The following is a 144,179-nucleotide window of genomic DNA, read 5'->3' on the forward strand; positions in this document are numbered from 1 at the left end:
AAGGTAGGGCTTTATCTGAAAACAGCAACCTTAGCTGGGTTCCAGCCAATAAGTCTATCAGTATAAGGATCTAATCACAAGATTAATACCTGAGAATTGGTTAAAACTGAGCATTTCAGAATCAAGGAGAGAAGGAAAAATGGAAAAAGTAGCTGGCTTTCAACGAGTAACAAACATTGCTGTGTGTACAGTTACAAAGAAGTTTCATACAAAAATATGTGCCTTAAACCATGTTTCTGTCCAACAAATCTACAAGCAAGTGGTATAAATATTCATTGCTGCAATGAAGTAAAGATTTGGCTGCTTTTGTGATCCATTAATCAATCTGACAGTAGGCTACTTACCCACCTCAAAGTTCTCAAGAAGTTATATCCCCTACTAACAACTTTGCTTTAAGGGTAATAGCATACACATCAGCTTCCATTTTCTCAGCATAAATTTGAATACAAAATTATTAAAAAGGTTTTACAATGCTTGAAAGCTAATTCACCCCAAAGTTCTTCTTAAAAGTCATTTTCCTAAAGATGATATTGTACAGAGTACATACTCATATTCGTAAAAAATAAGGACATGAGACTCACTAGCAAAACATAGAGAAAATGTTATTTCTTGGTCTAGTATCCAACAAGGAAATATCACTTAACTAAAAACGCACATCTAAATCCTTAACCTACATACAGTTCTGATATTTGGTAGAATTTAAGTAGACCCCATTTTCTCCAAGTAATCACAACTAAAAAACTTACCTGTGCTTTGCACTGTTTTGTTATCAGATCTAGCATTAATAGCTTGCAAGAACCATAGGCATTCCAGAACTTAAATCCCAATGTAAAACTTTAAACTAACTGCACCCCTTACAAAAAAAGCTGAAAACAAACAGAAAGCTTGAATCTACTATTCCTTTCTAACGCTGCAAGACTGAATATCACATTCCATTGATTACTGAAATCTGTCTTTTCTCTTTGTTTTTAAGCAGGTACCGATACTACCTATTTTTTTCCTAAATATCATCAGCAGAGCACTACTGGACTACTGTTTATGTCACTTTGCAAAGCTTTGCTGAGAAGTTAACTCTCAAATTAAATATACAGCTAGATACCTCAGGAGTCTTAGCAATTTAACCACATTGTCAATTTTGGTGATCTGTGCTCTGACATATTTCTGTGTAAGCTTCAATAACAAATTCAATACCAAACATGTCTGCAGAGGTAGAGAAGGATTTCCACAACATTTCTGTAAAAGGAAAACGTGCAGCATGTTAACGTCCACAAATCAGCGGAAATACAGGAACATTCAAAACCTCTGAATTCCTATTTAGTTTTAGGGACTGGATCTTCTGTCAGCTATTTCCAGACTTACACTGTCTAATTGCTTTGAGCCAGATATCCAGTGATAATCATTTTTCAATCTCCTGCTGTACTTGGGGAAACAATCAAATGCTTTCTGATCCAAATTGATGCACATCCAGACTCCCTGCGTTACACTCCAGGATGGGAGGAACATGAGCACGCCCTTGTGGCCGATGTGCAATTACATCTACTTCTCAGCCGAGAAGGACACACACATCAGAGCTGAGGACACAAAAATGGCAGCAGGCCTCTGATAAGTTTCTCTTATAAAGAATGCCTCAAGACAGAGGTTAACAAAACTGAGCCAAGCATGAAAAATGATCTACTGCAGGGGCTCCATTTCTACTTATTGACACTTGGAAAAAATTTTTATCAAATGAAATGCTACATTTTAAAAAAAAGTGCAAAATAGAGCCAACCAGAGAAAATAGTTCAAGGGCTTTCATGTTCCTGTTACCTCTCTCTTCTCTGGAAGGAGGAGAAAGAACACAGTTGCCACCTGTTTCTACGACTTGGGAAGGCTGCTTATCTTAAGAAGATAAAATACAACCCTATTCATTTATCATTGTTTTAGATACTGTCTGAGCTGGAATGAAAGTTGAAAATCCATCCCACTCCACAGCTAACTTCATGTGATCTTCACTGGTGATTTCTTGTGTGCGCAGAGGAGGGTGACGTACGGAACACCAATGAATGCCCATCTCTCACTTGGCCAGAACTTTATGACTGGGCCCTGCTCAGGGATCTCGGAGGCAGCGTCGAAGTAAGCGAAACAGACACAGCCTAGGTAAGCCGCAAGGCAAATCAAAATGTGCCTGAGAATAGAGCAAACCCCCCCACCAAAAAAAGAAAAATTCAGTAACATGACTTCAATGAAGTTATCAAATACATCAGCATGACTTAAAATCAGTCTGTTACTCTCCTTCTTTTCCTAGTCCCTAACAGTGCTACTATACGCCAACGGGCAAAGAATACAGAGAATACATAAAGCTACAAAACTGGATCATCCTCTACATAAACTGTCTGCAGCTTTTTGGTCTCTTTCCACCTTACAGAGTTGTTTAGAAATGATGAATTATAGCACTTTGGATAAGAGGTCACAATTTGCTGTGACAAAAGAAAAAGCTGTTCACTGCTTCCACTTCATCCTCAGCTATTAACTGTGGATGCTTGAGCCTTTATGGTCATTGCTTCAGTTGAGCGGTGCTTTTGATTTTTAGTAGCCAGTAGGGACAGGAAATTCAGTTGCAATTAATCAACTTAGTGTCTGAAGAATGTGATCAGGCAAAAGAGCCTTCTATATCTGCACCCTGGATAGCGTGAGACTTGCTCCTGGCTTACAATCTTACCAGTAAATCCGTTTAGCACCAACCAGAAATAGCCACTAGCAGCCTATGGACACAGCACAGAATGATACTGTGGTGAGGATCTGTCACGCTTGATTCAAACCATGGAGATTATGCACAACACTTACCATACACAGTGTAAATAGGGGAAGTTAAATGACGACCAAATTTCACAAAAAGCTTTGTCACTGATCCAGCAGAAAAGTGCTAGCATCCACCAAAGACCTGAAAACAGACCAAGTTTGTACACACGCAGGTTTTCACACCTGAGGAGAAAAATACAAAGAAGCTACTGTAAAACAAAGCAGTATTTGCTTGATTCTTGATGCTCTTTGGCTCTAAGTAGCAGAATATGGGAGGGGAGAGGAGAGGAAAAAAAGGCTAGGCACATCTTTAAAACACCTCCACTATGAATGCCCTGAATGGTGGAGCTTTACTGACAATAATATGACTCTGACGTGAGGCACGTGAGGTTACAAAACAAACCTCTCAATCAGTAGCTGTGTTTTGGGCATTATCTTAAATACCAAAGAGCAAATGGTGAGCAAACACTGAAGCACTGAGGGGATGAGGTCCCTTTCAACCCCTACAATTCTGTGATTCTGTGATTCTGTGGTATGTAGAATAACTAATTAGTCAAACATCCTGTCAGTAACAACTAACCATTCAGCAATCAGTCAGTTTTATTCACATTCTATCTTCCATCGAATTGCAACTATATGAAGATTGGTAATAAAGAGGAACAGAATGAGTTTTTTTTAATTAGTTGGTTGATTTTTTTCCCCTACAGTATTGCAGTTCCAGAGAACTACTAAGGCACAGGAGCAGAGGCATAGGATACAAACAAGTATGTTTCAGTAGATAGTGCAGGCATGCACATCTCACACAGAATTCTTCGCATCGTCTAAACTGCAATTCTCTCCCTCCACAACAAACCACACTTGTTAACATAGAGGTACAATGTAGTGAAAACATTTGCTGTGATCACATGCAGTGAGATCTGCAGGTAATCATCACCAAAAACAATAAGAGATGCAAGAGTATGTGCCTAGCACTGCCGGTGTTGCAGATCTATTCAAAAGCTCACAGTTTTATTCCCCTATATGATGCTTTGTTCTTTTCCATGTCTTGGAATTACACTAAGAACTATGCAGCTTTGCTCAAAAGACTAAACAAAAAAAGGCAGCATCAATATTCTCTTGAAGTTATTAGCTTGCTCTCTACCCACACTTGCTATTTTGAGATTAGGTCTCTTTATACCATTAGATGCAGTCCTGAAACTTACAATGCAAAGCTAGCTTGAAACATGAGTAGTCCTATGTGGCCAAAGAATGTGTGGCTCAGTTTCCCTGCCTTCTGACCTAAGCTATTATTTGGGATTTTCCCCCATTTTTTCAAATTAACTGTTAAACTCTTAGTGTTCTTCACAAGAATCTGAAATGCTACTAGATAATTCTTGCTTAATGAGCAGTCATGCTCATAGCAGTGATGCATACAATAAGCATCTGATCCAAATCAACTAATGAGATGACAAAGTAATTTGTTAAAGTTACTTATTTTAGCTAGTTGTCAACAGTAAATCAGTGAGCCAGCTGTCCAGCCAGTACAAGGAATACTCAGCCTTCACGGGAAGACACTGCCCACTACGTTCTTTTGCATTCTACTAGGAGTAGTAATGCCAACTCTGTCTTCAAGCTACAACTTTTCATTACATTCTTCCTCATGTTAAACACTCTTAACTACTAGCACCCACAGATAATGCCTCCTGCCTCTCTGTGGAGGAAAAGCAGAACTGCAGCAGCTATCACAGCTTTGCTGAGGAGTCCAGCTAGGCATTCAGAAAAAGTGAAAATAAAGTACTCTCTACCTAAACATTTTTCTGAATACATTGCAGGACCAATAGTTTGCCTTGCTCTGGTGCACTGCAAGCTAAGCAAATTGCACAGTTTTCTCCACAAATCTGTAAGGTATTTTTTAATCTTGAATGTTTTAGTTGACATTTTTGAGGTGTTTGGGATTAAGAAACTCCTAAGACTGAGTAGGAGGCACCTCTACAGCCAGTGGATTAATGACAGAAAAACTACCTACTGCTTAATCTTGTTGGAATTTTCTCCAGTGTCCTCTGCACAAATTGGCTTTAGGGTCAGGCATGCTTTTTTAAGTCATCTGTAAATAACATCACAATCAAAATCACACTAATCTTCAGGTATCACAATCTCTGCTTCCATGACAAAGGCATCTACATGACTTCCACAAAAAATCAATATTCCACATTGTGGAACAAAATGGCTTTTTGTTTGGCTTGAATTCTGCAGTTCATTTGACAGCCTTTAGGAGGCTATAAAAAGCATGAAGAAAAGACTGAGGAGATTTTTGAGTTGCCTAATGACTTCCAGAGCACAGCTACAAGAATTCTTTCTCTTGTGAAACAAGCCAGTGAGAAAAATACAATTTGACAGGTTTATAACAGAAACCATATTGGTAAACTCTCTTCCTATTCAACAGGTAAGACTAGACTGCTATGCTGAGTAACTGTGCATTCTGACTGAGCAAAGGTTGTGTGTACAGACAATATGGAGCCTTTCCAGGACCCGTCTGAGGAATGTAAATAAATATGTGCAATTGCATTCCATTTAAAGTAGGTGGCTTGACCTCAAACAGACAGCTCCTTTAGTCAGTGAGTGACCACACTTGTCAGTATCTGAGTAGTTTTATCACCAAGGGGAGAGGTAATTATCATCATTACTTCAAACACGGCTGTATTCCAGACTGGTGTATCCCAGGATATGAGAGACTGGGCTGGTGCACACTTCCAACAGTATTATCTTCCAGTGTCATGGCATCCATAACAAAACTTATCAACTTTTCTTCAAATCACTGTAGTTGCCGGACGTTGATTAATAACTTGACTTTGACACAGATGACTGCCTTGACAGCCTAGTTTTAAACTTCTAACTAGTTTAACCTTTTAGTCAAAGGAAAAGTGAAGTGAGCAAGCTGAAACAATGAAATAGAGTTCCTCCACAATGAGACTGCTAGTAGCAGAATCAAATATGCATAAAAAAACATGAAGGCAGTGTGGTCTTCACTGCTCAAGACAGAGATGTCAGCTGAACAAGAATATCCTACCACACATCTGCTCAGGGAAATAGTTACTTGCATGAAGAGGACACTAAATCATACTAATCTGATGATGCTATAATCTTCATTGTTATTTGGCCTGGACCAGCAAACAACATAATCCACAGCTGCTTTCTAGCTGATTGCATCCCTGTGACACCCACGAAGTTTTTCTGTTTGAACAGAAATAAGAAAAAAAAAAGTGTAAAATATCTTGTCTTTCGGGAGTGAGTATGCATTTAACTGCCTTTTGCTCTTTTGATCATCTTACATCCACAGCATGTCCTTAGCACTCTACTCCATGAGTTCTGCACTTAAGAGCATAAGGCTCTTTTGTGCAAATAGTCTCTCCTCATCAGAAATGAATGAGTGGCAGAAAATTCTCACTTGAAAACAAAGTGTTTCTGATTTGCTAGAATTCAGTATAAGATCTATAACAGCCTACAAAGGGAATAACACTGTGACATATTATACCAGAACACTTATTTAAGCACAGATCAGAAGAAACTTCTCTAAACCAAGAAGTTCTACTTCAGCAACTTCTTCTCCTTTCTTTCCAAAATATCTGCGTCACAGATTAAGAACCACAACAGCCTGACAGGACTCAGCCTTGTATCCCCCTAGCGACTGCAGCAGTGGAGAACAGGAGAATCATAGGCATTAAATAATGTCTCAGTTGTTTTTTCTTCAGCAAAAAGAGATGGGATGATCCCACTTCTAATTTGAATTTATCATGGATCAGCATAGCTTAAAATGAAATCTGTAATTATCTGCCTTTTACATTTACATCAAAAAAATACCAAAGCTATTACATTATCCAAATAGGTAATTCAGAGAGCATATATCACTCTAGGTCCATTTTTAATCATCACTTCAAAGGTAGGCTTCTCTGTGTCTGTAATTCTCAAAAAACTGATAGGTAAACTCCACATATTTTAATGCAACATGACTTCCCATGTGGAATTTCAAAGAGCAAGTACATGTAGGCATATTAATTCCTAGATATGATCCAACAGCATTCAAACCTTAAAGACACTTAACTATTCACCCTCTCAAGTTTCTCAGGAGCTCATGCCTGGAAAACTGAAATGGCGGCTCAAATAATAGTTCAATGCCAGACACAAATTTCCCTTTGCCCTGCCAGTGATCCCCTGGTGCTTTCTTAAAAATAAGACACACCTACTAGCATTCTTAACCTACCAGCCTTCTCCTCTGCATGGAACTTCCACGCTGCTTCCCAAATTTCTCTGACAATAGCAATAGCTGCTGCTTAGCAGAACATCAAAAGAAAAAAGACACAAGAACACTTATTCAGAACATGATTTGCAGATGCTTACACTGCAAGGGAAAGTAACATCAGAACAGGATATGGTGGGAAAACAGGACAATCTCACCAACAGAAGCATTTAGAATGCAGGCATTTTGTCTTACTCTACATTATTTTGATGGACATTTTCAGATGCAGTGTAAGAGCCAACATAAGTCTGCCTCAGATACTTAAGAAAAGTAGGAAAGATGTTTATACGTTGATGCTTGCCTGGTCCTTTCTGCCTTGGTGAGGAGATGCAAAAAAAGTCTCTCATAGTCATGGTAGGACTCTTTAAAATGTTAAAACAAACCTCAGACTATTTTCTACCTGCAGTCTGGTTTCACAGTTTCTAAGGTGACTGAAAGGTACCCTCTGTGACCTAGCGATTAATCTTATCTTTGTCAGTCTGGCTCCAGCGTATTATTTGTGTGATGTAAGACTGACAGTAAGCCCTGTGAGCTGGCGTATCTTCCATGCATGCTTGGACCTTGCTCCCTGCAGTATTCAGGCTGTGATCATATGATCATCTCACTCCTGTGCTACACAGTATAAAAGCTGTCACTGGAGTGAAACTTGCCAAAACTCCACAATGAATAGAGTTAGATCAGGAAGAGGGAAGAGATATAATGCAAGAAGATAGACAACATCTGATCTGTTATATGAGGCAATGAGTATAATCACCTAGGGAAAAAAAAATCCTTGCCAAAAATGTCTGAACTTACAGAGCAATCTCATGCCAGATCTGTACAATGGAGAAGCATTTCTGATCTGCTATCACAAACAATGAAGCAAGATCTACTCTATCATTGTATGGTGGCCTAAGGATCTCCAAAGGCAATACTGCATTCAGGAGAAATGTACTCACCTCTTCAACTCAGCAATGAGTAAAGCTGTGCAAGGAACACCCAGAGTCATTAGTGAGATGTTGTTAATGGCAGGTTTAATGAAGGCAAGGCAGGTAGTAACTCCAGACAGGACACCAACAGCAGCTTTAAACCGGCTCCTGAAAGTTTTTTTGTGGAGAGGAAAAGTGCTTTTAATTCAGAGCTTTTAATCAGTAAAGACAGAAATTTCAACACAACTTTAATAGCATAATAAAGCTTACATTTTTTTTGCGTGTGGTCAGGAGTGCAATGACAATGTGCATATAAAATGGATGAGGATCCTGCACACAAGTGCATACAGAGTGTATACTCTGCATACAGAGTTAATCACATAGCTAGCCTTTTCCTGAACTACAGTCTTCCAAAGCAGCCTTGTATATACATAGACATATGTGTGCATGTGTACACAGACCCACACTAATCATTGGTTTCAAAATCTTAAGAACCTGCTCCAATTTTTCTTCTTCCACAAGAAGCTGAGAGCAAGATCTTCTCTGTATCCAGCACTGTACTTCCTCAAATCAGCTTTGTGTCATGATTCTTCTTGCTTTTAACATGGATTTTTAGGATATTTTTGTTACTATTACTGTCCTCGCTTTTAGAGCCACATTACAGTCTGTTTAGTACGTTCTTTGTGTCAATGAAATCACAGTTGGGCCACAAATGGACAGTGACAACTTCTAAAACAAACATATATTGTTTTTTAAATTTCAAATTTGGACTTTTAAACAACTCATTTCTAGTCTGTGACAGGACTGTGGAAGATACAGGACCATTACACTGCCTCCAGGCTACTGACCCACAACTCCATAAAACTAGTTGATGTTCAGGGATGGCTCTTTTCTCTTTAATTCCACATCTCAAGTAGAATCTCAGTACACCTGTTATCACCATTCCTTGATCATCAGTATTATCATCCTCATCTTCACCAAACTCATTTCATGGGCCTCTTGTTTCAAAGCATTTTAAAGTTGGAAGGCAACACATTACATAAGCAGGAAGGTCTGATCTGATGTGAGTGCCTTAATGACTAAAGATACCATGAATCAGTCATGGTAGATAATAGCATTTTCAACATTCAAAGTCTGAGTGTGAGAAGGATGAAGAATGTAAAAAATCAGAGCAGAGTATTGGGCACATATAACTCTAGAAAAATAAGTTAAACAAAACAAAACATAGAAATATGTACGTGTATGTACATATAAAAATCCCAAAATCACAGAATTGTGGGGGTTGGAAGGGACTGCAAGAGAACACAAGTCCAACGCCCTCACTGAAGCAGGTTCCCTACAGGAACAGTATAGTCACCCATGTAGGTGTCCAGACAAGTTTCAAATATCTCCATAGAAGACTCCACAACCTCTCTAGGCAACCAGTTCCATCGCTCTGTCACCCTTACCATAAAGAAGTTCTTCTGCATGACTATATGGAACTTCCTATGTTCATGGTTTAGTCCTATTGCTACACACCATCAAGAAGAGCCTGGCCTCACCCATTTGCCTCCCACCAACCTTCAGATACTCATAAACATTTACCAGATCCCCTTCAGTCTTCTTTTGCCCAAGTTGAACATACACAGGATACTCAGCCTTTCTTCATAAGAGGGATGCTCCAGGCCCTTTCTCATCTTTGTGGCCCTCTGCTGGACTCCTTCTAGATAATCTCTGTCTTTGTTGAACTGGCAAGCCCAAAACTGGACACAGTATGCTAAACGTGGCCTCAGTGGGGCAGAGTAGAGGAGGAGCATCACCTTCCTTTATATGTCTATGCATAAATCTGATCTGTTCTCAGATAGTCGTTTTTGTCCATTAAAATTCTTTTTTTTTCTGTACACTTCAGAAAGAAATTAAAATCTTAACAAATCCTGACAGTCTTTAGGAAAATAGTATTGTGAAAACTTGAGCATGGGGCACATCCTTCAGTTCATCTCTGTATTTTTATGGATCAATTATAAACAGCCAGATCATTATGTATCACTTTAGTTTTATCACCAAGTTGAAATAGGATTTCTCCACAAAGTATTACCACTCCTTTTAGAAAGGATATCACTTAACCTTATGGCTAATTCTACAAATCTATAAAACAAACTATCAGAATATGGTGATATATAACATGCAAGAATTCCTTCAGGCTTTTGAGGAACAATGTATGTGCAATTAGAGAAATTATTCAGGAGACTGAACAGTTCTTCACTTTAACTATCTAAAAGTCATGTAATCTACCAAATAATCTCATGAAAACCACTGTTTGCTCTTTAAGTATATGGTATCTTACAACAGGACTACATTACAGTATGAAAAAGTACTAAATTCATGGTAATAACTTGGCAAAGCTATTGCATTACGGACTACATATGATAATACAAGATATACTCCTCACAGTGCAAGCTATTTTGAGGAATACTCAATGCAGGCAACAACCTTCTCTGTGAAAGCATTTTCTAATCGAGTATATGTCAAGGAAATAAAAAATAAAGAAAGCAGACAATAGTATGAGAAAGAAAAAGGAAGGAGTCTTAGTAGTTTTCAGAGAGCAGAACGCTGGCGCTGCGATTCCATTATTCCATTATTATTCCAATATTATTCCATTATTATTCCACCTCTTCATTATGTCAGATTTTTTATGCATAAAAGAACAATATGCACAAAGATTACACCGTATTTTCTATGTAAGGGGGAAAAAAATAGATTCTTTAAACTCTGATTATAATGCTCTTCTTGTTGAACTTCATCCCACTGGCCTCAGCCCAGAGAGGGCTTGGGGCAGAATGGCTTGAAGACTGTGTGGAAGAAACGGACCTGGGGCTGCTGGCTAATGCTTGTCTAAACAAGTGTCAGCGGTGTACCCAGGCAGCCAAGAAGGCTAATGACATCCTGGCTTATATAAGAAATAGTGAAGCCAGCAAAAGCAGGGAGCTGATCGTAACTCTGTACTCAGCTCCGGTGAGGCCACATCTCAAGTACTATGTTCAGTTTTGGCTCTGACTACAAGAAAGACATCGAAGCACATTCGGAGAAGGCTAGCATAGCTGGTGAGGGGTCTGGAGCATGTCTCCAGGAGGAGCAGGGGAAGGAGCTGGGATTGTTTAGGCTGGAGAAGAGGAGGTTTGGGGAGACATTATAACTCCCTACAATTACTTGAAAGGAGGTTGTGGCAAGGTGGGGGTTGGCATCCTCTCCCACATAACTAGCAACAGGACTAGAGGAAATGGCCTCAGGTTGCACCATGGGAGGTTCACATTGGATATTAGGAAAAAATTATTCTCTGTGAGAGGGTTAGGCATTGAAATGGGCTGTCCAATGGAGATGGTTGAGTTATCATCCTTGGAGGTGTTCAAGCAACATTCAGACGCTGTACTAAGGAACACAGTTTAGAAATATTAGTACTAGGTGGATGGTTGGACTGGATGATCTTGGAGGTATTTTTCAACCTTGGTGATCCTGTGATTCTATTTTAAAGCTGCAATAAAAAAAAATCCATTGCAGCAATGAGAGACTTCTAAACAAACAGCATACTTAGTCTTTGAATACTTACAAACTACATTTAACCTCTGGCTTAAATGTACAGATAAACATTAAGCTGACTTCCACAGGTACATTCTCATATGTATAATCCCGGATATACAAAAGGAACATGAGAAGATAGTATCTGTTACTTCATTTCAGGTGCAACTTACATAAACTATTCATGTCTTTCTAGAGCTAACAAGAATAGGCACTTTCAGAGTCAATCATCACATCCCAAAACTTGAAGTTTCAGGGCATAAAACTCAACATCAGGAACACAGACTCAGGACTCCTGAACAAAAAGAACATAAGATGAAATGTTTCAAGAAACAGGCATGTGTACTACATTGCACGATTACCTGTCATTCCGAAAAACTCTTGGTAGATATCTTCTAGGGAACCACATGGCAAGAGCACACATAAGAACCCACAGTATAGCCAGCTCATCCAGCATCTGGCCCAGGAAACTGAGGGTGGCATGAAAGTAAACAGATCCAATTCCTGAAAGAGTTGATCAGAAGTTACAGGCAGTAGTTACAGTGCTGTACAGACTAAAACACGCTGCTCATTATCAGGAATTCATAGCAAATAGTTCATACAATCTGATCTAGAAAAAAAAAAACAAAGCAAAACACCAGCCTGTCTAAAAAAGCAAACTAAAACATCAGCACCTCATATTAAATAAATCAATAAATAAATATAGATAACTATTAAACACACACATTGCCAAAGAGGGAGCTAAAGGTGCCATCTCCAAGTGGAGAAGTAAATATACGTAAAAAAAACCATCGTGTAGTAAATTTAGATGTAAATACAATTAAGAAGTGAATTCAAATGCTCTTTCTGAATTTTCTCAGTTTTCTCAATAACACAAGAACGGATAACATGAAGATGGAAAGCAGCATGTGATGACTATACAATCTAAGTTTACAAGTGGAAAGTGGCACATGGCCCACATAACTCTGAGTACCCCCTTTAAAGTTGTCAGTGCTTGTAGAACTGAAAAAGTTCAAGAATTTGCCATCTACAATATTGCTAAATCTGTGGATCAATCATTAAAATGTCTAAGTACTAAGCAAAACCTGTTATGTTCTCCAGTTTTGTTAAGAACTCTTAGCAATCATTAATTCAGCATCAGAGGATGGGGAGTCAGCACTGCTCTAGTGTAAGCCTGGATACAGTAACAGAACTTGTACAAAGGAGAGACAAAAAGGGTGCAGAACTAAGGTCAAAGTCCCTCCGCACTCCAACTGCAAGAGGACTACTTTTCCTTTCAGAAACTACATCTGCTTTTGCCTCAAGCAAGTGCAAGCAAACTCTTCTACAGACGTCAATATTGCTTTGTTTTGCAGAAACAATCATGCACAAGCAGGAAAAACCGATTTCCTCTCTCGTTCATGCATAAGCAGGCAAACAGAGATTAACCAACTTACCGACCACAACTAGTAGAGTCCATATTAAATATATTCCGCTGTTGAAGCAGGTTGCATATTGACGGAATAAGCACATGCATATGGGTGGTAAAACAAAAAACAAGACGTTGCTTATCTATTAAAAAAAAAAAAAAAAGTATCACAAAGACAGAAAATAAACATTTAATTTCTGTAGGATAATCCATCTACAAAAAGTCATTCAGTGATACCTCAGCTCAATAAAATGTGGTTCTCGGATTCTGCCAAAGCAGATCAGTTTTTGCAAAGTATCATTAAGCTGAACTTCATAATCTAGTAATAGCATAAAACTCCAAGCAATGTAAATTGTGGCTATTCACACCTTTAAATGACTTTTCAAGTCTATTTCCAGAGGAATTTTATTAGAAGGCTGTAAATACTCCGCTGTAATTCAAGAAGCCTTCAACAGCAAACAGATTAACAGCAGGGAGCTGTAGCAAGTGAATTCTCTTCTCAGTCCTTGTCAAATCCAGCATGGAAAAAGCACTAGATAGGTTGTTCAGTTTTGTTGAAGTCAGGTCAATGAACAATTGCTATTGTTTGGCAGACCTGAAACACAAAGTTAAGCTGAAAGAGTTTGAACCATTTTTCGAAGGGTTAAGAAAGCTTTAAGTTGTAAATCCTCTATACACTTTATTTCTTCCCCTGGTTCTCCGTTACAGAAGTGAAAAAATAAAACTGAAAACTAGTAATAGGAAGGTGAAAAGGCTCGTAAGGTAATTCAATTGTCAAAAGACAATTGATAACTTCATCATTTTAATGCAGCATATGTGTCTTGAACAAAGATCCGTTTTTAATTGCTTAGCAACAATCCAAAGCATCATTCTTTGGTTACACGCTGAAAATGCTTTACCTGTCACTAGCAGGAGCTGTTACTGCAGTATCACACAGTTCTTTCAGTAAGAAGTTGCCTATGCTGAAGGCCAGCCACAGACATACTGCTACTTCACAATGGGACAAGGGCAAGGATGAACTTCCCAGCCTTGATCTCCTCACAATCTCTGCAGCTAACCGAGGCACGTGACAAAATAATCTCTAGCAACGTTCCCCTAAAATGGACTTATAAAAGAATTCTGTGATAAACAGCATTCCTTTGGGATAGATCTCCTCCTCTCAGACACTCATGGACACTTAATGACATGAATAAAAATCTAATAGAAAAGGATTCAGGAATGGCATACAGAGAAGGCATTTATTCATTTCATAACTATCCACCATTCAACTGTCTCAGACAACGTGAAAGCAGAGGTTGCAGTGACTAAAATGGGCACATCTAATTTAACTTTTGCAAGACTCGTCAAAACATACTCCTAGTTTGGCATCCAAACTGACAAATAACTATAGCAGTAGCTTTTCTACTTCATGTGTGCCACTTTCCTTCACACTGAAGGTACCTCCTCAAAGACAAGCTGCATTTCTTTCAAAATTCATTTAAGTAAAACACATAGAAAGATCTATCACATGCTCATTTTAGAGATGTAAAATCCCGTATCTTCTCTACCTAGAACAAAGCTAGAGCAGCCACTAGAAAAAAACAGTAGGAAGAAATTTCTGTACTGACACCATCTTTAGACACCTTAACAAACTAACATCTGCTGGAGCATGTGTCCTAAGGCTCCATGAAAAGCGCACAGACAGTTTCACTGCCATGAACCTCTGGTTGCCTGATGGTGGGGTGCAAAGACAAAGAGAAAAGAGGGGATGGATAGAAAGAGAAAAGATCGTGGCAGCTTTCAGAGACAAAAAGCATGAGTTTCCTACCACGAGGAGAAGTCACCATGCTTCTAGCAGTTGGGCCACAACGATAACCAGTCTCAATGGGGAAATACTATAACAGAGCTACTGCTCTGCTCCCACTGGATTGCCCTTCTAAACCAACATGAGGAAGGACAAAATCCTCTGGCTCATTTTGACACAGACCAGGCCCCTCAAGGACGTTTTCACAGAAGCCACTCACACTGCTCAGCTTTGAACTGCCAGCTTACTCTGCCTGGCTCCCAGACTTCTCCAGACTGTGGTCAAAGCTGCCCGAGTGCAGAGCAGGCCAGAGCCTTATCAGTTTCATTTAAACGTCTTTACAAACTGTCGTCTAATTAATCCTTTCTCTCTTCCTGCAAGCTGAAGTATGAAACCAGCCTCACAGTTATGAAAAAGCTGTCTGCAGTGTCGTAGACAAAGCACTTCCTAAGTAGCAATAGAACACCTTAATCCACCAAGGCAGCAAATCCTGCCACCACTACAATGGCAGGAAGCACCTAGCAATGCCAGAGTGCAGCACATCCCTGAGGATGCAACAGAAAGACCAAAGACTTATTTACAGACAATGTCCTAAATCACATTTTAAGAGACAAATTTGCTTAAGTTGCATAAAACCTCCACATTCACCCAAATATGCTCATGCAAACATCTTCCATTCACATAAAAGCCACCCAGCACTGTGCAGCAAAGATATACCGGGCCATCTGGAACATACTCATGGACCAGAGTTGTAGTCTGCTACCTTCTTTTACAAGCAGAGAGTGGGAAGGCTCTCCTTATCCTACAGCAGATTGGAAACATAAACAATGACTGGCAGCAGGGATGATGGAATATAAGCAGGTCCTCCAAGAGCCTCAGAATGCTCTGAACATTTTAAGCCAAGGTTAGGTCAAAGAGATATCAAGGAAAAAAATAAAACAACCCAAAAAATGATTATAAACTAAGGAATGTGAAAAAGAATCTTTTCAGCAAAGTAAATCAGACTAAGTAATCACACTGAGTAAAAACTAGGCTAGATTTATACTCACTGCAATGGCCTACAGGGAAATTACATATCATTGTAAAATCAGAAAGAATTTTGATGCCCAAATTCTTTTCTGTTAAGTTTGGAAATAAAACATGATACTACTGCCTCTCTTTCATGAAATAACTCGGTTTTGTTTCTTATATTCCACACACAGTAATTTCCAAAAGCTGTATTCATACCAGAGCTCTGGAACATGATCTGAAACATGCTGCTTAAGTTCTCTTAGTTTCAAGTTCACAGTTAACTACATCAACACGAGAGCTGACCAGCTGGCTTTCAGCCTCTGCTATCAGCCTGGCTCCCTACAAGAACCGCACCCTTAGAAACACTGCCAGTATTACTGCCAGGTTTCCCAAATAAGTGAGGCACCTATCCACTGGGCTCTGATTTTAGAAAGTATGTTGCATAAACAAGTTTTCACGTAATACACAACTGGCCTATAAGATTTGGTAATGTACAATACAAAAGTCTATAAAGTTAAGATCAGTGCAAGAAGTTTAAAGAAGAGGAGTACCTAGAATTTCCTTTGGGATTTACAAAAGGTAATTCAAAGTTACAGGAAAAGGTAAGAAGCCCATCAATAAAAGTCCATCCTCTGGCATTAAACAATTCTGGACCTCTACTTTTAATTTCCAACTACTTACTTGTATGAAAAGAATGCAGGACACAGATGGAATTCCAGTGGCCAGCTCAGATCACGACCACATAATTTTGCCCACACAGTCTGTGTGTGATATTTCCCATGGTCTTACCAAAAATTATTTACTATTTGCTAAGTCAGACTGCTAGCAGCTGCAGCATTCAGCCTCTGAGGCTGCATGTCTTGTGAGAATGGGAAGCAAAAACGGAATATCTCTTCACTGAAGTTAGAGGTTTGTATCTTTAGCATTCTGACACAAGAGCACACCACATACATACATTGCAATACTAAAGTAGTAAAAAGGGTGTTGCCAGAGTATAAGCATATTCTCAATCTAAGAGCCTCTAAAAACATTTATCTCCTTGCTACCACAGACCAGACAAGGCATAAAACCACTGGCAATACTCTTTAAAGGGAAATTTGGCAATAAATATATGCACAATTGGATATAAAACACTAAACTGAAAAGTACCAATTTCACTAGTAACAAAAAAAGTTAGAGTTTTCAGTTTTTCCAGAAATTTGTTTTGTTTTGTTTTGTTTTCTTTTGCAAATACCTCTGCACATGTAATCTCTTTTAAGTGTGTGGAGGTATGTGCTTTTGTTCAAGAGTAAGATTACACTGTATAAGGATTAATTATTAAATAGCAAAATAAAATTTCAAAAAAAGCTAGTTTTCTTATAATTTCCTAGTTATGAAATATTTTTAGTGTGTAACATGAAATCATCTTGGACGTGTATGTTTTATAAAAATTGTGTGACTAGTTCGTGCAGAACTGCTGAACAGATATTCTTCTACTCAATCCTGATGAGCACTTTGATTTGCTTTTTAACAAGATCAAGTTAAATTTACACATAACGTTGAGTCCCACAAGAATAATTAAATGGATCTTTCCAAATATGTTTCAGATAAGCTGTTCCAGTTTTCTGCTTATATACTGCATGAGACCCAAACGACATCTCTGATCTTAGCTGTGGCAATCTAAAATGCGGATTAGCAAGGTTTTAATCTACAGCTTGAAGACCCAGATCCCACATTCAGCTCTGCTGAAGAATGTTACCTGAAACTTCTAAAGGTTTTCAGTCAGTGTCAGAACAGAAACATCTAAGAAGAAATAAAATTCAGAGTCCACTTGCAGCACCTGTCAGGGCCAAATCTTTCCTGCCAAGCTGTAAGAATCTCTCTCTCCAGCAACACAATCACTCAGCCCCCAACAATTCACTGCAAATTAGTTTTCAGAAGCTGCAAATACAGAAGTCAGTCTCCATAATCTCTTCACTACTGAAGCAAATCTACCCTCAACACAGCCTCTACTCCCCATGTTTTTGATGTACAGTTAGCTGATTTGGATGATGCTTCTGCAATACAGAGAGTTTCAGGGTGAACTCTGTGTTGTGCCTCTCTGCTAGTCTGGAAGCTGAGTTAATCACCTGGACATACTTGCAGCTCCCAGCATTTCGCAAGCTTTCTTGCCACAGCTCATCAGCTCAGAGCAGTCAGAAGGATATCCAACCCCCTGCATTGCTGGCTTCAAAACACATCGCTTCTTCAAGAAACTTATTGTTTATCCTGACCTTTTCCTCCCTTTGTTTTTGGTTCTTGCACAGTGACATCAGAAACAAAGAAAGCAGACTGTTTCACCACACACCCTCAAACACAGACGATACACCACTCAGATGACTCTGGTGCTGAGCTACAAGGAAAAACGACAGGTTAGCCATGTACACCATGCACAGTTGAATTATTTGTTATAAATGGAGTGCATCCCTGGGTACACACTCCTGTGAGGGATGAACACTCGAGATACCTCTTTCCTTCACAGAAGTACAGCACTAACATCTGATGTCAGCAGTCAAGAAACACAGTCTGAAAGAGAGCTCAGACGAGGACAGAATTTGGGGAAGAAATTAAAAGGTCATTTTGAAGTACGTAAGTCAGACAAAGCAGAAATCCCACCTCACACCTGCTACAGAACATAAAACCCAGAGCAACACCAGAGGCATGTTGTTTGCAGTGCTCCCTCCCAGTGACATGGTAAAGCACATCACCAGAAAGCCTGATGATGTATGATCTCATTCCCTGTTGGATCTGTTTGTCACTGCAAACTCTCAGATGATAAACAGGATGCTGGGAGCAGCGCTCCCCTTCCAGATCTCTGCGGTGGGGAATACTCTTCCACCAGTGCTCCCTAGCAGCACTCCACAGCAGCTCTGGGCTGGGATGACAGGAGTCAGGAGTGAAACAGGGCCCCTAGAGGAAGTAACAATTACTTCGGTCCTCTTTCCTCTCCCTCCTTTTTTCACCTTTCTTCTTCCCAGCAGCTCTGCGCTGACTGCACCCTGCAGCCCTCTGTCAAACTGCTCCTCTAAGTTTGGCTCTGGGAGAAGGCAAAGCTCTAAAACATGGTTTTGCCTGCAGACACCCAGCGTGCCTGCTAGCGGCCCGCCGCTGACCGGCACGCCGTCGGGCAGACTTACACCTGCACCACTGGACAGCAGCTGCGGCAGCACGGCACGGGACACCCGCGGGCGGGCCAGCAGCGGGCAGGAGGACATGCACGCCGTTCGCTCGTAGCTCGCAGCCCTGTCTAAACCTCCGGATTTTTGCGCCTGCGATACGAAACCGCACAGCTGGCTGTCACTCCTGGTACCGCGTCCGGCAGGACACCGGCGGAGCCCCTCCGCGAGCCCCTCAGCACCGCCAGCCGAAGGGGCACCGTGCCCGGGCAGGCGCCAGACCCGCCCTCGCAGCCCGCGCCTGTGCCCGGCCCGCGGACCCGCCTCCCTCCCACCGCGCACCGTGTTGTAGAACTCGGCGATGGCGGGCACGATGGTGTAGTTGTCCTCGCACCAATCCACCTCGGAGCTGCCGGCCCGCAGTTGGTCCCACCACAGCATCGCGCCCATGGCGCCCGCCCGCCCCTGCCCGGCGACCGCGGCTCGGCGGGGCGGGGCGGAGCGGAGCAGGGAGGGCGGGGCGGCTCTCCTCCGTCCCACCTCCCTCAGCCCCGCCCTCGTGGCGGGGCGGCCCGGCTTGCGTGGCTGTGGCTGCCGGGGCCTGCTTCGTGCCATGGGGCGCTTCCCAGGCGTTTCTTTCCTGTTTCTCTGCCCTGTGCTCAGCGCGCAGCCTGCCCGCCTCCTTCCTGCCCTCTCCCAGCCCGCCTTCCTTTGTGTGCATTAACAGTGCTCGTTCTAACGCTTGGATGAAAATGGCTTGTCACGTTTTTTCTGCGCTGCTTTGCCCCCTGTCCTCTCAGCTGAAAAGAGCCTGGTGCACCATCTCGCTGTACCATCCTCTGAACTCCTGCGTTTTGGGTATTTATAAGCAGTGATGAGATCTCTTTTCTGTGGGAGAAGCCGCTTCTCCAGGCTGAACCCTGGTCTCTCAGGCTTTCCACACAAAACGGATGCTCCAGATTCCTAATCATCTTTGTCGCCCTCAGCAGGACGCTCAAGAAGTTTCCTTTCTTGAACTGAGCGTCTCAGAATGGGACACGGTACTCTAGATACGTTCCTGCAGGCACCTCCAGGTTCTTAGGCTGGAGATGGTACATTAGCTGGCCCAGCATTCCACACGCACCCACACACACTTCCCACTACCCGTCCGTCTGTTCATCTGCCTCTCCCCATAGTCACAGACAGTGCAGCAGACAGGCAAAGGAGAGTGTATGGGAACTATTGAGTCACGGCCTGAACCTCTGATTGATCACCTGAGGTGAGCCATGAGTCAGCCAGGGGAGCACAGGTGAAGGCGATCCTAGACCTATTTAAGAGGTGGCTACCAGTAGGGAAGGCTCTTGTCTGGAGATCCTTCCTTCTGGTGTTTTGTGGTGAGCCCAACATAAGGGTAAGCCTTCCATTTATTCTCTTTTGTTATCATAGTCCACTTTGCCTAACTCTCTTGTTTATATTGTGATTGTAACATCTTGATATCCACTGATCATACATTGTGATTGTAACATCTTGATATCCCTTGATTATACAGAGAGCAAGCCTCTGGAACTCAACTACTTCATCTGAAGCAAAGGTTTCTGGCTTACTCAGGCCTTGGCAGGTTGCCTTTTAAAGGAAGCACGCTTAAGTGAAAGCTGATCTGTGTGCAGTAATACCTGGACTTCGCCCCTAGAAGACAATTTGCACACAATGATGGTATTTCCTGTTTCAGCCATATCAACTGTTCAGTTCTAGGACAGATCTAGCAACTCAAGACACTCTGTGACTGCATTGTTTGTCTTTAATAAAAAAGGCATTTTTTCTTATTTTAAGTAAAAATGGATGGAATTCTTTTCCTAAAGAAATGACATAATTCCCAATCATAGAATCATCAAGGCTGGATAAGACCTCTAACATCATCTAGTCCAACCATCAACGCATCACCATGTCCACTAGGCCATTTCCCTCACTGCCGTATCTACCCTTTAAGTGAACACTTTCAGGGATGGTAACTCCACCACTTCCCTGGGCAGTCTGTTCCAATACCTCACCGCTCCTTTAGAGAAGAAATTCTTCTTAATATCCAACCTGAACATCCTCTGATGCAGCTTGAGGCCATTTCCTCTTGTCCTATCACCAGATGCTTGGGAGGACAACCCTCACCATGCTACAGCTTCCTTTCAGACAATAGTAGAGAGTGGTAACGCCTCCCCGAGCCTTCTCTTCTTCACATTAAACAATCCCAATTCCCTCAGCTACCCCCAAAAGACTGTGCTCCATACCCTTCACCAGCTTTGTTGCCCTTCTTTGGACAAACTAATTGTATGACATAGATGCAAGGCAGGATTTTCCTCTGAAGATCTCTCATGGCACTTGATAGATTCCCCATGCAGCATAAGGAGCCAATTGCTCACATGATTTAACCATCAATGCAGTCCTAAACATTTTTTTAGTGTCCCATGCCTACTAGCCATATTGTCCTGCCAGTTGCTAACAGTATGTAGATAGCCAATAGTTCAGTTCTTCAAATCTTCTAGTTTTTAAACACAGTGTCGACAAAAGTGTAGTGTTACGGCTGCGTATAATGTTTCTCCAGACAACTGTGCCCTTTTCCTCTCTGCTTTCTAAACGACAAAGTGAAAATTGCTAAAAAATTTCATCAGTATACCTGAGTGATAAAATCATGTTGCTTTGCGTCTTACTGTTCAGTCAGCTGGCATTGTTCTCCTAAAGATGCAGGCTGTCACTCTAGGATTTTGGTTGTGTCATTCCCATGTCTTTATTGGAAGAAAAAAAAAAAAAATTAAAAATTAAACATTTGAGAGTAACCTGAAAACAGACATGCCCCACATTTTGGAATTAGGAGTCAGTTGGAAAATCTCTGTTACCGAGTTTTAAATGCTGCAAGCTCTCTCCAGAGCAAGTTTTTGCTTCCCTGAAGACATTTAAGCTTTTCCAGCATTCTCAGTTCCTTTAACCAATCCCTTTCCCAGAAGCACGCTGCTTGCAACTCCTGGAGTCTCTGGCTGTGGTTTGTCAGTTGCACCAGCCCTGGACTTCTCTTCCTGCTCTAAGAAGATAGCACGACTGCTAAATTTGAACTCTTGTGCACGGTGGGTTCAGTCACATTAGCCGAAACTCTGAAGTTTGGAAAGCAAAAGCATGCAGTGGAAGGAAAGAAGTACATTTCTAACAATTATCAAAGCCATCCACTCAGTTTCCACAAGGGATGGTTACTCAAACCGCAGTGATCATGCAGCTACGAGGCCGGGCTGCCTCAACGTCCCGTTACGTAGATGCCCGTCGGCCCGCACCTGCGGCAGTGCCGGGGGTTTAGGCGGCCTGGAGTTTTTTCTGGGTCAAAACCGCAGCTCTGCAGCCCGTCGCTCAACGACAGCCCCAAGCCGCGCTCACGACAGCCGGAAGCGGCTCAACCACCGCAGAGCACTGACGGGCCGGAAGCTGCCTCCCGCCACGCCTCTGGCGAGAGAAACCTCTCTCGCCATTGGACAGCCGCGATCACGTGCGGGCGGGCGCGGTGCCGGCGGACCGCTCTCGCGAGGCTTGGCGAGTGTATGTGCGGGTTGCGGGCGGAAGTGCGGCCTTTTTGTGCGGCGGCGCAGCTCGGTGAAGATGAAGGTAAGTCTGTGGAGGTGACCCGGGCGGTGCTGCGGGGCGGCTGGGTTCCCGCGCTTCAAATGAGCCCGGCTCTGCTTCTGGGTCTGCTGGTGGGGCCCGATGGGCTGCGGCGGCGGGATCGGGGCGGTTGCATAGACTGGATGGCCGTGGATTGTGGGTGGTTCGAGATGGCGGCCGCGCGGCTCCGTGCCCCATGTTGGGGCCTCTTCCTGTGTTGTGGGCTCTGGGTTATGGGTCGAGTCGTTCTGTTAAGGGACTCCTTACCCGCTGTAAGGTGAGGAGTAGAAGGTTCCTACTGGCAGCAGCGGAGCTTCAGCGAGGAGGTAGTGGAGCTGGGCCTGCTCCTGTGGCCTCGTCTCTGGGAAAGTGCTAGGCAGCTGTCCCCTAGGCTACTGGCCCTGCAGGTAGCCCTCGGGAAACTCAGGTGATGACCAAGGCATAGCGCAGCTATTTCAGATTGTCTGTGTTGTTTCTTTGATAATAAAAATGTGAGGAAGGGAGTAGAGTTTTCTGTTACCTGCACCATTCTTTGCTTCGTGGCAGTCAGTTTAGAGGGTATAGTGCTCTACTTGTGGTGAAGATAGTTGTACGGGGAGAGGGTTTTGTATCATTCTTGGCACACACAGATCTGCCTGGTTCTGTAAGTGCAATAGTAACAGTGTACTGCTAGTAATCTTCTGGATTTGAAATGTCAGTGTGAAGCAAGCAGTTCAATGCTAATTTTCTCAGGAGATGTCACGTGAGAATTTTCAACTAAATCATTTATTCTTTTTTTCCTACTATTAGCTCAACATCTCTTTCCCAGCCACTGGCTGCCAGAAGCTTATTGAAGTGGATGATGAGCGCAAGCTGAGAACGTTCTATGAGAAGAGAATGGCCACGGAGGTTGCAGCTGATTCTCTTGGTGAGGAGTGGAAGGTACGAGTCAGAAAGATGTGTCAGGTGCAGTCAAATTGCATAAGTTTTCCAGTTGATAAGGTATTCTGTGTTGCACATGGCAGGGATGTTAAAAACATCTCTTAAAATATATATTGAATTTAATGAGTAGGCTAGGTTGGTGGTTTTTTTTTTTTTTTTTTTTTTTTTTTTTTTTTTTTTTTAGGTCTGCATCTGTTAGACTGTTTTTCTGGATTTTTAAATAGTTTTCTGTTCTTGATTTGGGTACCCTACCAGCATTCAAGACAATTGAAGACTGTACGGCAGAAGTCTTAACTGTGTACTGAACAAGTTCAGAAAGTGTTTAGACTGTTAAGTGCACATGAGAAAAGGCATGTTGAGCTTGATGAATAGGTTTGGAGTAGCCAAATGTCGATATGGGCAGTCCAGCTGAGCTTGAATAAGCTGATGTTTGTTGCTGCTGTCTCCCCAAAGAAAGCAATAAAAGCTATTTTTACTGACTCTTTAATAGAAACTCTTCTGTTGTATGCATATATGCAGTTAGTGATGTTAGCAGACTTTGGTTAGGTTCAGTGTGAAGGAGAAGAAAAGGTTGGTAGGAAGGGTCGGGGCTTAGTTTGATGTGTTCAACTTCTAATAAATAGGAACTTGCTGCTTGGATACATCTTTAAAGAGGCAATAAATGCTGTTTGGGGTAGGTAAAGACACATTTCACATCTCTGTTAAGTAAAAAGCCTGAACTGTTGAAATGATGTTTGTTAAAGAAATACTTAGTGCCTGTAGTTACAGTAACTTTTCTGATGGTACAGCATTTGTTAGGAACAGGATGCTGTCATCTCCACCTCTGCTCATTGAACTGATAGGGATGTGAGCAACTAAGAGGTGTATTTCTCTGTTTCTGCAGGGTTATGTTGTCCGGATCAGCGGTGGCAATGACAAGCAAGGCTTCCCTATGAAGCAAGGTGTCCTTACTCATGGACGTGTCCGCCTTCTGCTCAGCAAGGGCCACTCTTGCTACCGCCCCAGGAGAACTGGAGAGAGAAAACGCAAATCTGTTCGTGGTTGCATTGTTGATGCCAACTTGAGTGTTCTGAACTTGGTCATTGTGAAAAAGGGTAAGATGAAGCAGTTAGGATATAAGTAGGCCCCTGGAAAGAACCTGCTTGCTAGTGGCTGTAAAATTCTGTAGAATACAAACTGTCTCAGTCTTAACAGTTTAACTGAACATTGAAGTTCTTTCTGAACATTGTATTGTAACTTTTAAAACTGATCACTGGGAACCGAAATATTTTCACAATCACAGCAACATTATTGCATTAAGTCAGAAAGTGCAAACAGAGGTCGTACACTACTGGCAGGTGTACCCCACATATTATCTATTTACCTAAGCTGCTCAGAAAGTAATGCTTCCTATGCCTTTCCACGGAAGTGACAACGGATCCAAAGATCAAATAACATTACTTGATAGAGCAAGTTGTCAGCTATGGAATGCTACTTTTGAGCATAGGCACCACCATTATCTATGCATTTTCATCAGCAATGAACAAGAGCAAATGTAATAAAGTAGGAGGCATTACTTTTGCAGCAGCCCTCATAGCATCTTGCTTTTGTAATGCATTTTAAATTAAAAAGCAACCAAGTTTGAGATGTTTAGTAGATGCAAGATTATTTAACATACCTAAACTTGCTTTATCAAAGGTGAAAAGGATATTCCAGGGCTGACAGACACAACTGTGCCTCGTCGTCTTGGTCCCAAGAGAGCTAGCAGGATCCGCAAGCTGTTCAATCTCTCTAAGGAAGATGATGTTCGCCAGTATGTTGTGAGGAAACCTCTGAATAAAGAGGGTAAGAACTCAGGTTTCACAGCACTGTGATTGCATGTCATTTTCAGCAGATACTGAGTTTCATGAAGTGAATGATGTATAGTAGTATAGCAAGGGGTTTACTGTCATAGTAGTAAAGTTCTGTCAGCTGTTAGTTTATGGATAAGAAATAGGCATTTCCCTTTTCCCTTCATTTCCATCCCACCACTTTTCTCTCAGTCTGCTTTGGCGCAGTTTGAGTTAAATATCGTACAGACCGTAATGTCATTACTATTTGTTCTAATAATCTGAAAGCAATTTTAGTAAACTAGGGACTAATTTGAGGTAGAATGTCCTTGAAACTTGTACATTAGGTGGAGAAGAGCAGGATTGTATAGACGGTACTGTTAAGACTTTTCCCCAGCGCTTAGAACAAGCTACAGAATTATCTTTTCTTGAGAGAGTGGTGTTCGGCTTCCTACACATGTGTTTTTAGAGCATGTAATGTGTTTCTGTTGCATTTGATCAGGAAACAAAAACGGAAGGATTTTTAAAACAACAAAGATGGCAGTATGGAAGCTTCTTAGGAAAAAGACTGAAAAGTGAAATTTTATTTTCTGCATCATTGGAACTGTAGTGTCTTATTAAAGACTGTGATTCTTGTCAACATAAGACAGTTCTTGTGTCTGCTGTAGTTAAGCTGGATCGAGTAGTGAAATGTTACAGATTGTATGTGTAGTGGAATTGCAAGGTCAGAGCCTGAACCAATGTGTGAGCTATGTAAGTGCCTGGGGGGCGGGGTAGAGCCATCCCTTCTGTCTCCATGATACTTCCCCTGCCATCCAGTCTGTGTGGATCCCCCTTCCTCCCCCACGCCTCTCTGCTGCAGTGTAGGGGGGAGGGTCACATTCCTCAGCTCATCCTTTTCTCCAAACTGTTACTAGGAGGGGTGAGTTAATTTCTCTTGGGTATATTTTCCTATTGCACATATTCCTCAAATAAAGGCTCTGTCATTGCCTTTGTTTGTCCTGCAGTGTGTATTGTTTGTAGTAGAATTCTGAAAGCTTGCTCTGGAATTGAGATGATAACTTTCCCAATTATTAAAATGTTTTAGGTGTAGGAAAAATGTTTTTTGAGACGCAAGGTATATTCACAAAACTGCAGGAATTTAGAGATGTGATTTAGAGTGTTTCCCTGCTAATAACAGATCAGTGTTAAGATTGTATTCTTTTAATGCTGTGTGTGACAATGATTGGGTCACCTAGACTAGACTGTTAGTGTTAGTGTTAGAGTAAGTGGAGTGTGCTGTTTTACAGTGGCTAGAGGGGCTTACATCCTCTCTGGAAGACAGCTTGTCACACTACTAATTAATAACTCATTTTAAGGCAAGAAGCCCAGGACCAAGGCTCCTAAGATCCAGCGACTCGTGACTCCTCGAGTTCTGCAACATAAGCGCAGACGTATTGCCCTGAAGAAGCAGCGCACTCAGAAGAACAAGGAGGAGGCAGCAGATTATGCTAAGCTCTTGGCTAAGAGGATGAAGGTATGTGTACCCTCATAACATGGCTGTTACCTCATACCTGAGAATCATGGCATTTTATAAGCTTAAAAATGTACTGTAGATAACTTTGACTGGTAGCTGAATGCAAGTGTGAATGTTTCTAGTAAACAACTTTGTGGAAGTTGCTGTTCACTTCTCCCAGTTCTGCCAACTGGGAAAGCAGTCGAGTTGAGTCTGATCTGTTTCTGAGAGCTAATTTTGAAGAAAATAATGGGCAGTTATAGCCCGTGACAATTATATGTTTTTGCAGTATGAATTTTAGTTCATATTAATTGAGTCTGACTAGGCTGCTCCATTAGAATCCAGAGCTTGTGTTTGAACATAAAGCAATAGTGAAGTAATTACTCTTAGGGTATTTAGCACAGTTGTGAGTGTTTTGTGAGTTCCAGTCTGTGATAGAAGGTAGACAGAGCTTTTGTGTGCCCTGAATTCTTCATTAATATTTCCACTGTTACTTTGGACACTGATCTGTACATGCTGGAGACACATGGGTCTGCACAGGTTTGGTACTTACAGAATTCTTTTGGTCTGGGAGGAGTTTATTGCTGGATTTTCTTAGTGTGCTTGATAATGCCTAACACAACACTGCACATTTCTTGACGCTTTTTGTATTTTGTTTTTGTTTTTCAGGAGGCCAAGGAAAAACGCCAGGAGCAGATTGCTAAGAGACGCCGGCTTTCTTCATTGAGAGCTTCTACATCTAAATCTGAGTCAAGTCAGAAGTAAAGATGTACATGATACTGAAAATAAAACCCTTTTGTGGTTAAATTTTACTGTGAGACTTCCAGTGAATATAATTCCTGGCTATGTCTTAAAATAAATGGTAGTCTAGACTAACTGCAGCACTCAGACCTATACGGAAGCTCAGTCTGTTCTTAAGAACTTGTAATGCTTTTTGTGAAAAGCTCCAGTTTACCTTGTGCATACATACGGATCTTTAGAAGCAAGACTCACCTGCTAGAACAAAACCTGATCTTGTGTTTCACAAGTGGTTACTTTTTTTCCCAGTCTTAAGCATTAGATAGTGTTTCCAGGTGAGGGAGGAAGCCGTTTGCTTTTGAGTATATGGTGAACTCTACTGCCTTAGGTGATTCTTGTGAGAGTTAAGTGCACGTATTTCACCATTTTGTTCTTTAAATCAGTACTGGTACAAAGAATGAGTAAGCCATCTACCAAAATGTTTGATTTAATAATTTCTCTCTTTAACTTAGTCCTAGTAGTCTGCACGTATTTAGAATGTATTTAGGTTATATTTTGTGGAGATCACTCAGTCTTACAGGAATTCTGCTGTAACTGCATATGAGTTAATTGGTGTTGGAATAGGATACAGCAAGGAAATTTTTAGGTCAAATAGTCGATATCTACTTCTGTATTTTCTTCACATTTGTGCTTCTCTTTCAAGTACAAAAAACTTGAACTCATAAAGCTTTACCACCACTGTAGAAATCAGAGCTGCTGAACAGGCAATTTGCTGGCAGTAGATTCATGGACATGGAAGGATCAAATTAACCTTCCTTGAAGTCTGGTTTGAATTAGGAATTGAAGCATAATCATTTCCAACTCGGAGGCAGCTAATAAGGTAGTGTTTAATCTATCTGTTAGCAGTACACCACTCTGCCACAATAGGTTTTGCAGTAAGGTTTTGCATAGTCAGCAGCTGCACCTGCCATCTTAAGGTCAGGTCAGAGTCTGATACAAAACAAGTGACAAAACATTAAGTGCTTTTTGGCAACAGTAGCCTGCGTGCAGTGTTGGTGGGATGGCTGCTCCACAAGGCTGAAGTTGTTCAGAAAACTTAAAGCTCAGCTGTGAAATAGGTACCTGACTTTTCAGGAAAGTAATGGACTTTGGGTACAACTTCATCTACTGCTACCTGGATCTCAACCATGGAACTGAGGTTATTTCTCCCACAGTAACTGCTGCACAGTGGTATTCGACTCTTGCAACTTAGAGCAGTGCTGATACTGCGTCAGTGTGTTGGCTGTTGCTGAGTGGTTCTGACACAGCAACAAGGCTGGCTCTCAATGCTCTCCTCAGTTGGGAGGCTGAAAGTGAGCAAGAGGCAAGTTGGTCACAGGGTAGGCAAGCTACACTGCGTTAAGCAGTAAAAGCTGGGAAAGGAAGAGAAAGCTGAAAAGCATCTCTCTCTCTCCTATGTGTAATGAGGCCTTACTTCCCAAGACGTGGTTGAACCTTGCTTGATGTGAAGTAGAGAAGAATTCTCTCCATCTGCTTCTGTTTTATTTATGAAACTACTCTTATCTCAACCCATCAGGCTTTTTTCATCTTATTTTCTCCTCCCTGCGCTTTCAAGGAGGGGAGGTGAGAGAGTGGCTCACAGGAGCTTAGCTGTCTGTGAAATCACTCCAGCAGAGCGGCACAGGGAACTGTAGCAATGTCTTCCTCCTTCTGCCTCAACAGTTACCACCAAAGGAGATCTTCCTCCTCCAGCCTTCTGAATCCTCTCTAGGCTGAACAGTCCCAGATTTCAGCCTTTCTCACAAGCACTGAGTAGCACAGAAAGATCACTGCTGTCTACCTCTGCCCGTGTTAGGATTGCTGTCTTTCATGTAAAGGCATGCTCCTCAGTCATGGTGATGCTGGCATCCCCTAGGAACCCTAGGTTGTTTCTGCCAAGCTGCTCTCCAGCCCATGCTGGTACGTGAGGTTATTCCTCTGCAGGTGTAAAATTTGTAGCAAAAGACATTATTGAAGATGGCAGAGAACCTGTGAATGAACAAACAAAAAGCAACCCAAAGTCTTCATTCCAACAAGGTTATAAAAGAAGTGTCTGAAAGACAAACTATTCCTGCAATTCCCAACACCTGATGATCTCCACAAGCTGCCCTTTTGTTACACATTCTCATTTGTTTAGGCGTTTGGTTCTGCTATTTTTACTAGTAAATTAACAAACTGGTGACCATAAGGGAAGGCGTTTCAAAGACATTCAATCAGAAAGGCTTGAAGCACTTGCCAGTAACTGGCAATATTTACTGTTCAAATTTAGTCTCAGTGTCAAATTTATTTATTATTTAGAACCTAAGCATGAAAATAGGAGGTAGGAGACTCACCAGTGTCTCTTGTGATCTGCAAGGCTGCATCTCTGAAAGCATAACTCAGCAACATCAGTGAAAGAAACAGACCTCACAGCAAGTGTTTAGTAACCTGCAGCCACGAACCTGTTCTCATGTACCTGATTAATGATGCTTTTCCTGGTGAGCAGAGAGCACTAACTCTGTGATTACAAAGCCATGGTCCATGTCTTCCCTGTAAACACAGCTTCTGCCTCCTTCATCCTGTTTTCCTTTTTTTTTTTCTCTAGCTATGCTAGTCTCGTGATACATGGTTTGTTTATGATCCCTCAGAGCCATCTTCTCTTAGAAACAAAACTGCCCAAGACAGTGGCACCCACAGGGGTCAATGGCTGAAGTTCCAGATGGAGATCAGTGATGAGTGTTTCACTCAGCAGCCAGCACTGAGACAAACATGCTTAATACCTCCTCAATTATATTAACAGTGGGATCGAGTGCACCCTCAGCAAGTTTGTGGGTGACGTCAAGTTGTGTGGTATGGTCAACATACCCAAGGGATGGGATGCCACCCACAGGGACCCAGACAAGCTTGAGCAGCCGGCCCAGGAGACCCTCATGAGGTTCAGCAAAGCCAAGTGCAAGATCTTGCGACCGGATCACAGCAATGCCTGCTATGGGTACAAGCTGGAGGACGTAACATTAGAACACAAGCCTTGCCAAAAAGAACCTGGGGGTACTGGTGGATGGGAAGCTGGACATGGGTCAGCAATGTGCCCTCACAGGCCAGAAAGCAAACTATCCCAGGCTGCATCAGAAGATGCACGGGCAGCAGGTCCAAGGAGGCGGTGTCACTCTAATTTTCACTGGTGAGGCCTCACCAGAGTACTGCATCCAGCTGTGGAGTCCTCAGGACAAGAGATACATGGAGCTGTTTGAGTGATTTTGTTTTTGTTTGTTTTTTGCTTTCAACAGTAGCAGTGATGAAGCGCTAGAACAGGTCCTCCAGAGAGGCTGTGGATGTCCCATCCCTGGAGACACTTAAAGGTCCAGATGGATGAAGCTGTAGGTGTCCCTGTTCTTTGCAGGACATTTGGACAAGATGAGCTTTAAGGGTCCCTTCCAACTCTAATGATTCTATGGTTCTACTACAAATCTGGGTGTTTGTTTTTTTTTCCTCTCTCTGTCCTGCTTCAACTGTTCTAGTTCTTTCCCCCCATTAAGCATTCATTGAGATGCTATGAAAAAAAGTCCCAAAAGGCAACTGAAAGTCTCTGATTTTGCAAAACTATAGGCTGAATTTACATTTAAGATTAAATTTTGCCAAACAGTTGAATAACTGAGACTTCATGAGGAATTTGTACTTAACTTTATTTTGCAAAACACATTAAAAATTGTTTCTTAATCTAGGATATCTATACAAAATTCAGAATACATAGAGTGCCCTTTTAAACTCAAGCAACATTTTTCAAATTTACAAAAACATTACAGAGAAACACTTGTTAATCAAAGCACAGTAAATGGATGCCATTTTTCAACAGTTCAAAACAGTCTCTAAACCAGTGCAAATTTTATTGCATTACAGAAAACTTTCCCACTCAATAAATCCATAATTATTCACACCACATCCTTTCATCCTCATTACAATACAGTTTATTTTAAGCTCCTAAAAGGAGTTTAATGTGCTTCTAAAAACAGCAAACAGTCCCTTTTGTTTGCACCACTGACTGATGCAACTGAAAGACAAAAAGGAAAAGCAATCAATTTCTCTCCTCACATGCATGATAGACAGCACAGTAGAAAACAGAACTAGAGTTCCAGTCAGAACTTCAGTCTCAAGCTTTAGAAGTTAGAAGGGTGTCTCATTTGTTTTTTTTAAAAAAGGTCAATGAGGAAAAGCTGATACAAAGAAGGCATTTTGAAGTTTTTATTAGTTGGAACTGGAAAAACAAAAAGCATCTGTGAATAAGATATCCAGCTTAACACTTAATTAACGTTATCTGCACTGAAGTAGCTGTTCAGTTAACTTTAAGGAGAGAACTTTCGAATTTTAAAATGAGAAACTACTGTGTGACTTTTTCACCCACTTATATTTTAACATTATTTTTAAAATGTCATTTCTATGATCTGATTTAGCACACGTGTTGGAAGTATGCCACTATGTTGCAGCTATTGAAATAAAATAGTACATCTAATGACAAGCATATTCTTCTAGCTGCAGCAATACAAAAAGCCATTCATTCACAGTTAAAGTGGAATAAAATTACTCAAGACTCCAATGCAATTTCAGCTTATCAAATGTGTAAATCCATTAATAATAAGTAATTTGCAAAATGAATGAACTTGTTTTTTAAATACACATAGTAAATGCAATATTTTCTATTAAAATTGTATTAGCTAAGCTTTAGTTATATAAATTGTGAAGACAGTAATACAGAGATGTTTGTAGTAACCTGTGAAAGCTGGTACCTATGACTGTGCCAGTACTGCAGCTGTATCAGCCTCCTATGCATACCGGATTTTGACAGTCATATGTTGGTAATGTGCCAGAATATGTTCACAACACTAAAGAAACATTTTGGCATTTTAGAATCCTGATTTTAAAACTTTAAGATCTCTATTTTTTTTTTTTTTTTTCAATTCTGCAAAAGATAGGAATTTTGTTAGAAGCAAACAAACTACCGACAATATCTGGGTGAAAGGTGCTAGATATCTTCCCAGTGTAACTGACAGCAATTCAGCATTCGCAGGGCAAGGGAACTTCTCTCTGTAAGGTTTGTTACTGCAACAGAAACTTTCCAACTTCTTGGGCTCACTTGAAATTCCATTAAGAGTTTGCTCCTGCATATGTTAACAGGTTGATTAGCACCCTCATTCTGTACAAACATCACAGGTTCTGAATGTAATATTTGTCTACAAACATTTTCTTCAGGTTCATACGTAGGAATTCCAAAGTACATGCAAAAGAACCATAACAGTGGGTGTTCATTTACGTGCCAGACTACAGAGAATATTCAGAGGCAAGGATTTTATAAGGGAGAAAATGCTACTGTTTCTGCTTACACTGAGAGGCAAACAGAAGCAAAAACCAAGCTTATCTCCCTCCCTCCTCCTCAGCACCTCTGTCTTGCTGTTTTATGCACTATGTATTCGTACAACTTTGGAATACTAGGAGTAGGTGTGAAATAAATCAAAAACATTTGTAGGTAATTAGGTCATTCCTACGTGGCCCAAAAAGTTCACACTGTTGATAACTGCAGAGAAGAATGTATTCTGCCTTTACTGATTCATTTTCAGGGGGACAAAAGTGTTTTCCAACTGACTAATATTAAAGCAGGAACAAGAAGTGCCATCATGTACCAGAGAGAAAGCAACACAGAAGCAAACCTTTGGTTCCCAGTTCAGTTGTTATCATTTTTTTGTGAATACTCTTTTTGTGGTTTTATTGTTGTCTTATTTTCTTAAAAAAGCATCTCTTTATCTGAAAACTAACTGAAAAAATAGTTTTAAAAAAGTCCGAGTTCTCTTTTTTCATCTGAACTACAGATTTCTTTAAAGAACTAGCTGAATTGTTAGCTATCAAAAATCAGGTGTTACAGAAATCCAAGTTATAAAGAGTAAGTGCTCACTTTTGCCTCTGTATCTATGTTAGAAGAGTTAATTTCACTAAACATCTCATGACTTCACGTAATTCCAAGCAGGACTTCCACCATTCTGAAATTCAGGTACAAAACAGAGGAATAGAAGCTAATTTGTAGTGCACAAAACATCAATATGCAGAAGCATATCAAAGCAAGTTAAACTTCTGCAAAGATGACCTAAAATCTTGCAGTGATCCTTTTTCCTCAGCATTGTCATTTTTTCTGCTCTAGTTTAGTTATGTACCCACGTCAGCACTACATGTTGTGACACAATCTACTTTGGCAGTTTCTACAGTAGTACTGCCAATTAATTGCCTAGTTTTCAGTAAAAGGTGAGAAGGCTGTTCTACAGTGAAGCTGATCTGCATACTACTGTTACTTATTATTATCTCATTTGCAATGGTGTAAAAGTAATTTAATGTCACCAGTTACATAAAAAAGCACTTAAGGGGTACAATTTCTTTTCAATTTAATGAGCTTGGAGATTTTAACAGTCACTAAAAGGTTGCCTCCTTGTACGTTGTGTCACAATCAGAAAGGTTATCCAATGAACACTCAATTATACTCACGTAGCTGTATGTTTAAGATCAGTATGAAAATATGAAGTTTGCCTTTTTATATATAGAATTATTAAACTATTTGGAAGAATACGTTAGACATTTAGTCTCTTTATAAAGATGGAACCATGCATGTAAGTTGTCTAAAAGGAGAAGAGGATAAAATATCAAGAATCGGGCTTCCATTGAGATGGAGGTCTGAAATCTGGAAGCAACTGTTCATAAAACCCAAAGAATAAAGAAAAAAAAGAAAAGTTGTGTTCTTTGCTTTTAATTGTTGAAATAGCACAACATTTTCATCAGGAGAAAATCTGTCCAGGCAATATCCCCATACTGAATTAGGGCCAGCACTTTTAGACAAATGGCAAGGAAGCAGTCTATAACGCAAACATATTCTGTCACAGAGAGTGCAAATCCACTCTCTCAGTCTTTCAAGAAAAGTTGCTTTTGTTGTTTCAGCTAGAACCTCCCTCATCATTTTCAAGAATAACAAGCTTTAAGAAAGATTGGTATGAAGTGAACGCATTCATACTCAGATGAAACTGTAGTTCTAGCTGTGCTCCTTTAACATGCTACAGATCCTTCTGTTCTTTCTCCAGGAACAGCTGTATCAGAAAAACCCATCAGTAAATTTCAGAAAAAAAAAAAAACCAAAAAAACTGGAATAAATCTTGCCATATTTCTTAAGTAACAGACAAATTTAAACTACAGAGCTGTATCCAGGCTCTTCTTTTCCAAAGATATGACTGCTGTTGTCAACTAGTATGGGAGGTGAGGAAGTGTCTTATCTAATAGAAGCAAGCTGAATTTACCTTTTTAGATCATTCATTCAAGCAATTCACTGATGTGAAGTCACACTTTGAAGACCACATTTATAAATAAATTTTAATTGAAATATTAAATTTGGACTGTCAGTGCAAAACAATTAAGCCACAGGCTAGCATGAAACCATGGGGGAAGGTAATAAAGAATTCAAGAGAAAGAAATTTTCAAAGCATACTTGCATGCATTATAAAGCATGTTTTGAGATAAGGTCTGTTTGACATACCTTCTCTCAAATCCCATTGTCATCTAAGCTTCCTATCTTACTTGTAGAAAGCCTTCAACTTTGAGTCACTCAGTGTAGAAGCCTATAATTCCTTTGCAGAAAACAGCAGTATGTCCATAGGATCTTCAATTTGTCTGACAGACAAGACAGGACAACTGGGGAGTTTCTAGGTTTTACAACTATAGGCATACAGTCAAAGACCATTTTGAATATAAATTGGAACAAGGGCAAGGACAAGGGTAGCAATTTTAGGTACTGTGATCTGTTTAGAAGCAACTGCATTGCAATTTCCAATCCAAGGACTCCAACATTTACATTCACACATATATACTACATACAACAATGCAAAAGATCCCCCTGAAGTAAAGGTCATTTTAAAGAAGTACTGAAGGACCTAAGCACTCTGTATCACGGAAGGTCTTTCATTAAAATACACAGATACTGATAGCCCTTAGGAAACTCACCAACTTTAGTTTCCTATTTAATTATCAGCTTTCTGAACAAGTTGACATTGAAGGGGCAAAGATGTAAGAAAGGAAAAACATATACAGGAGAAAATGCAGAGAAATCACTGAAACCAACTCCCCCTATTAATACATTTTACAAACATTTTAACATAGTTTACACTGCATCTCATGAGATGAAAGACAAGGTTATATGCTGTAGATCCATGAAATTACTGTGACAAATTGCTCAATCATCATTTTTTATGATTCAAAGCATCTATGTATATCCCCATACTCCTTTTTTGTTCACCTGCTTTTCTCTCAATGAAGTTTAGCATGTGGTTTCCTCATTTTTATATTAAAGGTGCTCCAAAGTACTTCCGACAACACTCAACTCTGCTGCTTGGTGGTGCATCTATTTTCTGCATCCTTTCGAGAACATCTTTTGGCAGATTTTTATGTGCAAGTCTGTATTCGCTATCAAAGACTTCTGAAATACAATAAGAAATCATGTCCAGTGAGCAATACTTTTCCTATAAAAATATTTCTGGTGATTTTTATAGAATAAAAAATTATTATCTCAGGATAACTGAACTAGCTACCGGATTTTTTTTTTCCAAAAAGGTTCTATGAAAGAAACTAGAAAGAATTTACAGGCTGAAACATCAAAAAGCACTGTAGTGAAAGCACAACATGCAAGGAGTTCTGCTCCCAAGATACTTCATGTCACATGGCTGAGAGTGAGCCCCATTGCTTGCGTGCTGCCAAACAAATGTTAGAGGACAGCAGGATGTGATGGCAAGCAGCTACGTAGAAAACACAGAGCTAGTGCAAGATATGTGAGATGAAAGAAAAAAAAAAAAAAGGCAAAATTGGGAGCAAGTTCTCAGTCTTGAAGTAACACTTCAAGATAAATGTTGTTTAAAATAATTTAATACTTGTTCCATAGAATCAGAGATAATTAAGCCTGGAATAGACTTCTAAGATCATCTAGTCCAACCATCCACCTCCCACCTCTCCATAATTACTACATCTACCCTTTCCTTAAACACCTAGAGGGATGTGATTCCACCACCTCTTGTGCAGTCTGTTTCAATGCTTAATCACTCTTCCCGAGAAGAAACTTCACAGAGTCACAGAATGGCCAGGGTTGGAAGGGACCTCAAGGATCATGAATCTCCAACCCCATTGCCACATGCAGGGCCACCAACCTCCCCATTTAATACTAGACCAGGCTGCCCAAGGCCCATTCTATCTGCCCTTGAACACCTACAAGGATGGGGCATCCACAAACCCCTCTGGGCAGCCTGTTCCAGCACCTCACCACTCTCTCTGTTAGAGTTTCTCCCTGACATCCAACCTAAATCTCCCCCCCTCAAAACCATTCCCCTTGTCCTGCAGTTGTCAACCCTTTCAAAGAGTTGATTCCCCTCCTGTTTGTAGGCTCCCTTTAGGTACTGAAAGGCTGCAATGAGGTCACCCGATGAACCTCCCCTGGCACAACTTAACATTACCCAGGAGAACTGATCAAAATCCACCTCACCACAACATCCTTTTATGTAGTTGCAGAGAGATGTAAGGCCTCCCCTGAGTCTCCTCTTATCCTCATTAACATCCCAGTTCCCTCAGCCACACCCCACTAAGACCTGCGTTTCAGATTCCTCACCACCTTTGCTGCCCTTCTCTGAACACACTCCAGGGCCTCAATGTCTTTCATGTAGTCAGGGGCCCAAAACTGAACATAGCATTTGAGATGCAGACTCACCAGTGCTGAGTACAAGCAGGTACTTCACTTCCCTGCTCCTGCTGGCTTTGCTATTTCTGATACAAGTCAGGATCTTGTTGGCTTTCTTGGCCACCCAGGCACACTGCTCGCTCATGTTCAGCTGCCTGTCAGCTAATACTACCAGATTCCTCTCCTCTATTCATCCTTCCAGCTACTCTGCCCCAAACCTGTAGCACTGCAAGGTGTAATCATTTCATCAAAACCAAAGTTAATGGCCCCATGCAAACTGAATTTTCAGATAAGTGAAACCTACTGTAAGAGTGACAGCACAGCACTTTTCCTTAAAATGCAGCAAGTGAAAAGTTACTTAGAAATACACAGATGTCAATTTTCTTCACTAGTTTTCATATAGAGTATTCACATATGTTGTACACATACCACATAAACTACAAAATTCACAGTATTTTTCACTTACCAATGTCAATGTTCTCTCTTCCAAGAGATACCAGAGACAGGAAAAGAATTTCTCTGTAAAAACTCCTAGGAAATATTTTGAAGGGTAAATGAGTGAACTTGCCAACTATTCTCAGTTTAAAATTCACTGTCAAAGACACTACTCTTCCATTATATAGTTTCTGCAGCTGTTTTTTTAACCATGTTTGTGAAGGATGTACATGATCTACACGTCCAATAGCTTGAGGTTTTCTAAAGCCTAAATATTTACCATTAGATTATGAAGCTGTATTAAGCATGGATCTCAGTAGTTACAGTGGCTCTGAAAATGTCCCTGTCAAACATTTCATAAAGCCTCCAGAAAAACAAGAAATGTAGAATTAAGCTTCAACTCTTTATTAACTCATTGCTGCTTGAGGATGAAATACACAGAGAGAGCTTATTTCACAGATTAGCTACACTTGTTTTGTTGTTTGTTTCAGAAAGTAAAGATCTCTCTCAGAAGGGGTACTATCAAACTGGGTATTAATATTTACCTTGTGAAAGATTCTCCTTTAGGCAGATCAACCTTGTTTGTTTTTTAGTAACTACAAACCACAGAAGCAAAGTTCAACTTAACATTATAGACTCCTGAATGCACTTTGGAAATTACAAACTCCAGACTGTGCTTTTGTCTGAAGCGCTTTTTGAATTACTGCACAGATGGCAAACGTGGAGTGTCTCACTTCACGTGGGATTATGTTGCATCCCATTCTATCAGCCACTTCTACAAGTTGGCAAAACTTCTGTAGCTGTATCTAGGCAGTTTGTAGACTATAACAGATTATGCAACAGCACACTGCATTTCTGCACTTAGATGTGGGGCAACATCAAAATCCACAAAGTACCTGTATTTTTTTTAAATCCATTTTTTAGAAGCTCATTCTGACTAAATAGTTACATTTCTCCATTTGATTTTGGATGAGTTCTGGCTACAGAATGCATCTGTTTGTAAACATAGCATTAAGAATTAGGCATAGTGTTGAGTGGACATAAAAGAACGTTAATATTCCCTGGAAGTCCTTATGGAATTCTCAGTGTGAAAAGTGTATGGTCTGATCTTTAACTCCGAGTAGTAAGAAAGTAAGAAGAGATTTTCACTTTACCTCTGTCGTTTCACATCTGGTTTAACTTTCTGTAGCAGGAGATGGATTGGTTTAACAACGTTATTATGCTGAATACTCAGTTTAATGTTCTCCAACAAAGTGTGTGTTGCCTGCTGATCTTCTGCCACTGTAGAGGGTTTCTTTTCAGAAGAATCTGGTTAAATATAGCAGTTTAGATTCTTAGCAAAGATAAGGATTGTTTTTTTTTCCAGTCAACGTTCAGAAGGCACTTCAGAAAATGAGACATATATACAGAATCTCTACTCAATTTACAGAAATGCATCACCACAGAAAGGCTCTGTCTGCTTCTAGGCTTTACTTCACCACAAATGCAAAAGTATCCAGACTCTCAGGATCACAGATGACAGAGAAGTACAAGAGACTTCATATGTTAGCTGCTATAGTTTAAATACATTGCTGTACTTAACCTTCTTGGAGTGAAATTTAGATTTTTTTTCTTTTCCTTTTTTTTCCAAAAGAAAACACCATCACATTTCCTATGAATTTTACTTTCTTGAAATTCACTGATAACTTTGGGACTACATATTGGAATAAAGTGCAGTTGCATCAAACAGGAAAAAGTTACCAAGACATCTATTACTGTGATTTGTTGCTCACTCTGCAACTAATGTAACATCATTTTTTTTTTTTTTTTTTTTTTCAAACAATGACTCATGAGAAAACATAATCCAGTTACTGGCAAAAAAATAAGGCTATTGATTATGCAGTAAGCACTCGGCGTGTAAATGAAATATAAACCAAACCTGGCCTGACAGTTTCAAAAATTGGCATGTATCATGGTTTTCTAAATACATTCTGTAAAGACACTCTGCAATATGACTGCCCTTCTTTCAGCCCGTTTTAAACAGGCCTTTTGCTTCTTTATTTACTTGTTTGCTCAAATACACATAAGTACACATCTTCACTCATAACTGTGTACTTTGGGGATGCTTTCCATATATTAAACTCAAATCAATATGCTTTGTGCAAGTTAAAGAAAGTACATATTATTCTGTGCTTTCAACTAATTTTCTGGTCAATCTGGTTATATTTAGGTTACTTTGGACAAACGCTTTTTCATTACCTCAAAACCAGAACTGGCATGCTGCTATGAATATTACTGTGAAAACATATTGAAAATGCACAGATTTTAAAAATTAAAAAGCAGAATGAAATGTTAGGTCAACAAAACCTTTTGGAAAACTTTTTTTTTTTTTTTTTTTTTTTTACAAAAAATTTTTACTGATCGTAAGTGAAGGAATTCTCAGAGCCAGCGTGCCACATGTGATGATTTTTCATCTGTCCAAACTAACCTACAGTAGACAAAGGTTTTCTTGGATCTTAGATTTGGCAGTCAAGTAGGCTGCCAAATGCATTTATTAATGGGATTTGAAACCTTTCATTCATTTATAAATACTACAGCTACTGTTTCGAAGTACTGTTTTCTACTAAATTACTGTACAGCTATAACCAGATAATACCAAACATTCAAATCAAGTGAAGCTTATTTAATACTGAATCTAGAACAAATCCTCCCTTCCTGTCCATAAGCGTGTAGCAGATGAAGAACTGGTTGCATTCTTCTTCACAGAGATGAAAAACTAATGTCACAAATAATTTGACTCTTGAGACTATGTTGAGTATCTAAGGGATTGTAAATACTTCCTATACTAAAAATGATACCCAGCTCTATGAGTGTTATAAACTTTACACACTACAAAACAACTATTTCTTCCTGCAGCCTCTACTCCCTCTGCTTTCTTGTAACATTCATTTTACTTACTGAGATTTCTCCAGGATATATACAGAGGCTCCCCTGGCTCTTGGTGGAGGTTGATATTGTCCCACAGAAGTTGGATGTATACTAGCTTGCTATCTTGAGCAAGAGATGTCAAAGGAAGCTGTAAACACGAGGAAAAGGAAAAAAAAGAACAAAAGCACACAAGTATTGTATAAATCTGCTCTTGTACTCATTTTGCAAACAATCAAACAAAAATATTTAATTTCTCTTGAGTCTAACAAACAGGTAAACTGATATCTTCTAAGAGAAAACTGCATTTTATAAACATTTTATAACATCCTATAGTTTAGCTGGACGTACAAAGATTGTTTATTTTTCTATGAAAATTTGCAGAATATATTTGAGTATGCATCCTAAACTAATTTTTGTGTGTCAAATATGTTACTCTATTTGTAACTATTTATTAAAATACAACTTAGTGTCTTTTGATTCAAGTAAGACTTGGTAAGCATATTTACATGCTGATCATACCAACAACTAGAAATTCTACTTGCATACATATCTCAACCATTTATTTCCATAATAAAATATGTGGGACTGAATAACTCCATAATTGATCAAATTAAGAGCCTCTGAAACCAGTAACAGATTAGTGATTACTAACAGAAGAACACACATTGACTTAATCTTATTAATCTTATTCTTACTACCTTGTTAATCTTATTCTTTGTGCAACAGCAACACTTAATTTATTAAATTCAAACTGTTCATAAAGAACCTACCTATTTTTTTTGAACCAAACTCTCACATTTAAGGTACTGTAACAGCTTCAGTTCTAAATAGAGAAAGTTACTAACCTGCACTCCATCATTACAATGTTCAGATGTTAGAATAAGTCCAGGCAAATTGCTAGGTAGATCCAACCTTCGGAAATACCAAACCAAGTTCCAGAAGATTATGGGGTGTTGATTGATGAATTTGGACGTATGAATTACTTGCTCTCCCTCGTTTTCCAACAGGGATTCAAGCTCCTTCCGCAGTACCAAAGGGCTCAAGTAGGGTACGGATACGGGGAGAGGATTAGGTCTTTCAATTGAAGGATCCTAAAAACAAAACAAAACCAAAAATTCTTACTAGAATTTTACTTCAGAATGACTTTCCCTGAAAATCCCCCACTGTAACATTCCTCTTGACATTTGGAAGAAGCCTCTGGAAGTATTGAACATACACTAGCAGTATCAGCAGTTTTGACTGTTGAGGTGTGTCTTACCTTTACAGCACAATCACCTAAGCTCATTTGCTTTCTCTTATATGACAAAGATAAAAAGCTGATTTGTTATAACTTGTCTCTGACTACACAGTTTCAAGCTGCCTACGCTTGTACTAAGCCAGTGGCAAATGGATATAGCAGAAAAATATTTAATTACATCATGTATGATACTTAATCATCAGTACTTGTCAAGACAGCCTCTTGCCAACAAAAAGCACTAAGAGAGAGGAGCTTACTTAACTTAAGAGAGGAGCTTAACTCAGCTTAAGTTATAAAATAATGTAATACTCTGAATATGCCTTCTACTTTTTTCCAGCCAACCCATCAAGTAAGTCTACTAGAATATAAAGGAGAAGTCTAAGTAAAAGCAGGAAAGAGGAACAGTCTTTCATTCATGGCCTGCTGAATGTTGTCCACACTATGTGTTTAGTCTTCTGTACTAGTTATTTCTAAAACAACTTTCCAGCTTTAGAAAGACAAAGAGTAGCTCAGTTCTGACAAAGAGAACATATTACACTAAAGTTACAGTTCTTCAAACTGAACTAGGAAGACACCAAGATTTGTTATAAGCATATGAAAATAAATTTGGCCATTTTTGTTCCCAAAACAGGCAACAAAGCAAGCAGCAGAACATTATTCATTTTAAATTCACTGTATTCAACACTTTATTGTCAACTCAGCATGTGACTTTGCAACTTACCACAACTTCTTGCAAACTATTTGGAAGACTAACTGTTGAAATGCCATGAGACGGTCTCTGGGAAAGATCAATGTTTTGCAGTGGACCTCCAACACTGTGGCTTCGAGTTAAAGACACTCCCCTTTTTGGTGGATTATTGGCAGACATCTTCACGGTTCTGAGATCTTTGCTCTGTTCTTCTGCAGCTTCACTGTTTCAATTTTAGAAGAGAATATGCTAGTGTGAATGATTCAATATTCCATTAGCAACAGGAAAGGAGCAGAGAATGGCCATCAAGTATGTGCACGGAACCAAGTTCCTCTATCAACAAGGAATTTGCTCAATTAGCTCCACAGTTTAGGGAAAAACAGAATCTGTCTCTTAAATTAATGAGTCATAGACACACACACTCACACACACACAAAAAAAAAAAAAAAAAAAAAAAAAAGATAGGTATGCCTAAAGGATCAATCTGAATACACAGCAGTTCTATACAGGCCTCTGGAGTAGCCTCATCATGCTCAAAAAACCCAGCATGCTGTAATAGCAATGTAAAGTTTTGTCAATACACAAAGATGATCCTGCATTGGTAAAAATACTACAGGAAAGAAGGTGTCTGCCAAAAAGGAAGTAAAAGGTTTTCGAAAACAAAAATTGCTAGCACTGAACATTACCAAGATAATTAAAGCAAACTCCTACTATCAGTCATCGAATTTCATGAATGAAATCCAACTACTTGCAGAATACACCTTCTATGTGCTTTATAACTGAAGCAGTGCATGAAAGTAATTCAACTACAACACAGAACTACAAAATAACAAGAAAAACAGAAGCTACCTGCTTCCAAATGATCTGCAAAGAGACAGAAATGATTTATTTCGAGGTGTGGATTTTTAATTTGTCTGATTTTGTTAACAATATAAGACCAAAGATAAGAGTTTAACATTCTACCTTTCATTTTAAGGGAATTAAGACCAACTGCTATTACACTGATGAAAGTTTTAACAGTCAGAGAGAAGCCTTAATAAGAGATATTCAAGGCTTCCAAACTGAACGATGAAAAAGCTATTCCACCAAAATATAAACAAATCCCAGCAAAGCCTTCACAGCAACAATATCTCAGTTCTTTCGCCTTCCAATACAGCACCTTTTCCTCAATGCTTCTTTCCTCAAATTGTCCAAAAAGATTTACAGCTTGAATTTGAGTTTTAATTTTACATCAGCATTGTCACAATACTTCCTCAGTGTAAGCGTAGATCATTCCAATGGCTTTCTTTTGAAGAATTCTGCAGCAAATATACCTTTTTTTTTTTTTTTTTTCTGCACTATGTAGTAGACTGCTATGATTCTAAACAGAGAAAGGAAGACCAATGCTAGAATTTGTCTTTAAAAGCTGAAGGCCTTCTAAAAGTACTGAGTAGAAGCTTTACCTATTTATAGCAGACAAAGATTCAAGTTCTATTTCTGCAGACAGTTGTGTGCCTAGAAGGCACTCATTTACAAACAGACTCACATCATATCGATAATAGTACACTTAAAACACAGAAAAAGAATAAGAAGAAGCAGACAATCAAGTTATAGTTGGATTTTTCCATGATGCATGGTGCTTAAGTCAATTTTTACTCTAGAAATAGACTAAGAACACCGGAAAGTGTTGATACATTTCTGAGAGATTTATTTACTCTTTTTTACCTACCTCTGCTCAGTTGAGGAGCTTGATTCTTCAGCTATCGTGTGGCTGGAATGTGGGTGGTCTGAAAAACTGATCAAGTCAGTAACAGCTGAACTGGACAGCAGCTTCTGCTCCAGTACATCCGTGGTTAATGGAGTATTGCTACTTTGTAAACTATCTCCTGAGGTACTTTGCTTCAGGAAAAAGCTAAGTTAAAACATGAATGGGAGATGAGGGGAAACAGGCTAAGATAAAAACATACATTCATTTAAATTAGTATTTTCAACATTTACTTTCAAAAGATAGCAAAAATCAAGAACAACATTTAAAAGTTTGACAATGCTGTCAGAATCTTCATCTTATTCTCTCCTTAGTAACTTAGAAAGGGAGAGAGAATGAAGACATAGGAAAATTGTATCCACAAAATATGAAGTCCTACCCTATACTCTAAGGACATATAGTTACAAAGAAGCTTAGTTTGTAATAGTTCTATATCAATAACAGTGTATCAGCACCAGACGTATCAATAAAGACAGCTGTTACTGTAACATAACTTTAGAAAGTAGGAGATTGTGCCTGACCATGGACACAAGAAAACAGCAACATGATCTTGTTTTGTAGGTGTATTCTGAGAACACATACTAGCAATTTGTGTTTCAGCATTAAAGAAACAAAATGAAAACAGACTCTCTACCCACTGTGCAATAAAGCTTAGGAAGAAAATATCATGACAGGTAAAAAATGCAACCACTTTTCTTTTGACTATTTTACTACAAGAGCCAACAGTTCACAAAATTTATAATTTCCTTCAGTACAATTGAAATGGTTGGACAGTTACATTCTTAAAAACATCTAGACAAAAATACTGGAAGGTATAACAAAAATACTTACATGAAAAAACATAACTACATATAGGTGAAAAGGCAGAAAACCAACATCTGTGAAGCTCACTAACCTTGCAGAACCACGTAGGTCTTTAAACTCAATATTAAGTAAAGGTAGAAAAATACTTTTACAGAAAGGACAGGTAGTGTTCAAGTTTGAATCATCTGCTGTCCATCCAGCCATAATTTCTTCATCATAAACCAAAGCATCACAAGCTCTACACTGAGAGCAGCTTGACATCAAAACCTAAAACAGGAAGGAATGAATATTATGATTCTTCTTTTAGGATTCCTTTAAAATTGCCTTTGTTGGCTCAGCATTTATGTGAGTTTCATAGAACCCCAGAATGTCTTGGACTGGAAGAGACCTTCAAGATCACCCAGTTCCAACCCTTTTATCATAATCAGGCTTGCCCCCTATTAAATTACATTATCCACAGCCTCATCCCATCCTGGTTTTTGACATCTCCAGGGATGGGGCATCCACAGCTTCTCTGAACAACCTGTTTCAGTGCCTCACCTCTGAGTAAAGAATGTCCTCCTAATTACTAATCTAAATCACTTCTTTTATAGTTTAAAACCATTCCCTCCTGTCCTACTACTGCCAGTGTAAAAAGTTACTCTCCTTCCTGTTTATAAGCTCCTTCCTTTAAGTACATAAAGTCAGCAATGAAGTCTCCCTAGAGCTTACTCTTCTCCAAGCTAAACAATCCCAGTTCTTTCAACCTTTCTTCACAGCAGAGGTGCTCCAGCTTTCTTACCATTTTTGAGGCTGTCTTTTGGACCCACTCCAACAGCTCTTCTTTCTTGAACTGTGGGTCCCATGTCTAGCATAGCATTCCAGATGGAGCCTCATAAAGGCATAGCAGAGAGGAGCAATCACCACCCTTTCCCCACAGGCCACACTTATCTTGATGTACCACAGGTTGCAGTTGGCCTTCCAGGTTGCAAGAGCACACTGCTGGCTCATGTCCAGCTTTTCATGCACCAAGACCATCAAGTCCTTCTCTGCAGGGCTGCTCTCAATTAGTTTTCCCAGTCTCAGCACATCTAGGATTGCTCCAACCCAATTGCAGCACACTGCACTTGGTCTTATTAAACATCATTAAGTTCACGTGGGCCCTCTGCTCAAGCTTGTCCAGGTCCCTTTGGATGGCATCCCTTCCGTAGCAAACTGTGCATGTGTGTGTGTGTGTGTGGTATTAGGAGCCACAGTGTATGCTGTATTAGGAATGGCACTGATGGTGAAGAAGAAAAATAGATGTTCCTACAGGTGTTGGTTACAGGATCAAATGGATACAGAATGTAAGACAAATGGGCATGATACACCAGATTGGGAAAAAAATTCTGTGATCCCAATTAGAAGAAAAGGAACAAGAAATAGGCCTTGATGTAATCTCAGAAAGCAAACCAGATTTTCCAGCCTGCCTAAATCAGTGCAAAAACAGAGGTCAGAGTCAAGACCCTCTAATACTCAAGTGAGAAGTTAGAAACAAGTTAAGGACATTTACCTGAAGAAGAGGAGGCAGCAGATGAGGCCATTTAATAAAACACAGACCACCAATAAAAGAGGTGGAGCAAAGCCAATAGCTTTAAAAAAGCTAATAGAGACCACCAATAGCAAAGGTGGAGGGGGCCCTCAGGTGGTTACCCAAATGGTGCTGCATATGTCAGCCAAATGTCAAAAATCATAGAATCACAGACTCCTTACAGTTTGAAGGATCTAGTCCAACTGAAGGCCATCTAGTCCAACTTCCCTGCAAAGAACAGGGACATCACAGCTAGATCAGGTTGTTCAGGGGCTAATCCAGCCTCACCTTGAAAGTTTTCAGGGACAGGGTATCAATCACATCTCTCAGCAATTTATTCCAGTGCCTCACCACACTCATTGTGAAAGATTTTCTCCTAACACCTTACCTGTCCACCCCCTTTGAGTCTGAAGCCATTTCCCCTTGTTCTATCACCACAGACCCTGCTAAAGAGCCCCCTTCTTTCCTGAAAGGCTGTTATCAGTTCACCTTGCAGACTTCTCCAGGCTGAAAAGCCCCAAATACCCTGAAGAGATATAAAAAGTTAACTGAATAAACTGAGACGGTGTATGTGTGGAGAGTATTACTGACTGGCAGAGATCAAGTCTTGCTTTCAAAAGATGATGCACAGGGATACTGGGGGCCTGAATTTTTCTCAACTACCAATGATCCATCAGAATCTTGTTCCTTAAATAAATGGGCTGCTTATTCTGCTGACACCCTTGAAAAAGGTGTATTGAGACCCCAGCTGTAAATCGTTTGATAGAAAGTTTGCAAAGAGCTGTTTCCAATCAATGCATGATAGGTGTTTAGTCTAGTAACAGCCTTCTCCTGTGTTATTTGTACTTAATCCCTATAAAAAAGCCCCCAGCTCTGGGTCTGCCAGATACTTCAAAGCTGAGGGCTTTCAACTAGACATGAAGGGAGAAGGGGATAAAACCAGGCCTGGTCAAGATGAACCTAGAGGAATAATGACAGGGTTGAGGGTGAGGTAAGGGGCTCAGCTGAAGTGCATCTACAACAATGCATACAGTGCGGGCAACAAATAGGAGAAGCTGGAGGCCACTGTGTGGCAGGCAAACTATGACTTAGCTGCCATTACAGAAATGTGGTGAGATCGCCCCCACGACTGGAGTGCTTCAGTGGATGGCTGTTAGCTCTTCAGAAGGGAAGGTGGTGGTGTGGCTCTGTGTTAGAGAGTGCTTCGATGCTGCTGAGTTTGGAACTGGGAATGATAAGGTTAAGTCTGTATGGATAAGGATCAGGGGAAGGGCCCACAAGGTAAACATCCTGGTGGATGTCTGTTACGGACTGCTTAACCATGATGAAGTGACAGATGAGGCATTCTATGGACAGCTGGCAGAAGTTGCACAATCACCAGCTCTTGTTCTCATGAGTGACTTCACCTTCCCAAATGTATGTTGGAAACACAGATGCAACACAGAAGAAACAGTCTAGGAGGTTTCAACTGCATATTAAAAATAACTTCTTGATGCTGTTGGTAAGAGAGTCTAGCAGGGGAGGTGCCTTGCAAGATCTGCTGGTCACAAACAGAAAAGGACTGGTGGGGGACATGAAGGTCAGAAGCGGTCTCGGACAGAGAGACCATGAAATAGTAGAGTTCTCAATTCTTGGTAAAGTCAGCAGGGGGGGCTGCAAAATTGCTACCTTGGACTTCCACTGGGTGGACTTGGAACTGAACATGCTGATACAGAGAGTCCCTTGGGATTCAGTCCTGAAGGGTAAAGGGGTCCAAGAAGGCTAGATGCTCCTCAAGAAAGAAGTCTTAAAGACACAGGAGCAGACTGTGCCCCTGTGCTGCAAGATGAGCTGGCAGGGAAGAAGACATGCATGGATGAACAGGGAGGTTTTTCTGAGGCTCCAGGGGAAAAGGATAATCTTCCTCCTGTGGAAGAAGAGACAGGCAACTTGAGCAGAATACAAAGAAGTTGTTAGGATGTGCAGGGAGAAAAAACAGAAGGGGAAAAGCCCAGCTTGAACTCAACTTGGCTGCTGGGATAGAAGAGAACAAAATACTTTTTTTTTTTTTTTTTTTTTTTTTTACAAATACATTAACAGTAAGAGGAGGACTAAGGAGAACCTCCATCCTTTACTGGATGCGGTGGGGAATATGACCACTGAGGATAAGGGAAAGTCTGAGGGCCTCAATACATTCTTTACATCTGTCTTTAAAAGTCAGACAAATTATCCTTAGGGTACTATACCCCCAAAGCCTGGAATGAGGAGCAAAATAAACCCCCTATGATTCAGGTGGAAATTGTTAGAGACCTACTACTCTACGTGGACTGCTACAAGTCCATGGGGCCAGCTGGGATCCACCTGGGGGTGCTGCAGGAGCTGGCAGAGATGATAGCAAAGCTGCTTTCCACCATCTATCAGCATTCCTGGTCGACCAGAGAGATCACAGAGGATTGAAGGCTTTCCAACATGACTCCCATCTGCAAGAAAGGTTGTAAAGAGAATCTGGGGAACTATGGGCCTGTCAGCCTGACACTGATTCCAAAAAAGGTGATGGAGCAGGTCATTTTAAGGGAGATCATATAGCATGTGTGGGACAACTGGGGGATAGGCCTAGCCAGAATAGGTTCATGAAAGGCAGGTCCTGTTTGACCAACTTGATCTCCTTCTATGATTGCATGACCCACATGATATGGATGAGAGAAAGACTGTTGACATAGTCAATCTAGACTTCAGCAAAGCCTTTGACTCTGTCTCCCACAATATTCTCCTGGAAAAGCTAGCAGCCCCTGGCTTGGACAGATACATTTTTTGCAGGGTAAAGAACTGGCTGGAGGGCTGGGCCACAGAGAGCACTGGTAAGTGAAGTCACATCCAGCTGGTGACCGGTCATGGGTGGTGTTCCCCAGGGGTCTGTAGTGGGGCTTGTCCTGTCTAATAGCCTTATTGATGGCCTAGATGAGGGGATTGAGTGCACCCTCAGTAAGTTTGCAAATGGCCTCAAGTTGGGAGGAAGTGCTGATCTGCCCGGGTATAGGAAGACTCTGAAGAGGGATCTGAACAGCCGGGCTGAGGCCAATGGGATGAATTTCAACAAGTCCAAGTGCCAAGTCTTGCACTTTGGCCACAACAACACCAGGCAATACTATAGACTTGGTCCAGAGTGGATGGAAGACTGCATAGAGATAATGAACCTGGGCATATTGGTTGACACTTGGCTGAACATGAGTCAGAACTGTGCCCTGGTGGCCAAGAAGGCCAGTGACATCATGGATTGTATCAGAAACAGTAGTGCCAGAAGGAGCAGCAAAGTGATCACTCCACTGCATTCAGCCCTAGTGAGGCTGCAGCTGGATTACTGTGTTCAATTTTGGGCTCCTCACTACAAGGCAGACACTGAGGCCTTGGAATGTGTCCAGAGAAGGGCAACAAAGCTGGTGAGGAAACTGGAGCACAAATCTTATGAGAAGGGGCTGGAGGAGCTGGTATTGTTCAGTTTGCAGAAGAAGATGCTCAGGGGAGACATTATTGCTCTCTACAACTTAGAGGAGGTTGTGGAGAGGCGGGAGTTGGCATCTTCTCCCATGTAATTGCCAATATTATTACAGGGAATGGCCTCAAGCTGTGCTGGGGAGTTTGAGGTTGGACATTAAAAAAATACTTCTCCAACACAGTGGTTGGGAGCTGGAACAGACTGCCCAGGGAGTCACTGTCCCTGGAGGTGTTCAAGAAACATTTGGATGTTGTAACTGGGGGACATGATTTAGTGGTATTTGGTGATTGGTGGATGGTTGGAATGGATGATCTTGGAGGTCTCTTCCAACGTTGGTGATTCTATGATTCTATATGCAGTTCAATTATAAGGACTGTTTGTGGAATGTGCTGGCCTTGCAACCTGGATAAAGAGAGACCATGAACTAGGGAAAAACAGCCCAGGAGTTGATAAACTATAGAGAAGGATAGGAATCATGGGGAATTATGTTAAATCTAAGCCAGCTGTTAGGAGAATAGAACTGCAGGAAAATTACTCTCTCTCTCTGAATCCCTGGGGACAAGAAAAATTATATCATGGACTGAAGGAATTGAGAAGAGCATTCCCAAGGATTTAATGAACAACACAGCCAATGTCTAGTTTGAATGCATTAAATCATCACTGTCAATCTGGCTGCAACTGAGCTTCAATATCTATTTGCATTACAATAATCCCAGATTCCTGTACACAGTGGAATGCATCTGAAGACAAGGGCTATTGTATGCTGAATCAGAGCATCTTCAGGGACTATCAGTTTTTATAAGAATTGCATTTCTGTTTTTACTTTTAATGATCTCTTGTAAACTCAGATTGTAAATAAACTGGTAATATACTGCTTGCTACTGTAGCATAATCACAGGTGTCATGATTTTGTATGGATGGGTTGTTTAAATATATGCAATGAATCAGTTGCCATCTAAAACAATCTCATTAAAACCAATCTCAATGTCATTAAAAGACATTATTCAACACCTCCAACAGAATGATGATGGAGGGTAGTAAGAGAAATTCTTTTGTGTTTTTATACTTTCATCCAAAGGATGGTTAGTATTGCTTATTGGAATTGTAATTATTATTGTGTTGCTTCTACTTTGTATTCCATTTTCATACGTAAAGTCTGCTTGTTCTCTTTCTTATTTTCCATGCATTATGTACAAATCAACACTATCAAAGATGACCTGTGAGACGTTCAAATCTTGGTGAGGAGGACAATGCTAACTGAGAAATCACTGCAATTGTGGGACTGAATTCTTGGATCCTAAACTGGTTCCCTGACAATTCATTTTACAATTCATGGGATGGGGGAGACAGTTCATAAATGTGGATTCTAGGTATTTTTCTGTCTGTAATAATTAATATAGTATTGTCATAAGGGATGTAAACTCCAGAATACTATCTCTCCTTTCTCTTCATCTGTGGTGTGCTTAGAACTACCTCAAACACATATAGGTAAGACTATGACAATGCATTAATGACTAAAGATGGGGTTGGAGGAGGAAGTTCTGACGAAACAGGATGGCCTTGGTCTGGCCAAAACTCCATTGTTCAAGGGAGACAGAATGACCTTTAGAAGTGACCAACAGATATTGTAGATGTGACTGCAGGCATGCCAAACATGCAGACCCTGCAAATCTAGCAGGCATAAAAGGATGCCTGAGAAAAGCTTAGGCACGACTTCTGGATCATTCTGGATTCTGTGCTCCAAGAGTCTGAGAACCCCACTCCCAAGTCTGAGAACCCTCTTTCTCTGTCCATCTCTCTCCCCCTCTCTCTCCACTCCCACTCTCCCCTTTTTTTTTTTCTTCTCTTCAAGTTGCTAAGTAAAGCAAGGCTCATTTTGATTTCCTGTTAATCACAGAAGTATAGAACACCAGTTTAGAGACTTGAATTTATTGCTGCTACTGACTATACTCAAGTTATCTTCTCCTCATAACTTCTACTATGAAAGGCAAACAGTAATCATTTTGGTTAAGTATTTGGAGAGCTAGAAGAAGCATAACACAAATTCACCATTTGCAATTGCTCACTACTGTGAAGGCATCAGCATATACAAACTGCAAATCAATGTTTCCACAAAAGTAGAAATTAAAAAGAAAACTTTGTGATGGAAAAAACAGATGGTTAGTTCTTACCCTGTAAAAGTCTCATTACTAAACTAGATCGAGAACCGGAGAAAATATGCTCAAAAATACTACTGTAGTAGCTGAAAAATGATTTATAATAGCTCTTTTACAGGCTTCCCCTTACTTCTTGGTTTCATTTGCACAGAAAGTAACAAAAGACACCACCAAACACATAATGTAATACTTAGATCAACAGCAACATTTTTCTTCTATATAAAGAATATAGTTTATATATAGAATTGTAAGGTAGCACCTTACATAAGTTGCCTAGGCATGCCCATCAAACATAAAAGACAATTACATGGGACCTAAAGAAAACAACACTACAGAGAAGTGATCAAGGCTGATGAAGTGACTGTTGTCTATTTTTTGAACTCTGAATGTATCTACAAGCAAAAATTGAAATAGAGAGGCAAACCATGTCATTGTACAGTGCTAGTCTGGTACACAATTTTTTTTTTCTCTCCATAGCAGCCTTTATTGTCCTGAATTTTTAATTTATGAACAACATAACGTTGATTACACATCAACATTTTAACTGTTGCTGTCCAGAGCTCACACACCACCAATGCCTTTTTTTTTTCTTGTCCCTCTCTCTGCTACCCCAGCAAGTAGGCCAAGGTGAGCAAGAGACTGGAGGAGGACACAGCAGGAGATACTCCATCTTACATGATACCATCCTCAGCAAAAAAACTGGGTGTGATGAATAGCTTTTCTAAGGTAGCTGCTGCATAGGGAGCAATAGTCTCCTGGTGGTGAGTGACTGAGAGTCAGCATCACTTGTTTGTTTCCCCTTCTCTTTTTTTCCTCTCCAGTTAAGAAATAATATCACTTTTATTAAACTGTTAACTGTTGGAGATACTCCATAGGAGAGCCACAAGGATGATCAAAGGGCTGGAGCACCTTCTCTACAAAGACAGGCTGAGGGAGCTGGGCTTGTTCAGCTTGTAGAAAAGAAGGCTGCAGGGTGACTTCTAGTACCCAAACAGCGCCTATAAACAGGAGGGAGTCAACTCTTTAGAAGGGTGGTCAACAGGGGAAATGGTTTTAAGTTGAGGGAGGGAAGATTTAGGTTGGATGTCAGGGAGAAATTCTTTACAGAGAGTGGTGAGGTGATGGAACAGGCTGCCCAGAGAGGTTGTGGATGGAGGTGTTCAAGGCCAGGTTGGATGGGGCCCAGGACAGCCTGGTCTAGTATTAAATGTGGAGATTGGTGGCCCTGCATGTGGTGGGAGGGTTGGAGATTCAAGATCCTTAACGTCCCTTCCAACCCTGGCCATTCTGTGATTCTGTAAACTGTCCTCATCTTGACCCTCAATTTTTTTTTTGTTTCTTCCCCTCAGATTCTCTCCTTCACTCTAATGAGGTGGAATGAGTGGATAAAGGGGTTTAGAGACATGTAGAGACAACCCACCACAATTATCTAGTAGAAATAAATAATTTTCTTAAAGAGAGTTTGAAAGGAAAAGGAGACCTATTTTCATACAAACTTCTGTTGTTCATCAAGTTTTAACCTTTTTTTCCTAAACTATCTTCTCTCTAAATGAAACATTCATAAAAGCACTTGAAACACTTTTTCAAAGTGTTGATGTCACATCAAGCCCCTCTGCAGCATAAACATGCAGAAATGTTTATAAGGAAAAATTCAACTGCAATCCAACTGAACAGATAGTTAATTCACATAATCATACCAAGTAACTGTATCTTTAATTTATGAATGTATTAATCTTACCTCCATTGCGTAGTTCTGGAAAATGCTGGATAAACTTGTGTTATGAGAAGAGCTGAGCTCTGACTTCTCAGAATCTGGAACTTTCATACTTCTTGAGAATGAAACTTCACCTGCACAGGAAAGAGTAGTTCAGGTCTCCATTCAAGAAAAGAAAGGCACAATTCCAAAACAGAACTTCTATTTAGCCAAGACAGAAACAGGTACCAGATCTCAAAAGAAGTGCATAGCTCTGTAACTTTACTAGAATTGCAACATACAATGATATTCTGATTAACATTTCAAACTTGTTTTTGTCTAATAATATGGAACAGTCAGGTAAAATGAAAAAGCAACAGTGAATAAAATCTGAAAATACAGAGAACAAAGAATGGCAAGGGGCAGGCAAGACTGCTCAATATACATAATCTAGAAAAGGTGTTCAGCATTTCTTGAACAATGCATCTGTATGTAAATAACAAACAGAAGCATAGCACCAGGGGAGACGCACAGTATCACATTGCCAGTACAGTGGTTAAGTATTCCCTGGCTAAAGTTGCCATAAAACAAATAGTTTTTCTTCATTAAGGCTAGGGTTCAGAGTTATGAGCTTTAATGAGAAGAGGAAAAACAGCTGGAGTACCAAAAGTAAATGGTTGGAATCTGTTTAACTAAACATTCACTATCAGCATTACTTTGAGTAACAGTCAAAATCTCCTCTGACTAAAATCCCTACTAGAGCCACCTTGAAGAAGGTTCCTTTGCTTCTTTGTATAAAATTTGTGAACAAATTTACATACCCTGGACAGCTGAAACAGTTTGTTAGTTCTTACTACCTTCTCAACTCACTGGGATTAGAAAATTAATCTTCAGACTTAACATTTCTAACAGATCTTGCTAGAAAGGACCATCTTATGACAAGCCCTCTTCCTCTCTTGATGTACCTGGAATTTATCATACTTATATCATTAAATTACAACAGAGATAGCTAAAACAAACATGAAGATGCTTCTGCAACACATTTTTTTTCCCACAGATTAAGAGTCAAATCTGAATTGAAAATGATTAGATCTAATTCAATCAGTTTAGGGTCTGAGGAAAAAAAAAAAAAAAGCAGTTTGGCTTACAGGTATATATTTGTCAATTATTTTCCTTCAAATCAAGTCTGCATTCAGTAACTCCAATTCCACATGAATGCTAGTGGTTTTGCCTCCATTGGTTATGCAACTATTTGCAGTTCTTGAATATAGAGGAATTATTTTACAGTTAAGTCCTGTGTTTTGTATCAGCATTTTATATATTCAGAAAAGAGAAGGATTAGCTATTTACTACTGCAAATAAATGGAATTTATGAAATAAATAAGAAGTCTGTGCTTATTTTAAGAACTTGAAATGATTTCAGTTTATGGTAACACTGCTTCTGTTGTTCTAAATGATTTCAGACATAAAAGTTTCACTCAATTGTTATATTAATAAACAGATTTTGGAGAAAAATAAAAAATCACCTGCATTGTAATGTTGTCTTCCTGCTTCTCCACTGCTACTGCTACTGCCAAGACTAGTAGTGCTTTGTGCAAGCTCATTTGCAATTAGTCCTGGGACTCCAGTTCTTGATGACAGATTATCCCCTAAAATACTATCTTCAAAACCAGCAGGGAAGTTGAAGTCTCCTGGACCGTTTTCTTCCTTTAATATTAAAAAGAAAAATCAGCACATTTTTAGGTTAATTTAATTCCATCTTTATCTTCATTGATAATTAAGTTACTATTATTTTTACATGAAAGATACATGTAGACAACCTTCCTCTATATTGACAAAACAGAAAAAAATACTTTGTTAAAGGAAAAACAAGGAGAGAATGGGAAAAAAAAAAAAAAACAAACAAAAAACAAACAAAAAACCACGGAGTAACAGAAAATGCAATAAATTAAGGGAATTATTATGTTCCCTTCACCAAAATTCTAAGGAGTGGGTCAACATAACAAAAAAAGACCGTGAAGAAAACCTAGGCCATTACTTAAACGAAACAAAACAAAAAACCCCAAAAAATAAAAGATCTCTGAAAAGAACCATTAGTATTTATTATTATTGGAAAAATATAGGCAATAACTGGTCAAAAAAAAGAGAAATGTATTTTTTTATTTAGCAGAAAAGACCGTATTAGCAACATCAGTTAAATGTGTTTCAAGTAGAAATAAAACTACGCAGCTATTTCCTTTCTTCCCATTTCTTACAGAGATGGGGAATCATGGAATCATAGAATCACAAGGTTGGAAACGACCTTCAAGGTCATCTAGTCCAACTGTCCTCCCATCACCCTTACTACCACAAACACTAAACCGTATCTTATAGCTCCTCATCCAGATGCCTCTTGAACACTGCCAGAGACGACAGCACAACTTGTGGCTATTTCCTTGGATCCTGTTTGTTGAGAAGAGGCCAAACCCCTCCTCATCACAGCCTTCCTTCAGGAAGCTGTAGAGTGCAATGAGGTCTCCCCTGAGCCTTCTCTTCTCCAGGCTAAACAATCCCAGCTCCTTCAGCCACTCCTCATAAGACTTGTGCTCCAGACCCCTCACCAGTTTTGTTGCCCTTCTCTGGACACACTCCAGGACCTCAACATCTTTCCTGTAGTGAGGAGCCCAAAACTGAACACAGTACTCAAGGTGTGGCCTCATCAGTGCTGTGTACAGAGGAATGATTACCTCTCTACTCCTGCTGGCCACACTATTTCTAATGCAGACCAGGACGCCGTTGGCCCTCTTGGCCACCTGGGCACACTGTCAGCTCATGTTCAACCAACACCCCCAGGTTCCTTTCATCTTCACAGTCATCCTCAGCCCACTACTCAGCCCAAGCCTGTAGCGCTGCATGGGGTTGTTGTGGCCTTGATGAACCTCATCCCATTCACCTCAGCCCAGCAATCCAGCTCATCCAGATTCCTCTGAAGGGCCTCCCTTCAGGCCCCTCAGGGAGACCAACACTACCTCCCAACTTGGTGTCATCTGCTAACTCGCTGAGGGTGCACTCAATCCCCTCATCTAGGTCATCTGTAAAGATATTAAACAAGATGGGCCCCAGTACCGACCCCTGGGAGACACCACTTTTAACGGATAGCCAGCTGGATTTAGCTCCATTAACCACTACCTGTTGGGCACAGCCCTCTAGCTAGTTCCTTACCCAAAGAAGAGTACACCTGTCCAGGCCACGGGCAGCCAGTTTCCCCAGAAGAATACTCTGAGAGACTGTGTCAAAGGCTTTGCTGAAGTCTAGGTAGACTACATCAACAGCCTTTCCCTTGTCTACCAGTCTTGTCACCCAGTCGTACAAGGAGATGAGGCTGGTGGCAGAATTTGAAAAAGGAAACAAACTGTCTCTGTCTTATCAGCCTCGAGAGAAAACACAAATCCTTACAGAGCAAAGTACCAGATAAAAGTGTTAACCAGATCAAAAAGAAGTGTTTCCAAAGACAGACAAGTACTTTTGGAAGTACAGTAGTAAGATGCATACAGAAAAGGATTACATTATAATATCCATCTCTTACATTCTAAAATGTTTAAAACTGAAGATGACTCTTCATTAAGTGTGCTCACACAGGAACTTCAACATTTAATTACCAAATTCCCGAATAGTGTATTTACTAGAGCTTGAGCCATCTTTTATTGCATGCAGCTTTAATAGTCAACAACCTGACTTCTTAGGCTTGCGGAATTCAATTTTTCACTTTTTTTTTTTTTTTTTTAAAGCAATACTGTATAGTTTAAGATTAAATAATGTTGTTCTTACTGGCATTTCTTGGGGCAGTTTCTTTGAAAATAAATATAGCTACAAGTGTAGGAAAGAAATATTGAGAACATAACATGTTGAGCTTTGAGTTCACTACATCAGGACCATTTAATTCACTTTCACCTGAAAACTTTTTCAGTGCCAGCAGAAAACTCCAACATAAATATATATTTTTAAAATTAGCTTATAAAATTCATTACTTAATAAAAACACAATGTCGTGAAGGAACCTTCTGGGCACAGAAGTTAGCACTCTTAATTTTCTCTACCAAAATTTTTTATTTTTTAAAAATACTTGCCTCATCATCTGAGTAGCTATATGCTGAAGTTACAACTCCCCACATCTTGCTGGCCACACTGGCAGCCTGTTTCATGCCTGATTTTAGGACATCCATTTTTGGGCCAGACAATATGTTGTCTAACTTCAGATTGGACAAAGTTGTTACAACTGATCCTAAGGAGCCATGCGGAGAAGAACGACTCAGTCCTGTCAAAGATGAAGATCGCTCCTTTTGAACTCGTGGATGCATTTGTTGTTTTGGTCGTCCAGTAAATGTTTTGGATCTAGAGACAGAAGGACTTCTGTGATTTTCATAAGACTCAGGGGGTGGTGGGATGTGATCCAAAGGCAGGCTTGACCTCCTTTCCTGGTTGTGACTAAATGTACCAGAAGCTTCTGTTTCCCTGTCTGGTTTGTGCAGTTCCATGCTGGGAAACTTACTACTCATTGGGCTCTTGAGATTCATATAGTTCTCAATTTCATCCGCCAAATTCCGTGCTGCAACTGGTGACACTAGCTTTTCCTCAGCCTCTGGGAGTTTTGGTTGGATGCAGTCAGTAGCCAGCAAAGATAAAGGATCCAAGCCTACTTCAACATCTTCCCTTTCAATAGGCTTAACCACCCCATAAAAGCTATTCCTTTTAGTAGTTGCATCTTTGGATTCCACTTTCTGGTTTTTGGACTCAGCTACCTGTTCAGTTTTCATATCCTCTACCATTGTCACATTTTCATTTCTTCCATTCTCGAGATGCTCCTGCCCTTCCCCAGGTTCCTCCAACACTGGTGAAGTTCTATGCTCCAATTCCCAATCACTATCAGTAACACAACTCCAAGTGCCATTTTTGTCAGAAACCTGTTGGTCAACGGCACTATCAAAGCTGTAGGATTTACTTGTATTACAGGGTGAAGTTTTGGCCCCAGATAAAGCTGCCGTTAAAATCTTGGCATCTTCTCCCATCATTATTGCTATTTCTTTAGAATGCAAGTCCAAGCTCCCTTTTTTCAACAGCATTCCTGCTTTGCTTTCACTGCTGAAACTGCAGCTTCTCTCTGAAAATAGTTTCTGCCTCTTCTGTCCTTTCTCACTTGTCTTCTTAGGAGGAGCGTCACCAAAGACTGCATCTTCAACTGAATCCTGGGTTACGGACAGTAGGTTTGAACCAGTTTCTAAAAGAGAAATGGCTTTAATGTGGTATCCATAACCATCAAAACTGTTGCTGTCTGAAGTCATCTAGCATTTCTACTGAGAAGACAGTGAGCAACATAATCTCAAGGTCCCATAAGAAAGTTAAACTGATATTAACATACTATTTTACTGGATGCAAAGTTACCCTGAAGATCAAAAATCTTATCTTTTGACTCTGTGAAGCTTTTTCTGGCTTCTGCCTCTTTTCTTGTGCTTTCCCCCTAGCAGACAGTAAGTAATACTTCAGTGATTGAAGGAAAGTACAATTATAGTTCTGTGTTCTAATTAATTTTTTCCTCTGATCTATCTTCACAGATTCATACATCAAATTCCATACTTCATTCTGAAGAAAAGTATAATGTTCAGGCACAACAAAGAAGCATGGTTTTGTTTATGATAGAAATACATAGAAGAACAACAAATTCAGCAAGTATAAGATATTAACAAATCCTAAAAACGTTCCCATTTCCTCAAAGCAACATGTCCTTAGAAAGGTTAGGTAAGCAAAAATTTTTTACTTCTAATGATCTCCATAAGGAAAGAAATCCTACTGTATTAGTATTCCAGTAGAGCACTGGATGTATCATACCCACTTGCTTGAGAATATTTGAGTGTTCTACTGATGCAGCTGCTTCTTCTGACCAATTTCTTGTCTAAGACTCAACTCCTTGATATCAAACTAAATGCTGACAACTCTCTTAAAAAGTCCTGCTGTTTTGTACCTGACCACTGAGCATGGACTACATCACCTTAGTCAAAGATAGGCATAAGAAAAGGAGGGAGAAAAAGAGCCCCAAGATTTGTCTCCATATACCCATTAGTCTTCCTCATTAAAAAGCACCAGATTTGTAAATAAATCTTGTGTGTCACTGAGAAGATATGTACTGATCCCAGATTATACACTGGCAGCATAAGACACTGAATGTATGTGACTTGTCCAAGGTCGCCAACATTCAGGTGACCAAAAGTCAAAAGTAAAGACTTTAGTTCTCCTGGTTTCCTATTACATTACTAAAACTTGTCACTGTGGGACAAGAAAGACCTTGAGTTCAATCTACTGAGCGCTATTGGTTTTCAACCTTAATATCCATAAATTCTTTTAAAAATCATCTAAAAGGGATAATAGTGGAAACTAAATATTGTTAAGACATTTGCACTTTCATTGGAAGTATTTCTTTAGTAGCACTGACGATGTTGCAAAACATTATAGCACAACAAGCTCAAGACTTCAGCAAGTTCTGTTTCAGTGACTCACCACCACTGTTTTTCCTTCCACTGCAATCAAAAATGCCAGATGGAACTTTCACAATACTGTTACCCCAAGCAGGCGGATCTGCTGGACTATGAACTTCTACATTTAGCTGTTTTTTCTCATCAGGTTCCTCAGTGCAAACATCTAAAAGAAAGATAACGTGAATTTTAGTTAATTAAACTGAACAACTCCACATACACTGCTACAGAAAACAAATACTCTGTTCTGCTATGCAGTTACAATCTGAAAGGTCAGTCCTATCAGTAGGTAGCATTTTCTGGGGGCAGTATCTTGGAATACAACAGTAGAGAGTATGACAAAGAGAGTGTGTGGCTCATGAGACTATAGTTTGTGCCATTTTCTTTCCTTGGTGTTTTTCCAACAAATCAACGCAGAGTAGCAGTTCTCAGTTTTTCATGGAAGACTGTTTGTCTAACGATAACATCAGAAGCCTGATATAACTGACATACAGGATTTATTAACACAAATACGAAACAGATTCAGTAACAAAATAACAAATCACAGAAAAATTAAGGACAAAATCTGGAGAAAGGCGATTTTCATATTGTCTTCAGTGGGAAAGAGCTTGTAGAATAAGTAGTGCCTTTTATTAGGCCTACTGGTACAACTTAAAAAATGGTCAAGAGTTCAAATACACACGAAGGAGAGAAATGGAATACAAAATACCATACGATTTAGCACTTCTCCATTTTTTTCATCTATACTACATTAGTCACATAAAAGACTATTTTCAACCACATGTACTCCACTGCTGTTGTCTCGTGCACAGCAAACGTCTAGCAGATTCTATGATGCTATATTTTGACCTTGGTAACATTTTCAAATGTTAGGTATTTGCAGTAGACTAATGGATGAAGAAAGTATATTAAAAACATCATCAGTATAAACACGCATACTTAACCTCCTATTAGTTCTTCAGCTTTAGAAGAAATGTCTTCTTGTACTTGTGCTTCACTTGCATGAAGATTATCTCCATTATCCCTTAACAGTTCATCCTTAGATCCATAGCCCTGGTCTGACTGACAGCCTGTTCAAAGGAATAAAAATATCAGCCTCAGATTAGTTTTCCCTTGCTGAATTTTTCAGTAGGAAAATAAAAAGCTGAAATTAATTTGTTTCATGTTCTATCCTGCCAGAAATGTTCAGAGTAAGAATCACCAAAATGCCTAATCTGTGCACAGATCTACTTGGTAATGGTGACAACAGAGATAATTAGACTATGTAGTGCAATCGACGTTTTCTAATTTACATAAAATTACTTTTATGCTATATAAGCATTATTTCTCCAAGAGCACTTATTTTAACACCTCTCCTTTCTCATTATTAAGAAATTTTTCATTGCTGGGCAGTCTATATTATCATGTACATTTACAAAAGAGATTTACGATTACAGTTGTAATTGAATCAACTTCTAGCAATGAAAACAGCTCTGAAAACAACTCTACTGCAAACTGTGCTACGTTTTTGCAGTATAGTACAAATTACAGAAAGTAACAGAAAAAAACTAAAAACCTAAACTTTTAAAACAGTTGTTCTTCTGTGGTACCTGCCATATTTGACACTTGTAACTCATTCTCTCATGAAATAATAAAAATACAGTCCAAAAAAGCTACCACAGGAAACAATAAAAAAAAGACTCATTCTTTGTTCACTTTCATTGAAAGTGCTGCTGCACATGCAGAAAATATCCAAATATTTTGTGAGACATATTCCACTGCAGCATGCTAAGCAAGATTATTTATATGCCTCAGAGTACCTATCAGAATACAGGACAGTGTTTGGAAAGATCAAATTGTAAGTAAGACACTGGGAACAAAATCTAAGCTAACAGTACAAAAGGTATTAGAATGTTCCATAAAATTTGAATGACTGATGCACTCTTAATTTTTCCAACATAGAGCAAACGCAGAAACATGTAACCAACAATTACAACATTTGACTACTGTGCAAAATAACCTTCTATACACAAAAGCTACTTCTGATATTCTTTGGTCCCTATTTTCCCTCTACTCTTATCTTGGTGACGTTAGTCTCTCTGCATTTCACTGAAGTGAAAATACCCTACCAATAAATGGGCAAATTACCTGCAGAAGTAACAGCCAAGGGTAGAATTAATGTACATGTGCATCCAAGGCTTCACACCATGTAAGTCTGCACCCCACACCATGATAGTCAAGGACAAATGCAGCACCCAAGAGACAGCAAAGAGCAAAAAGCAGAGCAACAAGGGCAGAGAGAAGGAGAGTTCAGTAATGTAGGCAGCCATATCAGATGAAGTTCAGGAATCAGACACCAAGTTCTCTTCAAAGAGATATCAAAAACATGGAGAGTGTGCAAGAACTATTTGTACAGTAAGTTTTGAGGTAAAAACAGAAAGAAAGTTTAGTTGAGACTGTGCATAGGTAGCATGTAACGAGCAGCAGATACTAAAAATCACAGATTTTTATCTCAAGTTGTTATTTTCTGTGTACTCTTTCCACTTCAATTTAAACACCAGTGCACACTGCACTCAGGGCTAAGTTTTTCTCCAACTTATCAACTGTCTTTCCATTTACATTAGCGTGCCTTCTAAAGACTGTATGACAAGAGTTCAAATCATTTGTACATTTATTCCAAAAATTAGGTGAACTCTGGTGAGAAACTCAGTCATGGCCTTTAAAAGCATGATTTACTATGACCTAGCATAACAAACTAATTCTAGGAATGATAACTAGACTAGTTATCATAACTAGCAGCAGCATTTCTAAGCATTAACTTTCTCCCTCTTTTCCTTTAATATAAACAAGGACTTCACTCAGTGGCCATTCATTTCTATGAATGAATATGCAGAACCTGAACACCAGGGGCTTCCTACCTTTTATACAGATTAGCAAAGCAAAGTTCATGAGATCACAGCATGGTATTTAGTTTAAAATAGCTGTACTTCTGCTACACTTCACTCTAAAGAAGGGGCACAAGCTGTGACAGAAGAGTAATATTCAATGACTATCCTTCACAATGATTAACATCATGCTTCATTCTCTACAGCCTCATGAGGGGAACATGGTGGTGGTAAAGGGGAAATCAACAGGAGAACAGAATATTTTGCCTTTTAGGGGACTGTTAGTAGTGAAACCCAGCAGAATCTAGTACCTGTGCTAGAGTGATTATCAATGGAATCAAGCCTGACTAAGTCACTGACGAAGACAGTGTGTTCCCCACTGTTAGCATCATTAGAACTATCCACGCTACCATGGCTCACCATGTCCCCATCACTTCCACCCGTGGTATTCCGCAGAGCTAAAGACATGAATGAGAGCTGGTTAGTAAAAGAGGATTTAAAATTTCAGACTTTCAAACGCATCTAACCTCTTCAGACAACAGCAAACACTTTTGCTTGTACAAATTAAATGAGAATATGAAATTCCAGCAACAGAACTTAGACAATTTGTACTTCAGTATGGGAAAGACATTCTAAGACAAACAGTCTGAGCATCAAGTCAACATCAAGTCAATTTTTATATACTTTAGGAAAGAGTTTCCACTTGTAAAAGCCAGGATGTTAGCTGCAGTCTCTCAGAAACCAAGTCATGCTGTCATTCAGCAGAAAAAATGCACTTCATCTAACTTATTACCTGATATCACAGATATGCGTGGGCTCTGCGTTGCTTTCTTTAGGCATTGCCTAAATTGTGCTGTGCCACGAACTACATTTCGTACCTTTGTCCACAGAAATATGCCGCTGCGGTTACTGCTAGGCCAAGGAGATTCTAAAACAGCCTACAGAAAGGGAGATTGCAATAACAACATAGTAACACATTTACACTAAGGAACACAGTACAGTGAGAATGTTTTCTTTCCATGCTGAGAAAAAGATATTATCTACCAGCAGTGTGAAGGACAAATATTTCCATTTCTGCTTGCTTTTCCCTTTTATGTGACAGCTGTGGATTCACTAGCTGAATGGCAACTGACTGTGGATCAAGTTTTGTTCAGGTAAACAAGATGGATTTCATTTATATTAATATCATATAGAAAAAACAAAAAATCATAGTACAGACTCCTTTCTTCTTACGTTACAGAGGTTACTATGAAACTCCATCAGAAAAGTACAGGCACATCGAGCAAGGAAAGGAGGAAGCTACTTCAACTAGTCTAATTTCAACCAGTCACGAGTCTTGTTGCCTTAAAGGACATACCTAGGAACAGATGGCCTTAGAACCCTGGAACAGTTTGGGTTAGAATAGACCTTAAAGATCACCTAGCGCCAAAGCCCCTGAGAACAGTCAACATCCATTAGATAAGACTGCTGAAAGCCTGGCTTTGAACACCTCCAGGGAAAGGCATCCACAGCTTCTCAGCACAATTTATTGCAGTATCTCACCACCCACTGACTACAGTGTTTCTTTCAAATACCTAACACAAATTTATCCCCTTTTACTTTCAAACCATTCTCCCTCGTTCTATCACTAAATCACTTTCTAGTACCCTCTTAGGTACTAAAAAGTAAAGTAATAAATAAGTAATAAGTAAATAAAATAACGAGCACATATAAATAAAAAATCTGGTAATTGAAAAACTATTAATGTACAGACGTTGCTCCAAAATTTATTACTTCCACTTGGAAGACTTCTATTTCCCATGGAAATTACAATAGTTACAAAGAGCACAATAACATCACATGATTGAGTAAGTTCTCATCTACAAAACACTATTTTTCAACACAGTTACCACCATTAGCTATGCATTTTTACCAGTGATGAACAAAAACCTGCATGCCAAGATCATAAAAATCGGCACCAGTGGGCATCAAGTGTTTCACAGCTGCTACAACAATGTCATTTCTGAAATGCATCATCAAAGGGTGCCATTTTTTCAGCATGAAATAATTCAATTACACCTTTTTGTTTCAGATGTACTTACATGTCGTTTTGTCAGACTGACTCTCGGCTGCCATCTGTCACATGGCAACAAAATGTAACAGAATACTGGTGTAAAGGTTCAACCTCTACTAGCATACTATTAACATAATGAAATAGGAAGCAGTTCTTTCATACCAGCCCAAGTATATTTCAACAGAATTAATGATTAGACAAACAGCATAGGAATATATATATACATAATGCCATAGATCAAGTTAAATGCGCCCAACAGAATCAACAAATTTTACTTGAGCCTTTCGGAAGTCTTGACACTGTACTACAGGGCAAGGAGATCAACAGCGAGGAAGACATTTGATCAGTATCCTTTGTCAAGATTTCTCCTACCTTATTGTAATAGCCGTAAGTGATGGCATTTGGCTGTATTCCAGCATTTTTCATTTCAAAGAGGACTCTCACAGCCTGAACAGGCTGACCCCACAGTCCACAGAGCTGCATTACAACTCTGTAGCAGACCTGATAAGATACAGAAATCCATTAATGAATTCATGACAAGTATTTTAAAAACAGCTGAAGGTCTTCCAGATTTCCAATTCTTACACATGCATATGGGAAAGATACAATGAAGTAGCTACTCAACTAAAAGCTAAAAGAGGGAGCAAAAATTAAACAGGAAATCACACAAGCTGAAATAACATCAGCAGCCACGTTATTAAGCCCTGACTTCTCCTATGTCTCTTCTGCTTGCGAAAGAGAGGAGGGAAATACACACCCATTCAAAGAAGTGGGATAACCTGCTTCTTTGTGTCTGCACATTCTACTGCAAGAACAGAATGCTGCGTACAAATCAATTACACCTTCTGTTCACTATGATGGTGGAGTATTAATTCAAAGTTCATTTTAAAAAGAAGGATATTCAAGAACTTCTTACTGAAAGAGGTCTGAAAGAATACCAGTAACATTAAGTTGGAGTACCTGAAAAAACTAACATGATGTTAGTGATTAAAAAACAGGCTACAAGACTATTTCAGTATAGCTTTAAAACAGGACAAACTATAAGAATGCTTCACCTGCTGTTGCCTGTGAAATACACTATACTTGCACCTTGTTTTCCATGTTCACTGTAATGATATTCTATTTACACTTGCCTCATCTAGTGGTTCCACATCAGTTTTCCTCATTTTAATTAGAATATCATATGCCTGCTGCAGAGCTTTGACCTTAGGATGTGCAACTCTGACGTAGGCTGGCAGACAAATAAACCATAAGCTGTAACTGTGGCTGAAGAGACACTTGGCCCACTGCGGAGGGCTTACGTAGAATTTCTTGGCTAGCTTATGAGCTGTTTTTATCTCCTGTAAGGGTGAAACAAAACAACAACGAAGAAAGACAACAGAGATGGAACAAGCAGAATCTAGAAATCATTACTAACTCAAAAACCAGACTCTTAAAGGAAGCATTTAAAAACAACAGACAAACATTAAACTGACTTTCCACTCTTAACACTCTCTTACTAAGGCTCTCCACAAGTGAGAAAAGAGCATCTGAATCCCACCCTCTCCTTTACTTTGCTCCTTTCATTCAAGCACTGCTTTCAATTTTTTTTTATTTTTTTTTTCTTTAAATATACTGCCTAAAGCTTTAAAACTGGTTTGAAAATAAACCTTCATCACAGATGCTAATTTCTCGCTCTCCACTTCTTTCCTTCGCCAATGTTTCTTCCCAATAGCAACACTGAGACCTACTCTCCAATAGCATAATTTGTAATACAAACAGGCAGTGGTAATTTTACAAAAACCTTTGTCTCTTTCAGTATTCACATAGTGGTTACCGTAAGACATATCTGACCTGTTTTGTCCTCTTTGCCATGAGTGCTGGACTATTTGAAATGCTGCATCCAGCTGGGTGTTTCCTGAAGGAGAGCTTGAGTTCCTGTGGTCTGTCAAAGAGCTTGAAATCTAGTCGTGGGAAGTTTTTATAGCTATATAGATTATTAAAACAAAAAAACAAAAAAAAAAACAAAAAAAAAAAAAAGAAGAGAAAAGCTTTTCCTATATCCATTGATAGCCCTATGAAGACAACTTGTGAACAAAAAACTAATAAAGAGAATAAAGAACCAAGAGGAAAGGACAGCGAGCATGCAGGAGTGAGAAAATGAGATTCTCTGAGTCCTACTCAAAAAGATACTGAAAAAGGAAAAAAAGTATATTAAATCTTAGTAAAAACTGTGAATTCAAGAACAAGACTGCCACACCACAGAGGACAGGGAAGTAGAAATGATGATTAATCAGGACAACAGCAGGAAACAGAACTTTTATAACATCCAAGAAAGAGTAAGAAAAAGCAAATATACACTTGCTGAAACTCCACACTTCCTGCATAGGGCTGAAAAACACTGAATGAAAGATTTGAAAAGCTTTTTCTCTTTCTTTGTTTTTGGTTCATTCTTAGAGATCAGTAATATTGGGAAGATCCATTACTCATCCTTTCTGGGTGAAAGAAAGAGAATGTACTCAAGGTACTACAAAATACACCTAAATGGCTCAATGACAGATACATGTTGAATACATAGGTCACTCCAAATGTAATGATTCCTATCTATTTCCATGGACCAACAGCTAAAAGCACAATAACAATACATGATAGAGCAAACTCTCAGCTACAAAAATCTATTTTTCAATACCGTTACCACCATTAGCTATGTATTTTCTCCAGTGATGAATAACAGCCTGCATGTCAAGCTTAAAAATTTTCACCAGCAGGAGACAACCAACTGTTTCACAGCTGCTATGATGGTGAAATGCATCACCCACCACTTCACTGTGACCATATCTACTGCTTGGTCTCCATAAACATTGAGCAAGCATTATAAATGTCTGTAGGTACAACTTTTTTTAGCATGGAAGAATTCAGTGACACCCTTTCACTTCAGATGCACTTCCATATCAGATGCCATTTTGTTAGACTGCCCCTCTACTGCCTTCTGTCACATGGCAACAAAATGTAACGGAATACTGTCAAGGTTTAACTTCTATGCCCATGCCACCAACATCTGCCTCTGATGTGATAGGCAAATATAATAAAATTGGAGGCATTACTTTCAAAGCACCATCATAACAAAGAATTGGTATAAATCTGGCAAACAGTTATAGAAAGCTTAGAACTAAAATCTGCTTGCCCTCAAACATACATAAAATACTGACCTCTAGACATTCAAAAAATTAGCAGAGTCCAAACAGATCACATTTCTATTGATGTTATACATGACATCTCATTATAATAAGTTTTGAACCAAGTTGGAACATTTGCCCTATTTAACATCATAAGCATTCAAATACTTCAGTTCTTCTCTATTTTGTTCTTTGAACTGTACCTGTATTTTGGAGCTCGATCTTGTCCATCATCAGGAGGAGGTTCTGGTGGCATTATAAATACTGTGTGTTCACTTTTTTGTGATTCATCAAGCTCAATCAACCGTGCATCTTCAGCAGAATCTACATCAACCTGAAAACAGAATTTGTAATCTGAGCTCTGAAAGTAGTTTCAGGATACAATTAACATTATATATATGTTGTGTGTATATATATAAGTGCATATATATATATATATATATATATACACACGCAACAATACATATATATATACACACACACAACATATATATATATATATGGTGTGTATATATATATGTAATATATACAATATACAAAAAATACAATTAACATTATATTATATATATCACAATATATGTTTATATATGTTAATATTACCTTTACACACACACACACACATATATATAAAGCATCTATGATTAAAATGTACATTTGAACGTGTAAAGTAGATTTTCAATATGTATTTTATATATTGTGTATCAGCACAATATAAACATATATAACGTTTATATTTGCTTTCAACATTCAAGTCTACAGCCCTGGCTTGTCATTTCTATTTCATGATAAAACATTGAGAAACAAAGTACCTTATCTCCTTTTTCTGTTCCTTTATCTGGAAAGAGCTACAGAAAGAGGAAGAAAAAATTAGAGCTTTTCCTCAACTTAAAAAAGATCCTATATAGCCTTATTACAGCTGTAGGATTTACTGATGCATCAAATGAGCAACACTTAAGTTTCCAGACTACTGTGGAAACAATTATGCTTGCTTTCATAGAATTACTTCACTGAAAGCAAGAAAAGGCAGTTATCATCATGTTTTCAATGTTAAAATTACAGGCTAAACATAATTTAAAATCTATTAAAGAAAGGAATTTAACTTAATTGAAAGAAACTACTGTTAAGCAGATACTTTCAATATGAAAATCTAAGTCTGTGACACATTAATAACCTGCACTAAGTTATTAACATTATTAAACAGAGCACAGCCTAGATGCATAGCCTGGATGTCCAATACTCAGGAGAAGAAAAATGTATGGAAACTTAGAAATTTCATGAAGTGTTTCAAAGTGTTAAATGATCCGAATCAATACAGAATCAAGAGATTCACTCTGTAAGAACTTGGCACAAAAGTGAAGGTTCTATACATATACAAATTAACAATGCATAAAATCTTTTAGCTCCTAAATTTTAGTTTGTCAACTTGCCATTTTTCAAATGAAGCTACGATCTCAATAACCTACCTGGACCAGAGCCATGCTGAAGAGACTTTGTTCCAAAAAAAAAAAAAAAAAACCCAAGTGGGTAACATCAATCTTAGTTAAACAAATATAAGCAATTAAATGAAATGTTATCTATGGAAATCAATTTTGATGACAAGCCTGATCATTTGGCATATTTTTGTTCAAAATTCAAACTGCATGAAAAAGAACACCATAAGTGACCACTGGTAGATAATTCCAAATTACAGGGAGGCTGAATACTGTTTAAAGGAAACAAACAAGGGTGCTGTGTTATAAGATATTGGTACTTCTAGCATTTGCTAATAGCTTGAGCCCTCCAGGATTTCGATAACAGTTTCCTGTATTAACACAGAAAGTGGTAGCCACTCAAGAAGATGGAGGATGACAACAACTCAGAAATATATCTCACACAACACTTGCTAAAAGGATACCAGTCTTTGCAACTAAAAACCAATATAGCAAGTAAAGTGAAGTATACAATTTAATAATATTAGCATGTTTTTCACCTTTTCTATGCAGTCGTCAAAAAATGCCAAGCCTGTGTCCTTGTCACTCACAAAACTGCACTCTTCAATAAAGCTGCTGAATATTTGCGTTTTGGTGAGGTGTGTATAGAACTTTGCATATGCACGGTCTCTACTTTTCAAAAATCCTGGTTAGAAAAAGGAACACACAACTAAATACCAGTTACAATTTCCATAAAAAATTGACACAGAACATATCAACATAAACTATTTAAAGTGCAAATAAATAAAATGTTGGCTTTTTTAGCATAAACAACTACTTATCACTACTTGCATTCAGAAGAATAGAATAAAATTTTTAAAGGTAATTTTCCCCACACAGTTGATGATACATGGCAAGTAGCCACTTCCTTGTAATCATTCAATTTATTTGCTGGATTTGTTTGCTTTTTATGCATGGAAAAGGAGAAGACCTCCACATTGAAAAGCATTTAGAAGAAGTATAAAACCCTTCTGATATCAGAAGAGGTGCTACACCTGAAAACACCTATATCTTTCTGAGACTTGGAATAAGAATATCTCTTCTAGGTAACTCAAAAACAAGACAAAAAACCACCAGTGACTTTTCAGCTGGCATTAAACACAAGAGCATATTAGAAAACTTACGGTGATAAGGTCAGGAAAATAAGAAGATACTTGCTAACTACTGTTCATTACGTTTCTGATCTTTGGTAAGCACTCTCTTATTTTCCCATCTGCACCAAAATAATAATAATAATTTGCTCTTCATTACTAGGCTTATGGCATTTTTGCTATGTCCAATTTCAAAGACATTATTCCCTAAGAGGTGCCCTTAGAGAATATGCCAAGCAGAGAGGGTATCCCACTGTTTCCTCAATACCAGAGCTCTTAAAAAATGAAAGTTCCTGTTTACACACATCAATGCTCTAATCAATTTTGAATAGCCTGATTTTATATAACTGCAATTCTAAATATAGCCAAAAGCTGTATAACCAAAGAAAAACCTAAACTTTGAAGTTAAACAGCTCCACAATTCTTAAACTGTAACGCTGCCAGTGTTATCAGTGGCTGATTTATCTCAACCTCACCTTGATGATCAAACAAAGAATCAGCAGCAGTTGCTTTATTTGAAGGTGCCTGGGTGATAGGTTTAAGGAATGTTCTGTAACCCTTTAAAATAGATGCCATAAAACGCAGGAAAGCTTCCTGGATCTCCATCTCAAGTTCTGTCATCTTCTTCTGCCAGGAAAAATCTGCTTCAATAGGAGTCATCTCCACTGCAGAGCCTTCTTGAGTTTTCCTGTGAACTAGCAAACAGCAATATATAGAATCCTGTATTAAAATGCAGTGCAGGTGAACAGACAACTTTTGCAAGATGCTGATGAAGGTATGAATCTTTTTTCTTTTTTTATTGCCCATATTCAAGAATTACCTACACTGGAAACTAGATTTTTCCTTGGCACTTGATTACTTTCCAATTGATCAGGCCCATATAAGAAACAGTTACCTCAGCAGGTAAGCAGCAGTAACCTAAGCAGCAGGCTTATGTGTTTTCCCTATTATCAAGCCCTCACTGATCTGAGTTAATGAAATGATTCTCTTTTGAGTTAATACAACCACATACACAACTAATTGTTGTCTTTCAGTAGTACATCAACTGAAACACAGAGGAGTGATCGAAGCAAATGGTGAACAAAAGCAGATGACATCCAGAGTTTACTCTGGCATTCTTCAAGAAAAAAGATAATAGCAGAAACTGCTGAAAATTCAACTTGGAACAGATTACAATTCCAGATTTTTAAAATAAGTATAAAAGTAAATAATAGTATAAAATAACAAAAGAACACTGGTTCTTCTCCACTTAACATTGGAAAACAGCTTGCAGCATTTATACATATAGATTACTCTGAAAGCAATGCCTCCATGGAAACTACAACAGCTACACAAAACAAACAACACTATACGATAGAGCAACACAACGCTATTTTTCAATATACCACCATTAGCTATGCATTTTCATCACTGATAAACAACAGCCTGCATGCCAACCTCATAAAAATCTGTACCAGCTAGGATAACCAACTGTTTCACAGCTGCTATGTCACTGCTGAAACACACCACTCACCACCTGACTGTGCTCACATCTGTTGTTTGGAGTCCGTAAACATTTAGCAAGCATCAATGAATGTCAATAGATGCCATTTATTCCTTATGGAGGAAATCAGTTCCATACCCTTGCTTCATCTACACCTTCATATCAGATGTCATTTTATCAGACTACCCCTCTGCTGTCATCTGTTGCTCAGAGGTACACATTCAATTATAACTTGTAATGAAATATTGTTGGGAAGGTTCAACCTCTATTGCCATACCACCACCATCTGCCTCTGACATGGTGGGCTAACACAATAGAATAGGATCTTTTAGAGCATTCCTTGTATCAGGTAGAGCATATGGGATTTCCTGCTGACAAAGCAAAACAAAAAAATTGATGCTTTCTAACAGATCAGGTAAAGACTATCTGAAAAACAAAAAAAATAAACAAATCCAAGGCAAGAAAGCCCAAATCCTAATTAATGCATTTTTCTGTTCCTGTAGCTCACCAACTTTGTATATCTGTTGTATACCTATGAAGCTGTAACTATCCCTGTTACAGCAAAGCAACTGAACACACTCTGAACCATCTTATGTTGAAGATTCTATCTATGGACAGATAGACGCTATACATGAAATACGCTCAGTCAGATACAAGTTGGTTTTTATCTTTCCAAGATATTAATTTGATGACCAGTTTTTTTTTTCCTTTTGACAAAATACTTAGTCAATATTTTGCTTCTTGATTATTTTTGTAGTCAGCATTAGAGTTATTCACCAGTGTCTGCACAATACCTGAAGCACTGAGCATGTAAGATACTGCTCATTTCCTCTATCATTTTTTATCAGATTCATGAACATGGCTGACACTGAAATACAAATGTTTAAAAATGTTTAAAAATTCCAAATATGAGGAAGTCACAGGAAAAGGAAAAAAGCAAAAGAAAAGAAAAATTTACATCACACTTTACGAAGAAGTACTTACATTTATATGTTAATTATAATTTAAGACTTGTAGATGTGTATCAGAAAATTTAGTAGTTCTTTTAATATTTATTTTCCCTGCTTATGCAGTTTCTGTTCTTATCCCTTCCCATTTTATTTTATTTATTTCACCTGCTGCCAGCTGTGGGTACAGCTTCTTTAAGGTGCTGAGCAGACTTTTACATGGCTTCTTAGGAAACTGCTTCCAGTTTGTGCTCTTCTTGTCATCTGATCTAAGAATAAAAGATAAAAGAATATTTAAAAATACAGACCGTATAGAAAAGAATTGCTTACACTGAACTACGTTAATTCATTTTCAGAAAAAGGAATTTATTTAAAAAGAAATCTGTCCACTGCCCCTGTTTATCTGAAATGAAATTTAGGAAAAAAAAAAAAAAAAAAAAAAGGCAGAAGATTGATATCGACTCAGAATTTCTTTTCTTCAGGAAAGAACAGTATAAATCCAATTATGAGTCAATTGTTCTCCAGTCTGCTAGGAGGACCTGCATTAATACTTGATTTAGACTCTTCACGTTTGAAGTTTCACATTGTTGACTTCCCTTTCAGAATTTTTATTACTCTCACTGGTACAGTCCAGGAACACCAATCTGTATGCGATTGCTAGTTATACTACAGTATATTTGCCTTATTGTTATTGATACAAATTAACACTGTTTTGGAATACAATATGAACTTGTTGAAAGAGAGGAAGAGAATGCCTATGTAGCATTCTGCATCAATGCATTCAAATGGCACAAATATATCACTTAAGAAGGGAGTCTAAGTTTCATAAATTAAAAATGCTTGCAGATGTCATCTCCCTTTTCATTTATTTTTTCCTCACAACAGCATGTCTTAAAACAGTGTGTTTTTGTTAAAAAAAAAAAAAAAAAAAACCATACAAAAGAAATTCTCAAATTTGCACCCAAGAAAGGATACTTTCCTTAATGAGATTTTGATGTTACTTTCACAGACAGTTGAAAACATCCAACAAAAAACATTAAGGAAGATGTTGAATGAATAAAAGACATTCAGTATTTCTGACTGTAAATGAAGCTTCAATCTATCATAAGGAAGATACCAGCAAACCTCTCCTAAAAACACCAAGTCAGACACAATGATGTACTAGAACAGCACTGAATTCTTCAGATATTTTTCCTGTATGGTGTAAAAGCTGCGCACAAAATAAAATTGAACATTAATACTCCTTGAAGTTTTTAGAACTCTATATGATCTTCAGCACCATCTCATTTACTTCAAGTCAAATGTAAGACATTCAATTTCTCTGTAAGTCAAGTAAATGGTATAAATTATATGTATAAAAAATTGAAAGCAAAAGATGATCAGCAGATTAGCTACTGAAAAAGAAATGGACTTATAAGACACAGGGAAAAAGTGTCGGAGTCCTTTCAGATGAGCAGAAATGAGGTCAATAACTAGCGTGTTTTTAGCTCAGTATCCAATAACCAGTGCAAGTAAGGTTTGCACTCGATCTTTCTGTCACTCATTCCAACAGAATCTTGACATTTTTCTCTCTCTACTACTACTTTATCTTCATTTTTTTGCAACCCAGTCTTTAATTTCCATTCTTGTTATGAATAAACAACCAACCAATCAGATACTTTTCTTCATATAAACAAGTTAGCTTCATTGCATTTCTTCAACGTGTTGCTCTTTCACAATATCTGTTACAATTATTTTTTTTTTGGATGACATAATACTTTGATGTACAACAGTGAAACAAGGACCGAGGAGAAGAAAAAGGCAAATAAAATGAACGCAATCTGCTTTGCTCTTTATTCCTATCTTTTGTGCTAGTAATAAAACAACGCACCTAACAGACTAAAATGAAAAGATAACTCAGCAATTTAAGAAATTAAAAAACTTATTCTCAATTCAGTTATTTGCACTTCCATTATGATCTACTACAAAATGAAGTTATTCTAGATAAGCCTCTCCTGGAGAAAATGTGGAAAAACTTGTCAGGCAATATCTTTACTTGAGAAAGTAAATTAAAACATAATTAAATGAAAATACTGTGTACCAAATGCAGGCAGTCCAAAGGATTTTGCTTGTTTGATCTCACTGAGAACTCAGCTCTTGTAACTTAAGAAAAATTAACACTTAATTAACGCTGACAAAGTGTCCTCACTGCAAAACAGCATCAAAAACTGCCATGATGAGTCCTGAAACTTTCATGTTCATACCAATGCTCAGTAAACACATACAAACCAAGCTCCAAAATGGTGGAGCCAGATGAAAAGGTGTAAAACAGTGGGATAATAAAAATAAAATATTCTTATATGGCTTTTCCTGCACATTTTCCTAGTGAGTACATTATAATTGTTACTTCATTTATAATATGCATCTGCATCACGTATTTGCCAGCAGCTCCAACTGCTGACCCTTCCTTTAATAAATTTTAGCTCTCTAAGAAACATGTGAAATGAGAAAAAGATTAGTGGGCAGGCAGAAACAATTAGACAAAATAGGTTTTAAATCAAATTTTCTCTAACGTAGTTTACCAATCTCTGCATCTACAGATAAATGTAAAAACTCCATATAACTTACATGTACACCATGTTTGTGTCTAAGTCAATGCACACAATATCCTGTGGTGGATCATACAGATCAAAATATCGTGAATCAACTCCAACAATAAATGGAACAGGTGCACTGAGGACGGTGGCCAGAGACAAAGGACAGAGGGGAATATATGGACATTGCCACTGAAATGGAAATATCATCTGAAGGAAAAATGAAATGAAACCAACGCATTAAAAAAGGACAACAGATATTGCACAATAAAAAAAGGTGAAGTTGTTACATGCAGTAAGCTGAAACTGCTAAGAACCTTGTTTTATTGTGAGAAAAAAAAAAAAAAAAAAAAAAAAAAAGACTACATTTGATCACTTTTTACAGCACACTTCTTAAATATTTATGAAAAACGTTGATCATTTCAACAGTTACAATTAGACATGCTAGGGTATTTTAACTAAATGATATTGCTAGGAAAAATGATCAGTTGATGCATCAAGCATTCTAATTCATCTAAGCTTCACAGTAATTACGGAGCTTGCAGCAATTTCCCTCGCTGCTGTACCGAACATTTTGTACTTACAGCTACTACAGCTTCGGCAACTCCTGTCAACACAGCCGGTCTAAGAGAATGAAGGAGGATCTTGCCTTCTAACAATACAAACAGTAACAGGGTAGCACAGTTTTCCGGTCCAAGATTCATGAGTAGAGTGCTGAAGTTTGCTCCACTAAGGGGTGAGTGGAAAAGGGGAAAAAAAGAACTTCTGATGGCTGTTTTGCACCCAACAGTTGAGTAATTATAGTATGATTATCACACACAAAATAGCCAGTCAGCAATCACCCCAACACAGGACTTGTACTGCCACAGAGAAACCTAAGTTCAAAATCCACTCTTAAAGAAGCTTACAATACAACACACTAACTGTGCTTTTTATAGCCCTATACGTGCACATGCATCTAAATTAACAATACAACAGATTTAAGGTATTAGCAACTAATCCAAGTACAAAATAACACCAATAGTTTCAAACAATGAGAAAAAGGCAAAAATCATGTTGAACAGTATCCATTTAATATTAATATCACAGTATCAAATCTAATATTAGACAAGTGAAAAAAAAAACAATCCATCCTTCTGATATCAAAATGCATTTTGTTTCTGCAATTTAATCTCCATTTTATTTGTTTGGACACTGTACAGACATTTCAGGAATTTTATTGATAACTGTCAGAGGCTTAGAGAGGTCTAAAATCTGCCCTTTGAATAGTGCTTACATCTTACTTTGCAGCTTGGTGTCTGGCTACAATTTTTCCCTTAAATGGCTGTGTAATGGATATGACTAAACACTGGATCTTTCTGCATACAGAATATTATGTACGTTAATATTTAAGGAAAAAAAAATTTTAAAAAAGGGACATTTTGGTTTTTTACTTAAAAATGAAAGAAAAGAAAATAAAAAGTCAAGTCAAATCCATAGGGATCTCCAGCCCTAAAAGAGTAGGCAGTACTCCCAGAGGCTGCAGTAATCCTCAAACACAAATATCAATTTTAAGGTATAAAATTTCTATTTCCAAAATGTTTGTGCATTGATTGATTTCAAGTAATTGCTTGATAAAAGTACCTCCCATGGATCCATAAAAGGTATAAATAATGCAAGATTTTTAAAAAGTCTATTTATGGTATTATAAAAGTTGCTTGCTACATATATTCCAAAGATACAAGATATTGAAATACATATATTTTTCCCCACAGTCTACTACTTCTTATTTCTACAATAATCTGGCAATTTGTCTTCATTTCAGAATCAGAATGCTATTCTTTCATAAGGAATAGGTCCATGACAAAACAAAAACACTGCCTGGTATTCAAAAAATCTATTAAGCTGTCTGTTTGAGAGAACTAATAATATTGCAGCAGTGTTTGGTTTTCTTTTATGCCTCATTTCTATTTGGCTCAGGATGTTTCAAGCAGCAAACAGATTAAACATTAATACCTTAATGGCAGTGGAGTAGAAACTGGCTGGGACAATATTAATGCATCATGTGCAGAAAGCTGAAACGCATAAAAAAAAATCATGATTACTACGAACAATTCCGAACTTAGTGAGGTATAATATTTAAATCTATGATCTAATAAAATTCTTGTTAGGTAGGGTCACAGTGTCACACAGGAGATGCAAATCAGCAAATCTTCGGAGCTTCCGTTCACTAAGTCAACAAGTTTGTACTAGTTACCAGGATCATTCTCGTAAGTTACAAGTAACTGTTTATGACTCAGTGTTGAGCATGTAACTGCTGCTAGGTGATTAAACAAAGCAGAGGAGACAGTGCCACAGGGGAATAACATTTGACCAACAATAGGTATGGAAAAGTGACATAAACAACTCCCCGGTGACATAATGAAAATGATGTCTATAAAATGAAAGAGCAGTGTATGATAGAAATTTCAAAAGCACAAGCAGGACAGCTTCTGCAGTTTATATTATCAGCTGCTATACAACAGTGTAAGAGAAGGAGACTCTACCCACTAGTTTCCTCTCAGCTCCTTACAGCAGTAACTCAAAACTGAATTAAAAAAAAAAAAAAACAAAAGGAAAAAAATCCAGGCTTTTGAAGGCAGGAAGGGTTTGTCAATCAAAATGAAAGCAAAAATTTTGCTTACCTGCACAAGAATTCTTGGTCTTTGTGGTGAAGGGAAAGGTATATTGTGCATAAAATGGGAAATGTGCCTGAAAAAGAAAGGTAAAACCTTAGAAGATTAGAACTGGGGACTAAGCAGGGACTGAATACAGTGTTTGTAAGATTCTGGAATACCTATGTTTCTGTACATTCTAGAAGTGCATTTGCTACTTGTTTACTGTTTTGCTGCATTCAGAAGCCTATTTACGCAAATTGAAACAAAGAAGGCCTACTCACCTACCTTTCATGGAAAATAAAAAGTAAATACTTGCAGCTTCAAATATGCACACAAAATACAAAACACAATGGCTTTTAGGCAAACTGGTAGCAAAACTCCATACTACAAAGTTTCTAACGGGGCTTAGCTAGGAAAAGCAAAAAATTTTATTGCTGGAAGACTAATGCAGTTTTAAAGATAACAGATTTCAGTGAACTTCTAGGACTCCACACAGCAAAATTAACTTTTGGAAAGCTTTGTATTTTTATAGACAGAATGTAGAGGAGGCAGAGAACAGAGACCAATCATCTGCATTATTTGCAGTGTTTTAATACAGACACAGACATATATTGCTAATGCAGAGTCTCTGCACTTGTGTTTAATAAAGTACAAAACAATAAGCACTGGCATGTGCTTGTAGCTCAGAAATGTTCTGAATCTGAGAACTTTAAATGAAAGGTAAACAGGCTCCAGAAATTCTAGCAGAAAAGCAATGGTAAAATCTGGTTCACAATCCAGTTCACACTCCTAGCACTGCAAAACCTACTCAGACTAACTGGAAGAAAGAACAATTTCTATCAGTACAATCAGTACAATACAAGCTACACAGTGCAAAAGACAGGGCAAATACACAGCACATAAATGAAGGCGTGACATATAGATCAGATGACTACTTGAACTGATATTTATACATATTAACCTGAAAAATAATGAACGTACTTTTCAATGGGAAGAGGATGAGGTCCAGAGACAGAGAGCTTGTAGATGAACATAAGAAATTTTCGAAATGCATCAAAGAAAGGCCAGTGTGAAAGAAGGCAGATACATTTATTGGAATTGATGGACTTGGAAGTAACCACTTTTCTCTCTACAGCTGTCAAGAGTCCCAACTGCAATTGTTGCTTTTCTGTTAGCAGCTCCCGAGGATAAGGCTCATAAAACTGAATAGCAGCACCATAAACCTAAAAGATGAAGAAACACAGCTGAGTAAGTCAAGTATTTAAAGGGAGTTTGGGTTGGAACTTCGGAAGCATCCATAAGCCCTTGGTGTTTGCACACAATAATTGGTTGCTTGCTAAATTACTTATCCTTTATATATAATGTACAATAAATATCCTTATAAAAGAAAATAGATAACATTTTTGAATCTTTGTACCTCCCTTCCTCTTTTTCATGCCACTTCACTCTTACCATTTACACTCAGTAACATGGGACAGCCTGCAAGTGGACAAACAATCAGCTCTGACTACCATATCCTGACTAAGCTGAAGGCTCAAACTTTCAGAGTAAGGTCAGAGAAGAAGACAACCTCTCTTTTGAATGAAGGTAATACTGTACCATTTTGAAAAGATTATGAAGTACACTGACAGTCTCAACTGGAATGTCATATAACACCCACCACAGGGTCCGGATTTGGTGCCTTCTGGCTTTCATCTGATTGGGCTATTTAAAGATGGACTGCATGGGCAACATTTTCTTAGCAACAATGCCATCAGCAGCAGCTCGTGTGGATTTTTATTTTTATTTTTAAATAAGCACAGCATGCAGGCTCTTATCACTGGCAAAAAGGCATAGCTAGTATCTGACAATGTTGAAAAACAGTGTTTCATAGCTCAGAATTCGCACAATTAAGTATTGCTACGGTGCCATAGTGCTATGGTATATCTGTTGTAGTTTTCAGGGAAATTAGTAGGTGGCATTACTTTCAGAGCGACCTATGTACAATCCTGTTTTTGTTGCATATAGCAGACACCAACTTCTAGCATGTGGGTGGAGTCACGCAGCATATTTTTGGAGCCTGTGTGCACTCGTTTATGTGAATTCCAACATCATCACTAGTCACAGGAGATCTACACTTCTTGAGGTCTTGTCACAGACTTCCTCTTCATACCTAGCTTTCCTCTCCTCACTGTGCTTTTTTCTGGGAACTATTTTTTTGCTCACATACACAGATAGCTGCAGAGCACATTCATACCAATTCAAAAGGAGCTAGTTTTTGAGGTAATCATAGGGAAACCAGAACTTAAACACTTTTAATACTTGATAAATGATCATCGCCTCAACATGGCTACCTTTGCATTGCCAGGAACTTTTCTTGAAAGAACAGAAGAATCCACATCCTGTGTTGTTAGTTTTACTAAGCATATGGTTCTACTTACACATGACTAAATAGCACAAACTCTTTCACCTATATTCTTTTCCGTTTACATCTGTCTCATAATAAGGCTTATGACATAACAGTTTTCTAAGTGAAATATGTAATCATTTCTTTGGTAGTGGCTGTTAAACACAGAAGAGATTATTTTATCTTGTCAGCAAATTAAATTAAAGCAAAAAGCAGTCACAACGTGTAGCTATACCTTTTCTGCAGAGGAACAGGTCAGTACAAATGTTGAGAAGACTGGTAATGGATATTTGGTTTGAGGGTCCCAGCATTCAATAGTAGCTCCCATAGGAAGGCAGAAGAGAGGTACAGATTCTGACAATGGGAATGATTCATAGTTCTCTTGAGGATATCTGAAAATTAAGCCTTCAGTAAGGGAAAATGAAAAGTTAGTGAATTTGCTCTGCAAGCTCTATATAAGCTATACATTTTCCAAAATATGCAGAAAAGTCTGCTGCTTATCAGAACTTAACAGCTGAAGATTACATCTACAGAATAAACTCATTTAACAGTAAGGCTAAATCATCCCACTAACGATCAATTAGAAATTTCATGTGAATATTGAAAAATTCTCTTTCAATAACTGCTCAACTATCTCTACTTAGTAAAAACTGAGCACTGAGGATTTTGACTTCGGAAATTATCTGTGTTATTTAATGTGCCATTGAAACAGATTTTGTTACAAATCCCTATGAATAAAGTGATAAATTACCTACTACAGTAGCAGTATCTCCACTGGAAATAAGGTAAGCTAGCTATCTCCTCACATTTTCTGCTAAGCACTTCATACGTTCAGTTAAAAAGAAAAATCTTTACACTGCTTTCAGCAGTATAGTTAAGTCTTGCTTGTAGAAAATGAATACACAAGTATCAGTTCACTTTTGCAGTTCATCTCACTCATTTCATGTTCCACTGACTTTGCTATCAATGCATTCAATTCCTATTTAGCAGTTTACACTTCTCAAAGGAACTTCTTGCATTTAATGCTCAGTAGACACTACTTGGGAAGCTTTTTTGACTTTTTCAGGAAAAAAAAAAAAAATCAATAGCAATAAATTAAAGGTACATATAAAAACCAGACTTGAAAGGCTTTCTTGTCACTTCTTGTTCAGAGTATTTGTCACCCTCCTTTACTATGAAATAAGAGAATAGTTGTAGAACTCAATGAAACGAAAACATTTAACTTGCAAATTCATTGAAAGATGTTGATCTGCTATGAAACGTTAAAGGAAATACAAATAAAGCTGACTGGAATTCTCAATTACTCCTACTCCATCACCACCAACACAACACAAAATATGAATTCATTCATTACACATGCAATGCTTGCTACGCTGTCCATTTAAAGTCCCAAGCTACCTACTCTGTCATGATATAATCAGAATTAACACAGAACAGTGTTGTTTCTATGAAGGCTTCCCTCCCCCATTCCTATGGGAAAAACTGAGGTGAGCAGAGAAGGCATTTAAAGGAGGCGATTTCAACTGACATGCTCAGTTGTGGAAGACAATTACAACAGATAACACTTAAGCTTTTGGAATTTTTTATTCATATTTCAGAAGGAATCTGAATCCTTCTGCTAATGCATTGAGACAGTCTGCTTTTGAAATTACTTACCAGCTTTGTATGCTATAGAGTTAGAAGCCGGCACAGACTTCTTATAACAAAGGTATACGCTGGAGCCCCACTGAAAGGCACAAAATTCATGGTAAGAACCAACAAAGATGACAATAGGCAAGAAATGAAGTATAAGCATTTGAATATACTCCCACTTACAAAAAGAACAGAAACAAAGTATTACAGAACAAACATTCTGTTTGGCTGCTGAGTGTATTTTACTCATTGAATGAAGAATTTGCCCTTTTCTCATTTTTGGAGATTGCGTATTTGCATAAAATAATCATACCACCACACTATTCTTTGAGTTATCACCACGTTAGAACACAGAAATGTGAAGCAGGTCACTTTCAGCTTTCACACACACAATTTTCTTGGTTACTTAAAGGCAGACTTATCAATGGTGGTAAAATTCTAAACAAGATTGTTAGAAGCTTTAAATGTACTACTATAAACTGACTACTTACATAGGGGGGTTTTTTGTTGGTTTTTCTAGGTTTTTTTTTTTGTAGATTGTCTACCATTTGAGGAAAAAAATTGCATACTGCAGCCAGAGAAAACTAAACACAAAACTGACTAAATAAATATGAAGTGACTGAAAAATAAAAGTGTAAGCAGTAACTAACATTCTTACGTATCAATAGAAATAACATAGTAAGAAATTTCTTTTAACGGAAAAGGAAAAAAAAATCAGAATAATAAATTCTATAAAACTGTTCATACACATAAAGAGAGAAAGAATTATGCATCCATAGAACACCAACTGAATAGTGCCAAGAAGAGTCCAAAGAGCTACCTCTTTTGTGTTTGCTTTCTTTTTTCTCTTACTTCATTTGCAATTAAAAAAAAAAAAAAACAAAAAAAAACAAAACTTAAAACATCTAAATACTCACCATACCACAATTTAAATTCTTATCAACTTTGCAGAATGTATGAGGAGGAGTTTCTCCTTTGCTGGTAACAATAACACAGATATCTGTCACTGCCAATGAATTCTGAGGTCGTATTGAAGGAGCCCTTCGATATGTGATAAAGATCCGTTGAGAAGAAGCTGAACTATTGTTAACATTAGCACAACGACCATAAGGAGTAGCTTGAACCACTTCACAGCCTGAAATGATACGTTCCTTCCCTTCATATAGAACCCTGCAGACAAGAAGGAAACAAAAATATTACATGCATTCAGGTACACACAAAACTACATAGGCAAATGTAAGAACTAATAGACAGTAGCATCAGTCTCACACAGTACATCTGAGTACTTCTTAAAAACTATTCCTGTTAAAAAATTGTGTAGACAGTAAGTGATACAGAAGTCTGCTTCCTATGGGGGGGAAAAAACAAAACAAAACAAAACAAAACAGTAACGGTTTATATTCATAGTTTGGTTAGAATTTCCAAGGCTATAACAAAAATAAATAAATAAACAAATAGCAGGCACATGCACTCCAAAAAAAATGCCCAACGCCACAGAGAAGAAAAAAAATAATATATAATAACTGGAGCTGACTGTATTCCTAGAAAGCAGAATATATCTCCTAAACACCCATACTGAAGCCTTCAAACAGTATCTGGATCTTTTTTAGCCAGATCAATAGCTTATATTGCTGTACTCTTACCTAAATGAGATAAAACTTCGTACTTCTGTCCTTTCTAAACATGCAGCCCTTGAGATCTGACCATGACAAGAAACACTGGAAGTCAAACTACACATCCGTGTGTACTTTTAAACATCCAGACATTAAGACAAGCTCAGTGTTCCACCCTTTACTCCAAACAGCGATGACTTTGTTCTCTACTGTATCTACGGACTACCTGACATATTCAAACAGTTTTTCATGTTAAAATTTAGGAGAAATGTAACGAAACTGTAGTGGATGTTTTTTAGTTTTCGAAGATTCGACTAACAGTTTTCCACAGGAAGGCAGGCATCTTTAACGGTTCTAAAGTTAAATGGTCCTAAATGTTTGATAGGCTACTAGCAAGTATTAGTTGAAAGCTCTAGGTAGTCAGACATATAAGCTAAAAAAGTTCTTTTTACAGATACAATAATAACAATTGTATAACATTGTTATAACATACCTTTTAAAACTCTTTCAAGACTGTTGACCACCTTTAAAGCAGGATGCGCATAGATGCATTTATACATATGCATACATAAATATTACTGTTTATTCAGATTCCACATAACAAAACATCCTGTCATAGTACTGAGGACATATGAGAACTATAATACTGTAATTCTTAAACAAAACAAAGAGATCAAACAACTTGCTAGTCATTAACCTGCAATACAAATTTATTCAGCTATCTCATGGGAGACAACATGATCACCTTCAATAATTCTTTAAGATGTGAAGAGTTGGCTCAACACACTTTTGTTACATTTAATTTAAGGTGTAACCCTGCATTCAAAAAGAGCATACCAAAAGTATCTGTGAGCTGCATCACTTTTAAAACAGTACTTCACTAGAAGATGTATCTAAAGAGAATATTAACAGATCAGTCTCAATGGAAGTTTCAATTACATTTTATTTCAATTGAATGCATTTCTGTTGGAACACAACTTAAAGTTATCCCAAAAACAGCTGCCAGCTGACATCTTCTGAGGTGGAAGATCAAATTAATTAGACAACTCTGGCAGTTCAATGTAAAAGGTTTACACAGAATCACCAAGGTTTGAACTGACCTCTAAGATAATTTAGTCCAACCCTCCACCTACCATAAATAATCCCCCAGTAAGCCATGTCCTTCGATACGACACCTAAATGTTTCTTGAACACCTCCAGGGATGCTGACTCAACCAATTCCCTGGGCAGCCCATTCCAGTGCCAGACCACTCTTTCAGAGAATAAATTCTTCCTAATATCTAATCTGAACCTCCCCTGTTGCAATTGAGGCTATTTCCTCTAGTGCTACCACTAGTTGCATGGGAGAAGAGGTCAACCCTCACCTCACCACAACTTCCCCCAAGGTATTGTGTAGGATCTGTAAGGTCTCCTTTGAGCCTCCTCTTTTCCAGACTGAACGCTCAGTTTCCCCAGCCACTGCTCATAAGATTTGTGCTCCAGACCCCTCGGCAGTTTCAGTACCCTTCTCTGAACGCGCTCCAGGGCCTCTATGTCTTTCTTATAGTGAGGGACACAAAACTGAACACAGTACTCGAGGTGTGGCCGTGTCAGAGCTGAGTACAGGGAAATGATAATTTTCCTGATCCTGCTGGTAGCACTATTTCTGATAAAAGCCAGGATGCCATCGGCTTCCTTGGCCACCTGGGTACACTGCTGGCTTACGTTCAGCTGAGAGTCAACCAACACCCCCAGGTGTACTTCTTTCACACAGTCTTCCATCCACTCTGCCCCAAGCCTGTAGCACTGCCCAGGGCTGTTGTGGCCAAAGTGCAAGACCTGGCACTTGGTCTTGTTGAATTTATTGAACTTGATGTGTACAAATGCTTCTAGAATAAAAGAGGCTGACCAATTTTCAGGACTGCAACAGTGGAATCACTTCTCCCATAAAGCAAGAGAAAAAATGAAAGCTGTGCTCAAATTGCAACTATTTTTCTGTCCTTTAGAGTCCTTATGCAAATTAACTCTTTACAACAATTCTTATCTCATTTAAGATAAAGCAGAACACAAATATTATAGAATGAAAATACACTACAATGGGAGTCAGAATCAGGGTCAAGCAGAGGGAAAAGAGTTACCTTCTCTTTCTACTGCTACTATTATTACTCTTTATCTAATCATGTAAATGTACTTTATTATTCTAGGATGTTCCAGATGCTCTATTGCAGTTGTCACACTAGTAGGTTTTAAGGAACAATGGAAGATGCTGGTTAGTGAGATAATCCTCCATTTTATTTTAAGCTCCCTGAAACTTGAGTTCACACCTCTAATAAAGAAAAGTATTAGCCCAATCAATTAACGCAAACTTTCAGAAAATAGTTACACAGAATGAGATGCATTCTTGACACAGAAGCTCTAACCAAACTAAAGCTTCCAATTTAATTACGAAATTTAGTATTTTTTTACATATATTTATTTGCACTAGTTACCAAACTTAAGCATTACTCAGTAATGCAAAAACTCTGCATAAGAAAAGAAATTTAGGACTCTGTTTGATCTTTTCTACAGAAAGTGTTACAAAGATCAAAATCACACTTAAACGCATTTCTCTGTCAAGTTTTCCTTCATCTAAGAAACCAGTTCTGGAACTCTCCTCTATTCCTAACAACTGAAATCCAGTGAGAAGAAAACCACAAAACAGCTTGGGATGGAAGGGACCTCAAAGGTCATCAAATCCCAACTGCCGTGTTACAGGCAGGATTGGCAGCTACTAGATCAAGCACTACATAAGATTGCCCAGGGCCCCACTGGACCCGGAATTAAACACCTCCAGGGATGGGGCACCCACAGCCTCTCTGGGCAACCTGCTTCAGCAGCTCAGCACTCTCAGTAAAAAACTTCCCCTGACATGCAATCTAAATCTCCTCTCCTTTAGTATAAAAACATTTCCCTTTGTCCTACAACTATCTGTTTGTTCCTAGGTTCTAGCCTCTTCCAGGCTAAACAAGCCCAGATCCTTCATCCTGCCTTCATAGGACTGGTCATCTTCATGGCCCTCCTCTGGACCCCTTCCAAAAACTCCACATTCTTTCCATGCTGGAGGCTCCAGACTTGTACACAGTACTCTAGCTGAAGCCTCACAAAGGCAGAACAGAGGGGACAATCAACCTCCCTCACCAAAGAGATCTTATTTCAATGTATTGCTGCACCTAAATGGAAACAAACCTCAAATCTCTGTCCTTGCTGACTTTTGGAATGTCAAGAAAAATATTTGGGAAGAAAGCAACAGAATGACTAGGAGCTGAATTATTTACCAATGCATACACTTAAAGAACTGAATTTTAAAACTATACCAAAGAAAAAGACCTTACAGATCGTTGCCTTAGTACCAAATCTTTATTCTTCCAACTAGAAACAATCACAGTTGCAACAGTTAGATGACTGGCAGACTATATGAAAGTGAGCAGCTATAGTAGGAAGTCACTAGCAGCTTACAGACCCTACAACTTAAGAACCAGGAGAAGAATAGGAAGGGCTGACAATGGGATGGAAACAGGATAGAAGGCACAAAAAGACAGAACACAAGGAAGATGACAAAGAAACAGCAGAACAACGCTTCCACTTTGCACATTCCTCCAAGTGACATTTCTTTAATCCTTTTCCCTAAAAATATATATAAATCTTTCAGGACTACTATACACATACACACATGCACATATATACAAACATGTATATACACACACATATACAATGCTTATTTGAATGCTCAGATGGCAATATAAGTAAAAATATTCGTCATTTTAAAACATACATATGAATAGGTTTACAACTTGAAATTGTGTATTTGCTGTATAATGCTACAAATATAAGTAACTTCCTTAGATGTAATTATAGCTGTTTTTTTATAGAGAGTTATCTCATGTAAGTTAATTTTATTTTGTTTTATAAATGCCTCTCTTATAGTAGTATATCTTACATTACAAAGTTGTTTGTTTATACATTGAAACAATACCCAGCTATGGATTTAACCCTTTTGAGGAGATAGTCTTCCTCTACTAAAGTCTATTTAGTGTGTCAGCTGACTCAAAGGACAACTAAAGCTAAAACATTCCTTCATACATAACTTCCAACTAAAAAAAAAACAGAATAAATTAGTCTTCAGAGAGTATATTTGACCTAAAATACATCTCTTGTCCAAATTCCACTTTTATTTGAACACACTGAAATTCACAAAGTAGATTGCTCAAACCATCTCTTGAACACAGTTTTGCAAAAAAAGCAGGAGCAGCAAGGGAAAACATTCATATGCACCACTGCTCAGAGAGAAAAGTCTGCCACTACCTATTAAGTGTGACACCCTTATTAGATCTGTGTGTAACAAAGTACAGAATAAAAAGCTACTTGCCAAATACCAATAAAAAGAATAGATCTACCCAGAAAGCTCATAGTAGACAGATATTCCTCTATTTTGCTTGTCAACTGATAATTAAAAACCGATCCAAGCACTCAAGTTCCAAAAGTTGAAGGGACATGAAAATAAACACATACTAGCAGAGTCCCTTCCACAGAAGCATAGGATGAAGGCTGGTGGTTTAGATATCACTTCCCACAATTTTCCTCTGCAAATTTTTCCTCCTGCTGAAACTTAGTAGAGTTTCTCACATAACTCAGTCACAAACTGCAGTTCTACATATCACAACAGTTATCCTGCAGTTTCAGGCACACATACAGAAAACAACTATTTTAAAATCACAGTTTCACTGAAGAACAATAGGACATAGTTTAGATAGCTAGGATTTACTAAAATTTGAATACATAAGGCTATGTAACTTGTACTATGATCATCAGATCACAGATCTTATCACGTAACTCATTTTGTTACCAAGATTTCACTACTAGCTTTTTCCCCCAAACTCAACTCTACTCATCAGCTAGCATTCACAAACTCTTAAGTCCAAAGAGTATGTAGTCATTGTGCCTGACTTGCTTAAGCATATAAATGACATTAACTACACTTATCACTGACAAAGACATGTGATTCTTCACTTCACTCTTCATTGCTTATTTACTAAATGAGGAAAAGCAAACATATTTATTGGATTACCACCATTGTTGCAGTGACCCCCACTAATTTCCCATTTTCTTTTGCTCCACTAGTTCTGTATTCCTAGTAATTCTATGTCCTTACCAGAAGAACAAAGAAACAGTGCTATATGGAGCAATTTGGACAGTATTGCAGTGCTGCACGAGTTGTTACAGATGGAGCATTTCCTCAAGACGGTAGTAGCACAAAATTATTACACTCATCACCTCTAAACTCTGGGGGGGATTTTTTATCATACACCTTAAAATTTGAAACTCAGAATCCTGTAAGTAATAAAATTAGTTCAGAGATTCCACGCTCCCTTTCATTTATTCGGCAACAAATTTACAGCATTCATGATTCCCAGCTACACAGATGGTTCAGTTCTACTCTGCTGTTTTTTGTTTTTTTTTTTCCTCTATACCTTAACACTCTAAATTATCACATATTTTCATATACAGATAAACTAATTTGATAAAGCCACAAACATGTTCATCTTCAACAAACATTCTACATTTATTAAGCTATATGCTTGCGAAATTGTTTAGAGCCACAGATGCTCCCAATTTTATTTTGTCATCATATTGCAGCAGCAAAATGCAGCCAAGAACACATGTAAGATAACACACAAACTGAGGACATCTCAAGAAAAAGAGGTACAGAAATGTCACAGAGATCTACCTCACTGCAAGTAAAGATTTTAGAGCTAAGAATTAGCAAATGTTGCAGTTAAAATATCTAATTTGTATTCTAGAGACTGAAACTGAAAAAGACAGCACTCATCTGTGCAACTTTTGAGCTCATTTTAGAAGTAAGCCTAGTATTCTAAAAATTTTTGGAGATCAGCAGTAATTTTTCCATTCTGAAAGTCAGCACTGATTAAAGTTAACTGACTTAAAACAAGTTATTGTTTAGACTTCAAGGGAAAAAAACCTTTGCATTTCTGGAAGATGAAAAAGGCTTGAGTCATTTAAGTGTATACTTAAAAATTATCACGTGTAATCAAGAGAGAATGAATAATTTCAGGAACCATGCAAATGTCATAGACACCATGATGCTCTAATACAGTACAATATATTAAAGGCTTACAATTACAGTACTAGTAAACCTGTAGAAATCTATACTTCGGGCAAAAATAGAAAAGTTTTTTTGTTTTGTTTTGGAGTTGTCAACAAACTATATAAAGTGTTTGCAGCTGATTATGTCAGAACTCACAAGCACCCTTGTAAATTACATCTCTCACCTCTTTCTAATGCAGGCTTCAAGACACTTGGACAAGTAGTTAAATTTAGATCTTTTGTTTCACTGTACTTCAATTTTCAAGCGATATCTTTCACTCTAAAGTGAGCTAAAAGCAAATTCTCATAGCAGTATTTATTTCTTGAGTTATCACTTCCAGGTGATTTCACATATTTAGATATTACATTTCTGTGCTTGCACAATTCTACATGTATACCTTGATTTTATAATATTATCTTACCTTTCATAAAGCCTGCAGCAGAGAACTTTATTTCTCCTATTTGACTTGCTCCACATTTAGGTATACATAAAATCTCAAGTTATAACTTTCCCATTCCTTTCAAAAAGACAAGTTCACTAGAAGACTGAAAACTTATTTCAGAATAAAAATGCCACATAGATACATGAAACAAGTAATATATATTCCAAACTATATGCTTCCATTATCTTTTGCATATCTGTTTTCAGCATCACCAGTGAAGAGCAGGATTTTATCATCACTACAGGAGGAATTAAATAGTCACAAATATCTCACCCGATGTCAGTAAGAGGTGGTTTGTCTCGGCCTCTCTTGTAGCAGAGAAAAAGTTCAGGACTCTTAAGACTTCCATAGTTTAGATTGGCTTGGAGGGCTGTAGGGGTGGCTTCCACACAGGTGTACCCCTCTGGGACAGTTTCACCAGCTGATTTAATTATCACAGCAATGTCAGTGATTGGAGCCTTCGGACCGCTTTCATGACGGCTTATTTCTTGGTCCAAGAGGTTTGAAGCATCTGTATCAGTCAGTCCTGCCACTACAAAATAGTCAGCCACCCGTGGGCCTTTGTCTTCTATCATGGTTATGAAAGTACTCCTAAGGAAAATGAAGAGAAATAAATCAAACACACTGCATTCAAAATACACCTTTTCCTAAACAGCTGTCAAGCTATCACCATTTAAAATATTTCAGAAAATTAAGCAAATAAAAACAATTCTATACAGTCTTCAGAGAATTCAATAAAATTCTAGGAAAACTCCAGGAAAAAAAAAAAAAAAAAACAAACTCAGAAAGATAGGCAGGCAATTACACTCCAGTTCTAGTGCTGTAAGAGAAATGTTTTAGCACAAGGTAGTTTAAGTGAGATACAGAGGTCAAAGTTCCTAACACAGCAGCTGCACAAAAAAATTGCTTGGCATTAGCTATTAGATCATTCAAGCTCTTCACAGGCCATAAATAAAAGCAGGTACCCCTAACTAAAATGATCTGTATTTTTCTGGCATCATTTACTAAGTAATTTGTCTACAGAATCATACTTACTTTTTTTCCTCTCAGAAGAGAGAACAGTTTAAACTATTTGCTCACTAGTTTATCATCTGCATGTTTCACCCATTTTGTTCTGTATGTTAGGCCTAATAGCAGGCACACATTCAGCATTGACACATCCAGCAGGCAACTTTAACATTTGGAAATAATTTACGGAAATCACATATCCAAGCCCATGTTTCATCGGCTGATTAGGCTGTATATATCACTGTTCAGCTGCACATTCTAGATCTGGAAAGATTTGTTCTCCAAATACTCAGCATGTTCATTTAACATCTGATTTTAAAACAGTGGAATGCATTTTTTTTAATGAGCAAAACTATCTGGCAGACTGCACTTCTATATCGCAAGTACAATTTCAAGTATCAGTTTTCATGAAATATCTATCCCTCTCAAAGCTGATGGGAGAAATATTTAAGAAAGATCCAGAAGTCCCTTATAATCTCTACAATCTCTTCTGTGCATAAGAGCACCAAAATTGAGAAATGTCTCATATTTACAAGATCCTCATTGCCACTGTAATTGCACAGACATTAACATGCACTAACAGAAAGGTGGCCTGGGAGTATATGCCTATTTTGCCTCCTTTCTCCAGTTTAGTTCAATTCTGTCAGATGTTCTGTCCTCAGATCTCTTGAAGAACAAGAAAACGACCTCAATGCCATATCTGCTTGTGAAGCTTCTGAGTGATTTTCAACTTCACAACTCACTGCAGCTCATCCTCCTTACTGTCATAAATACCATTAAACTAGTGATCAAACTCTTCGCAGGTACATAAGTCATCATGAAATGCACAGGCTAATGGCTTCAGGTTAACCTCATATGAATTAGTGCTTCCATTAAAAAGGCGCTCCTCATACTGTTACTACTCATTCCCACCTCACTTTTGACCAGAAACAGAGCCTATGCAATTACGAAATCAACTGGAAGAAGAATTGCTCTGGCTGAATGTTAACCTGGCAAGGACTGCCTAGTGTTCAACCAAAGTAATTATGTGGTGACTCTATCTCAGCAGAAAAGCAGCAGCTTTCAGCAGCTGCACTGTCTTGCACTAGATTAATCATAAAACCGCGATTCTAAAATGTTTCAGTTTACTTAAAAATAAAATAAAATAAAAAATAAATTTAAAAAAAAAGAGAAAGGAAAAAGTTCTCCCTTAAAAAAAAAAAAAGAAAGAAAAAAGAAAAAAGTCCTGAGCCAAAATGGCTGGCATGGCTCCTCTAAAGTCAAATTTCTTGTTAAAATTATCCAGTCTTTTACTACTCCTACAAGTTGTCATGTCTCAACTTCATATTCTTTCAATGTTAAGAGTTAAAACGCTTACACATAGAGAAGGAAATAAAACAGTAACAGTATACAAAGCTAAAAAGCTCACAACAGTTTCTATTTTTGACCACAGTTGTAGTAACAGAAATTGCACTAATGTTAATTAAAATTGAGTAATGTGGGTTTCCTTAGTAAACAGAAGAAATTAAATGAAAAGGACTTGGAAAAATTAAATACTAAAATATGAAAGGTTAGAATGGAAATTATGAGAATCCTTTCCCAAATTTTTCCAATGGGGATCAATGAAACTGAAGCAATTTTTTGTTATGGAGCATACAAATACAGCTACGATTTTACACTTTTTTCTTAGCTATGGTTATGAATTATGTCATAGCAAATCAGTGTAATGTGGAAGGCAGAAGTCAGAGTCACCTGGCAATTCAGCTGAGACTTGGCACACAAGCTTCATATGTCAGCACAACATTTAGGAAATTGTTTTAAATGTTCTAAAGTTCCTCTCTCCAAAATTAAAAGATTTCACGTAAGCACTACAACTCAGTTATTTGAGAATATGTTTTCCCATTTCACAAAGATTTAAAGCAAAATGGCTTCTCAAGAGAGATCTTAGTTTTATAGCCCTTCCTAAGCCACGGCTATCTCACCAATGTATGGGCATCTTCTGTATTGCAACACTTTATAGATGTAAGTGCAGACTAAGCTACAAATTAACAGCCATCAAAACAAACAGAAACAGATCTTCAGACTTCGGTTACCCTAAGGGTGTTTTGCCTTCTGAACTGCAGTGGAAAAAAAAAAAAAAAAAAAGAAGTGCAACTTGCAGGGCTTCAAGATGAAGAATGCCATTTCCCACTCTTTTTATAATACCTCATAAAGAATTAGCAAACATGCTACTCTTAGTACCCTTATCTGAGTGTCACTGGACACATAAATTATCTATGATCCACACCACAGAAAGGAACACCCCATTTAAGCCAAAGGCTACGCTCAGCAAAAAACACAAAGAGAGAAAAGCACACTTTTTTTTCATTGCTCAAAGCCAGAAATACAGCTCATATTAGCTTTAACTTTCTAAAAAAGACAACAGTTTTTCTAACAACCGGAATGTAACTTTTATGGTGCTTCCATAATGTTATATCTAAAATATAAAAAGTCAGCTATCAGCTTCATGTGAAACATAGCCTTTCTTGAGGGAAGATTTCATAGTAGACTTATTTTTGGAGAAAGGTTTCTCACTAAGACACTATTATGAAAAGATGCTAAATTATTAGAAATAGCTTCAGTGTTTACTGACAGCACCCCGAGCCTTCAGTTACAAGCTTCTTTCCACACAACTAAACTGCAACTCTCTCAATTCACAGTTAGCTATAACTGCAACAAGAGTCATTCTTGTGAAATACAAGAAAATTGTGAGAGCAAAATACAATCAGCCACAAAGAAGTGAAGATGAAGAAGTACTGCGTTTGCATTTTATTTCATAGCTGTACTGCTTTTATTATACACTTTAAAGCTTTTAATTCCAAAATTTAGATGGAGTCCTCAGCCTTCATTTTACACAGATTGCCAGATCTGAAGACTTCTATTCTTTAGATATATACATACATGTTTAAAAAAAAGAAAAAAAAGAAAAAAAAGAAAAAAAAAAAAGAAAAAAAAAAAAGTTCTACTCTGTATTACTTACAAAAAAAGGGAAAAGGAGACAACTCTTCACTTCAACATGCCATAATCTGAGTAACAGTAAATACTCATCTTAACTGTATTGGATGCAGGACTGCTTTCCCAAGATCCTTCTGCAGAGAATTCATTTGTGACATAATTTGCTTTACTGCTATGCCCACTACTCGCAGTCAAGGAACATTTGCTTGTAACAGAGGTGTGAGGTGTATTCACCCTGCCAGAAGTTTAGATAATCTCATTTATTTTTGAAAACAAAATACTAATAGAAGATTCTTGGAAATGATGCTAGGAGGGGCATTACACAGGGAAGCTTTTATCTAAAAAGATTTTGAAGTATTTCAGAAAGCATTTAAAATATACTCTGGACAGCCACACAACAAGATCCAAGTTCACACCAAACAATGTGCAGAGCAGATGCAGAGCCAACTCAGGAAACAGAAGCAACACAAACATATAAACCTAACATTGGTTTTTAAAACTCCAAATAGAACTTTTTTAATTATCTTGCCTCCAGGATCAAAACTATTGCTGTAGTACATTGCCCCAACATCAAATGAGCCAATTGTGCTGAATCAAAACTGCTCCAGTGTTTTGTTACCTGTCTTTAGAGTATAGTTTAGATCTGCTCAAAAAGAGTGATGGGGAAAATAAAATTTGTCCACTACATCCCAGGAACTTTCATCTTAGTAGAGACTACAGACCCTTTTTCTAGAAGATTGTTTTTCATCAATGAAGTGACAAAACTTACAATGTACTTCATGATATCTGTCTTTGAAAAGGTGACAAAATGATCTAATTCAAAGCATAGGCCACCCTTAATTCTAAAACATCAGTTTTCAATTATTCTCTTAAATTTGATTGGTAACCTAGCATAAGTTCAGGAACAACAACAACAGAACAGGAGAATGTGCTTTTGGACAAGCAGACTAAAGAAGATAAATCAGTACTTTACTTGATACTAGTAAAGAGAAGCTATCCTTCGAAATCTGTGTGTATGCACTCCTTTGGGAGTAATAATATCTACCCATGCAGTGTAGTTGTCCTCTGCTCGTGTACAGGCAAATCCTTCACTACTTGTTTCTTCCAACTTCCAGAAATAAGTGGCACAAATATTGGGTATCAACAGGCAAAGACTAAAATGAAACCACGCCACGAGTGTGTGTGTGTGTGGATGTAAAAGGTTTGTTCAGTTAACATCTAACTGAAATGATTATCTTACATCTTCTCAGAAAGTTAGTAAAGCCTCAGTAGGACAACTAGCATACCCCCTCACACACAAAAAAAATCAAGTTGGTTGTAAAAGCCCCTTATTTACTCATCTTTGAATACACCACCACTGACCACATAGAAAACTTAATACAGACTAATATCCTCAAATTGAATTTTCTAAGTTTTTCCTAAGCCTATATTGCTCACCGGAGAAAAAAATACACGAAAGTAAGCTAATTTTTTTTTTTTATATATATATAAAGAATTATCCATTAGGAAGAACTGAAATCAAAACAGTAGAAAGCTAACATTTAATAGAAAACAGTTTTAGACACAAAACATATGCAAATCTTCATGCAAAAGAAGAAATCCATTTTACTTCTTAGCATGGTGTGATTTCATTATGAACAGCAACAACTTCCTGAAAAAGCAGAAGGCTTACAAGATAGACAGACTCTTTCTTTACACTGGTCACCTTTTCTTCACTACCTATAAGAACACAAAGAATTGAAATATTCTTGACCCTGAATGACAAAAATAAAGCCTATTTTCATTGTAATTCAAATCCAGAAATCTAATTAATTGAAAATACTGAAAACGTGGACAAAGAACTGAAATTTTAAAGGTATTTCTGCATGCGATAAATGATTAATGCATGAATTAGCAAACAATTAAATTTACTTCAACCTTCTTCCAGACAGTGATGGTACCAAAGAAATTTGTGTGGAAACAATCTACTACTTACAAACTATTTGTGTGCAAGCATACTGCATGCACAATGACCAACATATATAAAGATGGCATACTTTCCTCAAAACAGAAAATATTTTTATAACAAGGCTAGTAAGGAATTAAGTTTCACTCCAGACTCAAGAATAATCTCATCACTTTTTGTGCACTGTGTCTGAAAGATCTATTTTGCAATCAGCCAACCAGCAGCCAGCTTAAGATCTTTAAGCAAAGCAGATACTGATCACAACTCAAGAGTCCTAACATACACTAAGTTTTGCAAATGAGTCATACTTCACTACTGTCAGCAAATGAGATAGAAGAAAAACGTACCTCCACTCTATCCTCTTGATTTATTCCTAAAATAAGCTATCCTAAAGACCAGGGAAGACAGTGAATTCACTACACTAGCTTAAAAAACAAAGATTCTGCTGGACAAGATAACTTGTCAGGAGGTCATACGCAACACTTGGGAAATTTGCTGGCTAAAATACAAGTAAGACAGAAGCATTACTTTGCTTTTTCAGCCACTGCATGAAGCAAAACTTCATAGACCAAAAAGGGATAATCATAAACAACCAACTCCACAATACAGAACTTAGTAAGCTATTCAAACAAGTCTTTATACTTACGATTTCTTCACTGTTTCCAGTGAACTAAGGAGAAGAGGGGAAAAAAAACCCTGAAAATTCAAAAAGAAAAGTTCCCTTCTGTGGTGCAGAGGGGGAAGATATCTGCATCTTTTTCTCTATTCATACTGACTTTTCTTTCATCTTGTTCAAGAGTAAATGGTATTACTGGTTATAGAATGGGAAGAACAATTTATTTTCCCTTTGTGAAAAAGAATCTTCATTACGCTTGTTAAGAAATCTTAACTTTTTACCACTGCAAACAGTGCAGCATTCTTTTAATGAGTCACTTTGGAAACATCCCTGATTCACATTAGAAGCACTACTTAGCAAACAAAAGTCAAAGAGTTTAATATATGTAACTAGCAAGACAACTTACTTCTTGAACTAGTAACAGCTAAACTAAAATTCAAAACAGAAAGAAGGTAAAACAAGATTTGTAATTGCCTTTCATGAAGCTAAATATACAATTGGCAAAGCACAGCGAAGAGATAAAGCTAGGCTGCACTAGTCCTTCAGCTTGCACCTCCTCTTCCTTCTGCACACATCTCAAATACCAAAGTCTCTATGTAATCTCTTGCAGCAGTTGTAAAGATGAAAACACGACAAAATTTGTGCAAAGAAGTTAACTGCATTGACTAAAAAAACCCCAATTTTTGCAAATATTAGTGATACTAAATCACAACGAGGCATTTTAGTTACTATGAACAGGAGAAAGCAGAACCTTAAGGCCTGAGCTTAGTACATTTGATCACTAGTGAGGGTACTGACACCTAAGAGCTTAGGTTGTTAGTTTAAAACAAAAGAAAAATCAAACTGAAATACAATCGTGATGAAGCTGCTATCTCTCATGAAGTTTGTACTGATACAATTAGTACAATATTTTTACAACTCCACAGTAGTGGAATTGCATCAACAACATAACATTGAACAGACAATAGTACTTTCTTCAGGCTGCATTCTACCCTACTTGCATTCCACACCCATAGTAAGAAAGGTAGTTCTCAATACTAACTGTATTCAAGAAAAGAGAAGCTCTCATTCTAAGTGCCTCCAATTCCGTATTTCTTTAGCGAGATCTTAATACATGAAAGCTAATAATCAAAGTTACTTTGAAAAGTAACAACACAATAATGGACTCAGCAACCAAAGTTTGTTTTAGACTTCTTTAAAACACAGAATGCAGATTTGATTGCACCACACAGATGCACCCTCACAGGATTAAGCATAACTGGCACAAATAATCACCAGTAGAGAGTCGCCAGTAATTTAAGAGACAAAATGCAAAGGATGATGCACGCGGGGTTCCCAAAGAGTTTGCACTCCAGTCATTTCTTCCATTTCAAAGCATCTTTGCTAACACTGCTCACATCTTTATGCTTGTCCATATACTGCCAGTACTACGCAAGCCCCTCTGTGCTCAGGTAAGTATGCAGCTCCTACCTATTCATTTCAATTTGGTGTGTGTGCAACAGCTCAAATTGGTGCATTAGCTGAAATTGGGCATTCACATGACCTGTGGACAATTTAAGACTATTACAGAATGGAACATTATAAACTCATTCAACAATGTTGAACATGTTCAGATTAACAGTTAACAGTTTATTAGTCACATGCCATTTGCAACAAGAGAAAAAGAACCCCTAGATGTGCATTCAAAGACTTTCTTTTTTATAATGCATATTATATTGGTCAAACTAGAAAATGAAACAGTCACTCAACTAACTCACAAGATCATTCAAAAACAGAGTTAAGAAAACAACTTCATAGACATGCAATGCCCACCTTCTACCTGTCCTAACACAGCCAGCTGTGGAACAAGAATGGTTGGATGTCACTTGTGACTGGGTCTGAACACGCACATATGCAAATACGGGACTATTCCTTCATTAAGTTTTGAAGTGAACATTTGAGAATGTAATGGCTGCTTAACTATGAAGGTTACAAAACACAAGCTGACTATTTCATAGTTGTCTATATTACCAGAAAAACAAATCTGAGGACAAAGTAAGAGATAAACACTATGTCAATTACTTAAATGAAGTATTCTTCCAGTATGTTTTGTCGTTTTGTTTTTTCTTCTTTTTTTTAATTTTTTTTTTTTCTTTTTTTAAATCACCTAGTTGAACTTCATCCAGAAAACAAGTTCTGTCAAGGCTTTATAGTACAAATAACCTCAGGTGAAAAACTGCTATGTAAGTAAGGGCACCAAATCTTGGAATACGACTAGGTGAACCAGCTGCCTTCCCCCCATCCTCAAGAAACAGTCAGGTGTCTTAGTTCTGCAAACTGAATATTTGAGAATAAAAACATTTTTGCTTTAAGCTTCTGAAATACTGAAAAATAAACAACTTCATGAAATACGAAAACCCAGCACCAAATAAGAAGACATGCTTTAAACCCAAAGACCAAAGGCTAAATAAAATACCACAGCTAGAACATTTAATATAACTAAAGATATCAATAGTTCTTTAAAGCTTGACTAGGGCAGACATTTGGTATCTCTGAGGATTTATTACTGAGATTTTCCATGAGCATCAGTAACAAATGCTCAGCAAATAATTGGAAACAGCCTCTCTTCTCTGCCAACGTAGCTTTTCTTTCCAGATTCAAACTGTGGGCTTTTAAATGACACAGCAGTGTGATTCATATTATAAAGGAGTGGTGATGAAATTAATCTAGTTTTGTAAATCCACTACTGTAGTAAGTGATAATTACCTAGCAATAATTAACCAGTTTTGCAAGACATATACAAAAATATATAATTGATCTCTATTGCCCTGAATTTTCGTTGCATTTCGTTGTCCTGCCTTATGTGCAATTCCCTGAGTTGCTTAAACAAAAAAAATAATCAAAAGAAGAGAGGAAACTAGTCAAATTTTCAACTTTATATTTAATAAATTGAAATTATTCAGCAAAAAAATTAAAGATAAGTTGAAAACATCACATTCTGTCTTAGGATGCAGAACTTAGTTGTTTTGTTTTGTTTTTAAGGGTGTTAGCAAATCCAGTTACTGTTGCTGTAGAACAGTGAGTCAGTGACGTTACAATGTAAATGCTTATATCAAACACAGAAAAAAAGCTTTCTGAATCAAAGTCTTGCAGTTATGGTTTAAACCTTTAAGAATTACAACTGACTGACAAAGTCACTAGGTTAATAGACCCTGTGACCCAAGATAGTCAGGACTATGAAGATGCCACTCAGAAATATCCTACTTGGAAAGAGAATTGGAGGCAGAGTAGAGGAATGGTCATGGTAAGAACTAAAACCTGCTCCAGGCTATATTTACCATACTGTACAGTTTTTTGGGGGGTTTTTTTTTGGTGTTTTTTCTTTTTTTCTTTTTTTTTTTTTTAACAATAATTATGAACTGTCCAATAGTACAAAAATTGGAGCTGTTACAGACTATGAGGCCAAAATGCAAATTCTGAAGTGACCTTCAGAGACTGGAGGAACAGCAGCTGGAATCAATTGAAGACAAGTTTGGTACCAGTAAATGAAGTTCTACAGCCAAGGACAGAAAACAGAAATTGAAAATATGTCAGAAAGGAAGAATGATGATCAGCAAGCAACTATACTCATTTAGTAAGCCAGTTTCACCAGGCTTTCAGTGACAAGAAGTAACCACTCCAGCCACTGGAAAAAAAAAAAAAAAAAGAAAAAGAAAAAAAAAAAGCACACAAAGAAAACTAGTAATAAAAATATCAGAAGAACATTAATAATAAGAAAACTAGTAATAGTTTTCATAGCAAAGGAAGTACATTACGAAGTGTACTTACTGCCCCAGTTGCAAGCTTTAAAGGTTAGCCATGCTCAGTATTATGTAATGAGTGAAACATCTGCAGCCCTGGAAACATTCTTTGCTAGAGAACGCTTTCTGTAATTGGAAACTCTGTTGGAGCAAAGTCAAATATAGTAGCCTGAAACAAAAATAAAACAGTAAAGAAAAAGACAAGAGACAATAGTCCAGCAGTTAAGTGCCATCTGGGAGCCCAAATCTCTAAGACTTTTTTTTTGTAGGATTTTTTTTTTCTCCATGGTTTTTCTTTGCTGTTTTTTGAGCAGGTAGGGCTGGACAGTGTTTTGTGTGGAGAGGTCAAAAGGAGGGACAAAAAGATGTTCCATTTCAAATTCAGCTCAGAAGTTAACCAAGTAAACTAAAAAGTCTGATACTTGTTCTCCCTACTAAGAATTGAAAGTTATTAGAACCAACATCATTTTGCTAGAATCTCTAAAGACAGATTTGCCAGATCATACAATCATACTTTCATTTTGTTTCTGTTAGCTATTCATAATACAGAAAAGCACACGCTTCTTGAAAATCTCCTGATACCACAGGTGTAGAATACCCTTTTTGCTGATTTTGAGGAACTCTGTTTTACATCTTTTCATCTTTGGGTGTACAAACACAGCAGCAGACAGACTGTCACTCTCTATAGATCCCTCCATTGACAACTTTATCACAAGAAGCCTAAGTCACTTCATCTACAATTTCAGAACTCCACAGCCTATACTCACCCCACTAAACACATTCCCAGTTATTGAGAGGATGACTCCCATCTTTATCCAGCTTATGACAGCAGCATCAAAACACTTGGTTTCATGTCAGCATTTTCATTCTCTCCCTGCTGCTTTTGAAGCTTGGCAGGAGCTTATTAACACTTCAGAAAGACTGTCTTTTAATCCTCTTGCCAATTTCTCATTAAGAAACACTCTTTTGCCAAGATGGCTTTAAAAAAGTCCGAACCACATGGTTGATAGCAGTTTGAATATTCATGTTGTTTTTTGTTTTGTGCTTTTGTTGGCTTTTGTTTTATGCTTCACCAATAAGGAGCCTAGAGGATGAGCTTTTTGTTCTTTACGCAGCACCAGCCTTTATCAAACTCTTAATCTGCAGCAGTTTTGCAACGAGGGTTTGTGCTAGCCCTTCTGCAGCAAAACAAATGCTCCAAGACCTTGCCTATATACTATTTCTGCATCTCCATTGCAGCAACCACTTCACAGATTACTTGCAGTGAAATTACTACAAACACAAATCAAACATAAATGCCTTAAAGTGGGTGCCTTCAGCTTTCAGAACTGCTTTCTGCATTGTCAACTGTTTAAGAAAAACCTTTACAGACAAAGAACAAAGAAATGGGTAACAGCAACCTCAGAAATTGCATTAACGGTCAACAATTGCCTCCCATATTTCCTTCTCCGAAAACAGAAATTATTGCTGAAATTTACACTGACAAAGATAACCTTCATTCTCAGATAAGAATATTAACACTGTACATCCAATGTATATTTTCTTATTTCTTTTATGCTGAACTGTTCAGTTACTTGTGAGGCAACAAGAAATATACATATTTTTATTTATTTATTTTTTTTTTTAAATCATAGAAGCTCATCAACAACACCAAGAAATCTTCTCCCCTCTTCTGAACTCTGCAATGTATTTTAAAAACCTTGCATTTCCATCTCTTGAAAGCCTTAGTTACCTTACCCCTGTTTCCTGCTGTGCTTACTTACAGCCCTGAACATATATATGGGAGAACTAAATATCTGAATCCGTTAAAGCCTGAATGTACATGAAATGAGATCATTATGTGTACTCCCAAAGAAAACATTTTTGAAAGATCATAAAGATACTACTTACACAGACAAATACATCAATAAGCATTTTTCTCAAGCAACAAAAAGCTATTGAAGAATAGGAAGACTGAGATTTTGTGATGAAACACTATCATTCACCAGCTGGCAAGTAAATGTGAAGGCTGACCCATATTTAGACATTCCTTATAATTATCATCTAATAACCAAAATATCTCTGCTGTGTTACTCAGCATTGATGGAGTTCTCAGACAAAACATTTACTGTAAACTTGATTTTCTGGGAATAAATATACAGCCTTTAAATAGCAAAAGTGCTTAAGTATGTTCATTACAAAGAACATACCAGCTGAGCTAATAACACAGAAAGCAGGGAAGAAACATTCGTGTTTAAAAGTTTCAGCCAATGTTGTTAACAGTGTCCAATGTATCTAAAAATCTGAAGAACCATCCCTTCGGAGAAGCCAAAGCTAATCTATGATAGGACTTTGAAAACATTCTGAAGGCAAAGATGAGTACTGAATCCACAGTGCAAAGGAAACACAATGCATAAATCAGTATGGATTTACTGTTTAAAACCATTGTGCTCTTCACATAATTGCTATTACCCTTTGTTACTATAAACATCCATTTTTGTCAAATTTTAACACATTCACTTCTGCGTATATTAACATACAATCATAGAATATCTTGGATTGGAAGGGACCCATAAGGATCATCTAGTCCAACTCCTTGATATGTATGTATATCAAGGAGAAGGGTGGGTACCTACTCCAATGTAAAATACTCTTAATAAATGTTTTTTATTTAGTTGCAAACAATTTAGTATAATGAAAATAAATACGTCCTCTTGAAAATAAAAACAAACCTGTTTTGTTTCCTGAACTCTTTCAAAAAGTCAGACAATATTTCCCACATGACTCTCATCAGCACAGCCCCATCACTCCACCTACACCCAGCTGCTATGGTGTATGCACACAAAGGATATCACCATTCAGAGTGGACTGGAATTCACAATTTCTCACTCCACAAAAACAAACAAACAAACAAACAAACATCAGCTATCACAACCTCTTCCCAAGTACACCATGTTGTAACATCTTCACTCTTCTCAATTTATAAAACTCCCCACTGCAGTGATTTTAATGCTTCCCTTTCTTTTGAGATTTTTTTCCTTCCTTTGTCATTTCTTAACAGGGCTAGGGCAGCAACAACACTGAGTGCTGACAAAAAGAGCAGGGACACAAATAGAGTCATCTGCAGTAACTTTGTAGTTAACACTCCAGCAACTCAAAAGCAGGCACTCTAACTCAGATGATCAACCCAGTCTTCGTCCCTTTGAGGAAAGTCAGCACACAAAACAGAGAGGTGAAATATCTTCAAGGACTAAAAAAAGCTGGGTAGGATAACTAAATATTGACAGCAAAACCTGAAAGAAACTTCTCTTCTGCAACTCAGAAGAGCTTTCTATTAGATTACATCCATTACCGCTGAACAAAATGCACTGCTGAATAACACCATAGTCTCTGCTTAAGAAAAAAAGAGGAAAAAAAAAAAAGGTATCTATCTATAGTTGACAAATCATTAGAACACCACCTGCCAACTTTGCTAGAAGTATCGCAGGCCACATATCAAGCTTGGAAAGTATTTTACCTGTGCTATAAATGCCACAACGCTATAAAAGAATTTTCATTTCTCTCAAGCAAGCATTTGAGTTAAACGAAAGTTAAGGAGTTTTAAAAGGACACAACAGACACTCAAGGCTCAAAGCACAATCTCTCTTCTCTGATTTGTGCATTACCAGTTAGTGCAGCTAGGGAAGTATTTTAAAGTTAGAGGACTTACCTTTAAGACCTTTTCCCTCTAACAGAATTGGTTCAATCAAGAAGATTAAAGACCAATGGTTTTGAAGTTAACAGTGTATGCTGTGTACATGCACTATGAATCTCACAAAGAAGAAAGCAGAAAAACTATAAAATGACTACAAGCAGCATTTGTTCTGTTTTCTTTAAATTAAACTGAAATGTCACATTACTCACTTCATTCACGGTGAATGAGTCATCATAACCCAAAGGAATTTAAGGCCTTCACATATAATTATCTTACATGACCAAGTATACAACAAAAGTTAGAAGCACAAAGGCAATGACACATACATCAGACTTAGCAAATGACACGCACAAGGCACATACAGTGATTTTGAAAGGCAATCTTTCTCTTTGACCTACTCATTCCTTCCTGCACAACCTATTCCTTCATTTACTAAGCATTATGTAGGCCCGGGTTGTTGTTTTTTTTTTTTTTTTTTACACAGACGAGTTGCACTAGCACAGCCAGGACTGAATAAAAAAAAGTTATCTGCAAAGACACAAACGTATTATGGTATAAGCTTCAGTGTAGGTACAAAATCAAAACCAAATTTTTATTTGCAAAGTCTGTTTCTACTTACGACTTGTGATTTTCTTATATCAGTGGGGTTTCAAGTTTTAGTTCATTAATATACCAAACATTAGTGATTTTCTTCCTCTACATTATCCAGGGAACAAAGCAAACAGTTTTACATAGTAAGAATTACTACTTCAAGCTTAAGACACAAAAGGAAAAACAGACAGAACAGCAAAAAAAATCCTTAAAAACATGCATTCCCCAGTGCAGTGCATGATTTTAAGGTTGGAACACAGTCTAGTCTTTCACTGCTCAGTCTATCTGCAAGAACTCACTTCAGGGGTAAAGTTAACATTGTGCAGGCAATATGCAGGCGATTGCTTTTTCTGGTTTTATCAGAACTTCAAGAAACCAATAATTTCCTTATTCAGGAAGATCTTCCTTGTTACGTCCTGCTTACACTTTGATATTCAGAACAGAAAAAAAAAAAAGAAAAAAAAAAAAAGAAACCACAATGAGGCATACTGCACCAGTAACATCTTCCAGTATTCTATCCCACACATTAACCAACCACATTTATACATCACAGTAGTTCAGGACTTAGAAAAATTCGCAAGAAAGTGACTTTACTCTTCTTCCTCCTGCTAAATCCTAATTTTTATTTGTAGATATTTGTGGGAACTATTCAGAAAAAAAAATCTTGAGGTTTCAAATAGCTTTGCTAGGTTCCTACCTACAAGAACTGCACAGAGGAGCTTCAAAGGCTAATACAGTGCAGCTACAGTGAGGCTTTTACTGGGAATTGCTCCCTATAAAGCTAAAACTAACTTCTGTAAATATTCTTCTTTACGTTCTTACATCCTCAGTGGTTTCAGAAGCTTAACAGCTACAAGACATACATGTTTTACAACCGTTAAACATTTTTCAGGCTATCCATATCCTTGAAGGGATTTCCTTTGGCAAACACATGGCATACTTTTAATGATTTATGGAATCCTGCAAAAGACATTGTCTATGTTTTCAGATTAAAAACAAGCAAACAAACAATCACAACTCAACAAATAAAAAACATCAGCGCAGTAAAGTTTACGTTATCTTCAAGCAGAACAATTTTCTGCTACGTAGATTTAGATAGCCAACATATTCTCATTAGGGTCATTCACTACTTAAAGCATAAGCAGAAGGACTCAAAGTGCAGAGAAAATGGTGAAAGTAGTGGTCTAAGTTAGCCCTAGTCTAGGCAAGCTGTTGCTATTACTTCCAAGGATGGCTGGTTGATCAAATAGTGAAAAACTGGACACACCTGTTTCCAGATTTTGCAATAGTCTCACGCAATGATTAAAAGTAACTGACCGAGTAACTTGTTGCTGTGACTCAGCAGTTTCCTTTATGTTTCCTTTCTATAACTTTCTCTGACACAGATACCTGTGGAAGTTTCAAGACTTAGATATCCAGCCATACTTCACCTCGATTTCTTGCTTTTCCTGAAATTAAGTACTTTAACTTCTTCATTCTGTGCTTCCAGCTAACTGCTCTCAAGTTGTAGTTCTCTTTTTCCCATTTTCAACCACATGTTCGTGTCCTCTTAATGCAGTAAGACACAGTGTATGCATTACAGAGATGAGGCAAGAGGATATCTTACTTGAAGACTTCTACCTATTTCAGGTTTCTTATCTTGGTAGGAGTCCAGTTTCTTTCCCAAGGAATAACAAAGAAGGTTAGAGCCATGCTATGTGACACCAAGAATAGCATCACTAGGTTGCCCTAGAGGGGAAAAAAGAAAAGTTTTGCTTTCACCAGTAACACAATGCCTCAACACAAAAGACTTGCAAAGGGGAAGAGGAGCACTAAAGAATGCATCAGTGGCTGGACTTCAGCTCAAGCATTACTGATCAAAGTCTGTAATTAATTAGAAAGACAAAAGCTATCATTGAAATGGGCAGGTTCAGGAGAAAGCAAAAACATGAAGTTCTTTGCCTCTCTACTGAAAAACTGTGAAGTTTTGTAGAAGAGTTGCAATTCGTTCAGAACTAGAAAACACTTTCATTTCAAGAGGAAGAAAGCTTCAGCTACCTTGGAGACTCGTAATTGTAAACTCAGCTTTTGCTGCCAGAGCTGAACAGCTTAATTTGCAAGTCAATTGCTGATTTACACTATTTTTTAACATCTTTTAAACAGAAAAAAAAAAAAAACAAAAAACACCCACACCCCCTCCCCCCCCCCCCCCAAAAAAAAAAAAAACAACTAAACAAACAAAAAAGGGTCTTGGTTGATGCTTTAAATGCATCAACTCTCTTCAGAATTCTTTTAGAGTAAAGAAAAGGAGCTGTAACGGTACAAAATGACGATGAAAAGAATGAGGCAGCACTGCCTCATTATATTTAACTGAACCAAAATAAATGACACATTTAATGACATACAAGCCAACTTTGGACATGAAAATGTAGGTATATTTTTACTTTCTCTGTATCAACAATCCTGCAATCCTCAGTTCGCTACTATTAAGAAAGTGAAAACTAAGTCACATGGATAAACAAATAACATCACTACAATATTTACTATCCTGAAAACTGTTTTCAGGTTTCCTGCATGTCAAAGCTAAGAGTAAACACCAGGACCCCAGATATACACTTAAGAATCTGTAAGCAAAAACAAAGAAATACAGTGAGACTGTATTAACTAAGACCCAGCCTTCTGCTCCATTTCACTTTGGAATAGTATAGCCCAGTATAAATATACTCCTAAAACTTTAAAATAAGTAAGTTTACATGCATACTTTTTATGACAGATGTTGTCAAAGAAGTTGCTGGAAACAGACACATTTCACCAGGAACTATTTTGTAGTCCAAAAACAGTCCTGAACTAACCTGCTAAGGTTCTAACAACAGAGGCCAACGTTGAGGGCCAGTAGCTCCACAATTTTCCAGAAACAAATCACTATCATTATCATTATATGAACCGAGTATTTCCAACACTGCTTTATCCCATAAGAAAGAAGCAGCACTGCATTTCTGTAAAATCAAAGACAATGCCTTTGATTATCAGAGTTTGCGACAGGGATGATTTTTGTAGCAAGACAGAAGCTAAGAAGTAGATGAAAGTGCAAAGGCTTCAGTTTACTGTCTCATAGAAACACTGTTTGAGAAAAGCAGGTCACATGCTGCAATGCAGCAAAGTGATACTTGTTTAACAAATGTGAAGAAGCAGTAATGGCCCTAGCAATTCACATGGGAGGTAACTTAATAAACATTGACTATGAACCCCATAAAATATTTCAGAGTTTGTCCACACCAAGACCTTCAGTATCTCAAACACGATTCAGGAAGAAGGCATACTGAAGGTAGACAATCCCTGCTTTGGGATAACAGGCCACTACATGAAAAAAAAAAAAAAAAAAAAAAAAAAAAAAAAAAGGTTTCATGAGACAGATCTCTATAGCTCAGGTTACCTTTAAACAAAAAGATGCCAGATTAGAGGTTTTATGCTCCTTTTTTTTTTTTTTAATAACACAGAAGGCTGTGTCAGAAAAGGAGGCACTGCTACATGAAAACAGTATACACACTACTGAACATATCAGACAGTCTTTACCCATACTGCTCTGCTTGTAGCTGCCACTGAAACGTATCTGAAACCTCAACAAATAAGAGAGGTAATTTTTAAATAGCAGTCAAAAGACTCCCTTACCTTCCTCTTGTATCTTTGGCAATAATACTGTTCCTTCATCACTTTACTGAGTGATGACTTTATTCCTTCTGTATGTGTAAGCAAATTCAGATGTGTCCTCAAAGCTAACTCTGGAACTTATTTGTCCTACAGCATGCAGAGATTGAACTCCAAACAGGATTATCTACTGGTCAAAGACACGCCTAAGAAAGAATTGTGTTCGTAAAGATTCCATTCCAAAAAACTATATTTCAACAACATTGGCACTGCTACCTCAAGTGAGAATTCATACGTGATGAGTCACAGGGATGCTATCCAGGTCATTATTTGGATATCTTAGTTTTGCCCCATCTGGATGGTAGTGCAGCTGTAGTGAACATCTTCATTAATAGGAGATAATAATCATCTTTGATGATTCAAACACTCAAACAAAAATACTAGCACAACAAGATTTAGTCCATGAAGATCTCATTTCAATTCCATCGGGTTACATAGAGCCAGACCTTAATCAAAAAATGAACAATCAAATGTGACGTTACCCTTATTCATACATGTTTAAGAAAACATCCACCTTAATGCACTAATATTAAAAAAAAAAAAAAAAAAACACGATTTTTTGTTATTTTATACAGCTATAATTATAATGCATGTTGGTAACCATTTTAACATGGAAATTTAGGTCAGAAATATTTAAATTTCTGGTTTCTACTGAAATATTCCCCTTGCACAATTCAAGGCAGAATGTGTTAGCATTTCAGTTTCACCAGAATGGTAATAAGCAGTCAGCCAATTATTAAAGAAATTCTTTAAAAAACTTATAATCATCACATGTAATAAAAGTACTCAAGCTATCTAACAGGTTTTTTCTCTTGTTGTTGGTTGACTGGTTATTTAGAGGTGTTGTTAGAGCCAAGCATTTGAAATACATACATTGGTCTGGACAGTCAATTAAGTTTGGGCATGGCAGGCCTTCACAGAAAAGTCAAAATAACTTTCATTTTCTAAATAGGTGTGAAGTAATTTGCATTTCAGCATTTTTCTCCCCACTAAAACACAGAGAATGTTTACTCCCTTAACTTCTAGTATACCTTAAAAAGAGTGATGCAAAAACTTCTACTAACCTTGCGTTCATTAAACACCAAAGAAAACAAACAAACACTAACAAAAGCAACTAAAAGGAAATGATTTTCTTTTTACCAGCCTATGTAGGCTCGAGTTTAGCTTGTTCTAAACTGTCTCAATGAGCCAAGAAAACGGTATAAAAACGAGAAAGTACCAGTTCCCCAGAAGTTAACACAGGTTAGGGAAAAAAGAAAGCAAATCAAACACCCTGTTTACTATCTAAGTCCTCACGTCTAAAAGTTTAGCCACAGGCATTAAGTTTGAAATCAGCCCAACAGTCTGTGTTTGGAATGCACTTTATTTAATTTTAATGATCATAGCAGAGACAGAAAAGTGGATTACGATCTCTGCAAGTGAAGAATTTAATATAGTTTCGTTCAACTTATGGATCTTTTCTGCAATCGCTGCATTGACAATATGTTAACTTACACTTATGGATGTTTGGGAAGATAGCATTACGTCAGCTTACATGGCACTTAGAAAGCCATACAGCTTGTGGAGATAATTTTCCCATGTTGATCTATGAGGGCACGAATGCGTCAGCAAACCCTGACGCTGCACAGATAATCTAGCCGCGATGCAAGGACACACCAGATACCCCCAGACAATGGCAGAGGGTGATTAATAGTCACGGCTCCAACTTTTTTTGTTGTTGCTGTTGTTCCTTAAACCTGCAGAACCAAACGGAGCTAGTTTCGACGCTGATACGATCAGCTCCCCAAACACCGCGTGGCTGTTAGCAACCTTTACCACCGGGCGGCACGGAGGGGGGACGCCGATACCCCACCACTCCCCCCCCGGCGGGGGTTAAGCTTACGGACGTGGGGCCCAAGGGAGGAGCTGGCACATGGAAGGTTTGAGAGGAAGGAAGGAGGGAAGGAGGACGGAGCCGCCCGCGGCCCGCTCACCTGCGGGGCACCTGCGCCCGCCCTCCCGCGTTCCGGAGCCGCCCGCTTCTGCTGGGGCACGGAGCGCGCGGGACGGCGGGGGCCAAAGCCGTCTCCGGGGGACAGCTGGCGCGAGGGAACGCGAAACCAGTCGCGAGCACTTTAAAAGGAAAAATAAAATGGAAAGCTCAGAAGACGCCCCCGCCCTCCCCGCCACGCTCGGTGTCACCGCTCGCCCCGGCGACGAGGAGAAACGGGACCCTTTCCCGGGCGCCGAGGGGACGCCTCGTACCCCTGTGCCCCTTCGGCGAGTAGAAAGCTTTCCTCCCGAGCTCTGAGAAAAGCGAGGGGAAGGGCCTGGCGGATGGGGTGCATCCGCCAGCTTCCTGCCACGGACGGAGGGATGAGGCGCCGGGTCCCCCCTTCGCGCCTGTCAGCCTCTGCCTGCCCGCCTCCGGCCGCTCACCTGCCGCCTGCCCTCCAGCCGCCAAGCCACCGACGCCCTCCCCCGCGCCAACGGTCGCGGCGCTCCCGGCCCGCAGCTTTTCCCCGCTCCTGCCGCCGCCTCAAGAGCAGCCGGAGCCGCCGCCGCTCCTGTTTGGGAAGGAAACGGCCACCATGTTACTTTCTCCCCCGCAAACGCCTACAGGCGGCTCCAGGCCCGCCCCGAAAAGAGGCGGCGGCGGCCGGGGCAAGGGGAGCGGCTGCTGCGGACAGGGGGCGCCCGAGGGCGGCGGCGGGGCGGGATCAGCCGGCGCTCGGAGCGCGCGGAGAGGCCGCGCCTCGCGTGGGGCCGAGGCGGGAGGGGCGCGCGGCGCCGGGCAGTCGCGTCGGGCTGCGGGGGTTCAAGCGGGCGTCCGTCTTTGAGCTGCCGTGGGTCTGTGTCCCGGCCAGGTCTCCTCTGCGGGGTTTGTTGGTACCCGAGCTTGGTGGGTCATTTTAGCTGCCTGCCTAGACAAGAGTATTTGCTTCGTAGGTGGTGCTTCTTACCCAAATATTTCTGTGAGGGAGGAAGACTTAGGGCTGTACTTGTTTAGAGGGGTATTTGTCAGGAGGTTGGAAGTTCGTGTTGCAGAGTGTTCTTAGAAAGCCCATTCAGTTCCTGCTCCCCTGCCTTAGGCTGAGCTGTCTCCTACCAGATCAGGCTGCCCAGGACCCCATCCGGCCTCATCTGAAGCACCACCACGAATAGACACCCAAACATCTGTGAACAGATGTTTAAGTGCCTCTTAGCGATGAACATTCCCCTGACGTCTAATCTAAATCTCCCATCCTTTAGCTTAAAACCATCTCCCTTTGTCCTATCCCTATCTTGTCCCTCTGTAGCTGATCTCCTGCCCCAGAGCGAGCAGAACAGCACTTTGCAATCCCTCCCTCAAAAGACTGAATGGTATTTTTTGATAGAGTGACTGACGCATGAATTTGCCTCACCAGTTAGGTGGGTTGTGCTGTATCTCCTTGGCCAGGGTGGTTGCGCTCCCTGTTTAGGCAGATGCCTCACCCCACTGTAGCATGCTGTCATGGAAGCTTTCTGGACAAGATAAATCAGAATTACCCTGCCTTAAGTAACAAGCCATGGGCTGTATCATATGTAAAATATGAAAGGCGGAGCTATTTTTTTTTTTTTTTTTTTTTATTCCAGACCATAGCCGTGATGGAAGTTTTAGGGCCACATTTAAGGCTAATATGTAGCCCACTAACTGTTCTTAAAATGCAGAGTAAAGGTTTCTGGTTACATCCAGCACACAGGAGGATAAATCATATGAGCTACAAGGCAATGACTGTTTCAATAACTTCTCTCAGTTCAATATTTATGAAAATTTTTAGGCTGTGCTCTGGAACATTATGATTTTACAAGACTTTAAATACTTATATGGCAAAATATCTGAGCAGACCTCGCATGGATTAAGAGGCTAGGGCTTGGCACTGTCACCTATAGTGGTATTTGCCATCAGATACTAAAAGTGAAAGAAAATAGACAAACTAGAGCAGTGTTGCTTGAAAATCAGTGCAGAATCATGGAATCTGCACTGGAAATCTAAGGTTGGAAAAGACCCCTAAGATGTCCAAGCATCAACCCGTAACCACCATGCCCACTAAAGTAGCCACTCTGTACCACATCTGCACATTTCTTAAACTCCTCCAGGCATTCAATCTGTTCCAATACCTTATCACTCTTCTGAGAATAAGTTTTTCCTAATATTCAACCTGAACCTCCCCTGGTGCAACTTAAGTCCATTACCTCCAGTCCAGTCACTGTTACCTGGGAGAAGAGGCTGACTCTCACCTCTTCGCGACCTCTTTCCAGGAGCTGTAGAGAGGGGTATGGCCCACACTGAGCCTTCTCTCTCTTGACTAAACAATCCCAGTTCCCTCAGCTGTTCCACATAAGATTTGTGCTCCAGATCCTTCACAGCTTTGTTACCTTTCTCTGGACCTTGTCTTTCTTGTAGTGAAGTACTCAAAGTGTGGCTTCACCAGTACTGAGTAGAGGGGAACAGTCACCTTACTACTCCTGCTGGCTATACTATTTCTATTACAAGCCAGGATGCCATTGCTCATGAGCCAGATATACTGGAAATGTATGTTGACTACTTTCTGTTAGAACATTTTTCTAGCTTTAGCAGACTTTTATTCTAATATTTCAAACATTACAATTATATTAAAATTATGTCAAGTGAAAAAGTACTAGAGTTTAAAAATATTCCTTTTATTTTACTAGTTAAGGTCTCATTTTTTAATTAAAGGCTAAGCCTTGCTCACTAACTATTATTTTGCAACATTGCAGAACCAAATTTGCTGCAAAATCTGTCCCTGTGGACGATGAGGATGCAGTACTGCAAGAATTGTTCATCTGTACAAAGATATTTCAGTACCAATATAAACAAGGAGTAGCATTCCTAGTCAGAGAAAACAGAGAAATAGACACTGGCTACAGTACACAGCTCACACTGACAAGTTCCTGTGAGGACCTGTTCACTTTTAATAAGTGCATTACTGTTGGAGACTTTGGGGGAATTACTAGAAATGTGCCTTAAAAGGGCTTCCTTGTCTCTTCTAGCCATATGTTTACATGGTCTCATACTAGTTTTGACAGTCACCAGAACTTGCACTAAGCCCATTCAATTTACTAACACAATAGGAAACTCAACACATTTTGCTAGTTTAGTCCTCAGTCAGCCACTGAGTAGCAGAACTAGCGTGGAAAATGAGATGACCATACTTTTCACAGCAATGAGCCACTGTGTTGCTCAAGTCATTGTTAAATTCCACCTACCCAACTGAGAGAACAAGGTCAAGACAGAAGCAGCTAATTTATGTTCTTTTATGCCTTGCTGGTCCAGAGAATTAAGTTCTGATCCTTACAATTAGAAGAATACCTTTTTTTTTTTTTTTTTTTTTTTTTCCCTTGAAATATCACAGATTTCTTGATTAATCTTTATTTGTCTGTAGCAGGAACACTTAATCGAAGAAGCAATATATTCAGTAGCATGCATATGCCAGACAGCTGCTGACTTATACTGAAAGTCTGTGTTTTAATAATCTTAATTTTATAGCAAATGATTCAATGATTCCAAGTATCACAAAATTTCGTGTTCAAGGTAGGTTTAGATAATTTGCAAGCAATTTCAGTGAAATTAATTTGCCACATCTACAACTCTGTTAAGCCCTGATCTTTTAGCCCTATTGTAGAAAGTGATTTGTTTACTCTTGCTGCCTCTGACATGCATAGACGACGGTCTATGCATGTATGCAGGCTGACCCTATGATAACCTTACTTGGAGTCCTTCAATTTGGAAATGTAATTCTTTTTACAGATTCCTGACTAAGCACTTGATTATTTCCTAATTTCATACATATTGGAAGTTTTCATTCCTTAATCCAGTTCTTTACAGTCATATGAATTATGGGCACGACCTTGAAGACCACGTGACCTCTGGCCTTTGGAACTGCTGTATGGAGTGAAACTTTTGTCCAGAAAGTGGAAAATGGAAATGAAACAAATGTCCTAAGCAATTGCGCTAGCTGAGATCAGTTCAAAAAATGCTTGAAACAATGATGTCAGTGTAACATGTGGAAAATCCTTCTCATTGTTTACTTTCAAATAGCTGTGTATGACAGAAGGCTCTGAGACTTAAGCGTTTGATCTTATTGTGAGGCTTGTTATGATTTCACAGTGTATTACTTGGATTGTACGATAGAATGGAACTGAAGATTCACTTGCTCTTCCTGGCATTCTTCATTTAATCAGTGACATACAGAAACTTAACAGTTATTGTTGGACATTGCTCCAGCTTAAAATCTATACCTGATTCACTGCAATTAGAAGTGTAACTTTAGTTGACAGCTCTATTCCAGCAATTTCATCAATCCATGTATGAAATTGTCAGAATTTCACTAGCTGTTATTGTGTTGCAGTATCAAATACCTAGTCAGACAGGATTGCCTTGCTAGAAGGCAATAAATACCAGCCAGGGAGCAGAGACACTCCTTTCTTGACACAGTCTTTAAATAACTAACAGACGCTGCTTAAAATACTGGCTTAAACTGAGGAATACCTTAAAATCATTCACCTAAGTTATCAGTTTATCTTCTCTGCATGAAGTGTGGCAGGATTTGTTAAGATTTTTTATCTTCCTTTCTCTTTTTTTACTTTTTAACTCTTATATTCTTTTTCCCACTACAAAGTTTCGGGTACTGTTTCTCTGCATACTGCATAGAAAATAATGGGCCTTACACTTGCTTTCAAAGTACATATTATTCCATTTGCTATTATTTCCTACATGAGCCCTCAGCAGCAGGAAAATACAGGTTACTCCTACTAAGAAGTATGGACTGCACTACCTTTTGGTTTTGTTGACCTGAAACACAAAGTTTTAATAAGCAGAAGATTTTTCTATTATCTCTTCTAGGAATCTCCATTTCTGGTCTTCACTGTTGACTTTTTCTCTTTTTTTCTCCCCCCCCTTTTTTTTAGTGCATTCATGAATTAGTTGTTGCACAATTGTTACTTCACTCTTGTCAACTGAATGTTTCATACCCTGCTGCATGCTGATCCTGACCATTCAGCCTGAGAGAGTGAAAATATCCAAATGATAGTGGTTTTTTAGGTATGCTTAGATTTGTGACTTATATGACTATTAATCTGTCTGTAATTGCTCACTTAATTTATTGTATGTTAGTGGGAATACTTGAACACAATTTTTGTTTAAAATAATGGTTAATTTATGCTGATTCTCTGTGTCTTATGCCTAGCTAGTCTCACTTATGACCTCTAAGTACTTGCCTAAGTCTTATTGTTCATGTTGAGTATTATGACCTCATTTATAATTTATTTTTCAAGAAAATTAATTTACTTGAATCATTTCTGTAGGCTCTGATAAATCTCATGATCTAAAGTCTCCATGGTTTTTGTCAGAATAGACATCAGGGATACCTATCTTTGTCCCATTTGGACTTCTGTCGTAAAATGGGGACAACAAAGAACATTGAACTAGAGGATAATGAACTTGGTTCAGGTTCTGTTACACTTGTAATCACTTTATATAACGTGAAGTACAGCTACAGAAAGTAATAATCAAGGTAAGGAGAACGTTCTATCAATTCATGTTAAAGAGAAGATGATGACAGTGTGTGGAAGAAAGGGTTCTCAGTTCTTGGGGATTATTGTTTTGTCAAGATTGTTGGCAATTAATACTGAAAAGAGCAGTGTTAGATAAGATAGGTACATAGGTTAGTTTAGAGATGTAACAATTTCAGGCAGTTATACAGAAAATGCCTTCAGGAGATGTCTTATGGATGGACTGAGTGGTCTTCCACAGTTTGTCACATGGTTTCTGGGTTGTCTTGACTAGAATAAATAAGTACCTTCACAGAGAGTATTCAGGGCTTTTCATTTAATGAGACATAAGAAGTAATATCTTGAACATAATGGCATACAAATTCAGCAGAGAAATATTACACACTTTCTCACTGTATAATAATAAACAATGGAACCAAGTGAAAATGTAGATATTTCTTTTATGGATAGTTTTCTGGAAAGTGTTGTTTACTTCTGTAGACTAAAAAAAGTTATATGAGTTCATGATTTTTCTTGGCTTTTACATCTATCATTAGCTCCCAACATTCAACTTGTTTATTTTGAAATAGAGCCTGCATAACTAGCCTTTTGTTATTCTGGTGAGGACTGATTGGAATTCAGTAACACAGAGCAAAATTCATGTGTTATTTTATTTATCCTTAAAAGAAAGATAAAAGATATATGTAGAAGGCTTTGTAAACATTAATAGTGTGTTTCTTGTTAAGACTCCTGGAATACGGTGGCATGCTCCCACAAAACCGAACAAAACAGAAAATGAAATGAGGGGAAGTATGCAAAAACATTAGCATTATGTTATGTGTTGTGGCTTAACACCAATGGGCAGCTAAGCACCACGCAGGACCTCTCTCACTTCCCTTCCTTAAAAAGGAAAGAAGGAGAAAAATAGCAAGGAAAAGTTCATGAGTTGAGATTAAGACAAGGAGATCCCCCACCAATTACAATGTGGACAAAACAGACTCAGCATAGAGAAGATTAGTGAAATTTCCTGCCGATTAGTTAAAAACAAGAGCAGTGATTACTGAAAGCAAACTAAAATCACCATCCTATTCATCTTTTCTATCTCCTGCCCTCAAGAGACTGTAGGAGACAGGGATGCAGTCAGTTCACAGTGCTTCATCACTGCCACTTTTCATCCTCACTTTTCAGTGCTCTTTTGTGGGGTCTTTCCCGTACTTCTCTAATAGGTCCAGTGTGATCTTAACAGAGGCTGCTGTTTCTCTCACAGTTCTCACTCTCCCAGCTGCTGTTGCAATGCAGTCTTTCCATTTCTCCAATGTGCTCTTCCAGTGGCACACTCAGTATTGCTCATCACTTAGCTCTGGCCATTGGCAGATCCCTTTTGGAGCAGCTGTAACTGATGCTTACCTGACAAGGGTCAGCTTTTGTGGTCTTCCCACAGTGGCCAACCATACAGTCCCTCTGCTACCAAAATCTTCTCACATAAACTCTATCCCTGCTGTGTTCATTCAAGAATTAGAGGAGCAGTAGTTGTTATACTAAAAACATACAAAATGCTATTTGAGAAGAGAGTGTGGAAATGGTTGGGAACTGGAACTGTTGTTAGGGTTGTCTTTTGTGAATCCAGGTTTCTGGAAAATGGCATTGCATTGGTAACTCCTTGCTAGGAGTGGGATATTTTCTCCCTGATAGTTAATCACAGACCTCTGCTGCTTTACAGTATCTTTCTCTCAGCTGCAGTATTTCTCCCTAGCCAAATCTTCCCTGCTGCAACTTCTTATCTAACCTCAGCTTCCCACTTAAGGAGGAATATCTTAAGCATCTGCAAGGATACTTAAGAGGGAGAAAGCTTCCTATTAAGCTGTTCTCATGCTGGGATGTTTGGCCACATACTAATAGAGACTGGATTTAGTATGTCTGCGGAGACAAATGTCTTACTGCAGTCTGAGACCCATTAAATCAGGCTGTGATTACACACATACTTCAAGCCAAAGGAGGAGGCCTCCATCATATCCCAGTTCCTGGTTCATAGTTTTCATTTTAGCTTCTTTATGCTGGCAAAAGAGACACACCTGTGCAGTGAATAAAACCAGCAACTAACCTATGATAAAAGAGAGAGCAAATTTAGTTTTCTTTTGCCTTTGCAAGTGCTTTTGCTAGCAAAATAAAAGAATCAGCATGGGCAGAAGCATTCTTTTCCCAAATTAGCCAGTCAGCTTAAGTTGTCCTTCAAAAAGTGCCACTTGAAAAGCAGTGGCATACTCACAGTTGATCTAGTTGTATGAGGAGGCAGATAAGCACTGTTTGAGGTGTGGGCCATCAGATAGATCTGCATCATTCACACTATTCAGGTTTCTATTGGGGAAAAAAAAAAAAAAAAATCCTTACCTTTAGAGTAAATTGTATAAGTGGACTTAGAAATTTTGATCTGGAAGCATCCACCTGAGACCTCTCCCTCAAAGGCAGAAACAGCCAGTCAGTGAGAATAATGGAGTTTGGTCCCAAGGTCCAGAGAATATGTAAATACATCAAGTGGGTGTGTTTGTGGTTTTATTTTCCTCTAACGGATCCTTTCCAATTTACCAGGGTTCTTTACGGGGAAAAGAGTGGGAGGTCAGATCTGAAAGGCTGAGTGTACAGGCAGGTTTGTATGTAGACATAAAATGTTCACTCTCACTGAGAGTGTTCAAGTGCAGAAGTGATTCTCTTTTAGAGCCCCACTGGTAAGCAGCTAGATGAATGCTAACTAGACACTTTTTTTCACAGGTTTTCACAAGGTTTTGTGTTCATCTGAACACAAAAGACTGCATCTTTCCCAGAGACTTGTCTGCTCAGTTTTTATACCTCTTGCTTGTAACATATTTCTGGCATCAGATGAGTGAGGAATGAGGTAGGATATCACCCTACCCAAGGTTTATGTCACTGGCTCATGGGTGATTCATCCTTTCATCTTTCCGAAGTAAATAAACAGAGTTCTCTGAGATTTACCATGGGTGGTGGTTCCAGTCATGACCTTAAAAGTTTGTGTTCTTTCTACTCCATATATTTCTTTTCTTTTTTTTCTCTTTTAGAAGAGTAATTGTTTGTTGTGCTTTTTTTTTTTTTTTTTTTCCTAAATCTTTGTTAGTTTTCAACTTCTCTCTTAATTTTGTTACCTATCATATGGCCAACAGGCATCCTAATTACATTATAATTTTGTTGTTATTTGGTGGTGAAATACGCATACATGCTCCAGGTGTATGTTGTTCATGCATATGTTTTCAGGAAACACCAAAAATTTGGTAGGTGAAGCATGTCCCAAAAGCACCAAAAATACACACAGCCACTGTATTTCCAGTTCTTCCTTACTGCTTCTAAAATAACTTGGATAAAGAGAGTAGAGGTGCTTAACACTTATCTCTGGTGATTGCAAAAGGACTTGGAATGGCAAGCAGCTGCACTGGGGGAGGGGTGGGGGGGGTGCGAATTGGGGATTAAGAAAAGATTTTTCCCCAGAAAGTGGTCAGGCACTGAAATGGGCTCTCCATCACAGTGGTCATAGCACTGAGCTGCTGGAGTTAAAGAAAGGTTTGAACTACACTTTCAGAATATAGTTTGAATTTTGGGTTGATCTATGTGGAACCAGGAGCTGGACTCATTGTGTTTCCTTTCCAACTCAGGATATTATATGAATCCCAAAATCTCTATATGCTAATTACAGTATTGTATAAATAATATTCTAACATCTGCGGAGATATCAAGATGAAAACACAACAAACTGCTTTAGTGTTCGTTATCACTGACTAACCAGAAAACTTTGGAGTGAGGTACAGAAGAATGTCTGCTATAATATTGTTTTCAGACTTAACTGTCATGTGGGTTTATGCATGACACATTGCAACCCCCTGCTAAGACTTTGTTTCAATCTGAGATAATCTAAACACATACAAACAACAGATTTTCCTTCAATTATCCAACAGCAAACGTTGTCTTACAAATAAAATAGGTAAGAGCAAGAAGAAATATGTGGTTAGCACTGAGTAAAATACATTGACCTGAATTAGTCCAGAAATGACTTATGTTTCTGTAGTAAGGTAGATAAACTTGCTTGTATGTTGCCTAAACACAACAGGCTCAAAGTAATTACATTTATATTTAACAGAAAACACAGACTGTTGTCATATGCTCTACAGCAGTCTGTAGAAGTGTAACTTCTAAGGTATTTATTGCAGTACTCTGATACTCACATATTTTTTTAATGTACCTATGATAAAAGCTCAAACTTTGTATGTATTCTAGTATTCTTTGACATATCCACTACTTGTGCACTCATTTTTTGTTATGTTCATTATGTTTAAAATGACTGAATGAGTGATTATTATTTCATTAAGATCTTTAGAGATACAGAATCGAACAATATTTATATATCAGCAGAAGTTTTACTTTAGTGTTTTATGTTATGAGTGTACATGGACTGTGTAATACAAACACAGTGATTTAAATGAATTTCAGAACAGCTCTGTACTGTAGCAAGAAGTCTAAATTGACTTAATTTCCACATTTCTAGAACAACAAGTATTCTTATTTGCCAAGGTTTAAAACAGAAAGGCTCCATGTAGTGTTAATAAAGATATGAACAACCTTTAGTGTGATTAAAATTGGTATCAATGTGTACTTTAATGAGAGACCAGCCTGTTATATACCATAACATCATGTACTTTGATGCTGAGAATGTGTCAAAAGGAGGCCAATGAATATAGTAAAAAGTTTAGAGGTTATGACTTATGAGGAGTGCTTTGAAGATATTTGCTTAGTTCACCTTACAGAACAAGAGACCAAGCGAAGACCTCATCATGGTCTACAACTTCATCCTTGGGGGTTGGGGGGGGAGAGAGAGAGAGGCACTGATCTCTCCAATAGCAATAGGACTAGAGGGAGTAACTTATGGTGAACTGAAGAAATTCATATTGAGTATGAGGAAGCTTCTTCACTGGGAGGATGGTCAAATGCTGGAACAGGCTTCCCAGAGAAGTCATCACAGCACCAGCAATGTCAGTGCTCAAGAACAATTTTGACAATGCTCTGCGATCTCGGAATCGCTGGCTTTGGAAGGGACCTATGGAGAGTCAACCCCCACTGCTAAAGCAGATTCTTTAGAGAAGGTAGCACAGAAAAGTGTCCAGGAAGGTCGTGAATTTCTCCAGGAAAGGAGACTCCACAACTTCTATGGACAACCTGTTCCAGTTACCCCCAAAGTAAAGGAGTTCTTTCTCATGTTTAGATGTGTTCCAGTTTGTACCCTTTTCCCCTTGTCCTCTTCCTTGGTACCACTGAAAAGAGCCTGGCTTCATCCTCTGGACACTTGCCCATATTTATAGGTGTAGGTAAGGTACCCTCTCACTCTTCTCTTTTCCAGGCTTAACAGCCCCAGATCTCTCAGCCTTTCCTCATAAGGGAGGTGCTTGATTGTCTTTGTTGCCCTCTGCTGGACTCTTTCGTGTAGTCCTATCTTTCTTGAATTGATGAGCCCAGAACTGGACACAGTACTCCAGGTGTGGCCTCAGCAGGACAATGTAGAGGGGGAGGAGAACCTCCCTTGTTAAATGAATAACTATTAGGTTGCCCCACATAGAGTCAGAAGTTGTATTCAGTGATGCTAATGGATCCCTTCCACCTCAGTATATTCAATGGCTCTCCAATTCCTGTTACTAGTTTACTATTTTTCTTTCAAACACAAAATTTTGCTAAACTAATGGCAATACATTGTAATGCAAAGATTAGAGTAGCTACAATTTATGTTTAGCAAGCTCCTCAATTTTGAACAAACTATGATTTTTTTAAACATTATTTTTCATATTTATTTCTGACTATCAAAACATTATTTTGTGTGCTTATTTCAGCCTATTACACGTAGTGTGTATTTTGTGTGCTTATTTCAGCCTATTACACGTAGCACATGCTAACCTGTATCTTGGGTCTTCTCATTCCCTTTGTCTATCCTTTTTTCTTCCTCTTAACTTTTTTGTTTGTTTGTTTTTAAAAAGAAAATACACAAAAATTCCCAATTTAGAAAATTGCTATAATGGCAGATAGAATATACATTAAGCTGTAAAAAATATCAAAAATATTAATGTTATAAGTATTATAATATTTAATTTATTATTTATAATAGTTAATATTAAAAATATTATTCAGTATTAAAAATAATAGTGAATAAAATGTTTTTTGAAGTATCTTGTGGTTCATTACTGGTTTCTCTTTATCCTCTCTTATTAGATAGCAGAGTTTTTATGTTACTGTATTCATCTCCCATTGAATTAGAAAGCAGGGAGAAATGAAGAGGTTATCTGCTTTCACATACAGTCTAGGATAGAATTTCCCTTCTGTGAGGGGATGAAGTGACTGAACAAGCAGATATCATAATTCAGCTGTTTTCTGATCTTTTGTAGACAATGTGTAACTAAGCCTGAATCAGCCCATTTTTTGGAGACTTAGCATCGCAAGATAAGAGCTACTGTGATGCTAAAAAATCTTCCACAGAGATCTATCACTATTGAAGACTTAAGGAATCAGAATTGTTTGAGTTGGAAGGAACTCTTAAAGATCATCTAGTCCAACTCCTCTGCAATGAACAGGGACACCTACAACTAGATTAGGTTGCTTCAGCCTGACCTTGAATGTCTTCAGAGATGGAGAATCCACGGCTTTCTGGGCAACCTGTTCCCAGCTTCACTAACCTTATCATAAAAAAAAAAAAAGTCCTTATATCCAATCTAAATCTTCCCTCTTTTTGTTTGAAATAATTTCCCCTTGTTCTATTGCAACAGACCATGCTAAAGAGTCTGTTCTCTTCTTTTCTATATCCTCTCTTTAGATACTGAAAGGCTGTCATCAGGTCTCCCTGAAATCTTATCTGGCTGAACAGCTCTTTCAGCCTGTTTTCAGAAGGGAAGTGTTCCATGCCTTGGATTATTTTTGTGGCTCTCCTCTGGATGCACTCCAACAGGTCCTGCTACTCGAGCCTGACTAAATGTCTCTGAAAGACATTCCATCCCATAAGCTTGTCAATTGCATTTCACTGCACCCTACTGTTAATGTAATTGATGAAGATATTGAAGAATATCAGTCCCAGTAAAACACCACCGGTCACTGATATCCACTTGGACATGGACCACTCCCTGACTAAAATCTTGCAACCAGTGCTTTGCCCATTGAACAATCCACCCATTAAATCCTGTCCTCCCAATTTGGATGTTATGGGGGATCATGTCAAAGGCTTTACTGAAATCAGCATAGATGTAATCAGTGGCTCTTCCCTTGTCCACTGATGCTGAAATGCTAGCATCAAAGGCCAGTAGAGTAAATGCAGAATTTGTGAGTATTGACATAAAAACAAACAAACAAAATTACCTAATTTTGGCTGGTGTTCCAAACTCATTCGTGGTGGAAAAACAAACAAACAAACAAACAAACAAAAACAACCAATGAATTAGCGCATAGATCATTGAGTGGCATGCACAAAGGATTTTTTATGCAGCAAAAGTACATTGCACAACTGGCACAACATAGAACAAAGCTTCAGCAAATAAAGGTGAACATAATTACTAGATCTACACCAGCATAAAGTCATGTGGTTCCCTAAAACACTGCTAGTCTTTGCCTACTAAGAATCTTTCCATTATTTAAGTTATGAATAGTGTGAGAGCCAGCGTGTATTACTTTTTGGAGCAGCCATGATAAATATTGACATAGCTAGCTCCAAGGGTAGTAAATGTTCCTTAGCTGTTGCTTGTATGAAGCAAGGCTGCTGTTGTTTCTCCACTATTGTTGCTGTCTCACTATTAGCATTATTTTGATATAATGGCATGTATAGCTTTGACGCACTCTAGTGAGTTGTTTTTGAATAGTGATTATACAGAAAATAGGAGTCAGACAGGAAAATCGTCTTCTTTTTGACCATTAGGTGGAGCTAAAAATCCTGCAAATGGAAAAGTTGATTCCAGTTCTTTCCATGAAAGTCGCCCCACCTCTATTTGTTTTTGATATGCTTTCAGTTTTTCCCAGGTAGAGTATGGCCTTTTTATAAAAAAAGCTGTTCACAGGAAACTTCAAATTTCAATTCAGCTGAAAATGTTTTCAAAAATCTAGTAATAAAAATGATGGGAATGAAAGCTTCATTGTTAAACTGTACTTCCTAGAGAGTGTGAAATATGTATCATACTCTTAAAACACTTTGTGCTAATCTATATTGAAGCCTTACAGATGCAGTGCTTTCTAAAAGAAGGATTTAAGCTTATTTTGCTATATGTACTGCTCTGTGCTGGTGCAGCCTCAACTTCAGTGCTGTGTACACAAAAGCACTACGATATAGGAATGTAAGAATAAAACTACTGGAGAGCATCCAAAGAAGGGCTATGAAAATAGTGAAGGTTCTAGTGGAGCTCCTCTAATTTAAGGAGCAGCTGAGGTCTCTTGATATGTTCAACCTAGAGAAAAGGAAACTGAAGGAAGGCCTCATGGTGGCCCATATCTCCTCACAAGGAGAGCCAAGGGGCAGCACTGAGCTCTGCTCTCTGGGGACAGCGACAGGATTTGAGGGAATGGCATGGAGCTGTGTCAGGGGATGGTCGGGTTGTGTATTAGGGAAAGATTCTTCACCAGAGTGTGGTTGGGCACTGGAACGAGCTCCCCAAGACTGTGATCAAGGCTCTGAGCTTCTGGAATTCAAGGAGTGTTTGGGTAATGCTCTCAGAAACATATTGATATTTGGGTGGTCCTGTGTGGAATAGGAGTTGGACTGATAATCATTGTGTCTCCTCCCAGCTTGGGATTCTGGATCTATGATACTGTATGGTAATGAGATCCCATAAATCAAAATGTTTACCTATATTATTTTAATTTACATGAATGTGTAGGTTGCTCTAAAAGTAATGCCACCGATTTATTTCCATGGAAACTACAGCAGGTACAAGGAGAGCAATAACACTGATAGAGCAAATTTGCCGTACAAAACTCTGTTTTTCAACGTAATCACCACCATTAGCTCTGCATTTTTGCCAACAATGAGCAAGAGCCTCCATACTGTACTTATAAAAATCTGCACCAGCAGAGGTTTCACATAGCCGTTTCACAGCTGCTGTGACAGCATCATTACTAAGAAAATGTTGCTCATGCCGCCCATCATTAATCAGCCCAAACAGGTGTAAGTCAAAAGGTGCCAAATCCAGACTATATAGTAGTTCTTGTAGGTGTTTTAGGACAATCCACATAGGTTTGGCAGTGTGCTTCACAGTCTTCAGAGTGATATGGGGTCTGGCACTATTGTGTTGCAAAAGAAAGTTTTTCTTCTCCGAACCGATTCTGGAAGTTGGAGTCTTCTGCTCAGTCAGGTCACAATGTAGCAGTCACAGCTGATGGTTTATCAGGGTTGCAGGAAATCCAGAGGGATCATCCCTTTCCTATTCCAAAAGACAGTGTGTATGTTACTTTACTGAGGGCTTCGTCTTGAACTTTTCCTTCAAAGGGGAATTCACGTGTTACCATTCCATGGACTGCTGTTTTGACTCCAGTTTGAAATGGTGATGCCATATCTCATCACTGGTAACGATGCAATCCAGGAAACACTCACCTTCAGCCTCGTATTGATTCAAAAGGTCCTGACAAATTTGCATATGGTGTTTTTTTCTGTATGAGCATTTGAGGGATCCACTTGATACAAACTTTGCAGTATTCCGACATTGCCATACCAATGTTTGCAATGCATTAAAGCCAGTATTCAGCTCTGTATACAGTTCTGTGATCAGAATCCACCAATTTGTGCAGATAAGCACTCTTGATTTCGTGATGTGCCAGCTGTGTGTGGCCATCCATAACATTGTTTATTTTTCATGTTGCTGTCACTGCTGCTGAAATGCACCACCCAGTGCCTCACTGTGCTCACATTCATTGTTTGGTGACCAAAAACTTTCAGCAAGCATTGATGGATGTCAGTGAGTGCCATTTTTTTTCTGTGTGAATGCATTCAGTGGCACCCCTCTGCTTCATCCGTACTTCCTTGTCATATGCTGTTTTGTCAGACTGCCCCTTTGCTGCCATCTGTCACGTGGCAACAAAATGTAATGGAATATTGGCAGGAATGTTCAACCTCAATTGCTGTACCACCAACATTTGCTTCTGATATTGTCAGCCAACATAATGAAAAAGGAGGTATTACTTTCAGAGCAACCCATGTATTTAATACTTCACTAGTTTGGGTTTCATGTATTCCACTTGTCTGGATTGGTGCACTAAAATATTATTTGAATTAAACCTCTTATCTCTTGGACCTTAATACCTATCTATATTTCTGATGTAGACATTTCATTGGGGAAAAAAAAAAAAAAAAAAAAAAAAAAGGCTACAATTGGTTATGTGGGAGTTCTTGATACTTCAAGTGCTTTTAAATATATTAGGTCTTGATGTTATGTGCAGTTTGTATGAACAAAATGTTATTGAACAAATATTTGCTTAGAACAGCAGATTGCAATTTGAAGTGCAACTATCCTAGTTCTATTTCACAGAATATACAAAAGTACTGAAACAAAGGGAGGAAGGGGAGAATTTGTGGTTTACAGGATTGGTTCTATGTCTTACTGGGAGGAGGCCCAGTGACCCTCGTATTTTACACTACATACTTATTTCAGAATCACTTTCCCTTGAGCTTTTCTTTTCCTCTTCTATGGATTGTGTGCTTTAAACTCTGTTACGCTGAAGTGTATGGAATTGCACAACAGATCTCTCAATTTCAGATGAAGCTTAGATCAGATTTGTGATTGATAGTGACAGGTTTTGTGCCGTGTATCTTCTGTAGACTTTAACTGGAGATAATGTTCCAGAACTACTGGTAAGATCAGCTCTAATGTAGCATAATATCAGAAGACAATCAGAAGAACTGACTTAAGAAAGCATTTCTCAATCAAAAATTCCATCAGAAATACAGTTCTAAAAAGATATGAATGTACATCAGGGAACCATTTGGCAGGGTTCCCTGTGAATCTGTTTTTGAGAGCTTAGTGGTTCCTAAGAGTGGGTTAGATTTTAAAAACTGCCTTTTAAAAGTAAATGTGAATCCCACTGTGTTGTAAGTCACATAAGTGAGCAGAAAACCAGCTTGGCAAAACAGGGACTTCAAGCAGAAAAAAAAAAAAGAAAGCAGGTGGTCTCTCTGTTTAAGATCAGGGAGATTACAGAGCTGCACTTCACATTTCCAGGAAAAAAAAAATAAAAGGAAAAAGCTCAATTATGGTTTCAGATAACAAAAAAAAAAAAAAAAAAAAAAAAAAAGAAAAAGAAAAAGAAAAAGCATTTTAAACTCAGTAATGGCAAGAGAAGTTGTAAGGACTGGATGAAGCTGGACATTTGATTACTACTGATGATGAAAGCAGAGATGCATTTAATGACTTTTTTTTGCGTCTGTCTTTAATGTTGCACAGTTCCACAAGTTGAACCATCAGTGCAGAAGTATCTTCTCGTTTGTTGACACTGAAATTTTAAGGAATGAATTGTATCAGTCAAATATTTGTAAACCCACTGAGCCTGATGGGATTCATTCCAGTGTACTTGGAAAGTGAATTTTATAGCAGAACCCTTCTCAGTTAAATATGAAAGGTCTTGGGAAAGTGGGAACTCTAAGCTAGCCAGCACTGTTCCAATCTGCAAGAAGGACATGGGAGAAGATTCTGGAAATTAAATACCCATGAGTTTAACTTCAGAGTCTGGACAAATTCTGGAGATTATCCTGGGTTCTGACATGGATTCATGAAAGAAAAGTCTGTCTTATTTATTCAATATCCCACTATGAATACATAATACACTTACTGGGAGAAGTGAGTGGATGTAGTTTTCTGGATGTTAGCAAAGTTTTTGATCAGGGTGCAGGAGTTGAATACATCCTTGGTAAACATGCTGGTATTGCTAAACTGGAAGGAGCTGCTAATTTTCTTGAGAAATGAAAGGTTTTGCAGTGGGATCGGAATAGGTTGAAGCACTGAGCCATTGCAAGTGGCATGAAGTTAGGCAAGAATAAATGCAGGGTTCTGCACTGGGAATGGAGTAATGCCAGATGTAAATATTAACTGGAAGTTAGGTGTCTGGAGAGCAGCCCAGCAGAAGGGGATCTGGGAGTGCTGGTCAACAGCAATCTCAACATGGGCCAGCAAAATGTCCTGGCAGCCAAGAGAGTAAACTGCATTTTGGAATGCACTAAACATGGCATAGCCAGCTAGCCAAAATATGTCATTATTCCACTGTATTTAGCATTGATCTGACCTCACCTGGAGTATCATAGACAGTCCAGGTCTCCACAGTGTAAAAAGTATGTGGAAATGCTTGAGTACATTCAGAGGAGGGCAATAAATCTGGTTAAAGGGATGGAAGGCATGTCTAGTAAGAGGAGGCTGAGGACCCTGATGGGAGAAAAGTGTGAAGGGTGACCTCACTGCCCTCTACAACTTTCTGAGGAGTATAAAAGGAAGTGTTCATCTTTTCTACTTGCTGTCTAGTGATGGGATGGTGGCAGTGGCTCCAAGCTACATCAGGAGAGGTTCACATTAGACATTAGGAAAAACCTATTTACTGTGATGGTAGTTAGACATAGCAACAGACTTCATAGCAACAGACTTGCTAGAGAGGGGGTTGATGCCTTGTTCCTGTCTGTGGTAAAAATGTTTGGATAATACTTTAAACTCTATAATTTAACTTTGAGGCAGCTACAAAGCAGGCTGATGGTTGAACTCAATGATTCTTGAAGGTCTCTTCCAACTGAAACTACTCTATTTTACCCCTGTTCTTAGAGAAATATAAAGAATGCTACTGCAGTCATGTTGACTCTGCACTGTTTTCCCAGTCTACAAAAGAAATTCTAAGAAAAGCTGTCTGAACATCCTTTCTTGAATTTTGAAGGCAAAATTGAGTCTTCTGTTTTAATTTGTTTCATTAGTCTTGAATACACTTTCCAATAATAGCTTAAATGACTTTTATTTTGCACGGCAGGTTCAGAATCAGCGAGGTACATTTCCATGCAGACCATAAGTATATCACGACTGGATTAGATAAGGATCAAAAGCAAGAGGTTGAGTTTAAATCTAGTTCCTGAGCTAATGCATAGATGGTGAACGTGTGCAGGCTCTTTGATTGTATTCCTCACAGCTCGTTCTCTCAGCATTTCACAATTGTCTCTTCCAAGGCTGTGCAGTCACGTTGAATAGAGCAGATCTTGAATAAAGACAACTAAACCTCCTGTTCAGTGCAACAGAAGAATACTGAGGAGAAAACTTTTTCAGGGCTAGTCAGTGCAGCTAGAGTCTGTTAGGAAACTCATGTATATTTCGTGTACATATGTAGCATTCCTGCCACCTATCAAGGAATTACTGCAGCATAATAGAGTCATTGCCCCATTCCATAGTTCTGTGTAATTCTGTGTAATTCATTCATAGTCCTATGTAAAATGCTGATGTTCTCTTTTTATGTAACGCATTCTTTTTATAGTGCACTTCACCTAATCCGTGAGTTATACTCTTAACTCTCTGAGAGCTTTGCTGAACTTAGTCTACAAGCCGAATCAAGCTTGTTTAATTTGTTCACTTAAAATTTTAAATGCAAGAATTATTGCTGAAATTTCATGAGTGCTCTAATCTGAGTCAGGCTAGTGCTGCCATAGTAAAAGGTGGATAATATTATATTCCCTACTGCTTCATTCTGTTCCAGCTGTCTTGACCTGTACTGTGAATACAGTGTTCATATTGGTTTGTAGTGATTGTAACTTCACAGTAATTAATATTTGATTTAAAATCACAAGAATTAATTCTTTAAACTAACTAAATAATCAGCTACCCAGATTATTTTGCAGGCAAGTGCAGAGGTAGAGACAGAAACAAAAAGTCAATTTCAGGAGGAGGAGAAGATCATATATTTTAGTAGTTGTGCCGACTCAGTTAATTTCCAAGCCCTTTTAGAACTTCGGAGATATGCTTTTAAATGTACACGTCAGTGCTGTGCTTTTGTAGAAATCTCAACTGCCTGGAGAAATGTGTTGACAAGAATTTCATGAAATTCAATGGAGTGAATTTCCAAGATCTTTGTCTGCAGTTGAATTAACCTAGGCACTATACGCTGAGGAGCTGATCAGCAGAAACAGAGGTTGGGATCCAGATAGACACCAAGTTGTCCATGAGCTAGCCATCAGTGTGTAATTGCCCCAGGAAAGGCCAGTAGTATCCTAAGATGTACTAGGTAGAGTATTGTCAATTGGTTGAAAGCGGTGATCATTTCACTCAGTGCTGGTGAGATATCTGGATTTTTTTGTCTAAGTCTGGTCTCCCCAGTACAAGAAAAACAAGTAGCTACTGGGCAGATTCCACCAAGGTGCTCACAAGAATGCTTAAGAGATTGCAGCCTCTTTGCTATTTGGGAAAGGCTAAGATACCCTAAACGGAATGATGGACTTTTTAGCAGAACTGTGGGAGGTGTATCACCAGCAGCTATAAATACTTAATGAGGGATGTGAGTAGAGAAAATGAAGTCCAACTTCTCAGTGTTAGGAGATAATGAGACAATCTGATACTTTGGAAATTCCACTTTAACATAAGAAAGTACTTCTTCATTGTGATGGTGGTCAAATCCTGGAACAGATTGCCCAGAAAAACTGTTCACCTTCAGTTATATTAACTATGCAGTCCTTGGCAAGTTGTTGTGGCTGTTCCAAGCATAGAGTTGGAATAGAGACTCTCACAATGATTTGAGCCTTAGCAGTTCTGGAAAGCATCATGGATTTAGGTAGTATTTAGGTACACAGTATTTAGTAATGTTGCAAAAGTCATATTGCCTGTTGTATTCTTAACTGTTACTTACATATGTCTTGTAGAATACACATGACCAGAATGTGGTCCTTGGACTAGATGATCTTAGAGGTTGTTTCCAACCTTGTGATTCTATGATTCTATGATTCTATGTGGCATACTCTTTTGAAGCATGGTTAACTTGCCATACGACTTAACAAAAAAAAAAAGAGAGAAAACAAATGGGGTATTCATAACTGAGCTTTCATTCAGTAACTAACATGCAAATGTAAGGTGAGATGTCTTTTCATTGTCTTGTTTTCAGTCACTTTTTTCCTTAAAGGCTCTTTCCAGTTGATATCTACAGTAAACATTTTGTTAGCATTTGTTGGATCTGTAATGAAGAAAAAAAAAAAACTAGATTTTTTTTTTTTTGTAATTTCCATAGGTGCTTGATACAGAGAGAAAATATCAGTAAGTTCATATGATCAAAATACATTTTATTTCATGCTATTACAAAACCACATAAGTGTTGCAGGATATTAAAATGGTATCTAGATATCTAGAAACTACCAAGAGGCTAGTTTCATACTACTTGTGTATAAGATGTCAGTAAAGAGAAATAGAACATGAATCTTTCTTAAATTTATTATTGAAATTTTTCTTAAAGCCATGCAGCTATAAAGAATATTTTTACACAAGGGTTCAGAGCAATAGTATGCTAATGTAAGGGCTTATAGGAGCTTTAAGGAGCAAGCAGGGCATGGAAGAGAGCTTGTACGAATCATAGAATCTTATAGAATCATAGAATGGCCTGGGTTGAAAAGGACTACTCTGCCATGTGCAGGGCTGCCAACCAAAAGACCAGGCTGCCCAGAGCCACATCCAGCCTGGCCTTGAATACCTCCAGGGATGGGGCATCCACAACCTCCTTGGGCAACCTGTTCCAGTGTGTCACCACCACCATGAAATATCTATCGTTCTCAGAAGAAGGTGAAAAAACTGCTCACCATTCTCTTTATTCTATCTCTCCTTCTACATAAAAACAAACATTAACTTTGTAATACATTTCAGAATCTGTTGAATAGTTACTTTAATTCATTTAACTGGAGCATTAAATGTGTTTTAGTCATGATACAGCTGTGTACTTTCCGTGCTTTCTGTACTTCACTGATACTGGTAAGTATTATGTGCATCTGCAAATAACACTATTATGAAACAAATAATATAATTCCCACACAGTAATCCACATCAAAGATAGAGGAAAAAAATGTACTTATTCTTGGTTATTTGTATGTATTGATTGAAGCTTTGTGAAAAAAACCTAGACAGGTGAATGCTGGATTAGAAGTATCTGCAAAAAATGCTGAAAAGCTGCTAAAGTCATAGTTGCTAACAAGGAAAAAAGGTAGTGGGCTTATGCATTCTGTACTCACCTATTGCAGCAACCCGCATATGTTGTGGTTAAACCCTGGCAGGAAGCTCAGCACCATAAAGCCAGTTACTCATCTCCTACAAGGAAAGAATCTCCCAGGGAGAGAGGGCTGAAACGGACAGTTTACTGGGTTAAGCAAAAGCAACGTGCACTAGCAAAACAAAACAAGCACTTCACCTGATACTTCCCGCCAGCGGGCAGATATTCATCCCCTTTGAGGAAAGCAGTCCTCACACATAATTTGCTCAACTTCCAAGCATCTCAGAGCTGCTTTTTGGGGTTGAAACTAAATGATCATTGTGGTCCTTTTCAACCCAGGCCATTCTATGATAATGGTTTCTTGGGAAGACAAATGCCTTCAAACCAAATATCCACCCTTTCTTTTCTTCTTTCCCCCAGATTTTAATGTTCAGCATGATACCACATGGTATGGAATATCCCTTTGGCCAGTCTAGGTCAGCTGTCCTGGCTGTGTCCGTTCCTAAATCCTTATAAACCCCCAGCCCATCACTGGCAGAGCTGCATGAGGAGCAAAAGAGTCTTTGGTTTTGTGTAAACACTGCTCTGTAATAATTCAACCATGTTATCATTAATACTTTCATCAAAAACTCTAAACCTATCATCGTATGAGCCTCTATGAAGAAAATTAATTATGTCCCAGCCAAAAACACAAGAATAGGATGGCTCTGCTCAGTTTTTTATTCAAATACCATCTGCACTAGTGTATGCCTGAAAGACAGCAGACTTAAGAAATTCATAATCATATAATCATAGAACTATAGAATCATAGAATCATTCAGGTTGGAAAAGACCTTAAAGATCATCAAGTCCAACCACAACCTAACCATACTACCCTACCTCTAACTACCCCCTGCTAAATCATGTCCCAGTTTCTAAACACATCCAGGGATGGTGACTCAACCACCTCTCTGAGGAGCCTATTCCAGTGCTTAACAGCCCTTTCTTTAAATAAGTGTTTCCTTATATAGAACCTAAACTTACCCTGAAGCAACTTGAGGCCATTTCCCTTCATCCTGTCACCTGTCACCATTGAGAACAGACCAACCTCGCTCTGGTGATATTTTGAAAAAATTATTTGAAATGTGAGCATGAAAGTCATTCTAAAAAAGAAATCAAAACAAGTGGGGCTGTTTCACCTGGGTTAACACACCTTTTACATCAAAAATATGCTATCATACTACAGTTCGGTCTCTCAGCTCATGAATACCAGCCATCTTACAGCACAATATTTTTACGTTTTTATTCAGATCTAAAGCAATCATTATCTCCAGTAATCTAAGAAAACACAGAATAACTGTCATAGAAACAGAATGGCCTTCAAATTCTGACAGATTTGTGCAATGCCTTTTGGAATCTCTATTTTCTTCTTGAGATATGTTAAGCAGATCACTTGGTCATCTTTTTATTATTCAGAAGTTTGTTTTTTATTCAAAATGACATTCACAAATATCACTGTCTGTGGTTCCAAAATATGTAAGTACTTATGAAACAGAAATGTGGAAGAAATGTGTGGTGTGCCGTGTCGTTTTGCTGTTCTTAGTTACACCCGTTCTAAAGAAGCATTGCATGCCTGTAAAGAAAGCATTTGTTCTGTGATCTTCCAGTTTATCAAAAAGACATCTTTAAAGTGTCTGAAGGGATTTAGCAAAAATGTGGTACAGGCAATAATTATCTAGTGGAAGAAATTATTGTATTTCTGCTATGTTAATAGTTCTACCTTTAATATTTGCCTAAATGTAGTTACTGATCAGAGGGCTGATTAAGTAATGCAGCACTGTTAGGAAGATCACCCTGATTTGTGAATCTGATTCCTTTTTTTTTCTTTTTTTTTCTTTTTTTTTTTCTTTCTTTTCTTTTCTTTTTTTTTTTTTTTTTTTTACAGCCTAGAGGGATTGGTTGTTATACAAAAGACTGGGAAGTTCGAAAAAGAAAAAAAAAAAAAAAAAAAAAAAAGAAAGAAAAAGAAACTCGGGGAAAGGTCAAGGATGAAGCCCAAGGCACTCCTGGTAAATATATTAGCAGCCTTGCAGTGCTGGTCTGACACATCCAATCGTGTTACTGAATAATAACGCCACAGAGTAGGAGGGGATAGGGCCTGCTGACTCACTCAGGAAGCCTGCTGACTGCTGACTCTCTGACTCACTGTTCTTTCACACACAGAAAAAGTGGCTCCTTAGGAAAAGAGAACTCTAGAAATTGCTGAATAGCTGAAAAATGTTATGGAAAAAGCAGATTTATTTGTAGTTGTAAGCTATAGGAAGAGTATGGGTTTTAACCGTACATGATATGCAGTTTTTGTCTATTTTAATGTTAGTTTAGTTAGAAGGGTTACATCAGTGATGGCAAAAACAACAACAAGAAAACTACCAAAAAATAAAAAAGGTGGGGAAGCCTGGGATTTTGTTAGGTGACAGAAGAAATACGAATAATATCTTGGTAAAGAATGACTAATGGGGGTTTGACCTGCTAAAATAACAAGGGAAAATGCTGCCGCAGAATACTTAGCAGATATTTAGAAAATATTTGCAGAAAGTGAGCCTGCTGGAATCCTCCCCTTTGCTGGCTTGGGAAGGACAGAGATATTCAAATGAATCTGTATGGACCTTGGACTCAGTGAATGTTTGCTGAGCTTTGTATGAAAAAAAGAACAAACACTCTCAGAGGATTTGGTTTGTTTATTCTTGTTAGATTTTATCACTACTTTGAACAAGTACATCATTATTGGACATCAGCCTTAATTCTTATTTGGAAAAAAAAAACCAACAGAACAGTCATGACCTTAATGCTATTTACTTACCAAGCAGCTAAACTGAGATGAATTTCTCAATCTATTGGCCCAACTTTTCTAACGAAAAAAAAAAGGAGATATCCTGTTACCTCTTTTTAGCTAGCATGTCATTATTTAGTCCTGTTTCCTTTTGTAACGTCCTTCTGGTTTTAAGCTAAGTTTTTTAGCTGTAGAAACCTCAAGTACCTGGCAGAAGCAGAAGGGCTCAGGGTCAACTTGGAGATGGTGCAGCTGTTGCCTGGAGACCACTGCTGGGAAGCTCAAGCTTCCCGTGGAGGCTGGTTTACAATGTTCAGAGCATGGCTCCAACCTGAACTACAGCTGCCATTATCTTGCAGCCCTGCCTATGCCTGGCTGTGGACCTAATAATCTAGGCTCAGATGCTGACACATGACACCCTGGCCTTGTGTTGGACTTTTCTCATTGCTGTGGACTTGCTTGATGATCAGTGGAAACCTTTACAGAGCCAGATCATGACCCTGATTTGCTGATTTGCATTCCTGTCCTGATGTTGGCCCCATCTCACCACCTGATATTGCTCAGTGGTTGGGGCTCGAGGTTGTCACTGCCACTCCTGTGAACTCACCTTATTCAGGGGCTGTGAGACAGCTTTTTGGCTGGCAAGCTTTTGGGATTTCCCTCAGCACTCAGCTCCCTCCCTTACAGAGCACATGTCCCATGCTGCACAGCTGTAGATAGCTGCAGTCCTGAGCCTGGACAGCCAGACCTCCAGGTGCAGGGATTCTCACACAGTGCTTACATTTTCTAAGGGCTATGACTTCTTCCTTCATGGACTACTGGATTAAAAGTAGTTCTTGCCAGTTTTGTTTGCATTAGTATACATGCACGTGTGGACATTTGGGCACTTATTTTGATATTTAAAGCAGTCAGAATGCTAGGTAACCTGGCAGAGAACTGTGGCTGTAAGTATGACTGATAGAACAATAAACAGTGACTACCCGAACCCAAGGACTCAGGATACTGGAAGCCAAAAGTAAATATAGCAAACTGCTGACCTAGAAGGGGGTGCTGTGCCTGTCTTTTACAGATACACTGTATTTTCAAATATACCATCAGGAGTTCATCTGCACACAAAAGTCCATGCCAGCATCAGCTGAGTGTGATGCCTTTACTGTCCAGCAGAGACTGAGCATTCCATTACATCTGTCTTTTTTGTTCTCAAACTGCTATTATTTACATTATATATGACTGAAATATGCAATTCCAACAACTGTGCTTTGTTCTTGTTCTTGTAATTCAAGCTGCTTTTACCCTTGACCTGAAATCTTGCATGAGAGCTGTTACACAGGCTTACTGACAGGTACAAGCCAGCATCTATTGTTCATTTGATTATACAACAGAGCTTTAGAAGTAGAATATCAGGTGCTATGTAAAGCTTTTATTCAAAGTTTTGATTTGAAATATCTGTTTTAAACTGAAAACCTGGGAAAAAACTAACCACATCTGAAGTTTTACTTTGGTGACAAAGTTATTCTATCAGGTTTTGTTCCATGGTGATTACTGTTTTGGATGAGAAAGACACAATCTATTTTCATTTCACCAGTGCGTGGGCAAGAGATTGTCATCCTTATTAAAGGTTGCAGCAGTTTCAGATCCAGCAGTTGAGTTGTGTGAATATTCATTCATTAACTCGTAGGATTTGGATGAGATAAGTTAACAAAGTTATTAAGCTATCAGAAATAGCCTGCTTTACTTTGGTGGAAATGGATTGGGAGGTATTACACAATTGGCTCGTTGGGCAGACCTGAGGGGTTACTGACTGATGTGGCAAGGAACAGTGAACAGCTGCTATGAAGAAGCAGTTTTTCTCTTACTTTGTATACATCAGAGAAATACGACCTTGATAGTTTCATCAGCTAAAATGCCTTTCAGTTCCAGTGAATTTTTACATGTTTCAGAATGCTGGGTCATAACACTCTAAAACAAACGTGTGGCTGCTCCCCTCCATAACAAATAGGCTATTAATACAGTTTATCTATTAATTATGTGTGAAATTAATACAAACGGATGCATCAAGTTAGATAATTACTGAGCTATGAACAAACAAATAGGCTATTAATACAGTTTATCCATTAATTATGTGTGAAATTAATACAAACGGATGCATCAAGTTAGATAATTACTGAGCTATGAACAAAAAATAATAAAGGATGATTTTCACACTGGTGTTATGGATTGCTAGATGATGGAATAATAGTAAGGCATGCAGGAGAGAATACTGCATACCTTAAACTATTAGAATGAACTTCACAAAATCTGCATAAGGGCAGAACTGCTTTCACTTTCATAAATTCAACTAAGCTTATGGAAATATCACTTTTTAAATTCTGTTTGTTTCTTCTTCAGTGCTTCATTATGTTTTCTCTTACAGTCTTGGACTGTCACGTAATTCCTGTTTCTGTATTCCTTTTGCTTTAAGTAGAAGCAAGAGTTAGCAAGAAACAGCCTTCAGTGTCCATCTGTCTTGCTAGCTTTCCTTGAACTTCAGGACAGAGAACATTGAGAAGAACCTTGTCATAGCCTGAGTCTCTTGTTGTCTGCCTTGAACCTGTGTAAGCTAGCTTAACTGATTTTACCAGAAGTGAATTAAGAAATACTCCCAGGGAGTACTTTGCCAATAAATCTAAGGACAAAAGCCAGAGGAAGGCAAGCAAAGGAAAATATCTTCTTCCACTTCAAAGAGAAGGATGCTGGCTGAAGTCTCTTAGCCTTCACTTAAAACAAACAAAACAAAACAACAACAAAGAAACCCATAAACCAACAAGCAAAAAAAAAAAAAAAAAAAAAAAAACAACAAAAAAACCATTCTAAAAACAATTTGTAAAATCACTGAAGGTGCAGGATTCACACAAACCAACCAATTAAGAACAAGGTTTTTCAGTCTCTCACTGCTGAAAATCTAAAAACCTTTTCATCATTATGATTCATTTTTATTTAGTTAGTCCATATGAAGAATGTTTTGCTGCTCAGATTAAGAAAACATTCCCTGCTACAATGAAAAAGACAAAGCTACAAGAGTAGTAGTTTAGATACAGGAGTCTCTTAAACTAACAGGAGCTTTCCCATTTATTTCAGATGATGCAACTCCTAAGCAAGGAGTTATCCAGCGGTTTGCTCTTGATGAAATAAGATCCCTTGTGCAATGTTAAGAAACAAAAAATGCAAAGATAGAAACCACTAATGAATCAGAAATCAATTTAATGTGAATGTGAAGCTCTGTAATTCACCACCTACCTACATAGGAGTCCTTTACAACGGAGTCAGTATAGAACTAATGCCCAGGAAAACAACATTTCAGAGCATCACTTGCACTGTCAAGATTGCTAGAGGGACATCCATGGTGTCTTGCACTTGTAGAATGACCAACATGACTTCTGTGGCAATTAAAAGTGGAATTGTACACTACTGAAGTCCAGAGATAAAACGCCTGCTACAAAGCATCTCTTCTGCAGCTCTCTAGCCCATTTCAACCACAGAAGAGCACAAAACAGATGTTTGGATTATTTTCTCTAGTGAATACTTCAGTCAAGGAGAAATTTAGGACCTGGGGACTATTAAAAACTAGATCAAAATATTTAAAAAGAATTTAAGATCATTGCCAAGACATCTGTTATTTACTGTCCCTTAATAAACCAGATTTGTTGTGAAAAACATTTTTTTTTCTCAACAAACAGATTACAGGAAGTGTGGTATTCCTCTGACAAATACTTCAGGCAGTCCTGAGCTTGTATTCCAACTGCACTGTTATTGTCTCCTGGCAGGCCTGCGTTCTCTGTTCTTTAATAAAATCTGTTGCCCATATGCACATAGCCAGGAAGCAAGGCTCACAATGTTTATACAGATCAGCTTTCACTAGATGTGAGTCATTCTTGATTGAATCCTGTTTCTCTAGTCAGAAGTCATTGTCTAGTTGTCTATGGTTGGTAAGCCTGAGGCTGTCCATTGTTCCCTTACTCCTCTTTTCATTCACTCCTTTTTCATCTGAGGTGCTATCAGAGTCCAGGATCTGCTTTTTTAGGTCTTCCTTGGCTTCTTGGTACTCCTGAGCCTCTTATGAATTTGTTGGACAAAGAGTCATAGAATCATATTAATTGGAAGGGACATCCACTGCAATGAACAAATGATCAAAACTTTCCCAGAGATTGACTCTCATTGAGAACATTTCATATTGATATATTGATAAGAAATTGAACTGAACATTTTTCTCTTATGGTTTCTAAGATTGAGACACTGAAAGCTAGAAATCAGCTATTGAGATAGCCTCAGATACTAAATGTCTAATTTGGGATGCTTTTCAGAAATGCTGAATAACCAGAAACTCCAACTGAGCACTGAGAAAAGGTCGTATTATCTCCTGGTCCAGGTTTTCCCATTTGATAAAAGGCAACACTTTATTACAAAACACAGTAGGACCTAAATCTAAAACAGTTACATCAGCATAATGGGATGCTTTGCTGCCATTTTTGAGCATGGTTAGTGAGGGGCTGTGTTTCTGAACATCAGAATAGCATTTGGAAGTGAACAAATTTCACAACTTTCCTGTAAAGAATTTCTAGATACGATAAAGAGAAGCAAATTAGCAAGTCCCAAATTCTATTGAATTAGGTTAGGTCAACACAGATGGATTGCAGTTCAACAGCCTTATGCTCCTTTCTCACTGAGAGACAAATATCTGCAGCTTGGAAGTCATGTAAATGTGTTAATGAAATTGGGATGCCCAAGCTTATATTCCATGCCTCTCAGAGGAGCTAAGGAATTTCAGAGGAACACCATGCAAATATTGTGATAAAAACTCTAAATCAGTTTTGAATTTAGCCAGTAAAAAGCCTGGAATAGGCCCTCTTCATTACCAGTGGATTTTGAACTCTGGTCTGATGATTCTCACTCCGCTGCATCACTGGCCAGAATACATCATATTTTGCACACGTGGAATAATTCTGAGAGTTCATGCCAGCTCTGTGCAATACAGTTCAGCAAGCTTTAGTAAAAGCGTTTGATTTAGCAGATTGGTGAACTCTGAACTCTTTGCTACAGGCGAGTCATTATTTATAGATTGTATCAAAGCAGCCAAATGGAGTTCAACCAGAGTAAGTTAATGTTTCTATGCATAAGTTACACATCAGTAACTCATATTTAAAGACAGTGTTTTATCAAAAGGACAGTATCCAGTCTGCTCCACTAGTATGCTTTAGCTAATACTTAGCTAGTTTATGGAAAAAAAAAATAATAATTATGGTAGGTGGAGAATTATAGAAGATATCTTAGCTTTTGCAGTAGGGAAGTCTTCACTTGAGAGTGTAGAAGACAAGAAGGGGGGAAAGGCTTCTCCTCTGAGCAGGGCTGTTCTTTCTTGATCTTCCTTTGAAGAAGGGTAGCAGATTAAGCTTCAGTTGAACAGCTTTCTCCTAGAATATTCCAGAGATTTTTTAAGCCTTATCTTAAAAATATCTTTGTCAAGTTAATTTTTTATTTAGGATTTAATCCTCTAGCTAGTAGAGACCTTTGTTGTATTATTTTGGCTTGCACTAAGTTTTGCTGTGTGGGCCTAGAATATAGTTAAATTATTGCAGTGATAAGTGAAAAATAAAAAATACTTAATTTTCTTTAAGGAAATAGAGTAAGATATGTAATGAGTAACCTCAGCCACACCTTATCATATTGCAAAGGTCAGGAGTTATCTAAGGAATGGTAACAGATCTTGTGGAAAACCCCAGTAACTCACTGCACACTTATGAAGGGCATTTGAATGTTACTGTCTGTCTGTTTGAAATATGTTACTCTGGCTATTGGAAGTATTATGTTACCCTGACATTCATCCTCTTGATATAGAGAAATATGTTCCTCGATATATAAACCAAAATCTGAAATATCAGCTTTTTAAATGGACTTGGCTTATTAGAGTTATTGGAAATATTATCTAAATTAAAAGAGTGAATTTTGCTGAAGCTGAGTGCAAAATGTTTCCTGATGTCAAAATATCTATGCACTGGAGACCATCACCATGGCCAGGCATCCCATTTAAATTCAGGCTTGAGATGTGCTGTTGATTTGCCTTTCTTCATTCTTGTTTTCTACTGCTCTTGAATTGCTTCCATTTCCTGCCTTCACCTAATACATGATTATTTACTTTGCCTTATCTGATGACTATTGGACTTCTGATGGGATCTGCCAGCATCACCAAACTCTCCCTGCCCAGGGACCCTGTTTAGACCCAGTGGGACTTTATGCTGCCACTGAGAGCACTGATTGTTCTGGGGTCATGCTTGATTCACAGCTCTCTATCCTCAAAAGTAACCTGGCACATGTTGTTTCATGGCATTGAAAGTCATAACCAGCAGAAATATCCCAGTTCTGCACCAAAATAATTTCTCAAATGAAATCCTGACAGACCAGCAACTACCAGTAATATGCTGCTGTTCTGATGTATCAAAATTTCTAAGTGTTGCTGTCTGACTTCTGACTAATGCAGGCTTCGTCATCATGAAGGGTTTTATGAAACTTCTTGAGTGAACATGATGATCATTGAATGTTACTTATATTTTGTTACTATCCCCTTTCTGTTGTTGCCAGACCATGAGTTGTCAAGTAAAAACATCAAACAGAGATATTTCTTACCTGTCTATTGTCTAGAATGTACCAATTTTTGAGATGATAATACATCCTTAGCAGGGCAATTATCAGTATTAAATTATTAATCGACTCCCTATCCTTTCCTAATACACACTGAAATGACAGTGCCACTCTTAAAAATTACTTCCACATCAGAATTCCTTGAAAATATACCCAACGGCGTTCTTTGATTATGCTATAAATTCGAGAAGAGCACGTCACATCTAAGTAAAGATGCTATTCACAGGCATAGCATACAGTGTAAAACAGAGGCATGCTGGTGAAATGAGTAAAAGTATTAAAGCAACTGAACTGACTGAGTAATGCCTTCACAGCATAGTCCATAATGTGCTGTGCAGTCAACTCTCTTTTTGCATCTGTCAAATGCATATGGTAAATACTATTCTGTGCAATTTAGTAACAATTTTATTACCTAGGAAGAAATCTGTGGTTTAGTCCTATTACCTGTAAATCCAAAACCAGGACTAAATTCCTTAAAATGAAATTGTAGGAAGTTTACCCGGTTATGTTCAGGAGACTTCTTCTGCACATTGTGTTGAGAAGTCTTGAACGTCGTTGTTGTCACTGGTGATGAATACGAACTGCTGAAGTACTGACTTGGTAGTTAGCATCAGTGAAACAACATGACAATCTGAAAGAGGAATGAGCCATGATAATTTTATCTAAATACATAGAAACATTTTTGGAATGATGAGAAAAGTGCAAATAATTGAGAAAAGTGCAAAGCATCCTGAAAACTGACCACGTTCTTAGTTTTAAAATACAGTCTGGGCATTTTTGCCATTTGTCCATCTTATAGTTGTTAGTACAATAAAATCAAACAATAAAGGGATTATGTAAGCATCAGCACAACATTTGTTGTATTTTTTTAGCTGATGATACTTAGACAATTGCCCAATAAGTATAGTATTAGTTCTCTGTGCTGGCATGTCATTATGAAATAATTTTCCTTTTAATGCTAAGTGCCACAACTTTTGTCATGGCCTCACATAGTGTATTAGAACAATAAAGCCTGGAAACTACAGGGCTGTTTGTGAACTGATGGGAGTTATAACATGTAAGTCACATGAGATGTGAAGGCCTGCTGTGATCTTTCTGAAAGTGCTACATATAACAGTAACAACATATTGCTCAAGGACACTGGTCAGAGGTACAAATTGCAAAAAAATGGAGTGTGAAGTTAAATGCAAAAAATTACAATCCAATATGTAGGTATATGTAATATGTACTTTACCTCCTGTCACCACCAATCTAGAATGAGTTCCTCTCCTCTTCCATCTTAAGCATCCCAGATGTGCTGTGGAGGTGGTATTGTACTTACTGTATGCCTGCTACACTTTTGCTTTCCTTTGTCTAACCTCAAGTAAGATAATAAAAGCCTGTCATAGCAGGGCTACCTTTCACCCAGTTCTTCTCTTTTGAATCAGCTGTCAGGTTAACTGAGTCACATCTGAAGAGGTAAGAGGTAATGATCTTAGAAAAGCAAAAATAAGACACATTGGAAGACCAGTATATTCCAAAAGGAAAAGGAGCATGTAATAGGGAAAGCCTGCAGGTCATACTTCTCAGAAACAAAAGGTTGGAGAAGTCTCCACTCCTGGGCTGAGCAGAATAAGGTTAACACTCTTATAAAGACAATCAGTGTGGGCTTACAAAAGGAGTATCATGTTTCATAGATCTGATATCCCCTCCACAGGAGGGAAAAGTCAGGGAAGCTACTGACATAATTAACCAAGACCAGGGGAAAGGTTTTCATACATGGATATACAAAAGACTTAACCAAGAAACTGAAATGTAAAGTAGACCGACAACTTAAGTGGGTAAGGAAGTAGTTGCAAATGTAGAGACTGAACTGTGCAAGGCAGGATTGCTAAGCTTAGA

At 38.4% G+C, this 144,179-nt stretch overlaps 3 protein-coding genes and 1 long non-coding RNA gene across 9 annotated transcripts; 1 reads left to right on the plus strand and 3 right to left on the minus strand.

Moving 5' to 3' along the window:
- Positions 1-581: 581 nt before the first annotated feature.
- ACER2 (alkaline ceramidase 2) lies at positions 582-19,337 on the minus strand. 3 transcript variants are annotated; one of them, XM_052701581.1, is made up of 7 exons: positions 19,190-19,301; positions 17,966-18,084; positions 12,948-13,062; positions 11,874-12,015; positions 7,990-8,127; positions 2,824-2,961; positions 582-2,164 (listed from the first exon to the last, which is right to left on the minus strand). In XM_052701581.1, the coding sequence occupies exons 2-7, from the start codon at positions 18,002-18,004 to the stop codon at positions 1,978-1,980; spliced, it is 759 nt and encodes a 252-aa protein (XP_052557541.1). In that variant the 5' UTR covers positions 18,005-18,084; positions 19,190-19,301; the 3' UTR covers positions 582-1,977. The 3 variants fall into 3 exon arrangements, with proteins under 3 accessions (XP_052557541.1, XP_052557540.1, XP_052557542.1); XM_052701580.1 differs by lacking the exon at positions 17,966-18,084 and having other exon boundaries at positions 19,190-19,337; XM_052701582.1 differs by lacking the exons at positions 17,966-18,084; positions 19,190-19,301 and adding an exon at positions 13,288-13,497.
- A 1,269-nt stretch (positions 19,338-20,606) lies between these two features.
- On the minus strand, positions 20,607-22,087 carry LOC128089810 (uncharacterized). The gene is made up of 2 exons (XR_008210686.1): positions 21,712-22,087; positions 20,607-21,600 (listed from the first exon to the last, which is right to left on the minus strand). It is a non-coding gene; the product is annotated as an uncharacterized LOC128089810 (long non-coding RNA).
- A 161-nt stretch (positions 22,088-22,248) lies between these two features.
- Positions 22,249-27,495, plus strand: RPS6 (ribosomal protein S6). The gene is made up of 6 exons (XM_052701587.1): positions 22,249-22,462; positions 23,249-23,380; positions 24,264-24,474; positions 25,058-25,204; positions 26,547-26,704; positions 27,353-27,495. The coding sequence occupies exons 1-6, from the start codon at positions 22,457-22,459 to the stop codon at positions 27,446-27,448; spliced, it is 750 nt and encodes a 249-aa protein (XP_052557547.1). The 5' UTR covers positions 22,249-22,456; the 3' UTR covers positions 27,449-27,495.
- A 3,614-nt stretch (positions 27,496-31,109) lies between these two features.
- Positions 31,110-111,707, minus strand: DENND4C (DENN domain containing 4C). 4 transcript variants are annotated; one of them, XM_052701584.1, is made up of 33 exons: positions 111,518-111,707; positions 91,104-91,421; positions 83,572-83,824; positions 82,679-82,748; positions 81,258-81,427; positions 79,618-79,859; positions 78,664-78,730; positions 77,996-78,054; positions 76,585-76,729; positions 76,035-76,210; positions 73,596-73,696; positions 71,474-71,692; positions 70,407-70,552; positions 69,247-69,282; positions 68,641-68,771; positions 67,116-67,248; positions 66,416-66,622; positions 65,655-65,783; positions 64,023-64,167; positions 63,541-63,687; positions 61,310-61,435; positions 60,391-60,531; positions 57,969-59,116; positions 55,390-55,570; positions 53,909-54,018; positions 45,085-45,260; positions 44,154-44,336; positions 42,479-42,668; positions 41,366-41,611; positions 40,551-40,668; positions 38,768-38,921; positions 37,645-37,709; positions 31,110-35,933 (listed from the first exon to the last, which is right to left on the minus strand). In XM_052701584.1, exons 2-33 carry the CDS (start codon positions 91,403-91,405, stop codon positions 35,797-35,799), a joined length of 5,853 nt encoding a protein of 1,950 aa, XP_052557544.1. In that variant the 5' UTR covers positions 91,406-91,421; positions 111,518-111,707; the 3' UTR covers positions 31,110-35,796. The 4 variants fall into 4 exon arrangements, with proteins under 4 accessions (XP_052557544.1, XP_052557545.1, XP_052557543.1 ...); XM_052701585.1 differs by having other exon boundaries at positions 55,390-55,566; positions 57,965-59,116; positions 63,640-63,687; positions 111,518-111,706; XM_052701583.1 differs by having other exon boundaries at positions 55,390-55,566; positions 57,965-59,116; positions 111,518-111,706.
- Between the last annotated feature and the right edge of the window lie 32,472 nt (positions 111,708-144,179).

The sequence above is a fragment of the Tympanuchus pallidicinctus genome, unplaced genomic scaffold (assembly GCF_026119805.1).
Source record: "Tympanuchus pallidicinctus isolate F22 unplaced genomic scaffold, pur_lepc_1.0 scaffold4, whole genome shotgun sequence".
NCBI lineage: Eukaryota > Metazoa > Chordata > Aves > Galliformes > Phasianidae > Tympanuchus > Tympanuchus pallidicinctus.

Bases quoted from the DNA above. Each gene is read 5' to 3' on its own strand.
- ACER2 (XM_052701580.1), bottom strand. From the start codon at position 19,297: ATGGGCGCGATGCTGTGGTGGGACCAACTGCGGGCCGGCAGCTCCGAG. The intron at 8,128-11,873 runs GTAATCGTGCAA...AAAAACTTTCAG, and splicing joins AGAGTTTTTCGGAATGACAG to GAGCCGGTTTAAAGCTGCTG. The intron at 2,962-7,989 runs GTGAGTACATTT...TTTTCTCCTCAG, and splicing joins CTCATTGCTGAGTTGAAGAG to GTGTGAAAACCTGCGTGTGT.
- RPS6 (XM_052701587.1), top strand. The intron at 24,475-25,057 runs GTAAGATGAAGC...GCTTTATCAAAG, and splicing joins CTTGGTCATTGTGAAAAAGG to GTGAAAAGGATATTCCAGGG. The intron at 25,205-26,546 runs GTAAGAACTCAG...ACTCATTTTAAG, and splicing joins GAAACCTCTGAATAAAGAGG to GCAAGAAGCCCAGGACCAAG.
- DENND4C (XM_052701584.1), bottom strand. From the start codon at position 91,405: ATGATAGAAGACAAAGGCCCACGGGTGGCTGACTATTTTGTAGTGGCA. The intron at 82,749-83,571 runs GTGAGTATTTAG...TGTGCCTTTCAG, and splicing joins AGAATTTAAATTGTGGTATG to TGGGGCTCCAGCGTATACCT. The intron at 81,428-82,678 runs GTAAGTAATTTC...CCCTTACTGAAG, and splicing joins CTCTATAGCATACAAAGCTG to GCTTAATTTTCAGATATCCT.